The sequence below is a fragment of the Oncorhynchus mykiss genome, chromosome 13 (genome assembly GCF_013265735.2).
Source record: "Oncorhynchus mykiss isolate Arlee chromosome 13, USDA_OmykA_1.1, whole genome shotgun sequence".
NCBI lineage: Eukaryota > Metazoa > Chordata > Actinopteri > Salmoniformes > Salmonidae > Oncorhynchus > Oncorhynchus mykiss.
In genome coordinates this window covers 44279863-44423202 of record NC_048577.1, presented here as the reverse complement: position 1 = coordinate 44423202, position 143340 = coordinate 44279863, and the positions used below count along the sequence as shown (strand labels likewise).

The 143340-nt window shown below is 42.3% G+C and overlaps 6 protein-coding genes and 1 long non-coding RNA gene across 16 annotated transcripts; 5 read left to right on the top strand and 2 right to left on the bottom strand.

The window, feature by feature from the left end:
- Positions 1-9483: 9483 nt before the first annotated feature.
- Positions 9484-24126, top strand: LOC110486501 (prostaglandin E2 receptor EP1 subtype). 3 transcript variants are annotated; one of them, XM_021558138.2, is made up of 3 exons: positions 9484-9736; positions 18802-19703; positions 22551-24125. In XM_021558138.2, exons 2-3 carry the CDS (start codon positions 18846-18848, stop codon positions 22821-22823), a joined length of 1131 nt encoding a protein of 376 aa, XP_021413813.1. In that variant the 5' UTR covers positions 9484-9736; positions 18802-18845; the 3' UTR covers positions 22824-24125. The 3 variants fall into 3 exon arrangements, with proteins under 3 accessions (XP_021413813.1, XP_036797104.1, XP_021413812.1); XM_036941209.1 differs by lacking the exon at positions 9484-9736 and adding an exon at positions 13527-13677 and having other exon boundaries at positions 22551-24126; XM_021558137.2 differs by lacking the exon at positions 9484-9736 and adding an exon at positions 13530-13830.
- Positions 24127-25775: 1649 nt separating this feature from the next.
- On the top strand, positions 25776-45762 carry LOC110486500 (interleukin enhancer-binding factor 3 homolog). Of its 5 annotated transcripts, XM_021558135.2 has the most exons (20): positions 25817-25870; positions 29183-29218; positions 30007-30099; positions 30645-30865; positions 31033-31213; positions 31480-31627; positions 33895-33986; positions 36443-36538; positions 36747-36858; positions 36954-37051; positions 37558-37669; positions 37752-37865; positions 37954-38159; positions 38302-38472; positions 38594-38731; positions 39211-39351; positions 39471-39591; positions 41592-41642; positions 44550-44948; positions 45043-45762. In XM_021558135.2, the coding sequence occupies exons 3-20, from the start codon at positions 30097-30099 to the stop codon at positions 45171-45173; spliced, it is 2535 nt and encodes an 844-aa protein (XP_021413810.1). In that variant the 5' UTR covers positions 25817-25870; positions 29183-29218; positions 30007-30096; the 3' UTR covers positions 45174-45762. The 5 variants fall into 5 exon arrangements, with proteins under 5 accessions (XP_021413809.1, XP_036797102.1, XP_036797103.1 ...); XM_021558134.2 differs by lacking the exon at positions 29183-29218 and having other exon boundaries at positions 25776-25870; XM_021558133.2 differs by lacking the exon at positions 29183-29218 and having other exon boundaries at positions 25804-25870; positions 30004-30099.
- Positions 45763-52733: 6971 nt separating this feature from the next.
- On the top strand, positions 52734-62789 carry LOC110486499 (phenylalanine--tRNA ligase alpha subunit). Its single transcript, XM_021558132.2, has 13 exons — positions 52734-53116; positions 54950-55087; positions 55277-55375; positions 55554-55672; positions 56283-56375; positions 56963-57091; positions 57212-57327; positions 57541-57625; positions 58086-58185; positions 58335-58503; positions 59162-59239; positions 59817-59931; positions 61597-62789. Exons 1-13 carry the CDS (start codon positions 52970-52972, stop codon positions 61700-61702), a joined length of 1494 nt encoding a protein of 497 aa, XP_021413807.1. The 5' UTR covers positions 52734-52969; the 3' UTR covers positions 61703-62789.
- A 7904-nt stretch (positions 62790-70693) lies between these two features.
- Positions 70694-78605, bottom strand: LOC110486498 (glutaryl-CoA dehydrogenase, mitochondrial). 2 transcript variants are annotated; one of them, XM_036941206.1, is made up of 12 exons: positions 78322-78605; positions 77625-77736; positions 77457-77496; positions 77232-77380; positions 76989-77051; positions 75689-75859; positions 75453-75582; positions 72952-73168; positions 72728-72831; positions 72451-72576; positions 72129-72289; positions 70694-71907 (listed from the first exon to the last, which is right to left on the bottom strand). In XM_036941206.1, exons 2-12 carry the CDS (start codon positions 77725-77727, stop codon positions 71834-71836), a joined length of 1338 nt encoding a protein of 445 aa, XP_036797101.1. In that variant the 5' UTR covers positions 77728-77736; positions 78322-78605; the 3' UTR covers positions 70694-71833. The 2 variants fall into 2 exon arrangements, 1 of the variants encoding a protein (XP_036797101.1); XR_005035562.1 differs by lacking the exons at positions 77457-77496; positions 77625-77736; positions 78322-78605 and having other exon boundaries at positions 70694-71594; positions 71630-71907; positions 77232-77333.
- A 1670-nt stretch (positions 78606-80275) lies between these two features.
- Positions 80276-103202, top strand: LOC110486497 (choline transporter-like protein 2). Of its 3 annotated transcripts, none has more exons than XM_021558126.2 (22): positions 80276-80449; positions 94964-95012; positions 95122-95195; positions 95379-95463; positions 95625-95709; positions 95820-95930; positions 96149-96209; positions 96411-96537; positions 96635-96718; positions 96843-96955; positions 97139-97270; positions 97533-97632; positions 97794-97886; positions 98021-98105; positions 98264-98526; positions 98662-98756; positions 98934-99037; positions 99214-99287; positions 99384-99454; positions 99606-99694; positions 99830-99914; positions 100520-102018. In XM_021558126.2, exons 1-22 carry the CDS (start codon positions 80416-80418, stop codon positions 100681-100683), a joined length of 2178 nt encoding a protein of 725 aa, XP_021413801.2. In that variant the 5' UTR covers positions 80276-80415; the 3' UTR covers positions 100684-102018. The 3 variants fall into 3 exon arrangements, with proteins under 3 accessions (XP_021413801.2, XP_021413802.2, XP_021413804.2); XM_021558127.2 differs by lacking the exon at positions 80276-80449 and adding an exon at positions 92471-92900; XM_021558129.2 differs by lacking the exons at positions 80276-80449; positions 100520-102018 and adding exons at positions 92480-92900; positions 102331-103202.
- A 6208-nt stretch (positions 103203-109410) lies between these two features.
- Positions 109411-110137, bottom strand: LOC118938310. The gene is made up of 2 exons (XR_005035561.1): positions 110079-110137; positions 109411-109967 (listed from the first exon to the last, which is right to left on the bottom strand). It is a non-coding gene; the product is annotated as an uncharacterized LOC118938310 (long non-coding RNA).
- A 1490-nt stretch (positions 110138-111627) lies between these two features.
- LOC110486496 (ral guanine nucleotide dissociation stimulator-like 1) lies at positions 111628-127627 on the top strand. The gene is made up of 17 exons (XM_036941205.1): positions 111628-112052; positions 116181-116470; positions 117162-117206; positions 117293-117462; positions 117563-117720; positions 117830-118066; positions 118226-118329; positions 118712-118796; positions 121249-121320; positions 122801-122887; positions 123039-123071; positions 123405-123526; positions 123931-124020; positions 125832-125958; positions 126393-126653; positions 126872-126986; positions 127238-127627. Exons 1-17 carry the CDS (start codon positions 112029-112031, stop codon positions 127375-127377), a joined length of 2160 nt encoding a protein of 719 aa, XP_036797100.1. The 5' UTR covers positions 111628-112028; the 3' UTR covers positions 127378-127627.
- The last annotated feature ends 15713 nt before the right edge of the window (positions 127628-143340 follow it).

The window sequence follows — 143340 nt, the reverse complement described above, 5'->3', positions numbered from 1 at the left end:
TCATCTTATCATTGATGAGAATGTCTCAGATGACAACCGAACTGACATCATATTCATTAAGTACCACCACATATGTTCAATTGGTCGGATTACCAGAATATAGTTCATTTCCCCCCACCTTCTGATGTTCCCAGAATCTCTATGTTGACCAAGAGTTTTGCAAATGTAACATCAGTAGGGTAGAGAGAGGAAAAAGGTGGGAAGAGGTATTTATGACGGTCATAAACCTACCCCCCCCCCCCCCAGGCCAACGTCATGACAGTGGTGACAGTGTTTCCTAGCCTCAGTGCAGTGGGCAGCTGGGAGGAGGTGCTCTTATTCTCCATGGACTTTACAGTGTCCCAGAACTTTTTTGAGTTTGTACTACAGGATGCACATTTCTGCTTGAAAAAGCTAGCCTTAGCTTTCCTAACTGCCTGTGTATATTGGTTTCTAACTTTCCTTCATTTGCATGAAGACCATTTAAATCTCATTTCTATCAATCAGACACAAGATTCCTTCATGTTGAAATGTTGTTCTCTGAAGGTATTTATAAAGCTATGTAGTGTCTGGGAAAAAATACACCAAATAAAAGCAAGTAAGTCAGCTTCAGAGACACAGTATGTTTTAGTGTTTTAGGGGGTAGGGATTAGAGGACGGAGTTTGTAAACCTACAGTTTCTTAATCATCTCCCATGAGTGTGTTTATTTGCTAAAAATAAATCAATGAATGACTAATAAGTTGTTAATTTGGACAGAAACAATGGAACCATGCATACGATTTGGAATTAAACAAGCAGCATCTGTGTGCCTCTCCTAACTGGGATCTAGCCACTGATTGGTTGGGTGGTGTACACCAGCTCAGTGTCTTTCCACCAGAAATGAATGGCCAGAAATATTTCAGAACTAAAATGCAGGAAAGGGGTTTATTACCTCACTGGTACAGACTGAGTTGAGGTTTGTATTATTTTTATTTTACCCCTCCTCTCTAAACCATCCGTTACTTCTCAAAAAACCCTATTATGCACACCATCGCCTGGCTCGAAGTTCAGTATGAACAACAACCATTTCTAGCCCGTACAGCCAGACCTCCCCCAGTTCTGTTACTGGCACAGTTTAGAGACATGGAATAATTTAACACTGCATCATGATGCCAGTGTTCTAAACTAAACTTTCCAGAATTTAAAATATCCTGGCAGACCATATGGGCCTGTAACTAAACCTCACTCTCAAGCAACTTCTAAGTTAGATTTCTGGTCAAACCTCACTAGTTAATACCATTGCATGAAGCATCTCAAATAGAACTATCCACAATTTCCCCCATTTTTGAAATGTTTGCAAATGGTATATATTCAGATGGATACAATGCTCCTACCCAAGTCTCTTTTGCCCTAAAAAGTGAAGGTATATATTTATGTACCCATAATTCACAGGCCTATCTCTTGAGAACGGATGCAGGCATATGTGTGTCAACATGTCACTGCAGAGATTCCTCACAGGCTCATTATTGCAATGGGACTTTATGAGTCCTGTGGAGCGCTGCACTACCCTGCCTCTGCCAGCATATTGGGCTATCTGGCTGAGTGTGTCTGTCATTAAGTTCCAAGCTTATATGGATTATTAGCCTTGGATAGTGACTCAACGCCTTTATGAGTTATCCATTCAGATCGTTGGCCTACATGGCACTTCACTGCTGATGGCTCATTGTGGAAGAGAGAAAAACTATTATTACACAGACTGTTCTCTCTGATCCCGCATGGCAAGCGGTACTAGAGCGCCAAGTCTAGGTCCAAAAGGCTTCTTAACAGTTTCTACCCTCATGCCATAAGACTCTTGAAAGTTAACCAAAGGGCTACCCAGACCCCTCTTTACGCTGCTGCTACTCTGTTTATTATCTATGCATGGTCACTTTAACTCTACCTACATGCACATATTACCTCAATTACCTCTCTGCACCGGTACCCACTGTATATAGCCTCGCTATTGTTATTTTACTGCAGCTGTTTAATTATCTGTTACTCTTTCTATTTTTTTTAAACGTATCTATTGTTTACTTAAAATCTTAAAATCTGATGTTGGTTTGGTTGTTATTGTGTGATGTTATTAAAAATGTTATAAAGGAAATACTATAACTTGAAAAGTATGCACACTTTATGTGTGAAGTGTCCATCCAATGCGTGCATGAAATATGAAAAATGATGACAGTGATTTCATTAAGAGAGGGATGTGATTTTGGAAACTATAAGAGGAAATTGTTTCCTTGAGTGAGGTCAGAGAGCGTGTCAGCCGGACGGAACCACCTGTTTTGAAGAACTGTTTAAAATTATGGGTTAAGAATGAACATATCAGACCAGAAAGACGTAGAGCTGCAGTTCACATTTAAAGTGGTTTAAACTTTGAATCTCAACACGAGGTAGAGACAATAAAGTTACTTCCCGTACAATCACTGGTACGGCTGATTAGCTGTCCTAAGTAAGGTATCTAGAAAAGCGAATTTAAGTGGGACCATTCTACTACTCTCATCACCCCATTGGGAACCATCGACACGGCTGGCTAGCCTATCTTCAAAGAAGCATTTCCAGAGCAAATGGAAGTAGAATAAACTCTGTAGTTCTGTTCAGGACTACACAACAATTCACCGGATACCAGATGACAGCATAGGAGAACAACAGTAGAAGATGGGTGGGGACACCTTTTGGACAATCGGAGCCTTACAAGCATGCCGCAAAAAGGCCCAACACCTGTGCAAAGTATATGTATACTGTGCAAAGTATATGTATACTGTGCAAAGTATATGATTACTGTGCAAAGTATATGTATACTGTGCAAAGTAGATGTATACTGTGAGAGTCGTTTCTAAACTGTACCAAGGTATTATGTCTCTGTCCCTCTGTCCTCCCTCTCTCCATCTCTTTTGTAACACGCCGCCATATTGTATCAGTCCGCTAGGGACCCGTTTCTAATGTATTAAGTGTGTATGTTTATCCTGTGTTACCATTTAGTTAGCTAATAAATAAATAATTCAACCAATTTGTGTAGTACTGAAGGCTGTGGTTTTGGCAGATGCAGGAGGTTACGACTGTTCAGAATGATGATATGATAAGAAGTTATGATTACTAAGTTGACTGTTTATAGATGTGATAGGTTAAACAAATGTGGTTTCTAATGACAATTGAAATGTACAAACTATGGCATAAGGGAACAATGAGCGGATAAGAGGCAATTCGTAATTTCGATTAAGACATTAATGAGCAATCTAAAAAGGACATAGTCAATATAACTAATTGTTCAGCACTTTTAAAATGTACAGCGACAGAATTGAGAACATGGGCCGTTCTTACAGTATTCCCCCTGTACAACAAGTCAGAACCATAGGATAAATAAAGGGGCATATAAGCAGACAATGAAAGCTCTTACAATATTCAATGATGATATTTCTCTAAAACAGGCTATTGGCTATATGTGCACCACCAAGTCAGAACAGTAGGCTAAGTTATGAGGGGGAAAGGGACAAAATTATTAGGGTGAGACATATGGGCTACTAACAGTTACTACACAACATATACTTAGTATTACTTTCTTAGCTACAGTATCTCCCTGGCAAATTACATAATTTATGCAGCAGGATATTAGACATTTCTGGACTCACCTTGTTGTGCTGTGCTCACTTGAACAGGAAGGTGGCGCGGCAGTCCTTCCTGGCATTCTCTGGATTTATGATGCTTTCAAGACAACTGGGAACTCGGGAAAAAACAAGGTTGAATCATGACATCTTCAGGTCAGAGCTCTAGAAAGAGGCCTGAGTTCCTAATGTGGAATTTCGAGTCAGATGACTGTTCAAAACTTGATTTCCCAGTTGTCTTGAACTCACTGAAGTCTGAGATTTCCCAGTTCAGAGTTTCCATGTGTTTTGAATGCAGCAGAAGTCATGCTGGTTGATAACATGGCCAATGTATTCAACCTTTTCTGGCCCATGGTGTTGCATGTGAATGTTTATCCTTTTATGCTTGGAAAAGAGACACTTAAACCCAGACTTGGACCACACACCTTCTCCATTGAATTGCAGGCTATTGATTGCTTTGCAACACTTGCAGTTAGCCACTGATTCCTTCCACTTCCAACTTGTTGTGTAATGTTTATGTCCAATGGTCGATGAGCACCGATACACTTTATCTGTAATTTCTAGTCATATGACAAGGATAGAAAATGATTTTCCAGTAGATTGTCAACTTTATTCATGATTATGACTGCTTGTCTAGCTTGCTAGCTAAGGTTTTGAAAGTATGACCAATGAAAGCTACGGTAGCTATAACATGATTTGACACAATTTTATCAGTGGACAATGACCTTGAGCCTTCTTGGATGGGCACTTCTAATGTAAATCTGTGGCAGCACCCAAGAGGCTTGCATTTTCGAGCTCTTCTGTAGTTTTTGCGGTGCCATAGTGTCCCAATGAGTGACAGAACACTGCGTCAATCAAGGCACATCTAGAAAACACTACCAACACCTACACTCTGTATTTTCCGCTGGCTGCTAGACACCTGCATTTTGGAGCTGCCTTATTCAAGAATGCAAAAAAAGAAACAGGCTCAAAACAGGTGCTCTACCCCACCTGCCCTGAATGACGGATCGCCACTGCATATTCCTAGCACGCAAATGACTACATCAAGCTTGTGACTTTACAAACTTGTTGGATGCACATTTGCAGTTTATTCTGGTCGTGTTTCGGATTATGTTGTGCCCAATAAAAATGAATGGTAAATAATGGAGTCACTTTTATTGTAAATAAGAACAGAAAATGGCTGTGTTTGAAATCTGGCTTGCCTACTGCTTACTTAAACTGCATGGGCCTACTGTGTACTAGTTGTGTTACATAGTATTTAGAACGTACTGTTTAGTAAAAATGAATATAGTGATGAACAAATATCATATAATGCTCAATTGCGTTGATTTCTGCCATTCGTTAATTTTGTACATGTCGTCAACAATCTAAGCCTCTGTTTACCCTATATTTGCACACATGTCAGCATTGACGGATTATGTTGAATAAAGGTCCCCGGTCCCCCTCTCTAACTTCCCGTTAATCTGTTTTCCTGCTGTAAAAGAAATAAGGAGAAGGAAGGGGTGGTGTGTGAGAAAACAAAAATGACCAATGAGCATTCATGTTTTTGGGGTACTTTGATTCCTCATCTTTCTTCAGCTGGTTCCCAAGCCGGGTTGTGTTCATGGCAAAGGGTACCTTCTTAACAGTCTTTGCAATCCTAACATACTCACTAATTCTCCATTAGCAATGACCTCATATGAGCGGTGTAGTGTGGCCCCTTATCACCATTTAAGGTTGGTAAAAAAAAAAATGGTCACTACCCATTTCCAATGTATCATGAATGCATTCATAGGGGTTTATTAATTTTTATGTAGCCAAAATCTTTTGTGAATGCTTACAGCAAGTTATAATGCATGAAAAGATCATTACAACACAAGGTCAGGGATGAATGCCACTATGGAATATTGATTAGAGAGATCGATAAACACATATTGAAAGATTATTGGAATCTGTGTGGGTAGCTGGACAGGTAGGATGACTGACAATGAAGGTGAACAGGTGTCACGGGTCAGGTGACAGAGGAATGGATGAGACTGAGGCAGGAATTCCTTTAACCATAAATTGGTATATTTACTGGGTAGTCTGTCTGTGCTACATAACAAAGGAAACAGAATGACATGTATCTAATCAAATTCATAATCACAAAGGTCAAATCATAACAATCATTTTCATTTGGTATTTCAATGAGGTAATTCAGCAATTCAGTTCAATAAGAAGTCAATGGGAATCATCATTGAGTCATTTAGGCTCATACTTATTCATCATAATCAGGAGAATAATAATACAATAATCAGTGATCGGTATTCAATCTATAATCTCCATCAGTTCGATATCAGAATTGAGCAGTTCAGCAAACAATAATGACCTTTCATATTTCACCATTTCAAGTTTGTGTTCATATGTACATGTAATTACATTACATATGACAATATATCGATGGCATAATTGGCCTGTGATGATCTGTAGGGCCGTGATCATTAAGCAATAGGTTTGAAGCATGCTCTCCAAGCCGCGCTCTGCAGTGATAACTATAAACAATAACTGATGGCCCGCTCTCCCGATCACAACAGATAGTTCAGATGAAAGGTTCAGATTCGGTGGATTCATGGACGCACAGAACTTCTGGATTAGACGGAGTTAAGGAAGAGAAAGCAGCGAGATCGGGTGATGGCGATTTCCTCCTGAAGTTGAGATCTGTTGGACATTTCCACCTGACCTAATTAAAGCGCCCCTGGCCCAGCTGAGTAGGTGGCCATGAATTAAATAATTATTCCACCAACTCCATGGGCCTTCTCTACACATACACTATAATATTTCTGACATGAGGAAAAATATGTCATTGAGGCAGACCCTTGGATGTGTTACACATACAGAACATACAGTATCTTTCCCATGGCCCTTGATACCTTATAGGTTCTGAATGGTTGATGTCACAAAATACTATCATGGATTGGTTTATGGAACCAGCGATAAACAATGTTATTACTCATCTCTATCAGTATAGCTACCAGAGCGAGGCTGAGCCCCAACTACAAAGAGAGATGCCTGGGACTGAAGGGACTATTATTCATCACAGCTTTATGCCACAGGCCACTTCTCTCTGGCTGACCTTTAGCAGTTTCCCCGTCTCTTATTCAGCCTGAGTTTATTTTAATCCACATTCAAATCCTCTGCTAATGACATTTTCAGCTGATTTATGTCCTAATGATTGCAGGGTCTTTGCTCTGGGTTCCGGCAATTTCACACTCCAGTGAGTCAGTGGAGAAGGTTGTTCATGACAGGTTGGGGAAAGACAGGAATGATAATGTTGTCATCTCAATAACTGTGGTTCATTCAGGCACCTCAGACTACATTGCCGACATGCCAAGCTGGCAAGGTGGACAGGGACAGAGTGGAGGGAAGAGATAGGAGGAGAATAATTGATATACAGGGCACTGTACCATGACTTTTCATATTGGTTCCAACCATGCACGTTGAGATTACTAATATTGGAGAGTTGAGTTTGAACTGTGAGGATATGTATTGACTTCTGAGAGCTGCTATCTGTCTTTTCCTGGGCAGCCTCAAAGAGAGATTACATTAGGCAGTTTCTGCTTAGCGGGGCACATTTATCTATGGATGAAAAATTGATCTTGTGGTTAATAAGAGAACTGAAAAACACAAATCTGTATTAGAGCCCTATCTCCATACAGGATGTTTAAAGTTTTATGGAAATCATATACAGTATAAGGCTGCCTGCCCTCCCTGACTGAGCATTGATCATGCAGAATGCAATGCATTAGATACGACATTAAAGAGATTCTCTGGTACTTTTGTATACTTTTTAGACCAGGGATGGGCACCTTTAATGGGGGTGGGTGCCACAAAAAAAATGAATTCATTGTGAGGGGGCGCAGTGGCTCGTGGGTGTGCGTACTCACACCAAAACTATTATTGGTCCGCGGGCCTACAAAAGAGGGGCCAGTTTCCCATCACTGTTTTAGACAGTAGTTCTGGCCCAAGTGGACCAGAGAAACAGTTTCTTTCAAACTAGGGATTTCAAGGCTAATTGAGGTAAGACAGTAATTCTGCTCATAGATTATGCATGTATGAACTACACATTGACACATCCAGACCAAAGAATAGTTAGTAGTCGCCAACGTTCTGGAGCATGTCTTGAAAAGACTCCTGTCCTGCTTCAGAGAACAGGATGGAACTTAGCATGGTATAGATCAGAATAAGGATTGACATGATAAAGAAAAGGCATCCATCATTCATGGAACATTGCTGTTGAACAGAAAACCAAAAAGAAGTCCATGCAGCGTGACTAAGGTTATGTTTGATTTTACGCCTATATGTACCGTTACCAAGACCTATGCAAGCACAAGCTCTATAAAATGGCCTGACCTTATCTGGGCAATCACTCCATACAGACAGAATTCATTTAGGCCAAATGCTCTTCCTGCCTTCCGGGGCTCAGTCGAGAGCCTCAGGGACAGAGGTTTCTTTTCAATGTGCTAGTTTGGCTGGTTTAGAAGAGACTTGTAACTTTTCAAAGCAATCATGCAACCCTAAGTACAGGGAAATGGAAATGGCTTCTGAAGAAACACGCACATGCTCCTAACTCCTGGGCTTCTGTTGATAAGTGGGGGAAATCAGAAGGCTAATCTCAGTGCTCAGTTGCTGATTGCCGTTTTCATAGGCTGTTATTTCTTCCAATATGGGAGATGGGAGGAGGGAGGAAAGACACTTACGTTGGAATTGATGACCCCTTCAACAGTGACTTCTAAACTTCCTGGCACATGTTGTATTATTCATCCTATCCTTAGGTCCTCCCTTCGAACTCTGTTTAACTTTCTCTGTGACAATGCGCTATCTTGGTGACAGACATAGACACCCTGAATCACCCTTCATTTATGAGCTGAATTATCATTCCAACAACTACAGAGTCACTGGATCCTTCTATGAATAGAACTTCAATAGAACTTCAACTTCTTCCCATTACTTCAAGAGAAATATTTTAGTCACCCCTGACTTTCTGACCAGTTCTGCAGATCTAAACAGCACTCATCTCCTGGCATCCCACCCAGACAATGTTCTCTAGAAGCATCCAACCCTTCCCTCCATCGACCCTCTTTTTCAGACCCCACAACCACTTTGGCTCCCTGTCTTGGGCCCAGAATGTTGTTGCGTGTGGTAAACCGACGTGTGGTTAGGGGAGCTTAAGTGCAACTGTCAGGAATCTGTGGGGAGGAGAAACAGCAGTCATTTGAGCTTTCTGTTAATTATGTATCCAAGAAATGACTACAGCACCTCCTGCTCAATCCTATATCTCAAGTGGATAATTTGTGTCAAAAAAGGTGTTCTGTGAGATGACAGTATGCACTCGTTTAAATGCACACAAGAAGTTGAAGAGTCTACAGACATCATGGCCTGAATGTCACAGTGGACGCCCACTGAACTGCAGACTAAATGTCTGACTCATTTTCTTATCCAGGCACAGCAGAATCTTCATCAGATAGTTGAAATTCGGGTGAGAGGAAATCACAGTCATTTCTAGAGATAATTGTTGTTCCTTTTATCCCAAATCAAGGCGTTTCAGTGTCCGGGTCCAGATTGCATTGACCAAATCCCCCAAAGTGAGTGAGTATGAGTGGCATGAAGGTCCATGAGCCAGACATGCAGCTATAAAGTGTCTGTTGTCAAAGGGTCATGACTAATTTAGTTGATTAACCATATATTTTATCTGACACCATAAAGAGATACTGACACCATGAGATACTGCAACCACGGAGGCTCATCGAGCAGTGTCATACTTGACGGCCAAACTGCTTGTCTTTCTTCTGCCCTCAGGAAGTGGACATTGTGACACTCAGGAAGTGTTGTCACAAAACAGTATATTACTGGATAAGGGTTAGGGTAAATTGTGACAGTGCAAAAAGTGGAATATGAGCTTACAGACTTAAAAGGGAGTGAGATAAATTGGAGATTAAATACTTTCAAGAACATATGGCTTTGTTCCAATGCTGCTCCGCTACCAGTTGGATCCCCAGGGCCAGAGATACTGTTGGACACTTGGGTGTTTCACTAAGCAATAGGACTTGTTCCACTGCTCGGTTTCTGTTTAACGATTGCTGCAGATGAGATGCCATACTGCATCGTCGCCAACAACCAGGTGAGTCATCCAAAACCTAAAACATGTGGCCCTGATCTTGGCCTTGTGCCTCTCAGTCTGAGGTCTTGAAATGAGGACAAGGCAGCGCTTCAGAGGACAAAATAAGTTATTCTGTTAAAAACACAGCCATGTTTATAATGTGTTTCTCTTACAAATGTGGAGTTACACAGTTTACATTACAAGTTTACAAGTTGTCTCTGATTTTGGCACAGCATATGAAAATAACTGTGTCAAGAGTGTTGATGTTGTGATAGCATTATGGTCCTGTACATCATACACATCACAGAGGCAAAACTCAAGTCCGCCTCTATTAGGGATTTGAGCCTCATGCCAAAAAATGACCGCACCTCTCAATGGCGAAACAGCAATCTAGGATCTGTGCCTGCAAGACCAAAATCAAAGGGACCATTTTTTGGTCCAATTTATTTCAATACCACTTCAAAAGCATTGAAGAACAATCTGAATCACTTTGACCATCCTCTCTTATATGTCTTATATGTTGGCAGGTTGAAGTCCTGAAAGAAACAGAGAGTTGCACTGCATGTATTAGTGGTTGGTGAATGGGACAGGGTGAGAGAAGTTAGGTTACAAGGCTTAGACGTGCTGTTGGAGGACCCTGGGGTTATTGGTGCCAAATGGCAATCTTTTCAATCACTAATCATGGTGAGAGATGGAACAATGGCGTCCACTACAAGACAAGGCAGTGGAAAATGTTGTCTGAGGCCCAGTAATTCAGACTACAGCATAAGTTTATCCTAAACTGCTGGAGTAAAGTTACTGGGTCAAAAAGTGGCTTTGGGACTTGTGGTTGAAGACCACAAACATTGAAACCCGCAATGCTTCATAGGGTTCTCTGCTTAGGGTCCAATGTCAACAACGAAAAGAACCCAGTGGCGTTCCGAGGGTAACCTCTCAGTGATGATGGTCCTGGTAAATGTGTGATGCGATATCTGCCTTCACTATCAGATTCTGGCCTGCACCAAACGAATCCTCTCCTACCAATCAAAGTCAAGCACTACCAGTGCCCAAGATGCTTTCTTTGCAAGTGTGCCAGCCAGTTCTAGTGCAAAGAAACATTAATTGGGACATAATACAGCAGAGCATTTGCTCAGTTGCAGTCAAGGCCCTGTCATAGCAGATTTATCTGGGCTACCACCTAAAGAAAGTAAGGTAATAGCTGTTAGCCTTTTCCCACCTGTCTTTGGAGTCTAAGCTGTGGTAGTGGTGATTATGTTGCTCTAGCTGTGTAAATATAACATTAAACACCTAATAAGCACACCTTGTACTTGAACTAAAGTTTTTCTTGTACATTTTTGGAGTAGAGCACTTTTGCAGGGTGAAAAGGCCTCTGCTTTCTGCTCCCTCTCTTTCCACTACTCTTTCCTCCATGACCACAGAGTTAATACCCTGCCTATAAGGTGTTGATCTTAGCTTCCCTCCAGGTTCCATACTGATTTGACTTGTCAGTGTCTGGGCCTGATTAAGCCAAGCAAATAGCCTCACCTGTCTCTGATGTTGGTCTGTGAAGTGTGCTGGCTGGCTGGCGGACTCACACAACCTGATAGATTCCATTGCTTGCTTCATTAGGCTGTCAGTCAAGGACAATGTTTTTTCTGTCTGATTTTGTAGTAGCTGAAAGAATATACTGTAGATTAAGATATCTTATATACCATAGACCTCTGCTGTTTTGACATAGGATGGCATATCAAAACCAAACATTGTTTTTCTGCGGAATTCTGATTTGGTAGAAAAGGAATGGTTAATTGTTGATGAAGGGGACACGGGGTATCTAAGGCATTCCCCTGCTACTCAAAAAGAGCACACATAGTACTGTGTATAGGACTACGTCTGATGGTCTTATAGGTTCACTGTCAGCCCGTGGCTCATTATGAAATTATATTGTCCTTACTTGCTTATACACAGTAGCATCTTGAAAAGGAAGTGTGATACATTGAAATGTAGAATACTTATTGGAGATGCTTTTTAATCCAAGACTAGGCTTAATCTCTGTCCCAGAAAATGTGTATTATGTGGCACCTTATGTTACTTATGTTACTATAATGTTGCTCAACATAACACCTGGCAGACATCTGTGACAGACATCTGTAAAATGTTATTATTTTCATTTTATTGAAAATATACTGTACTTTGCATACCTCTTCTTTACCATAATTCCCCAAAATGTTTTGCAGGAACATAAAAAGTTATTCAGGTTATGTTTTGATTACCAAGACGCTAGTAAATCCAGAAAATGTCATGTTTGTATACACTAAAGGTGCTTGGACCAACCACTTTGAATATTTTCACTCAAGGAATTGAATTCCTTTAAAATAGATAGTATAGACATGATGGCTATTTGCATGTGGAAACTTGACTGCACCCTTAAATGGCAACTACACAACTTTTGCCGACAGCACAATACCAGTGTCAACATACACTACATGACCAAAGTATGTGGTCACCTGCTCATCGAACAGGCTTCCCACTAGATGTTGTAACATTGCTGCGGGGACTTGCTTCCATTCAGCCACAAGAGCATTAGTGAGGTCGGCACTGATGTTGGGCGATTAGGCCTGGCTTGCAGTCGGCATTGCAATTCATCCCAAAGGTCTTCGATGGGGTTGAGGTCAGGGCTCTGTGCAGGCCAGTCAAGTTCTTCCACACCAACATCGACAAACAATTTTGTGCACAGCGGCATTGTCATGCTGAAACAGGAAAGGGCCTTCCCCAAACTGTTGCCACAAAGTTGTAAGCACAGAACAGTCTAGAATGCCATTGTATGGTGTAGTGTTACGATTTCCCTTCACTAGGCCGTACCATGAAAAACAGCCTGGGATCATTATTCCTCTTCCACCAAACGTTACAGTTGGGACTACGCATTCGGACAAGTAGCTTTCTCCTGGCATCTGCCAAACCCAGATTCGTCCGTCGGACTGCCAGATGGTGAAGCGTGATTCATCACTCCAGAGAAAGCGTTTCCACTGCTCCAGAGTACAATGGCGGAGAGTTTTACACCACTTCAGCCGACACTTGGCATTGTGCATGGTGATCTTAGGCTTGTGTGCAATTTTATACAGCTGTCAGCAACGGGTGTGGCTGAAATAGCCGAATCCACTAATTTGAAGGGGTGCCCACATACTTTTGTATATAAAGTGTATGTGAATAATTCTGCCCGGTGACATCATCAAAACTTCAAACATTTTAAAAACTGGGATTTTCAAACACTATGAGATCTGCAGTGATTTGGGGAGCAAGAAAATAGAAGCTAGTTGCAGGTTTTGAAATTCAAATTTTTTAAACTTTTAATGCTACCCTGTGTTGTCACAGAGAAGCATTTTAAAGACTTTTCTTCCTATCTTTTTAACCACAGATCATAGAAACCCACTGGTTTCACATATGTAGACACTGGTTTGGTGCTGGAGATTATGAATATAAGGTTGAAAAGTGGCGGAATTGCCCTTTAATAACGCTGTTATAACAAAACATTTGTCAAACTTCTGCCAGCTGTTTTGTTTGAACACTGTAAAATACTGTACTTTCACATTAGGCTACATTACTTGATCTTAGGAAGTTATAGTTAGTTACATGTTAACGTGTAAAGTTGGTTGTTAAATAAAATGGCTGCATTAATATAATATCTAATTAGTTTCCAATAAGTTATTGGGTAGCACTCCCAGTTCGCTTTCACTGAACTGCTGTAATATGGATACATGCATTCCTCTCGCGGACTCAAGAAGCCCCGGGGCTGCGTCGACGCGGTACAAGTCTATAAAGAGGGCTGAGCAACGAAACAAACGTTGAATAGTAAATGGTTGGCTGTGCAACCTTTTGGAGACTGGGTCTTGATCTTGGTGACGGACTTCTCATGCGGTTGCTCGTTTTATTTTCTTTAGGAGAGAATGAGGCACTCCTCCGAATACATGACTTCACTATCAGCTCAGGTGAACCATTGTTGATAATAAGTAACATTCTCGTGGATGAATCTCTGAGTTTCAGGAACTCTTGAATTTCATGGTTCACATTGAAATTATTTAACATCTGAAAACCAAAGGAATAAATCTGAATTTGTTTCTATGGATTCACTGTTTGGTCAGGTAATGTCATTAATACTTATTTCACACCATTAATGATCTTCGGTTTGAAAAAATTAACGGCAATTTATCTTTTAGCTAGGTCTTTTTCATTTTCCGAAATTTGTACTAAGAATGGCATAATCAAGTTACTGATTTACAGCAAGTAGCCTATGCTGCCGAACTAGCTATGAACATAAATACATTCCGTTTTGACAAGTAGCCTATGCTGCCGAACTAGCTATGAACATAAATAAATTCCGTTTTGACAATGCACACAGATCCCTTTTAATTTGGATATGGCAAATTAATTGAATAGAACATAAATCATTCAGGAAATTTACAATGATCAATTATTAGTATTTATTTTACGAAATGGGTAAAAGTAGGGGGAAATAATTGTTGCCTGGTCAAACGTTACACTCCATGTAGTTAGTTATTCGTTACATACACTGTTCATCTTAATAAGGCTTTTTAGAAGAACCATACATGCTTTTTGTTTTGCCAATAGTGAGTGCACATGTACTGGGCTGAATTAGTATGATTTCATTTCGATTTTAAACCTGCAAATGTTTTCAACTCTCATTCATCAATGTCTTTGGGTGCGTTCGTAAATTGCCTCCACTATGTCAGAGTGACTATGTGTCGATTGTAAATTCAGAGCGTTGTCAGATTGTCTGTTCATAAATTCAGAGGCTTCGCTCTCGGAGTGTTCAGAGCGCACACTGGACGCTCTGGCCGAAGAGTAGGGTTGATCCGAGCGTTCTGACCTCACGACAGCAGTCAAGCACCAAAGCTAACTGGATAAAGTTGGCTAGCTTGCTTGCTACTTCCAGACAAAAATTAGAGAACACCTCACTCTGATCATTTTACACTCGATTAGGCTGTTTTCGTGTTATCTAGAGCGTTAGTGACTGTAACTGTTCTGCTTGCAACAATTTAATAACGTTTTTTTGCCGACGTTCACTAACACCGGTCATATTCACCGGGTGTTGCACGTTCTCAAATTAATCAGTTATTCTGTGCTCTGGCACACTCAGACGAGAGTGCTCTGAAATCGGAGTAGATAGACAGAGTGAATTTACAAACGCACCCTTTTTTAGACATGTTTGTTTTAGATTAGAAAAGTCAACGGAACAAGGATTGCAAATGCACCCTACAAAACTGTAGAAGCTATGTCATGTTTGGGCAGGTGCATTCCATTTGTGTGTGTGTGCGTGTGTGTTTCCCATGAACAATGGTATGGTCTCTCTGCTACAAATCGCCATTGCTAGATCGATTCTGAGTAACTCATGAGAAAACACATTATACAGACTAGGCACAGTATAGGATTTTATGTATACCTAATTTTGGAAGAAGTATTGTGACTCTGTTCTGTTATTCTGTATTGAAGGGTGTGAAGAAGAAGGAAAAAAAGTGATTTGATTGGCATCGTATAGTTTACTGCATAGCGACTACGCCTATGGGTCTGCTTACACAGAATGTGTGCTGTGTCACTGTCAGACACGGTCAAGACTTGACGGAGCACCTTTCACAAGAACTGCCTTGACTTGTCCTACATTCTCAGGTTGCAGAGTACCACGAGGGAGAAACAGTTTGGCATTTATCTACAATAGGATATGTAAAGGACACTCGCTAGGTTTCCATTGAATGCCTGTCAATTGGCAACAGAATATTCTTAAATACGAATAAAAACAATAGCCTATGCGCATTTTCCCACCAGAGATGTGTTCCATCAAATGCATTTGTTGAGGGAAAAGGCAGTGCGTGATGACGTAGTGCACTCTAAAACAACTTTTGCGGTTAATCTCCCATGTACCCGAATAAAAAATACAAGCTAAATGGGTTTCCATCGCATTTTCAACTCTACTGGTGGTTTTGTCCCCCTCAAAAATGGCTTTATATAGCGAATGTGCCCACTCTTGTCTTGGTATGTGTGCTCTAGCGAACAGCTCCCAGAAAGGCCTACAGTCCGGCTGGATTACCTACATGATGCAATTATTTATGGAGAAGAGCGAGATTATTTTTATTTGTCAAATGGCAGCCAAGCATCATGATCATGTCACCAAAATAAGATATTTATTGGAAAGGAGCATCAAGCTCATCACCGTGCACTTTCACCATGTGAAGTTCACCATAATTAATGTAATGTGTAGCCTAATGAACTGTATGCTGACTGTCATAAAAAAGGTTAGATGGAAACCTGGTTAGTGTCCTTTAAATAGCCTATTGTAGACAAAGGCCAAACAGCTTCTCCCTCATGGTACTCTGCAACCTGAGAATGTAGGACAAGTCAAGGCAGTTCTTGTGAAAGGTGCTCCGTCAAATCTAGACGGTGTCTGACAGTGACACAGCACACATTCTGTGAAAGGTGCCCTATCATGATAGCAGACCCATAGGCAGTAGCATAAGGATGACAATTGTGTGGTCCGACTCCGGAAAGCATACCGTTTTTTAGGCTACACGTTAAATCAATTATGATGAACTTCACAGGGTGGTGAAGGTGCAAAGTGATGAGCTTGATGCTCCTTTCCAATAAATATCTTATTTTGGTGACATGATCATGATGCTTGTCTGCCGTGAGACAAATACAAATAATCTCGCTCTTTTGTCGATAATAATCTCATTGTATAGCTCAATATCCGCCCTGCACTCAACGCGCCAATGCCAGTGGTACCATAGTGGTAGCTACTAGGGTTCCATCCAATAGGCAACCAATTTTCATGAGAATATTCTAAAATCTGCGCATATGCACATTTTCCCACAAGAGATGTGTTTCCAGCAAATTTACTTTCTGCGGATGAAAGGCTGTCTGTGATGAAGTAGTGCACATAAAAATAACTTTTGCGGTTACATTCCTATGTACCGAACACAAAATACAAGTTAAATGTGTTTCCTTCGCATGTTCAACTCTACTGATGGTTATGTCACAAAAGATGTTGAGTTATATAGCGAATGTGCACTCTGGTCTTGGCAAGTGCGCTCTAGCCAACAGTTTGCAGATAAAGTGCGGGTAGGCTATTTACATGATGAGATTATTATGGACAAAAGAGCGAGATTATTTCTATTTGGCAAACGATAGCCAAGCACGATCATCATGTCATCAGAATAAGACTATCGATATTTATTGGAAAGGAACATCAAGCTCATCCCCTTCCACTTTCACCACCATGTGAAGTTCATCATCTGTAGCCTAATAAACTGCATGCTTTCCCGATTCCTAGTGGCAAGACATCACACCATATCATCGCGTGACTCCCAAGTTTATTTCGATATGATGATTATTATATCATTATATTTACCAACTCAAAAAGTTAACAATTTATCTAGCTTATTTTGTTTTGTCCACATTTGGACATTTTAAGACCTGTCATGACATTTTTTATCCAATTTAAATATACAGTGCATTTGGAAAGTATTCAGACAGATCCCTTGACTTTTAACAGTCTTATTCTAAAATAGATTAAAGAGTCCCCCCCCCCCCCCCCCCCCCCAAACCTAAATCTACACACAATACCCCATAGATACAAATAAAAAACAGGATTTTAGAAATTGTTGCAAATTTATTAAAATAAGGGAAATAAGACATTTACATAAGTATTAAGACCCTCAAGGACATTCAGAGACCTGTCCCGAAGCCACTCCTGCGTTGTCTTAGCTGTGTGCTTAGGGTCGTTGTCCTGCTGGAAGGTGAACCTTCACCCGAGTCTGAGGTCCTGAGCGCTCTGGAGCAGGTTTTCATCAAGGATCTCTCTGTATTTTGCTCCGTTCATCTTTACCTAGATCCTGACTAGTCTCCCAGTCCCTGCAACTAAAAAACATCCCCATATCATGATGCTGCCACCACTGTGCTTCACCGTAGGGCTGGTGCCAGGTTTCCTCCAGACGCTTGGTATTCAGGCCAAAGAGTTCAATCTTGGTTTCATCAGACCAGAGAATCTTGTTTCCCATAGTCTGAGAGTCTATAGGTGCCTTTTGACACCAGTGACTTCCACCTGGCCACGCTACCATAAAGGCCTGATTGGTGGAGAGCTGCATAGATGCTTGTCCTTCTGGAAGGTTCTCCCATCTCCACAGAGGAACTCTGGAGCTCTGTCAGAGTGACCATAGAGTTCTTGGTCACCTCCTTGACCAAGGCTCTTCTCCCTCTATTGCTCAGTTTGACTAGGCAGCCAGCTCTAGGAATAGTATTGGTGGTTCCAAGCTTCTTCCATTTTAGAATGATGGAGAACACTGTGTTCTTGGGGACCTTCAATGCTACAGACATGATTTGGTATCCTTCCCCAGATCTGTGCCTCGACACAATCCTGTCTCGGAGCTCTACTGACAATTCCTTCGACCTCATGGCTTGGTTTTTTCTCTGACATGTACTGTCAACTGTGGGACCTTATAAAGACAGGTGTATGCCTTTCCAAATCATGTCCATTCAATTGAATTTACCACAGGTGGACTCCAATCAAGTTGTAGAAACATCTCAAGGATGAGCAATGGAAACAGGGTGCACCTGAGCTCAATTTGAGTCTCATAGCAAAGGGTCTGAATACTTACATAAATAAGGTATTTCTGTTTTTTTTTTAAATAAATTAGCAAAAATCGCTTTGTCATTATGGGGTATTGTGTATAGATTGATGAGGAAAATGTTGTATTTAATCCATTTTAGAATAAGGCTGTAACATAACAAAATGTGGATAAAGTCAAGGGGTCTAAATATTTTCCAAATGCACCGTACTTTTCTCGCATAATAAGGTTGGATGGAACCTGGTTTATGACAGAAAAAAATCCTTACATAATGCAGGATGAGATTTATTGTTGTTAAGTAATAACTGAATACTGAATGAGTTTTCGTTTCACCAGTAAAATTGGTATTTATTCTGTATCGTAGGCTATTGGTGACTTCGCAAGTTTGGTTATGGTAGTCCTTTATATTAGTGAGGTTAGGAGTTCTTCCTGGTCAACCGGTCAGTGTATTAATCATAACACCTTTCCTATTTTCAGTGCCCTCCCACTCTGAGGACCCCGATGACTCCCAGAGGCCAGTGATGTTGGCCATGCAGCACTACAACTCCTCAGGCCTGGCTGCCCCCCATCTCTTCCCCAACCAGACCTGGTTGGCCATGGCCTGGAGGGCAAACATCACCACAGAGAGGCCCATGTCTCCCCCCAGTAACCCGACGGCAGCTGGCCTCTCCATGACCCTGGGCATCCTGTCCAACATCGTGGCCCTGGTCATCCTGGCGAAAGCTTACGCCCGCCTGCGCCGCCGCTCCAAGGCCACCTTCCTGCTCTTCGCCAGTTCCCTGGTGGCCACAGACTTTGCCGGCCACGTCATCCCCGGTGCCCTGGTGTTGAGGCTGTACTCAGCTGGGGCTGCGACTGGGCCTTTAGCTCGCCCTGCCACCGATGCCCCCTGCCAGTTCCTAGGAGGTTGCATGGTGTTCTTCGGCTTGTGCCCATTGTTTCTGGGCTGTGCCATGGCTGCTGAGCGCTGCCTGGGTGTCACACAGCCCCTGCTCCATGCCTCACTGGTCACCACGGCTCGGACCAAGATGGCACTGGCTCTCATCTGGCTGCTGGCTCTGTTTGTTGCCCTCCTGCCCTTCTTCAGGCTGGGGGCCTACACCTACCAGTACCCCGGGACCTGGTGTTTCATCAGGGTCCTGGGAGAGACTCAGGAGACGGACGTGGCCTTTGTCATGCTGTTCTCTGGACTGGGCCTGGCCTCTCTGACTGTGGCCCTGGTGTGTAATACCATCAGTGGGGTCACGCTGGTGCTTGCCAGACTGCGTAAGAAGTGTAAGACCTGCTACCGTCGCTCAGCCAAGTCCCACGATATTGAGATGGTGGCCCAGCTGGTGGGCATTATGATCACCTCTTGCATCTGCTGGAGCCCCCTGCTGGTAAGTTGAAAAAGTTCAGTTCACTGAAACACAACTCTACATGAATCAGGTTAGGGGTCAAAACTGTCTTTATTGTGTTTCATTCGGGAATTAAGGTCTCTTTTCAATCCTTATCATGGAAATTCAGCGCTACAGCGTGATTGAAAGGCAATGCTCCCACGTTAGCGGCTGCTGCATTCACGGTAAACGTTTCATATGTCTGCTCAATCGGAAAATCCCACATGAAAAAATACTAGTATACTATGATATAAATCAGGGCTCTCCAACACTGTTCCTGGAAAGCTGCCTTCTTGTAGGTTTTTGCTCCAATCCCAATCTAGCGCACCTGATTCTAATAAGTAGCTGGTTGATAAACTGAATCAGGTTAGTTACCACTAGAGTTGGAATGAAAACCTACAGGAATGTAGCTCTCCAGGAACAGGTTTGGAGAACCCTGGTATAAATACTATAGTATTCACAGTAGTGTTTTTTCAGACTTCACTGTAGTATTCACTGTAGTGCTTTTGCAGACATTCATGTAGTACTTACTACAGTGTTTTTGTTTTATTATTTTTGCCATAGATGTAGAGGCTTTCTCCTTCATGAAACCTACTAAATGAGCACAATTTCCATAACCTGTAGTTATATCAGTCAGCTTGAACTCTTAACAGATAATTCAGCTCTTCTGCTATTTTCTATTACCTGTAGGGAACATAATATCTTCTATAATTGGCATGTAGGTTTCTCACTTATGGGTGGCACAAAGTGGGATTGGGGAGGGGAATGGGCAGGGTATATGCAAATTAAATACTGTCATCTTTACTATAGTAAACAAGGTTAGTGTTTGTGCGGACTGTAGTGTTTTTGCGGACATTACTGTAGTATTTACTACAGTGTTCTTTTGTGGATCATACTGTAATATTAACTGTAGTATTCTACAGTATACTACAACATTCTATAGTAAGTACTACACATGATTGAGGGATACTACCGTGTGTAGTATAGTGTACAGTATACTACAGTTTACTATAGAATTCTATAGTAAACTGTAGTAGTTTTGCGCTTCAGCGATACAGATTGAATAGAGCCCTTAATCTTCATTCACTGAGATACTGAAATGGATTTGACTTCAACTATGGAAACTAGAGTTAGAGCTCAATAATCTGAACTGATACGAGTCATCACCTACCAATGACCTGTGATAGGAATGACATGCTCTTCTGAATGTTCATGCATCCCATTCTCAGGCTGTGTGAAATTGCAATGGTGGTTTACCATCAAATAAGAATGTTGTACATCCAAACTTCAAGTAATCCTTATAAATAATAGTAATGTTCATAATTGTTTGTTGCTCGGAGGAATATAAATATCCAAGATATTCTGACCTATACTTGTTCAATTGAACCCTTATTTTACCAGGTAAGTTGACTGAGAACACATTCTGATTTATAGCAACGACCTGGACAAAAGTTACAGGGGAGAAGAGGGGGGATGAATGAGCCAATTGGAAGCTTAAGAGACAAGCCCGTAGTGAGATGCAGGGTGGTAAAAGCATAAAATAATATTGTAAAAATTCTCAGCTAACAAAAGTAATTCAACCTCTCAGTAAATCTCCAAGATATTCTGCCCCATAAACTCAAAGGCCTGAAATAATATAGAAAATCTCTGCTAACAATCCAGTACTATTTCATCCTCTTTTTGTACACCTTCTGAAATAGACACTTTCCAGTTCCCAGTCATAAACACTGATTCAGAATACTGCACCTAAAACAGATGGATAGACATGGTGCACTGCACTAATGTGAATAAATAAATAGTCATGGTGGGCCCTTTCATTGACTAGATGGAATAAATTATAAATGATTTAAGGGCATGCCATAATGAAGGGCTTGAATAACACTGGCCTTGCAGGGCATAACCCTATTTCAGATTGGGTGACATTGAGAACGTTTGTCACGCCCTGACCATAGAGAGTCCTCAGTTCTCTATGGTGTTTAGGTCAGAGCGTGACTAGGGGGGTGTTCTAGTAAATTATTTTCTATGTTGCTGGTTTGAATGGTTCCCAATTAGAGGCAGCTGGTAACCGTTGCCTCTAATTGGGGATCATATTTAGGAAGCCCTTTCTCCCACCTGCTTTGTGGGATATTGTTTTGTTGAGTGCTGATGTGTGCGTGCTGTTATTCACGGTCCTTATATGTTTATTGTTTTTGTTCTAGTTTCACGGTAATAAATATGTGGAACCCAACACACGCTGCGCCTTGGTCCGTCATTCATAACGATCGTGACAATGTTACAGCTTCTCTCCTTTTCCAGTCTTCTGGGAAAAAGCAATATTAGTCAACTAAAATAATTTCATACGATCACATGATGGTTTGATTATTTTTTTTTATCATGGAGATTGTTTTTTACAATTCCAATACTAAGAATTTTGTATAAACTGTTAATATGTCATATCAATTATTCAAGTCCAATATAAAAGTAACCATTCATTTTGACATACACTGTGAGGAGTGAAAGAAGACAGACTATAAACCATGCTAAAACCTTGAGCTATTAAATCTCTTAATAAGCTGTGGCCAATTGTTATAAAAATTGTAAATACAATTTATCAGGCTACAATTTTGATTTTAGAGCCTGTGATTTCTAACATCAATAAAACTATTCATAGGAACACGTTGTGAAGATGCATTTTGACTGCTCCATTTATGTTTTTTGTTTGTTAATATGTGGCATTCTACAGTGTTAGGTAATGTAGATAAATTACTAGCAGTGTATGCAGATTGATGCAAACATATATACACCGGCTGAACATCTCTATATCCTGCACAACCACTGTAAAACTAACCCAGGTATCTGTGTTCCTTGCAGATCTTTGGCCTGATGTCAGTCACACGGTCCTACAGCGGCTCCATAGGCAGTGACCAGGACACATACAGGAGGTTGATGGTGATGGGCGTCCGGCTGGCCTCCTGGAACCAGATCCTGGACCCCTGGGTCTACATCCTGCTGCGCCGGGCCGTGCTGAGGAAGATCTACCGCATCACAAAGAGCCGGGCCAGCTTCAAGAACAGCACCTTCCGCCATTGGGACATCAGCTCCTTCCAGAACTCTGAGAAAATAAACACTGTCAACAGGATCTGAGGAAGAAGAAAAGACACAGATAGAAAGAAACATCTTATCAAAGTCCTTTGTTGTCCTGGGTGCTTTATTTGCCACCCAACTCAACATGATGGATTGAGGAGAAGACTGAACATCCAGCAGTAGGATCTAACAGCAGTGTTGGTGTATCACACAAAAGGAAATACCTATTGCCTATAAGACCTATATGCCTTTATTGAGAACTGTGTGGGTCTGCCTGACTGTGAAAGTCTATGGGGTTTGGGATTGAAATCATCATCCTCCAGATCTTGGATCTCTTTCAGATTCATTTGATTGGCCAGTAAGACCTGCTTTTGACTGACTGTTGTGTGGAGAAGTCTCACCCTTTTATGGGAAACAGACAAGCCAGACTATACTCAAAGAAATTAAATGTCATAAACGGATTTATAACAGAAAAATCTGACCAAGTAAGGACAGTATGCCTCACCTGGATACTGGAGACATAGCACAGATAATTCTGTCCAAGAAAAAGGTTTGTTGTAAAAGTGTCTGTTAGGTGACGCCTTCTCTGTGTACTTAACAGTACATGAAATTAAGCTGCCTATAAGATCTCAACAACAAACATCTCAAATTGTGTGTGTGTGTGTGTGTGTGTGTGTGTGTGTGTGTGTGTGTGTGTGTGTGTGTGTGTGTGTGTGTGTGTGTGTGTGTGTGTGTGTGTGTGTGTTACTGTCAGTGTTTTTTGGAGTTCATACTTTGTTTATTTGTGGAAATGTCAAAGTGCACTTTGACACATCATGAAGTCGGTGGCACTATGCCAAAGCAAAGTAAAGGCTGTGCTTTTACCTGTGCTTGAAGATGTGAACGACTTACAGTATGTGTCAAACTTGTAATGCTATTAATGTGTGAATTGTGTGTATGTATTTATTGCTTATATTGTTTCCCCAATTGTCTGGGGACCTAAATGAAGCTAAGTGTTGCAAAAGCTATAGAATTTAATGTTGTCTAATAAAGTTTATGTTGCCTGTTACCCCGTCCCCACAGGAGGTCTTTTGCCTTTTGATAGGCCGTCATTGTAAATAATAATTTGTTCTTAACTGACTTGCCTAGTTAAATAAAAAATAAAATAAATTTAACCACAAAATAGCCTGTCAGGGTCATAGCACCATGGTGCTAATCCCAGGAGAGAACAGAGGTGTGGAAAATATCCTCTGACAGGAGGAAGTAGAACAGAAATGATCTCAGTATAGGTATGAATTGATACAAGTTTTCATTACTCCGTCAATTGCAATGGTTGTAATGAATGTTAATTATTACTGAGTAAAGTGGTCTGTAATGGTTCATATTGATGAACTACCACACATAATTTCCTACAATACATTCGACGCCTTACAATTGCATACATCTTCTCTGGGGTTTATGGAATTCTATGAACTCAAGAAATTTGAAAATAAGACAGCTCTACATCACAGTTTCTCTTGAAAATGCAGAAACACAAAGGAATTTTCAAACAACAGTTTGTCACACCTGGCCAAATCCCCCCCACCCCACCCCACCCCCCATGAATGAACCATTTGGCCCAGACCATTTCTTGGAACAGACTTTTATTTTCTCATTCTAATCGCCACTGACAAGCAGCACCCGGCCGGACACAAGAATTAGGCACTAGAATGCTTATGATATTCATTAAGCCAATCAACATGGAGGTAAATTGAGATGACAACTGCTTTCAGAGACATACTTAGACTTTGGCAAGCAAACCGGGGAATACATACTGTACATGTGACAAGAAAGCCAAGGATAGCGCACAACTGAACTCTCAGTCTGACTGTATATTATGATGTACTGTGGTTCATTTCAAGAGGCAAAGTGAATATCAGAGCAGCAAGCATGTATACCTTACTATGGGAGAACGGCCCCCATTCAATATCAGCTGTCTGTAAAACCCTGCATCTTGATTTCAGGAGTCGTACTCATACGCAATAGACTCTTCATTATACTACAGTGACACCTAGGTAATCTGGGGGGGAGAGCAATAGCATAGATATCACATTCACAAGAGCTGCAGAGAAATCCAGAAAAATACAACAAACTTTCCTATAGTCTCCTAATCTACGTTTTATCTTCATCATGGAAATGAATATTTATTAGTTCCAATGACTGTTCCGGAAGCACCAGCATACTTGCTAATCTGATTCTAGGCCCATTTATAGGGATATTGTCTGAGACAGATATGAAAACGACAAGCAGTCTATTAATGGCTCAAGGTTTAGGTTTGCTTGTATGGTAGTAGGTAACAGTACAAAAGACATTCGCCTTTCCCTTCCAAATTTGCCAATTACCCACTGATATGTATAAAGGGGCCTTCAAGAAAGTGGTAAATAAGAGGGCTGTTTGAAAGGGGTTTATATAAACATTGCCTCATTTTTAACAGGTATTATAAACTGGGTGGTTCGAGCCCTGAATGCTGATTGGCTGACAGCCGTGGTATATCAGACCGTATACCACGGGTATGACAAAACATGTATTTTAACTGCTTCAATTACATTGGTAACCAGTTTATAATATCAATAAGGCACCTCTGGGGTTTGTGATATATGGCCAATATACCATGGCTAAGGGCTGTCCAGGCACTCCGCGATGCGTTGTGGGTAAGAACAGCCCTTTGCCGTGGTATATTGGCCATATACCACACCTCCTCAGGCATTATTGTTTAAATATACCACATTTTATGTCTGAAATGTGTGTGTTTAGTCACATACTTTAATGGAATCCCCAGATATCAAATCATAACCACTGTGTATCCTGGGTAAACAGGGCATGGTGTATAGAGTTAATAATTAAATAATGATATACAGTAGCTATGTAATTTGGGGAAATTGGCTGGTGATTATCCTACAGTACGGTAATGACTCATGAACTAGCTATTTTGTAATTTACATTTCAGATTATACATCGAAAGGTGAAACGGGATTGGCTACTTCTTTAGTCACATGCTACTTTCGCCCAATTAGCTTTCAGAGTTTGCTGTTCAGGTAGTCATTTCTGCTCCTCCGCGAAGAGAGTTGGAGCGAAGCGTTGCAGAGTTGGTAAGTTTAGAAGGATGTTTCATAAAGATGCACATTATATTCCGATTTATGAAATGATTACCACCGTCCCTATGAACATGAATTAAGCAACTATATTACCGGTGACACTCATTTGCCGTATGAATTACGTCTCGCAAGCTAACGTTAGCCTAGCAGCAGCCCTCTTTGTTCAGAACGCTCCCTCAGCTCGAACCACAAGCAAGGCAGCACGTCGTAAGGCACCATGCTAGCTACCTAACGTTATATTATGGAGAAAAAATATTAGTAAGATGGGCGAATAGGAATTGAAAGCAAATGCAGGATTTTGTCCATAGTTATGTTTGAATGCCTACGTAGCTATGGCTAGTTAACGTTAGCTACAATGCGAGGACACGACCATCTTGTGTTTACCACGCTAGCTAATCTCATGAAACGTTATCTAGCTAACTGGCTAGTTATCACTATCATGTCGATCGCATATGGCATTTTATATGTAACTATCTAGCTATACCCACATAGCTAGCAGTCTAATTGTGGTGTGACTCGTGCAGGGGGCATATTCCAGGCTGGCGCAATGAATTGAAGTTTGAAATTAAAATGGCGACTGGAAGAATTCTATTAGCCAGCAGGTCCTACCCACTTGCTTACAGCAACACTGACTAGGGTTAGACAACGTTCATGTGTAGATAAAGACACCACAGAGCCTGCGCAAAATATAGCTCTGTATGCTGAATTGTCACATTATTTATCAACTGGTAGTTTTTTTTTCAGAAAAAGTGTATTTTTCCTCGGGTTAGGTAGCATAAGCCACAACAGCCATTTTGGAATATCAGTGTCAGCCAATTGGCTCCTTTGTTGTTCAGGTGACATGCAAATCCATAATGGCTACTTCTAGCTAACATGAGGACAAACATCAGTTTACTTCAAATCAAGCAGTCAATTCGGTCTTCTTGGTGTAACAGTTGGGATAATGGAACAATTTGTGGTACAACCAGTTATCATCCCAGGATTGAGGTGTTTTCCCAAGCCATATTTTGTGCCGGCTCCACAGTGTCTTAATCTAGACAGGAAGCCTGTCCGACCCTAGTACCACTAAGCAAGTGGGTCGGATCTGCTGGCTAGGCCCTGGGTAGCAAATTACTATGTAAATGTTCCTGACAGGCCACAATGTTGAATACAATTACATATACACTTTACCGACAAACCACCGTCAGTGGTTTGTCCTTCAGCTGCTTGAAATTTGAGACAAAATATCCACAGGAAAGTACTGTTCACCCAACTTTTTAGATTGAGCAGTAGGTATATGGTTCGTTCAGCACCAATGTAAAGTTAGTTTTGTATTGGATTATTCGGTTTGCTCTCCTCAACAGGGTTTGCAAAAGGTGCCTTAAAGTACTTGAATTTGGTACTCTGGAAAACCACTGGAATTTCTCGAGTTGGTACTTGGATAAGTACTTCAATTAAAATAATAGAACAGAAGATGCTCATATGTTTATGAAATGCCCAAATGGCAGACAAATTTAGATATAATCCTGCCTTTTGCGCATTGCAGAATTTTTTTGCTATCTTTTATTTCAGCTAATGAAACATGGGACCAACAATTGACCTATTTTTTTACATCACTGGACCCAACCAACCCACACTGTAAAGTGCAACAAATGCATCACTGACATTGCGAGCATGGGTGAATGAACCCTGAAGGGGGAAAGGCACACGCTGCATCCTGCACTGGCGCCAGTTCTACATTGTGATGTTTTCCTTTGCAACAACCTCCAGACCTTTGTTGCCAATTGCCTCATTCACAGGCTCCTACCGTTCGCATGCCGTTTTCCTCACACAGCCATTCCAAATAGCGACACTAAAGCAGCCAGTCAGAAGCAAGACACTTCTTCGTAGCTATTAAGTAGTAGATGCCCAATAAAAATACAATAGTCATTAAGCTGGAATTGTGTAGTAAATTATGCCAGTAGGCATGTCAAACCCTGCTCATCACTACTCAAGTTACGTTTCTACTCACTTACCACCACATATGTAGTGAAACATCACTGAGTAGAACTTGTAAGCTAGTGATGTAAGCTGCGGGTTTTATTTTTCATGAGGTTGTGGAGATACACGGTTATCTGGTGGCGACTAGAAATTATTGCATAATAGGAACTATTACAAGTTGATGGTCATTGAAAATAAATATTAGTGCTTGAAAAAGTACTTAAGTCCTTTTAATTTGGCTTTTCACTGTCTACGAACCCTGCATCAATAGCTATTGAACCAAGCGTGCCATGAAAAGGGTATATGCTGAATCGGGGGATGATGGGAAAACAATCAAAACCCTTTTTGAGTAAATATTGTTTTTATTCTGAAATGTAAAAAATAAAACTCCAAAAAAGGTGAGTCTTGTTCTCCATCCTTCAAATGTTTCTCCTGCAACTAGCGATGGGTTTGGAGAAGACTATGGTAAGTTGAGAATTTGGGAAGGTATCGCTTTGTAAATGTTAGTTGGCGCAGTGGTTAAGGGCGCTGTACTGCTGTGCCATCAGAGTCCCTGGGTTCGCGTCCAGGCTCTGTCGTAACCGGCCGTGACCGGGAGGTCCGTGGGGCGACGCCCAATTGGCCTAGCGTTGTCCGGGTTAGGGAGGGCTTGGTCGGTAGGGATGTCCTTGTCTCATCGCGCACCAGCGACTCCTGTGGCGGGCCGGGTGCAGTGCGCGCTAACCAAGGTTGCCAGGTGCACGGTGTAGCCTCCGACACATTGGTGCGGCTGGCTTCCGGGTTGGATGCGCGCTGTGTTAAGAAGCAGTGCGGCTGGTTGGGTTGTGTATCGGAGGACGCATGACTTTCAACCTTCGTCTCTCCCGAGCCCGTACAGGAGTTGTAGCGATGAGACAAGATAGTAGCTACTACAACAATTGGATACCACGAAATTGGGGAGAAAAGGGGGTAAAAAAAAAAAAAAAGGTGTAACGGCTGTATGGAAGCATTCACATATCGCTGCCGTTACAATGTGTAGCTAGTTTCCTGAATGGAGGGATTTGACACATGATAGAAATTATCAGTTTGGTTGTGTACCTTGGATGACTTCTCAGCCAGGTTTACTGTCAGAACTGAGCGGCTCAAGCCGTGGGGTACTGTCAGTTTATAATTGATGTCAACTGCAATGAACCGCTCATAGATTTTAACTGCAGTGTGCTCATGTGTTAAATGCATTTTGGCTTTAGGACTGCATGTACTGCAGGTCTGTCTGGTAACTGATACCGATATGATTCCAGACTGTACATGGGCTCTGAAATGTTAATTTCAAACTCAACGGCTAACTGAAGAACCATGTTTTTTTTTTAGGTCGTTATTGCTCTCGGAGTCATACTGGTATACAGGGTCAGTAGCCCAATTTATCTTCCTTGGTAGAGCTACGTTTTAGTCACTAACATATCTGGCATCTGCTCCTGCAGAACTGATTCATAATCAAACTGATTGAATCAGTGTTTTGAAAGTAGATGCTGTTGGTGCCTCCAAGGATTGTGCTACAGTTGTCCTGGCACTGCTTCAGCCCTGGTCCAACTTCTCCCATCTTTTATTTTTTGGGAGGAAGAATGCGACAGGTGTCCTGCTCATCTGTAGGCCTACAATGATGGAGCTGCCCATTTTTAAATCAACACTTTTGGCGCTGAGTTTTATACAGTGAGGTTCAAATGGGAGAAACATTTTGACGCAGAGGCGCAACCTTGTCCAATAACAGTGCTCATTGAGTCAGGCTGCAGTAGGAACACCCATGTTACTGCCGGATCAGCACACTTAGCCTATGGGCAATTCCATGGTATCTGAATTATGCTGAGACTCCTACTGTGTAAATTGTTTAAAGCAGTCAATGTGCATAGTTGTTGGTTTGTTAAACTTAGAAGTCAATGGTTTGTTTGGTACACATTTTAAAGTGAAAAATTGGTGTCTCCGTGTAATTCCGTTAGCATGGAATTTCCCTTCTCGTGCAAAGCCACCCTTCACTTTAGGAAGGCGCATCCTTAGGGATTTCTTTGAACAGACCTATGTTCTGTTACCCTTAAATACCATGTTTTTATAGTATCAATAAAATTACATTGCTATTCCAGGGGAATCTGGCCTTTTTATTGCTTTGCTAATTTTAAACATGTCCCTTTTGTTGTCAGCAGAACGAAGCAGCAGTGTTGGTGTTCTGTCTCAGGAAGGACCTGTTCTTGTATCACTGCCATATACACAGGATCGAAGACTCTAAAGCAACTATGGTACCGCTTTTCTTATACACTCATTTTTAGGAAGGCTATTTTGTGTAAACCGTTTCTCTTTGGTAGTGAACATGGAGCGCTTACATTTTACTAGCCTCACCACCATAATAATTTGCCTCTGCAAACATTCGACTGTATTTTTCTGACATAATTGATTGAGAAGATTATTCTTAAGTTAACAAGGACGTGGTATATAAGTAGACCTAAAAAAAAAATCAGTTTCATCAAATGTCCACTAAGGGTAATTCAGGTTGCTGCCAGTCAAAACTGCCCTGGGCATTTGGAACACATGCTCCTGCTTGCACTTGATTGCACTCTTCTAATTGGGCATGACTCTCACCCAGCAGTAGTCCATGGATGCGTATGTAAGGACAGTGAAAGCTGACAAAGTGAAATAGTCCTTGTTAGTCATTACTGTATTTTGAGCATTACAGGGTGGGTGGATTTATCTCATTGACTGTTTCTTCCTATCAAAGCCACTTACTGACTACAATTGTGACCTGCTGAAGGTAATTCCTTAAAATAACTTTTCTTTTCCCATCCAGCCTCCTCCCCTGCGCCACCGCTCCATGCGTATCTTCATGAACGACGACCGCCACGTGATGGCCAAGCACTCCGCTGTGTACCCCACACAGGAGGAGCTGGAGGGTGTGCAGAACATGGTGTCCCACACCGAGCGTGCCCTCAAGGCTGTCTCCGACTGGCTGGACGAGCAGGAGAAGGTGGTCAAGTCTGAGCCAGACGGAACCGAGTCCGATAAAGAAAGGTAAGGGAGTGTGAAATTGTATTCAAAATGGTGCATGGGGTACAAAATGTCAGTTGCGTTGAAATATGTTTTGCACCATCAAGGCTGGAGTGTTGGTGAAGGCAGCATCACTTTCAGCTTTAAGTTTCAAAAGTAATTGACCTAGGTACCCATGTCTCCTCTGCCAGTGAGCCCAAGGTGTCGGAACAGGCCACACGGTCCCTGCGTGGGGTGATGAGGGTGGGCCTGGTGGCCAAGGGCTTACTGCTGAAGGGGGACCTAGACCTGGAGCTGGTGCTTTTGTGCAAGGACAAACCCACCATCACCCTGCTGAAGAATGTGGCAGACAACCTGGCTGTGCAACTCAAGGTGAGTCCATCTACCTACTGGTGTTTTCTGTGTCTTCATATAGAGTTGTCTTTGTGAAGTTGAATTTGACCTTTCGAGAATATACTCTCCTGCATCATTTCAGTTGTGGGGTGATGCGTTCATTTGGGAGGAATAGTCACAACTGAATTCGGTAGCAAATTGTTTTTTTAAAGTTTTTTTACTTGGTGGTACATGACCTTGACTGTTTGGTTGGATAGCCACTACATGGCTATTGTATTAACAATCCCTCCTGTTCTACCTGGCAGACCATCACAGAGGACAAGTATGAGGTCACTCAGGTCATCCGTGAAGCCACCATCGTGATCAAGAGCACCAAGGAGCCTCCCCTGACCCTGACTATCAACATGACGTCCCCCCTGGTCCGCGAGGAGGTGGAGAAACAGGCTGCCGGAGGTAGGCTGCCACACAGGGGCAGATGGTTCACTAGCGCCCCCTTAGGCAGGGAGACTGAACAGGCAGGCAGCCAGTCTAGACAGATATTGTTTATTGGGCCTTCAATGGAGCTAGGGGATATGTGGGAACTGTCATGTAATGAAACCATGCTATGTTTATAGCTCTTTAGACTCTCGTAGTTCCATGTAATGTGATGTACATTTTTGATGGCCCAATACACAGTATAGAAAGGATAGTTACTGACTGAAAAAGGTTTTCTATTCCCTATGGAGTCCAGACATTAACTATATGAAGGCTTACTGAGAATAACAAAAAAACAAACACCACTTTGTTTGCATGTTTTATACTGAACACTGATGAACGGTTTGCATTGCAGCAAAAATGAGTTGCAAAGTGTTGTCAAGTGTTCTGGTTACTAGACCCAGCAGTGGGCTATTGACTGATGTTCATCTGCAGGGAGGACACGGGTTACAGATAACGCCAGGTGCTCTTTGACTCTGCATGGCTGAATGTCACTTCTCCCAGTCACAGTCAAAATCAGGGGACAACTGTGATCACAGTCTTTGTAAATCCAATCCATGGGGGTATGTCCGACGCAAAGGGAGTCATAAGTTCAATAATTAATGCAATAAATACCTACAGTGCCCTCTAATTATTGGCACAGTCAAGCATTTTTATTTTAAATTTTGGCTCTATACTTCAACATTTTGGATACGAAATCAATGACCATGAGCTTAAAGTGCTGACTGTTAGCGTTAATTTGAGGATATTTTCATCCATATCGGTGAACCGTTAAAGTACAGCCCTTTTTGTACATAGTCCCCCCTGAGCAAAAGTATTGGGACAAATTCACTTGTGTATTAAAGTAGTAATAAGTTTAGTGTTTGGTCCCATGTTCATTGCACACAATGACTACATCAAGCTTGTGAATGCTATCATGATTACGGATAATCCTGAATTAATCGTGAATAATTCTTTGTTGAAGTTAGATACACATCATACCACCCCAAAAATGCTAACCTCCCCTGTAATTGTGAGAGGTAAGCATGTCTTGGCAGTGTATTTGTGCTTCCAACTTTCTCACATCATTATTCACGATTCATTCAGGATTATCCGTAATCATGGTAGCATCCATATTAATGTAGAAGTGTTTTAGAAACGTATTCTTATTTACAATGAATGTTACTCCAAAACGACACACTACATTATATACCATACATTTCTATTGGGCACAAAATAATCTGAAACACAACCAAAACAAACAGAAAATGCATCCAACAAATGTTGAATCAGAAGCTTTATGTAGTCATTGCATGCTATGAATATAGGACCAAATACTAAACTTTTAACTACTTTTATACACAAGTGAATTTGTACAAAAAGTGCTGTAATTACTAAACGGTTCACCCGGTATAGATACCCTCAAACACAAGCTGATGGTCTGCACTTTAACCTCGTAGTCATTGTTGGATTTGAAATCCGAACGTTTGGACTATAGAGCCAAAAGAAGACCAAATGCTTTGCTTTCCCAATTACGGAGGGCACTGTATATTATGGGAAAGGATACTAGTCGGTGGCGGCCCATGTTCCCCCTCAGACGTTCTAAACAGGAAGTTGGATGTACCCAACAGGCATCAACCTAGCCTTATCTATAACTGTGTCAACATTGAAGCCCAGTTTGGCTCTTGAAGGCCATCAGTTTTGCTGCAGTGTGGACTTGTTTTGATAATTTTGTGCATCTGATTCTCTCTGTCAAGCCTTCTAGTTTGTCAATTTTTAGGGACGCTGGACCTTTGACCAACTGGACGCTCTCTGTCTCGGAAGGGGCTAAGCAGTACACCCAGTATAGGGGTGAAGGGGAGGGGCTCTACCTCTCATTGTTATAGCAAAGCACTCAGACTTCATAACTGGGCTGAGGCATACGAGTTGACATTGAGTTAACATAATGGAGACAACCTCCCTTTTGATAATTCACTCCCACTGTAATCTTACATCCATACACATTTTTCTCCATATAGGCCTACTGGGAGTTATCTTAAGAAATCACCCACTTAACAACAGTTTCTGAAGTGGGTTGAAGTTACATATCTTTAGTGTAATTGCAGTTTCACTGAGAGGTTCAGACCATTAGTTCTCCAGGTGGGGGGGTCCCCCTCCCCTTCCCCGTCCTGCCTGTGGTTTGGGAAAGCTGCCTACTCCCCCTGGCCGTGTGACAGAACCCCCCTTGGTCAAACTGTACCTTGTCTTCTTATTCCACCCGCCAATAGAAACGCTATCAGTCAACGATCCCCCGGATGTTCTGGACAGGCAGAAATGCCTTACTGCCTTGGCGTCTCTTCGCCACGCCAAGTGGTTCCAGGTTTGCATCTTGTCTTTATTTGTCTTAAAGTAGTTCAATTTTTTTCCATTTGACGCAGTTTCTTTCTTTGGTCGTTTTTTCTGTGTTTTTATTGTTAAATGTCCTTTCGAAGTGTATCTATCACTTGTAGTAGACTTCTTACTCTGTGGTTTTTATAGCGTTTCCAAGGAAACCTTTGTCATTACCTTGTAGAGATGCTCTGCTGACTTAACAGGTTTGATTGCAGTGTCATTGAAAATGTTCAATGCTGCTTTTAGGACGTTCAACAATCCCCTCAAAGCAACTGTTGTCTTAAACCACTGCTTAATTTTGATCAGAGATGTGGAACTAACTTCCTACACTCGGGTGCAATATTTCTCAAATATTATCAATCTATCAATCGACAACCCTTTTCTGTACCATCATATTGTGTTGAGGTTGATTCCTCGTTGTGGACTATGTTGATTCTTAGTCATCATAGTGAACTGTCATCTCTCGCTCTTAACTGTAAGCGCTCCATCTCTGCAGCCTGTTCTTGTAGAGTGTGTAGGCTCCAATCCCCCATGCTCTGGCTGTTTCAGCTTTCTGTGTGCCACAAAAAAGGAATATTGCACCTTAGTTAGAAATGTACGTTCACTCGTCAGTCTTCTGGGCCCTCATTTATAGACGTTGCTTACGCACAAAATATGCCCCAAAACATGCGTGCACCAAAGTTGGCATTAATTTAAAAAAATGAACTCTGAATGTGCCTTCCTCCCGCAAACTTTAGACCATGCATAAGCACAGTTTCTGGTGGTTGAAGTATTACATTGCAAGGTGGAAGTGGTAGCCTTGTGCTAATGGGGAATATTACTCCTACTCATAACAAACGGGTGGCCTTGCTAAAAAATAATGCCAAAATCAGCCATTTAGCGAGAAGAGCAAAATGTTTTTATTTTCTTTGAATTCTAAAATAAAATCCTATTTCACTCACATGATCATTGCAGAATAAATTCTTCAGCTTTTCTGACTCAAGGGCTACTCGCAAAATGGTCTATAGGCCTACAACAAGTTAGTGTAGGCTACCATTCTTCCCATCGCTCGTTGAATTTGACTTACGTTACTTGAAATAGCTTATCTATTTACTACTGTACTTTGCTCTGTGATCCATTCCAAAATGCCGTTTAACAGTAGAACAGACTGTTCACCTTTTCATTGACGTTTGTAGGCTAGGCCTACGTCTGAATACTGTAGACATTTCATTTAGAAGCATACAACATACATCATAACCATTTGCATAATACATTCCTCAACTTTTCTGGCCATGTTAAGACTGTTGAGTTTATATTCCTGAAGTAGCCATACAACAAATGACCATGACACCTCTCATTTGGGCCAATTGGAAGTACTATTTATAATGTCATGTTTTTAGTCTATGCATCCAACAGGAGAATTTACAGGTGAACAGGCAGTTGATCTTTTGCATTGAAGTGTGTAGGCTTATGGTAGGTTTCCTTTTTGTTTTTCAGAGTAGATATTATTTCAGAACTTGTGGGCATTGCTACATATTTAAGTTTGTGGGGGAAAAGTCAATGCAAAACATTATTGCATTCAACGATCTGTTTACAGGTCCACAATTTGCAATTAATTTTGTCTTTCAGAAACAGTCAGATACAGCATAAGAGAACATTCTGCCAACACAAGACATTTGATCAAGATCACCATTGCTATTCCCTTTAGATGCTGTCTTTGCCTAATTCCAATACTAGTATACAGCAAATGAGGGCATTATTGTCACCATAAAATGTGAAATATGGGAGTTTCTGGTGGAGTTATCCTGCTTGTCAACACGCACACTTAAAAATAATTATGACCGGTCTGATTTCTAACGGGGAAAATGCATATGTTTGACATGCGCAAAGTTTGTATAAATCCTTTTGTCCGTGCGCAGTCTTTTCAGAAATGACGCACATACTTACTGTTAAATTCACGCAATGGTTATAAATGAGGCCCCTGGTATACCCCATACAATAACCTTTAGAGCTACTGTAAGGTGTATCACCACTCATTAAACTAAGCACATTATAAATACTGTCATTGTCCTACATTTTTCCATGTCAGCATTTGGCTTTACATTGACTCCCCTTCTCCCTCTTAATCATTTAACAGAATCTCACAAGTTGACACATTTTTGATACGGAGCTGCAAGAAGCACAATTGCTCAATCACCACTCGGTCATGCCTATTACTGTACCACTGATCAAATCTGCTTTTTATTTCACACACATGGAGTTGTACATTCAATTCAATAACCACATCTGCAGACAGAACAAATATCAGATTCATACTGCACTCTTCCCATTCTGTAACACAATAATGACAAAGCAGAGCCGTTAGTCTGTGTGGCTTTTTGATGTAGCTGCGTCTTCGTGTTTTTGTGAGTTCTTGTTTGACTAAGGCTCCCTCTCCCTCCTCCCCCTCCCTGCTTGTGTCTCCAGGCCAGGGCCAATGGGCTGAGGTCCTGCGTCATCGTCATTCGTATCCTGAGGGACTTGTGCTCCCGCGTCTCCACTTGGGCCCCACTGCATGGATGGGTGAGCATTTTCTGCCAGCTGGTGGTTCGAATGCGAATTTTGTTTGAGAAATGTCATGCTAATTACAGTGGTCAGGTTTGATGTGTAAGATGGGAATTTATTTTAAGGGGCTTAGTACATCAAACTGCAACAATTTCTTATTTACAGCCTTTTTATCCAATTTGCCAAACATCTAGAAATTCAAACATCTTCCCTTCACCCCTTCTAGCCAATAGAGCTGCTGTGTGAGAAGGCAATTGGCACAGGGAACCGGCCAATGGGGGCAGGAGAGGCTCTGCGAAGAGTTTTGGAGTGTCTGGCTTCTGGAATCCTCATGGCTGGTGAGTAGTCTCAAAGAGCGGAGAGGACATGTCCTCGCACCTCTGCTCCACATCACAAGCCAAAAGATTGTAAAAATGTGCCTGTTTGTTTTTAGATGGTGCTGGAATCTGTGATCCATGTGAGAAGGATCTGACAGATGCTATTGGCCACCTGGACCTCCAGCAGAGGGAGGACCTCACACAGAGTGCCCAGGTGAGTCACATCTACATCCACAGGGCCTCCCGTGTGGCGCAGTGGTCTAAGGCACTGCATCGCAGTTGCTAGCTGTGCCACTAGAGATCCTGGTTTGAGTCCAGGCTCTGTCGCAGCCGGCTGTGCACGGGAGACCCAGCGTCGTCCGGGTTAGTGGAGGGTTTGGCCGGCAGGGATGTCCTTGTCCCATCGCGTTCTAGTGACTCCTGCGGCGTGCCGGGCGCATGCATGCTGACACCGTCGCCAGGTGTATGGTGTTTCCTCCGACACATTGGTGTGGCTGGCTTCCGGGTTAAGTGGGCATTGTCAAGAAGCAGTGCGGCTTGGTTGGGTGGTGTTTCGGAGGACGCATGGCTCTCAACCTTCGCCTCTCCCGCGTTCGTACGGGAGTTGCAGCGATACGACGACTGTAACTACCAATTGGATACCACAAACATTTTTTAAATCTACACCCTGTTTGCTGTAGTGAACAGGTGGTGATTTTTTTTCCATTCATCTGTTTTCAGCATGCCTTAAGGCTGTCTGCCTTCGGACAGCTTCACAAAGTGCTAGGGATGGACCCCCTTCCCTCCAAAATGCCCCGGAAACCCAGGAGCGAGACCCCAATTGACTATACAGGTAAGCCAGGCTGCAGACATGTGCATACAATTTAGTGTCCATATTTTGGAAAGGCTCAGCAGTCCGTGTCTTTTTGTTGCAGTCCAAATCCCCCCCAGTACAACCTACGCCCCACCAATGAAGAGGCCCATCGAGGAGGAGGAAGGAGGGGAGGACAAAAGTCCAAACAAGAAGAAAAAGAAGTTGCAAAAGAAATGTAGGTGTTGCCAAGTTCTTCCTGTTCAGCACAGTTCTTCAGTGTTAGTGGCAGTTAAAAAAATAATCCTTATCTTCACTCCCCCCAGCCCCGGATGAGAAGTCGGAGCCTCCCCAGGCCATGAATGCTCTGATGAGGCTGAACCAGCTGAAGCCTGGCCTGCAGTATAAACTCCTCTCCCAAACTGGCCCGGTGCACGTACCAGTCTTCACCATGGCTGTTGAGGTGGACAGCAAGAGTTTTGAAGCCTCAGGCCCATCCAAACGCACTGCCAAGCTTCACGTTGCTGTCAAGGTGAGTGGGTGGATGTGGATGTACGGGGTAAGTGGTATATGTTCTAAGCGTTTGGTGTGTTGTCATGAAATCTGAAGATTGTAACTATTGTCTGCTGTGCTTCACATTTTCCTTTCCAATCTTCTGCCTGGCCCAATCATAGGTCCTCCAGGACATGGGCCTCCCCACAGGTGTGGAGCTGAAGACTGCTGAGCCAGTGAAGACTGAGGTGGCAACGGCCATTGTGGAGGTGGTGAAACCCTGCATCACGCCCATCGCAATGGACACTGCAGCCACAGGGGCGGACAGCGTGGAGGCCACAGACGGTGCAGAGGTATGGGTCCTCGGAGTAGAACTCAAAACCATGTTTTTGGACACTAGGCTCGGTTTTGACTCCAGTTTATTGTATTGCTCTTGTTTACAAAGAAATTAAAATGCCTGTCTCTTTGTCTTAGAGTGCTCGTCAACAGGGACCAATCCTGACCAAACATGGGAAGAACCCTGTGATGGAGCTGAACGAGAAGCGGCGCGGTCTCAAGTATGAGCTCATCTCAGAGACCGGAGGCAGCCACGACAAACGCTTCGTCATGGAGGTAAGTGTCTCAGGCGTGGACGACGTGCCCATCCACCCTGATGCCTTTAGGATCTAACAGTAAATATCTAGCTGCTTCAATGAATGAAGAAGTTTACTTTATTTGCACCAATCTCGATTTTATTAAAATTTTATAGAGGTGTCTATTTTTTGTGTTTTGAGTATTTACCCCTGCATCACTATACTGAGAGCTTTGTCATTTCTAACATGACATTGGGGTGTTTTTGGAGCTTTGTTCATGTATATATGTGGCTCCCATACTGCAGAACGAGCAACAAGGAAGTATATTGGTGAGGTACATTTTTCAAAACAGTGTCTGGACACTTCTATAACAACATTCAAATATAAATTTGGTTCAAATAAAGTGAACTTGTCCTTTTTAAACATTGACAATAACAACATGAGCTTGGCTTTGACACATTGTCTCATGCTTTATTCTGTTCTTGTCTATGTATTGACCTGTCTTTCCCCCTGTTCCAGGTGGAGATAGACGAACAGAAGTTCCAAGGGACTGGCTCCAATAAGAAGGTGGCCAAGGCCTATGCTGCCTTGGCAGCCCTGGACAAACTCTTCCCAGAGGGCTCTGTGACTGAGGCAGCCAAGAAGAAGAAACTCCCAATGGTAAGATTCCCTCTGCCTTACTCTCTTTGCTTGCTATTGTTTGTAAAATATATTAGCTGAGTAATGATGGTTGCTGCTGACCCGTCTGTCCATTTAGTCCTTGTGTTTTCTCCCAACAGCATGGGTTTGGCATGATGGGTGACCCGACTGGTGACCCGGCAGCCACTCCCAGGGGCAGGGGTAGAGGGCGTGGCAGGGGGAGGGGCCGAGGGTTCAATAATGGTGGCAGCTATGGACAAGGTAAAACAGAGCTATATGCTACCTACAGTGCCCTCAAAGTATTCACACCCCTTTATTTTCTCCATGTTTTGTTACAGCCTGAATTTAACATTTATTAAATGTATAGTTTGTCATTGGCCAACACACATTACCTCAATGTCACATTTGTGAATGTCTACCCCATCTCTGTACCCCACACATACAATTATTTGTTAGGTTCCTAAGTTGAGCAGTGAATTTCAAACACAGATTCAACCACAAAGACCAGGGAGGTTTTCCAATGCTTTGCAAAGAAGGGCACATATTGGTAGATGGGTGTAAAAATAATTTCAAAAAGTAATCCCTTTGTGCATGTTGAAGTTACTAATTACACTTTGGATGGTGTATCAATACACCCAGTCACTACAAAGATAAAGGCATCCTTCCCAACTCAGTTGCCGGAGAGGAGGGAAACCGCTCAGGGATTTCAGAGACCAATGGTGACTTTAAAACGGGTACAGAGTTTAATGGCTGTGATCGGAGTAACTGAGGATGGATCAACATTAGTTACTCCACAACACTAACCTAATTGACAGTGAAAAGGAAGCTTGTACAGAGTAAAAAATATTCCAGAAGATGCATCCTGTTTGCAACAAGGCACTAAACTAATACTGCAAAAAAATGTGGCAAAGCAATTCACTTTTTGTCCTGAATACAGTGTTTGGGGCAAATCCAATATGGCGTACCAATCCATATTTTCAAGCCTAGTGGTGGCTGCATCATGTTATGGATAATCTTGTAATCTTTAAGGACTGCGTTTTTCAGGATAAAAAATAAACTGGGTGGCGCTAAGCACAGACAAAATCCTAGAGAAAAACCTGGTTGTCTGTTTTCCATCAGGCAGTGGGAGACGATGGCAGGACAATAGCCTAACACACAAGGCCAGCTATACACAGGAGTTGCTTATCAAGAAGACATTGAATGTTCCGGAGTTGCCTAGTTACAGATTTGACTTCAATCAGCTTGTAAATCTTTGGCAAGAGTTGAAAATGGCTGTCTAGCAATTGTGTGCTACCGTGCATAAATTAATTTTGTCCCCCCACACCAAACGCGATCACAACACACAGGTTAAAATATCAAAACAAAACAAACTAAACCAATGACATTAATTTGGTGACAGGTCGAAAAGCATTAAACATGTTAGGTAGCTAGGTTAGCTAGGTTGCTTGCACTTGATGGCTAATTTGTACTATTTGGTTATTTTACCTGAAATGCACAAGGTCCTCTGCTCTGACAATTCATCCACACACAAAACGGTCAACCAAATTGTTTCTAGTCATGTCTCCTCCTTCCAGGCTTTTTCATCTTTGAACTTTCATTGTATTACCACGACGACCGGCAAAACATTTCGTCTTTCAATCACCCACGTGGGTATAACCAATGAGTTGCAGAGCGATTTGCGTCAGAAAAGAAAGGAGTTCTATTTTAGCCCTTGGCAACGCAGACGCTCGGTGACACTCGCAATAATTGAATAACATGGATTTCTAAATGTATTTTGCGACGTGCACGTGACGTGACCGGTCTGGTCAATATGTAACAAATGACCAACAACCAACTTGACAAAGCTTGAAGAATTTAAAAAAATAATGCAAATATTGTACAATCCATGTGTGTAAAGCTCTTGGACCTAACCAGAAAGACTCACAGCTGTAATCGCTGCCAAAGGTGATTCTAACATGTATTGACCCAGGGGTGTGTATATATTTTTTGGGTCCACGAACATGTTTTTCTTTTGTCATTATGTGTGATTGTGTGTAGGTTGTCAGGTCAGGAAGAAAAAAAAAACATTTTGAATTCAGGCTCTAATACAAGAAAATTTGGGATGGGGTATGAGTACTTTCTGAAGGTATTATTTGCAATTATTGTGTGTTCTGTACCTGAATTGACTTTATGCTGTAAATACTGTTCTTCAATATATTAAATGGTAGGCAACATCTCACGTCGGCTGAGAAATGTAATGGTTGGTTTGCTTAACTCCTCAGGTGGCTATGGAAGTTATGGATATGGGAACAATGGAAACTCTGGAGGCTATAGTGAGTATTGATTTTCCCTCATCTTCCAATCCCTGGAATAGTCTTACGACTTCTAGTCTGGTTTTTATTTGATATGTCCACTAGAGGTCGACCGATTATAATTTTAACGCCGATACCGATTTATTGGGAGGACCAAAAAAAGCAGATACCGATTTATTGGGAGGATCAAAAAAAGCAGATACCGATTTTTATATATATTTGTAATAATTACAAAGCTACTGACTGAACCTTTATTTTAACTTCTAATAAAGAAAATCTAATAAAGAATCTATTTGGTCTCAAATAATGAAACATGTTCAATTTGGTTTAAATAATGCAAAAACAGTGTTGAAGGTAAAAGTGCAATATGTAAATATATAAAAAAGCTAACGTTTAAGTTCCTTGCTCAGAACATGAGAACATATGAAAGCTGGTGGTTCAATATTCCCAGTTAAGAAGTTTTAGGTTGTAGTTATTATAGGAATTAATATATTTCTCTATACCATTTGTATTTCATATACCTTTAACTATTGGATGTTCTTATAGGCACTTTAGTATTGCCAGCTTAATCTCGGTAGTTGATAGGCTTGAAGTCATAAACAGCGCTGTGCTTCAAGCACTGCTAAGAGCTGCTGGCAAAACACAGTAAAGTGCTGTTTGAATGAATGCTTACGAGCCTGCTGCTGCCTACCACCACATCAAATATCAAATCATAGACGTAATTACAATAAACGCACAGAAATACGAGCCTTTGGTCATTAATATGGTAAAATCCGGAAACTATCATTTCGAAAACAAAACATTTATACTTTCAGTGAAATACGGAACCATTCCGTATTTTTGTTGAATGGGTGGCAAGTGACAATTTATCAAGGTAATATTGCCTGCTAACATGCATTTATTTCAACTAAATATGCAGGTTTAAAAATATATGCTTCTGTGTATTGATTTTAAGAAAGGTATTCATGTTTATGGTTAGGTTCATTTGTGCAACGAATGTGCTTTTTCCGCTAATGCGCTTTTGTTAAATCATCACCCGTTTGGCAGAGTTGAATTAGGCTGTGATTTGATGATAAATTAACAGGCACCGCATTGATTATATGCAACGCAGGACAAGCTAGTTAACCTAGTAATATAGTCAAGCATGTGTAGTTAACGAGTGATTATGTGAAGATTTTATTCTATAGGATAAATGTAATGCTAGCTAGCAACTTACCTTGGCTTGTTGCAGCTACAAGGTCCCTTTGACACTGCACTCACGTAACAGGTGGTCAGCCTGCCACACAGTTTCCTCATGGATTGTAATGTAATCGGCCATAATCGGCGTCCAAAAGATCGATTACCGATTGTTATGAAAACTTGTAATCGGCCATACCAATATTAATCGGTCGACCTCTATAATGTCCACCTGTATCAGGAGGACATTACAAGAGGGGTTCTCACTCTACTCACATTGTAATATTAGCAGAAGTTCAGTGTAGTTTGATCAGAGCACAACATGCCTAGCCATCTTGGAGGAGAGTTAGTGGCATATATCTGGAGGTTCCCAACAAGACAAGACCTGGGAAAAGTTATTTTGTATCTATAATCAAAGTATCTTTTTGTTTTGTAGAGAGTATGCCATTGTTTAGATGACATTCAAACTACCAAAGAAGGAACCGGAGTGCTCTTATTCCTGGTTCAATTATGATTTTACATTTCTCTGCTTTGTTAAGCCACAGGACTCAATCTATATCACTTTGACCCCCCCATATGAGAGACACCCCTCCTACCAGCAGCCTGTTCTGAGGAAACACCTTCTTGAGCGTGACCGGAGCAGAGAAATCTAAAAGTCCCAACAAACAAAAAAAGCTGTTTGAAAACAATTTGACCAAATCATTGACACATGCCACTTTTTATGGCAAAAAACAAACCAATCTAATTACATTTTTCCTTCTCTGCTCTGTCTCATTCTTTAGGTGACTTTGTCTCAGACTGCTATGGCTACCATGAATTTGCTACATAGATCATCCCAATCTCTTAAATCAAAACAAAATGTAGAGAAAGAGGAGCAAACTATAGTGTTCCCGCAACATGAACTCCAATCACTCCCCTGGGAAAAAAACGGTCCCTTTGCTTACCTGCTACGACTCATGTCCCAACGCCTAGAGAGATGGGAGGCCAGTGAGTGCTTGTTGCCTTTGGTCAGCTTCCATACCCTCTGCCAACCCTGGGACGTACCTGGACACCTGGATATGCCAAAAGCCACAGGCACACTTTTCCAATAGACTGCCTTCCTTAGTGGAATTGAGACCAGAGCATTATGGTTGGCTGATGGATAATGGCCCACTGTGATGACATGCACATTGGAGTGGGTCAGACTGGGGAGATTGATCCCATTGTGGCCATCTGTCTTGAATGTCTAGAAAAAAAGTTACATTTCTTATGTGAACGGTCTTATTTCATTTTATTGTCTGAACATGTATTATCAATCACCTCATTGTCAACCTGTTTTTTTTTTTTTTTTTTGCCTTTTGTTATGGGATCATAAGGCTGCTTTGAATATTTGCAGTTTTTTATTCAAATGTCAGAATTGCTAAATCATGGTGGTTACATGCTAGTCTTATCTTGAATGACAATATTCACAATGCCCCTCATTTACCTCACATGTGAGGCACCGTTAGGCATGAAAAAACCACGGCGTTGATACTTGCACAAGACTGATTTTGACATTCTGCATTATGATTGTGAAGTAAAAAATAAAGTCTTGTATGTTTTTAAAAAATAAATGTGATATCCCATTCAATAATGTGGTACTACAATTTTAGTGAAACGCTTCACTTTCTTGAAGATGCAATGTATTATTCTTAGTGTCTTTACAAGCATGGGTGTGACAGCAGTAGAACTCTCTACAAAACCCCCTCTTAATCTAATGCTTCTTTCTTTTAGATTATTACAATAGTGGAGCAAATGGTGGAGCTGCGACTGCTGGCACCGTTACTGAAGTCCCTGCGGCCAGCACTACAGGCGTGACAGCTACAGGAACCTACAGTTCATACTACCAGAATGATGGAGGCTACTCCAGCCCTTCTCCAGCCCCCAAAGCCCCTGTCAAAAAGGAGGCCAAGTCAACCTTCCCTGGACCACCAGGAGTTGGTGGAGGGGCCCAAGGGGCCTACCAGACCACCCCTGGCCAGAGTGCCTATAACCAGTATGGCCAGGGCTATGGGCAAGGCAATAAGACCTTCAATCAAAACCAGGCAGGAGCAGGAGTTTATCCTTACAGCACTGCCTACCCCAGCCAGGTGACGGGCAGCGCTGTTGCCAGCCAAGACTACAGTTACGACGGTAAGTTGGATTCTTGGCAAAGGGGAACACAGGTACACCGTAACCTAAGCTGTTTTATCCACATTTTTACTAATCAACTTACTCTTTTCCGTAGGTTATGGAAATCAGTCAAATTACAACGCACAGGCAGGAGCCAACCAGAGCTATGGTGCAAATCCAGCTCCATACCACAACCCAGTAGGATACGGCAGGGGAGACCCCACCATGAACTACCAGTACAGATAGACTGAATCCGTGATGGTGGCTATCCTGGTTTTTCCATGTCTGCGTGCATTTGGTTATTTTCTTTACTTTAAAGAAATAAACTGGACTTATTAGTTGGCAGCTCCCCACGGCTGAATCAAATAGTCTATTTCATCAGTTTGGTCAGTGTTCAAGCTTGTATTTTCTTTGTATGCACTCCACCAATTTCCCCTCCCCACCATCACTACCACTCAAAAAGAGGGAATGACATCTTTTTTTTTTACCACCAGTTATGATTTTCTTTCTGTCCATACACAAGTTAACTATGTTGTTTTTGGCTGAGGATTTGTTTAAATGTTCATTTCACATTACAATGGGTCTGGAGAACTGCTTGTTTAAGTATTTGTTTGTAATTTTAGACATTTATTTTTCAATGTTTTACTTGATGTATTTCTGTAGTTTTAATTTTAACAAATAATTTTGGAAGTTACTAGAAATACATTTTAAATGTCAATCACATTTCTGGTCAAAGTAGATTTGGTGGTTGGGATTATTTCATTTTTTTTCTCAGAACAGTGTATAAGAAAGTGGTGTTTGTATCAATAAAGGACTTATTTTGGAGCAAAGCAAATTGTGTGTTGACCAAGCATTTCACTTCATGAAAGATACTCTCTACTAACCTTAAGTGCCCTCCCAGATTTCAGAAAATACATTTGTAGTCAACATTGTGCAATGAAATGTTACATTTGTCCTTTTGGAGATGCTCCTATCCAGAGAGACTTACTTACATTCATCTTAAGATGGCTAGGTGGGACAACCACATCTGTCATAGTACATTTTCCCTTAATGTAGCTATCAGCAAAACTAGCTACCTGTCAAATTATAATCGGTAACAATTTTTGGATTACCCAAACTAATTTATTCTGATTACATTCAGTACTTTAAGATTACTGTCCCCATAAAATAAATTGGAAGACAAATGTATGTTACCAATTGAACCACATCTATTGTAGGAAAAATCAATGTTAGTTTACACAGCTGGCCATATATGGATGTTAAATTGTTCTTTATGAGTTGGCTATGTAGGCTTCTTATCTAACCCATCACTTTCTACTGCATATAAACATTAAAACCAAAGTCAGAATTCCAGTCATTCCAATAAATGTTTTACCCCTTGATCTTCAAGAATAGGTCTTGGAAATATGGAAGTATAGATTACCCAAATGATTTTACCTGAGCATAACCCCAAAACTAAGGATTTATTAGCCAGCCCTACTCTGATTTTGTTGATTGGACTCATTGATTTGAGTTGAAAAATAAATGGTGAGCTCATGGAATGGCATGCTTTGAGCACTACTGAAATGTGCTATTTACATGTGAAAAATGAATGCCAAATGCTGCATTTACTATAGGCCCATTGTTTACCTTTTTGTTGGTGACACTTTATCTTGATAATATGCAGCTGTTTAAAGGGCAAATCCACAGATGAAACAATACGGACGCCACCTCGGTTTTGGTAAAAAGATGAGGGATGGGCCTGGAGAAATGTAACCACTGAGATTAATAGACCGCTATGGATACAAGGACTGACCATCCATGATACCAAAATTGTTTTAACCGTATGAGGCTATATGGTGTTTGTTCACATTTACAATGTGTATATAGATGAAACAATGATACCAAAATTGTTTTAACCGTATGAGGCTATATGGTGTTTGTTCACATTTACAATGTGTATACAGATGAAACAATACGGACGCCACCTCGGTTTTGGTAAAAAGATGAGGGATGGGCCTGGAGAAATGTAACCACTGAGATTAATAGACCGCTATGGATACAAGGACTGACCATCCATGATACCAAAATTGTTTTAACCGTATGAGGCTATATGGTGTTTGTTCACAAAAACAAGTATATATTGTGTTCTAATGGAGTGTGACAGTTGAACTAAACTCATGAGGCATTTATTAGTTATATTCTTCAAGAATCAATGATATATACATAAGTCAAAAAATGGATGTAGCAACTACAGATTTCCCCTTTAAGTCTATCAAAAGGATGCTAGTTTGAGCATGTGTCCATTAGGCCTATGGATTTTTTTTTTATTAGCATGAATTAGATTGAGCAATAAAAGCACCACTTTTATTCAATATGCTGGGATCCGCACTATGCAGTTGTTGCAAGGACACATTTTTCACTGCATGTCCACTGGTTTCAAAAACAATGATTGATAGGCAGCTTAAACTTCTTGAATTCAACCATTATTGGGTTCAAAAAAACATTTAGATTTGTGAACACCCATCCACAACCAGTAAGTCGCAAATAGATAAATGAGAGAGCAGCAGTGTGATTCACATCAATGAGCTATGTAGATATCAGTATCGCCTTAGACTACACCACTGCTGTCATCCTTACCTCCAAGTGTTTATTCAAATTGAATAATCTTTGGATGCAGTCGCACCATTGGAAGACAGCTTGGACTGTAGCCTACAAAAGTCAATTCCTACTCTTTTCCCGCGATCCATCAAACACATTTGGTGTGTCATCATTGTGCTCTCTGACTTGTGGTCAGACTCGCTTTGGTGGAACAAACTTAAATTTGATTTGAATGTCATTGAGAAAACATCCTTTTTGAATTTAAAAGTAATCCTCGAAGTAGTCATCTAGTTTTTAAAAAGTATCTGTAATCTGATTCTAATATTTTTGCTGATAACGTAACGGATTACAGTTACCGTTTTTTTGTAATCTCTTACATGTAACGGATTACATATAATCCGTTACTGCCCAACCCTGTTCAGATGCAGCCTGAATGAGGTGAACATGTGGGTGATTGTGATGAAGTGTCATGCTCAGACAGTTTTATCAGAAACCGGGATAACAGCTCATTGCCCTTACAACGCTGGGACAGCAGCATATGATCCAGCTCTTTGGTTTGCGACAAACTCCTACAAATTACATTAAGTGTCAAACAGATTGGATGAATTTACGTGTCCGGTACTTGATCAAGTGTTAAAATGTGTATTAATACAAAAAGGAAAGACACAGTTTACAACCAAGTAGTACTTGGTTGGGCATCAACTGATTCCTCATCAGAGTTGTCTGTGGAAATTGTTTGTGCCACAGCCCACTGAAAGAAGAAAAGCAATGGCATTACATGTCAAAATGTTTGATTCGATTAATACCATTTATAGCATAACCAAAAGGCCTTTCCATTTGTGGTCAGCATACTTTGTTTACCCCAATTTGAGCTGATCTGGATGTCTCCCTCTGCCCCTCGCTTTCTGCTTCAGCACTGACTGTCAGTCTCGAGGAGCCACGGTGGGATGCCAGCTAGGTGTTTGTACCTACAGATGGTGGAGTGGAGACGGGCTCTGGTACCATCACCACATCAGGAATTACCTGCTCCGCCTTGATGTCTTTCGATGGAGTCGGAGGAAGCTTGGGAAAATGCTGGAATGTCAGAGTGATCATGTTAACCACCACCAAACACCGTTCTGTCTGTTATGAAGGTCTCGATTTTCATGCTATTATCTGGGGGGAACAACTTTGTGTAATCGTCGTACAGCATGACAGGCATCTTGTCATTTGTGAAATGAATCTGGTGATACAGTTTTGCCAGATGTCACAAATGCTCTTCTCATGTGAGCTCTTGACACGAATCCCAGAACCAAGGTAAGCAGGTGTTCAACTACAGCTTGTTACAGAGTGAAGAGCTTTGGTCTGATCTGTGCTTCAGGGTAGATCCTCCCTACAAATCTGCAGAATATGTATTTTGAGGAGAAACTCAGTTAATACCAATATCTGGACTCACTAAAGCCACATCTTGAAGGACTAGTTTGTTTCCCCGGTGTACCAACAGTCTCTTATGGACAGAAGTTACACATTCTAAAACCTGCCTTGGTTCAAGATGGAGGTTGGCCATCGTTTTCAACACTGTGACTCGTTAAATTAAATCTACCTTGCTCACAACACAATCAATGAGCTGCCAGTCATGCAAGTCTATGGTTTTGTTTTTTGGGGTGTCATTGTAGATCTGAATGTGCAAGAGAGAGACATTGCACCTCACAGTGTCTGAGTGAGCCAGCAAGTCCTCTTCTTCTGTTGGAGTCCTATTCCTAGTAGCCTCCGATAAGAGGCTGAGGGTAGTGCTGACTGTTACATTGAGACTGCTGGGACCCTTAAACACATTCTTAACTTTAGCTGTGATCTCAGAAGTAATGGTGTTGAGCAGGTGTGTGTCACCTGTGCTTAGTTTGTCAGTCAGGAGTTTAGTAGTGCCAAACAGGTTTGCAAACGCTCGCGGCTAACTATATTTGTTTTCAACAGAGTTTGTTGAATGTTCCATTTCTGTTAGTTATTGGAAAAACTGATATGGATGCGGCAAGAAGAGCAGCTGTGCTTTCTGCAGCTAGAGCAATTGTGGATATTTAAAATAAAAAAACATTAATGTGAACCTCCCAACTACAATTGAGGACATTGTAGGTAGGCTATTACATCTGTTACATCTTTCTGTAAAATGATGCAAGTAGATAATATAACTACTAGAGAGTGAATGTGGCTCATATATTAGCCTGACTTGTTCCCCACACTGGCATCATGGTCATTGCTGGAGGAGGATATTTCACCTCTACCACCGCCTGATTCTTCATGTCAATCATCTTTTGGCGTTTGTTCACCTCCCAAACCTGGTCTCAGAACATTTTGTATTATTCTGCACATAAATCCGAGACACTCCATTTAGTATGATATTCTATTCTATGGTATGTACTCATTTGTGGATGTCCATCACCTATTTCCTATGATATGTTACAAATTACAATTCGTATTATATATTATGAATTTGCAAAAGGTACAATATGTTACGAATTCTGGCGAGGTGGCTAATGTTAGGTAGTTGGCTAACGTTAGCTAGGCTAGGGTTTAGGATTAGGGGTTAGGATTAGGGTGATGAGATTCTAATTCTTAACCTTTAGGTTGCTAGCCATTCACCTTACAGTAATTAACCATGACAGTTTGCCAAAAGGCACCTAAAGGATTCTGACCATGAGAAACAAGATTCTCTGGTCTGATGAAACTAAGATTGAATTCTTTGGCCTGAATGCCAAGCGTAACGTTTGGAGGAAACCTGGCACCATCCCTACAGTGAAGCATGGTGGTGGCAGAATCATGCTGTGGGGATGTTTTTCAACGGCACTGACTGGGAGACTAGTCAGGATCGAGGCAAAGATTAACGGAGAAAAGTACAACGAGAGCTTTTATGAAAAGCGCTCTGGAGCAGGTTAGGACCTCAGACTGGGACGAATGTTCACCTTCCAACAGGACAACGACCCTAAGCACACAGCTAAGACAACACAGGAGTGGCTTTGGGACACATCTCTGAATGTCCTTGAGTGGCCCAGCCAGAGCCTGGACTGGAGCCCGATCAAACATCTCTGGAGAGACCTGAAAATAGCTGTGCAGCGACGCTCCCCCTCCAACCTGACAGAGCTTGAGAGGATCTGCACAGAAGAATGGGAGAAACGTCATACCCAAGAAGACTCACGGCTGTAATTGCTGCCAAAGTTGCTTCAACAAAGTACTGAGTAAAGGGTCTGAACACTTATGTAAATGTAATATTTAAAGTTTGGGATTTTTAATACATTTGCAAAAAATGTCTTAACCTGTTTTTGCTTTGTCATTATGGGGTATTGTGTGCAGATTGATGAGGGAACAATAACTATTTAATCCATTTTAGAATAAGGCTCTAATGTAACTAAATGTGGAAAAAGTCAAGTGGTCTGAATGAACTGTATATACTGCTTTGAGTGATGAACACACAGCTTTCTTTCTGCATAGGTGTATTACAGTCAGTTGAGCCAAATATAGACTGAACAAAAATATAAATGCAACATGCAACCATTTCAAAGATTTTACTGAGTTACAGTTCATATAAGGAAATCAGACAATTTAAATACATTCATTAGGCCCTAATCTATGAATTTCACATGACTGGGAATACAGATATGCATCTGTTGGTCACAGATACCAACAAAAGAAAAAGTAGGGGTGTGGATCAGAAAACCATTCAGTATCTGCTGTGATCACCATTTGCTTCATGCAGCACGACACATCTCCTTCACATAGAGTTGATCAGGCCTGTGGAATGTTGTCCCACTCCTCTTCAATGGCTGTGTGAAATTGCTGGATATTGGCGGGAACTGGAACATGCTGTCTTACACGTCGATCCAGAGCATCCAAAACATGCTCAATGGGAAAAAGTGTCTGGTGAGTATGCAGGCCATTGAAGAACTGGGACATTTTCAGCTTCCAGGAATTATGTACAGATCCTTGCGACATGGAGCTGTGCATTATCATGCTGAAACAAAAGGTGATGGCGGGCGGATGAATGGCACGAAAATGGGCCTGAGGATCTCGCCACGATGTCTCTGTGCATTCAAGTTGCCATCAATTGTTTTCATTGTACATAGCTTATGACAGCCCCACCGCCACCATGGGGCACTCTGTTCACTACGTTGACATCAGCAAACTGCTCGCCCACATGACGCTATCTGCCATCTGCCCGGTACAGTTGAAACTGGGATTCCTCTGTGAAGAGCACACTTCTCCAGCGTGCCAGTGGCCATCGAAGGTGAGCATTTGACCATGGAAGTCAGTTACGACACCAAACTGCAGTCAAGACCCTGTTGAGGACGATGAGCACACAGATGAGTTTACCTGATGAGCTTACCTTATCAGTCGCGCAAACCCACAGTTTCATCAGCTTTCAAGGTGGCTGGTCTCAGACGATCCCGCAGGTGTAGAAGCCGGATGTGGAGGTGTTGGTCTGCAGTTGTGTGTCCGTTGGACGTACTGCCAAATTTTCTAAAAGGATGTTGGCTTATGGTAGAGAAATGAACATCCTGTTAACAGCTCTGGTGGACATTCATGTACTCAGCAAGCCAGTTGCACGCTCCCTCAAAACTTGAGACATCTGTGGCACTATCTTGTGTGACAAAACTGCACAAAACTTTTAGAGTGGCCTATTATTGTCCCCAGTACAAGGTGCACCTGTGTAATGATCATGCATTTTAATCTGCTTCTTGATATGCCACACCTATCAGGTGGATGGATTATCTTGGCAAAGGAGAAATGCTCACTTACAGGGATGTAAACAAGTTTGTGTACAACATTTGAGCAAAATATGCGTTTTCTCTGTAAGGAACATTTCTGGGAACTTTAATTTCAGCTCATGAAACATGGGACCAACACTTTACATTTACATCATATTTTATATTTGGTACAGCTATCCATTTGGATTTCCATGTCTGTTTCTATTAGTTGTTTTTGAATCTCTCAACAAGGAAGATGTGTAGTAATTTGCTTTTGTATAAAGTAAAATTGTATTATATTTCTATTGAAATATTCCTTCTAGTTCTAGGCAAACACGTTATAGCCCCCTTTTATGGGACAATTCTGGTGTTGAGAGCCATTCAGAAAAACAGAATTCCAACTGTATGATCTTACATGCATTTAAACTTCACCTACCTACAGCAAGCACAATATTTCCAGGATATATCAGATCAATAATTCAACTATATCCATTCATGTGAAGTGTTAATCATTCTCATCCTCAGTCGCAATGCAGTCACTGTCAGTACATTGCATGGGATATGCATGGGATAAATCATGTGTGTAGCGGATTTTTTTTTATTCTTCAAGATGTCAATTCAGATATTAATTTTCGCTTGTTCTAAGGAGTTTACGGTATTTCCAAAATACTGGCGCTTGTATTCCAGTACTTTCGACATATCCAATACTGAGCTCACTACCGGTCTCTTTTCGGCTTCGCTGTGATTAGCATGGCTGACACTGGTCTTGTAGAAACGCTTCTTCGGCGGGTGGAAAAGGTGGACGGTGGTCTCGACAGTCAGGATGTTGCGACCAGTCTCGGGGTGGACCACCAAGCTATCGTCGGTGCTGTGAAGAGCCTACTGGCACTTGGTGATGTGAGTTTACCTGCCCGTTTTGAAGCGGAAGTCAAGTGACCGTCCACTTTGTTCATTCGGCGGATACTTTAAGGTTAACAGTTGACGCTTAAACCGCCTAGCAAAAACCTAAAACTGACCATTACCTTAACACTAACCTAATTTTAATAAATTCTGACATTAAATATCGTTTTGGGCGTCAAGCTTGTACTTATAGCATTTTCTGTTCATCCTATGATGATGGGCGATTGGATAGGAAAGTGATGCAATAGGGACGTAAACGGGATCGTGTTACCCATGAATAAATGCAGTGGTGACTGTTCAGTCTGATTGTTCAACTGCACTGCTAGTCAGCAAACTTGACTAAAAACAAAAACTGTTAGACATTTTCAATATTTGGTTTTATTGAATCGTCATTAAGGCAATCTACCAACGTCTGATACACCTAGCTGGCTACTATTTGTATATGATGGTAATTAATGGAAGCTTCTCTAATATCAAACATGTAAAGTGTGGTGTACCGCAGGGCAGCTCTCTAGGCCCGCTACTCTTTTCTATTTTTACCAATGACCTGCCACTGGCATTAAACAAAGCATGTGTGTCCATGTATGCTGATGATTCAACTATATACACATCAGCAACCACAGCTAATGAAGTCACAGAAACCCTTAACAAAGAGTTGCAGTCTGTTTTGGTGTGGGTGGCCAGTAATAAACTGGTCCTGAACATCTCTAAAACTAAGAGCATTGTATTTGGTACAAATTATTTTTGAAGTGCTAGACCGCAGCTGAATCTGGTAATGAATGGTGTGGCTGTTGAACAAGTTGAGGAGACTAAATTACTTGGCGTTACCTTAGATTGTAAACTTTCATGGTCAAAACATATAGATTCAATGGTTGTAAAGATGGGGAGAGGTCTAGACGTAATAAAGAGATGCTCTGCTTTTCTGACACCACACTCCAAAAAGAAAGTTCTGCAGGCTCTAGTTTTATCTAATCTTGATTTTTGTCCAGTCGTGTGGTCCAGTGCTGCAGGAAAAGCCAAGTTAAGCTGCAGTTGGCCCAGAACAGAGTGGCACGTTTTGCTCTTAAATGTAATTGGAGGGCTGATATAAATACTATGCATACCAGTCTGTCTTGGCTAAGAGTTGAGGAGAGATTGACGGCATCACATCTTTTTATAAAAAACATTAATGTGTTGAAAATCCCAAATTGTTTGCGTAGTCAACTTACACGCAGCTCTGGCACACACACTTATCCCACCAGACATGCCACCAGGGGTCATTTCACAGTCCCCAAATCCAGAACAAATTCAAGAAAGCGTACAGTATTATATAGAGCCCTTATTGCATGGAACTTCCTTCCATCTCATATTGCTCAAATAAACAGCAAACCTGGTTTCAAAAAACAGATAAAGCAACACCTCGTGGCACAACGCCTCTCCCCTATTTTACCTAGATAGTTTGTGTGTATGCATTGATATGGAGGCTACATGTGCCTTTAAATGTTTTTATGTGGTTCTGTTCTTGTCTATTGATCTGTATTATGTCATTATGTTTCATGTTTTGTGTGGACCCCAGGAAGAGTAGCTGCTGCTTTTGCAACCGCTAATGGGAATCTTAATAAAATACGAAATACCAAAATGTCAACATTGAGAAATTAGACTGAGTCAATAAATTGGGAGCTGTAATTGTCACTGGATCTAAAAATGAATCCATGGTAAACGTATAATGTGCAGTGATAGTTAATTCATGATGTGTACACCAGTCCGACCTTGAGAAGATGACAAATGTGTGGTCCTCTGCCTCAAGGCTCCATTATGATTCTGATCATGGTTGTTTGTTTTCCTGCGCAGGTGATCTCAGCTGAGCAGCGCTCCTCGAAGCACTGGGAGCTGACTGGGGAAGGCTGTGAGATAGCCGAACAGGGCAGCCATGAGGCCCGAGTTGTCAGCTCCATCCCAGAGGAAGGGATGCCTCAGAGCCAGCTCATGGTGAGAGGACCTGCAGGGTGCCTGGACAAATAATATGTACCATGATGTTATGTTTATTTGGATGAAAATAATCTGGCTGAAAAATAAAGAATTGAATGAAAGTTGATCTTTACATTGTGATTTTATATGCTTTCCACTTGGAGCAATGGGGCAGTGTTTACAGATAGTTTTGTCTCTCTTTCTGTGTAGAAACTAGCCTTTGGGAAGGTGGGTTTCAGCAAGGCCATGTCCAACAAGTGGATCCGTCTGGACAAGGGCCACGAGGGCGGACCCAGGATCTTCAAGACTGTGAGTTTATCTTCACATCTGACTTGGAATGCTTTGTGATTGAGTGTGAGTGTTGCTTTTGTAATGGAGAAATTAAGGATGACACACATAAACATCAATTTCACGTGTGTGTGTGTGTGTGTGTGTGTGTGTGTGTGTGTGTGTGTGTGTGTGTGTGTGTGTGTGTGTGTGTGTCCAGGTGGAGCACTTAGAAGACTTGGTGAGGGACAAGTTGCTCCTGGTACAGAAAGGCCAGGCATCTCAACTGGAGGAGAAGGAGAAGAATGAGCTGAAGAAACGCAAACTGCTCTCTGAAGTGTAAGAATCAGACCGGTTGATAATATTTGACTACTGTGAAAACGTCTGTGAAATGTTAAGTATATTCCTAATTGATATCTACCAGTAGATGGCAATAGATGCCATTCAGCAGTACAACACAGTGTTCACTAATCTGGCATCCGTCATGTTCAGGATGCCCCAGTCACAACTAGCCTCAGCATAGTCTCATGCTGATGATGTTCTCCGACTTGTTGACCCCTAAGTCTTTAGTTGAATAACAGCTGAGAAATGTTTTTTAATACATCAATAAGTTTTAGGTTAGAATATAAATTGTCTTATATCATAGTTACATCCTACTTACATAATATTCACAAATCAGATGTGAGTCAATGTTGTCGTCTTGTCTAAGTTGAGATGTCTAGTTCACCCAATGATATGAATACACTGAGCAACAAATTGTTAATTGTATACTTCCTATTTGCTAAATAGTGTCCCAGGCCCTCACCACCACCACCACATGTTCCCAATCTCCAATGTTCCCCAAAATAAGACCTCTTGTGGCCTTTGACTCATGTGATATACCACTTTCAAATTACCACATTTATGCAGTTTGAATGAGAATGATTGTATTTATTTCTGTGAATTTTAGGACGGTCAAGTCCTATTGGATCACAAAGGGCAGCTGTTTCAGCACCACCATCACTAAGCAGGAGACAGAGCTCACCCCAGAGATGATCGCTAGGTGAGTCCTGCTCTGCTTTTCCTGTCAACTTTGTCATGGTCGCTCTATGATTGCTAAGATGGACGAGGGATTCCTCATTCTGTATCTCTAACCTGCATGCTGCTGCTGAGGACCCTGTCCTAAGGCAAATGTATATTAGCCTGAAGTTGTTCATTCTCTCACAGTGATATCATTTCTATTCATATCACTGCATGTTGTAGTCAAATTGGCAGTGTTTTCATTGGGTACCGCGCATGATCCAATTCGTTGTAATTTTTTTCCTGGAAACTGATGTCTCTCTCAAAATGCAGGTGATCTCTTGACCAAGCCTGGTTTTCATGTGATTGTCTGAAACAATTTGTTGGTTCTCGTACCCCAAAACAGATGAATGATAATGCACCTGGTCTGCATTATCACATGAGGGGATTTGGCACAGAACTGTATTCAGGTGTCCCAAAAATGAAATGAGTGTTTTTGTTTATTTGCCTCCATGTTTTATCTGCACACAGACTTTGCTTGTGTTTGGCCATATACACTCATTAATTTGATGTTCTCTAGAACATATTATATGTTCTCCTCCAAACTGACCTATCTCTGGTCTGTGACAGTGGGAGCTGGAAGGAGAAGAAGTTCAAGCCTTATAACTTTGAGGCCTTGGGTGTGGCCCCAGACTGTGGCCACCTGCATCCGCTCATGAAGGTCCGCACGCAGTTCAGACAGATCTTCCTGGAGATGGGGTCAGTCGCCTATCCTCTATTCTGCCCTTGCAGGACACCATCAGTATACCCTATATAACTAATGTATGGTAAGACTAAGGTTTAAGACCTGTGTGTACTCACTCCTCCTGTCTCCTTCAGCTTCACTGAGATGCCCACCAACAACTTCATTGAGAGCTCCTTCTGGAACTTTGACTCCCTGTTTCAGCCCCAGCAGCACCCAGCCAGGGACCAACACGACACCTTCTTCCTGTCTGGTGAGCGACTGGGTGTCTCTGTGTGTCTGGACTTGATTCCCAGATAGGATAAAATGGTGCATTATTGATGATGCGCTGAAAGGGAAATCCCTAGCTAAAACAGACTCTAGATTTCCATTAGATATAACTCATCTGTTTTCATCATGTACCATCAGTATTATTTCCATTTAACTTACCGGTAACTGTGGCCCCTCCTATTATTATATGTCTCAGACCCAGCTCAGGCCCATGAGTTTCCCCAGGACTACCTGGAGAGAGTGAGGAAGGTCCATTCAGAGGGAGGCTTTGGATCACAGGGGTGAGAGCTAATCACATGGATTTATACACACACGTTTTATTTAATTTATTTTTATAAAAATTAAAAAAAATCTCCCCAATTTTGTGGTATCCAATTGTCCAAAGTCACAGTCTTGTCCCATTGCTGCAACTCCCGTACAGACTTATTCTTGACACAATGCCCACTTAATCCGCACCAATGTGTCGGAGGAAACACAGAGGAAACAGCGCCCGGCCCGCCACAGGAGTCGCTAGTACGCGATGGGACAAGAACATCCCTGTCGGCCAAACCCTCCCCTAACCCGGACAAAGCTCGGCCAATTGTGTGCCGCCCCATGTGTCACTCGGTCGCGGCCGACTGCGCCTGGACTCAAACCAGGATCTCTAGTGGCACAGTTAGCCCTGCGATGCAGTGCCTTAGACCACTGTGCCACTCAGGAGGCCCAACATGTTCTATTTTTAACGCTGTGTGTGTTTGACAGGTACAAGTATGACTGGAAGATTGAGGAGGCTCAGAAGAACATCCTCCGTACTCACACCACAGCAGTCAGCGCTCGCATGCTGTACAAACTCGCTCAGCAGGTAACCCACTATCTACGTTTGTTCATGCTGTCTTAGTATTTACTAAAAATGAATTAGAAAGTAATTGCATGAGGGTGATGTTACATTCTAACTGTGCAGCAATTGAGCAACTTTCCTCTGTAACCATTTCAAATGTTTCTTTCCACCAGGAAAAGTTCACCCCTGTCAAGTACTTCTCCATCGACAGAGTATTCCGTAATGAAACTCTGGATGCCACCCACTTGGCAGAGTTTCACCAGATTGAGGGAGTGGTGGCTGACTATGGCCTTACCCTGGGTGACCTCATGGGTATCCTTCATCAGTTTTTCAATAAACTAGGTGAGGGCTCTACCAGTCAGGGTTGGGGTCAATTCCACTCATTCAATTATCTCCCAGGAAATGTAATTCAATTCAAATTTGAGGTCGGTCTTTGATTTCAGAGATAATTCAATTCTTCTCAATTCCAATGTTAGGTAAATTCCAAGAATTCAAGTCAAAATTCAATATTATCCCCAACAATTCAACAAATTCCAATTAGAAATTAAATTTCTTCATGCTTTCAGGCTGATCATGTCACTGTTCAGACAGCCTAGCTATACTGGAAATATCTGAATACAGGTTGAAATGATTAAAAACAAATCCTACAGTAAATGTTTTTTATACTATATGCATTAATTCCATTAACTAGGAAATGTAAAAAATATTGAATTTCAATTCCAAAGATTAAATGTAATTTTTTTTAACAAAAAATAGAATGTAATTCAACATACATTCTCATGAATGAGGGAATTCAAGAATTGAATGGAATTGAAATGATATAAGAATTGACCCCACCCTGCTTCCAGTACCTCATTCTTTTTTTCTTTCTTTTTTTTAAACAGTTGTCCGTACTGAAGTGGTCTCTAATGCATCTTAATGCCTGTAGTACAACATGAGCTTGTTTCTCTGTCAGATGTAGTATTTCTGAGAAAGTAAATATATTTATAATTTTCTCCAGGAATCACCAAATTACGCTTTAAACCGGCCTACAATCCATACACCGAGCCGAGCATGGAAGTGTTCAGCTATCATGAAGGTACAGTTATTGTGAATATCCTCAAACCCTGGCATGTCTCATGTTTGTGTGAAATGTGTGTTTTGGCCTTGTCTCACTCAAACCCAAAAGCCCATAGACGACGCAATCCTATCCACACTGAGTACATCTTTTTTTTCTCCACAATTTCGTTACTGTCTTGTCTCATCACTACAAGGCGAAGGTCGAGAGCCATGCATCCTCCGAAACAGAACCCAACCAAGCCGCACTGCTTTTAACACAGCACGCATCCAAACCTGGAAGCCAGCCGCACCGATGTGTCGGAGGAAACACTGTACACCTAGCGACCTGGTCAGGGTGCACTGCGCCCGGCCCGCCACAGGAGTCGCTAGTGCGCGATGAGACAAGGATATCCCTACCGGCCGATCCCTCCCTAAGCCGGACGACGCTGAGCCAATTGTGCGCCTCCCGGTCGCGGTCCGGCTGCGACAGAGCCTGGGCTCGAACCCAGAGTCTCTGGTGGCACAGCTAGCACTGCGATGCAGTACCTTAGACAACTGTGCCACCCGAGAGGCACACACTGAATCCATCTTAATTTGTCCATTCCTGCTCACTCCAGGACTGAAGAAGTGGGTGGAGGTGGGAAACTCTGGGATGTTCAGGCCAGAGATGCTGCTGCCTATGGGGCTCCCTGAGGGGGTGACGGTCATCGCCTGGGGGCTGTCTCTGGAGAGGTGAGTCAATGACAAAGAAACACATCCTCTTCAACTAGAACTGATCCTGGTGATGTAATGGAAATGACTGACCGACATTTTTTAATACAAGACCTACAATACACAACCCCTTCTGCCTGGCCTACCCCACTTCAACACTCTCTGACCCCTGTCTCTAGGGCCGGGAATTGCCAGCGACCTCAAGATACGATATGTGGTCTAAAACATAAGAAAGACCTGCTCTTTCCATGACATAGACAAACCATGTAAATTCAGGTGAAAGCTATGATCCCTTATTGATGTCACCTGTTAAATCCATTTCAAGGAGACAGGCTAAAGGATTTTTAAGCCTCGAGACAATTGCGACATGGATTGTGTATGTGTGCCATTCAGAGTGTGAATGGGCAAGACAAAAGATTTTAGTGCCTTAAACGGGGTGTGGTAGTAGGTGCCAGGGCACCAGTTTTGAGTCTGTCAAGAACAGCAACGCTGCTGGGTTTTTCATGGCCAACAGTTTCCTGTGTGCATCAAGAATGGTCCACCACCCAAAGGACATCCAGCCAACTTGACAACTGTGGAAAGCATTGAAGTCAACATGGGCCAGCATCCCTTTGGAACGCTTTCGACACCTTGTAGAATTGAGGCTGTTCTGATGGCAAAAGGTGGGGTGCAACTCAATATTAGGAAGGTGTTCTTAATGTTTGTTATACTCAGTGTATGTCTGCTGCAGAGAGACAAGCGAGAGCATGAGAAAACACGTTTTGATCAGTCAGGGAACGAAGTGCTGAAAAAATGTTTGATCGCTATTTAAAAAGAAGATGGAGAACAAGCTATAGGCAGGTACAGCCGACTAGTGCTAGCTAACGCTACCGAGAGTAGCAAAACCATTTATTTATTATTAATTACAAATCAACTTGGATATCAATATAATACCATCCAAAAATAATATTGCAATATGTAACTGTATCTATTGGCCCCCCCATCATTACCCGTCTCTCCACTGCTCCACTCTTGGGCCAGCTATCTCACTGGAATTGACCCGCATCAGCTCCATATCCCTTAGCCTGACCTTAACTCTCTCATAACCAGATGCACAGGGTCAACTGTTAGTGTACTTGAATGGACATAGGATTTCAATAGTAAAATGTTTCCATAATGTGAAAATATACAATGTTATGCCTGTAATCCCAGTGTGATTTCCCATAGAGGGGTTAAAGATGGACAGTAGTGTGGTCATGTCCCCCCCAGATGTGCAGCCATGCTTCCAGCACACACCACCAGTCTGTTGGCCCACATGTCGACATGTTTACTTCTGGATTGTTATATCTGAGAAATTAGCATAAAACACCATATCGCCTAATGAGCCTAGAATAATGGTTTCCTCAGATGAAGGTCAGAACTGACCATTTAGATATATTTGTGCTCTACTGCGGGTGCTTGAACCCTGGTGACACTGAGGAATTGTATCTATGAAGGAATCACTGCTAATGGCTATAGTCAGTGAGCTGGGAAGGACCATATCATCTACTCTGTGTAATCGCTGTCCTCCATACCCTCTGTCCATATAGACCTTTGTCTCTATCCCTGTTTGTCCCCTCTTTCTCTTTGCTGTCTTCCACCTCTCCTTATAATGTACTATGTCATCTTCCTGACACGCTTTCCTCTGCCCTTCTCTGTCTCCTTCAGGCCCACCATGATCAAGTATGGCATCAACAACATTCGTGAGCTGGTGGGACACAAGGTCAACCTGCAGATGGTCTACGACAGCCCTGTGTGTCGACTGGACTCTTAGATTCTGTTCAGGCTTCCTCTTGGAGAGGCTCACATTACCATACACATCCCACCCAAGGCCTGTGTCATCAGGACCCCTTTTCCCACTAGCAACCATATGAACACTGAACAATCCCACAAACCCTTAATCTACCTTGGCCAGAGACAGATCTGTCTGTTTGAGAGGGAGGGAAAGAGGACTTACTTTTCTTCTTATAGCTTGTCTGTGGTTCTAGCTGGATTATTGCCGTTGTTTAGCCACGCGATACACAGATTATACTTTAAACCTAATTTATGAAACAGTTATAACTCATCTTTGGTCCTAACCAGCAGCTATGCATGTGCTGAGGGGTAGGTAGTGCTATTACTCTGTTCTCTGCTGATGTGAGCACTACATCAGAGCATAAGGAACTTCACCAGTGAGTCTGTTTTTTAATTTAAACGTTAGGTAGCCGCTGTGCAGTTTTCTATGTAATGAAATGCTTGTACAGTAAAGATGCTAACTTGAAGCCCTTTAGCCTTCCATACAAAACCAACCAACTCTGTGCTGTGTCCACTCAGTTCATGAGACAAATTAGAAATGGTCAAATAAAGATGTTTGAAAGGAGCACGATTTACGTCGTCGGTTTAATGTAATCCCCATTGGTAATGCTGAGTTTTTGTTATTCTACTCTGGCTGTGCCAGGTCTGGTTTTAAACCGGTCAGAAGAACATTCTTGTTTTCCTCAATCTTGTGGCTGGTGCGTAACGTGGATTGGCGTGTTGAGTGATGTGTGCCAAGGTTTAACCCAGAGGATTTAGGAGTTATTTGTGTCATTCCAGTGAAGGTGGGATTACGAATCACCTTTATCGCCTCTAAGACTCATGTCATCGTACACAGGGTAGACTTTTAGCTCTGTGTGCTCACAGGAGATAATTGGGTTAACACATTAGAGCACTTTGGTTGTAAGTGTAACCTAAAATAACTTTAATATTGTACTAAATAAAGAGTCAAGTCTATTCCTGTTAGTTTGTTTTAGGCAACGGCACGTTGGATATGTTTTTTGCTGGTAGCCTAGTTCATCCCCAATCTCTGCAAGATTCTGAATAAATTTACTGTTGCAAAGAGATGTTCTACACTCTTCTGTTATGTATTATGTAAATCTTCCATAGTCTGAATCAGAGACTGTACGTTGTAATGCAAATCAGTATCCTGCTGAGGAGCAATATTGAAGTTGGACTTCAGCCATGTGTAATCACTTCACTGGAATAGCTTCTCCTGAATGAACCTGGCACAGCGACGTCGTGGTACATGCAAGTCTGCCTGAGCATCCTGTGCTGTCTTTCGACGCCTACATGGAGCTGAATTTCTGAATTTGGGAGTCTTTATAAAACCTTGCATGCTATTAAAGCTAACTTGTGGGCCCAGAATAGATGCTGTTGAAAGTTTGTGACAAAGAGAATGATGTTGCGTGCTCTGCCAAGACTGGGAAATCCTGTGTCTGCTGCAATAATGGACAGACAGGATTTAAAGGTTGTTTACTTAATCAATTGCACGAACTCCTTAAGTCTTTCTGTTCAGCTAATCCTTCAACGTCTGGAAATAACATTTTAAACCAGAGTCTGGGAGTCCAGCTAAGGGTTCTCCAGAACAAAACAATATATAGACAGAACAGATCAACCAAGTTTCTCTATGGAACCTCTAATTCTAGTTGGAACATACTTCTGGATGCAGTTTCATCCTACCAGGTACTAACTATCCTAACTATCTTCACAAAAGAGTCCTAACTATCTTCACAAGCATTGGGATAGAAAAATGCTTCATAGGTATTTGTGTCCAGTTTTATATGCAAATTTCAATTTATATATATATATATATATATATTTTATCCTGTGTGTTCACCTGCATCATATCATGTTTGCAGTTTCTAACTTGCAGAAGTTACACTACATACCTAAATCAATAATAACAACCGATGTAATAGCCATTTAGTTTGAACTTGGTACACATATTTACTACTTCATTGAACATCTCAGCTTTGATGTGGTACTGTATAATTGTAGTCCCTTTTCATGTTCTGAAGATACAGACAGTAATGTCAAATTCCTCAGTTGGCACAACCAGTGGACAAACCTATTAGCTGGTCCTTAATTATGTTCACCCTCATACTCTCATTTCAACTACAAAGCCACATCTGGGAGTCATTTTGCACACAGTTCCACATATATCACTATGAATGCAATGCTTTGCATTGATCAGTAAATGATTAATACATTTAGGAGTTCATCAATACATGGTCTCATTTCCCTTTCATCATTTTACTTTGATCTTGAAATGAAGCAACATTTATGTTACAGAGGAATAGCTGTTTTTAGAGGCCCCCAAATCCCTCCGTGTTTTGATGGATACTGAAGCAGTATTAAAATGTTATATAAGAAAGGGGGCTAGTGTAGGCAGCTGATGGTGATAGGTTTGGGATGAAACATGGCAAATCCTTTTCCATGGGATCAGTCTGGATCATTTTGAATGTGTTGCACATCTTTAAATAATCTTCTCATGGCAATAGCCATTGATTAACCCCTGTCCTGCACAGGGTCCATTCAGTAGACCAGGAGTTCTTTTTCAGCTCGAGACGCAAATGAGAAACTGACCGTCCTCCCATGACCCAAATTAAGAATAAATAGTGTGTGATTGTAGATGTATTCTCATAACTCGCGACCCACCTTTCACATACCCAGGGCCCACTCAAGGTCCCAACCCATAGTTTAATTAAGATACCCTGCAGTAGACAAATCTCAGTGTCAGTACAGGATGATACTGTATAGCACCAGCATGAAAGTTATCTTCAAACTCTCCTTTGTCAAGCTTTGGCTGCTGTGTGGTGTTAACATTTCAACCCATTTAGTTGTCTTGTTAATAACCTTAAGTAGGTCTGTTGAGTCCTGTGACGAGCTTGGTGTAATCAGAATCAACCAGTGACCAAAGGGCTGGAGGGAGTTGGTGCTGGCTCCTTTCAGATCTCGCTGGGGAGGGAGTTAGAGTGCCCAAGCCAGGGGCTGCTGTCTATGGCCAGGGCAGCAGGGCTGTTGTTGCCGGTGCCATGGGTGGGGAAGAAGGGGATGTAGGGGATTGTAGGAAACAGCAAAGGGCTGCCCGGGGGGCTCTCATCCAGGGGCATGGGGAAGCCCACATCATTTGTGTCCCACACGTGGAAGGCATTGTGGGTCAGGACTATGGGGGGGTGTCTGGCAATGAAGCACTCTGGGTTTCTGTTCTTCTCTAGGTCCTCCTCAGTGGGGCCAAGAATACATTCTGATGAAAGGGGTAAACAGAGATAAGCACATTTGCTTCAGGACTGGTGCCCCTGGTCATCCCTGTGTTAGCTAGTCATTTTGCAATTTTGCGTAGAAAAGCTTAGGTTTATGCCTATTTGTCACAAGTTATTTGGTACACTTATACATTACGATGGAACAGCCTAACAACTACACAGATTAGTTACATTTCCACCTGATTTTCAAACATTTTAAGTTCATACCTGTTATATCAAGGGCCAGGTCCTTGATCAGATGTCCAACAATAGCATAGGCGACTCCAACCACTACCAGTGCTGCAATCAGCAGGTAGACCACTGCCTTTGGCAACGGAATGAGGTCCCGGACTGCCGGCTTATACTCCTTGTACAGCGGGTCTTCCGTCCCGTCTAGTACGTTGAATTTGGAGACTAGTGGGGAAGCATGTGCCTCATCATTGAAATTAAAACTGGTGAAATTGAGGTCAGTCATTATGAAAATAAGCCTAAGTGATATAGCACTAATGATGATAAACGCGCTGATGTCCGGATATGAGGCAATCCCCCCCCCCCCCCCCCACAACACCAAGACAAGGACTTGATTGGTGGTGAGTCTTGAATCCGTGCAACACTCAAGTCTCAACTTCTTTGATGTCTCAGTTCGAATGATCCTAAAGTGGATTGAAAAGCATGAAACATGTATATACGTTAATATATCAGTGGATTTGGAGGTGAACACAACTCCACCAAATATAGTTTTAATTTATGGAGATATTACTTCCAAACGATTTCAAAACCAATTTGACAGTACAAGCGTTAGCCGCTTACCTTGATTTTGGACGATTTTGGACGACTGCTGTTTTGATGAAACTGGCTTAGCTTAGATTTCTTTTAAAAGGTCCCTAAAATGGAGAAAAAACGTTTGGATGTCTATCTGAAATTAATTTCCATGTTCATAAATCAGTCCCCTTGGAGCTTTCCTTTGACGTGCTTCTTTGTCATCCCTTTGTCTCTGTCCTTGGTGCTGAAATGACCCAACCAATTTTCACGCTGTAGTAAACAGTAGTATTTTTAGACCGCCCACTGTTCATCACTCAAGGGATAAACTTTATCCCGCCTCCACTTAAACAGTCAACCTCCACTTAAACAGTCAAGTTGATAATGTTCCCTTAATTCCTTAGTTGATGGATTTACATTACCAAGAAATGTTGTCTCCTTAAATGTACTAAGGACGCATGGCGTGAAGATCCTCTGGCCAATTAGAACCTTTACAGGAGATAGTTAATCGACACACAATCGCATGTAGTGGGCCTATTTGGTTCATCCATGTTGTTTAGGAAATATTGAAGAGCTTTTCATATTCAATATAAGTTTACTATCCTCTTTGAAACATGTTGTTGTTCATCTCCACTAGATTATTTTAGGGGAAATATACTTCTCCACTCCACTGGGCATAATTCAGGGCACAGCCCTGCCCTTTGACCTTCAATGCTTTCCTACCATAGACTGGATTAACAGCTAGTTTCACTAGCAGCGCTAATTGTAAGAAGATTTTGAAACTCATCCTAATAAGCCAAATCCTAACTGGAAATAAGCATATAGTTCATGGCCTCAATGTGTCAATGTAGGCTGTCCCTATCAAATAAATACATTACTATTAGGCTATGTGTTAAAACTAATAATTTATACCAAAATAGGAGCTACATTGGTTCATGTTCAGTGACTGACTTCTATTTCCTTAGGTAGAGAGCAGGCTTGGGCATGTATGGGATTTATTTGTTTCATAATTCCCCATTTTAAAGCAGCAGTAGACATGCAAAGAAGCAGAATCTGAAGAGATTAGAGGTTTATTCCCTTTATGAGACAAGCCTTTATCTGCCCACCCCATGTCCCTCATTTCCTGATGGATTTAAACTGCTAGAGCCACTGGAATACCTCCAGAGATTATCTCCTGAACTTTGAGAACGTTTTGTTCTGTTGGTTCAATATATCTACATATTGCAACAGAACACGAACATCTTCTCATATTGTGTTGCTTCCTGTACAGTGGGGCAAAAAAAGTATTTAGTCATCCACCAATTGTGCAAGTTCTCTCACTTAAAAAGATGAGAGGCCTGTAATTTTCATCATAGGTACACTTCAACTATGAGGAAAAAAAATCCAGAAAATCCCATTGTAGGATTTTTAATGAATTTATTTGCAAATTACAGGCACCCCTTTCTGCGTGCCTGTAGACTATCTGTGCACAGGCGTTAGGGGTGGAATTCCAGTTTGCGAATCACTTCTTTCACATAGAAGCCTCTAAATAAATGAAAGAGAATGCACATCAGACACACCTAGAAGGCTATGGTATTTTGGGATATTCAATCCGATCGCCCCCTTTCGACTATGCACCTTTTAAAGAAAATGTTTCTTTGTTCGCGGAGACTACATTCATGGTAAACGCTGCATATATCGGCTCAACTGGAAATTACCTTTAAATGTCAAGCGCGCTATAACACGGATCTTCCATGGTCCGGATTGAATCTGCTTTACTCAGAATGGAACTGAAAGGACACTGCATGGGTTAAATTACCGTTCCCTGCCAGGACAAATCACTGTGTACATGACCCATCCAAATACCATTTTCCCAGTGTTTGCTATGGAATTATTGCAGTACAACACCGTTCTCAGACACTGCGGCAAGGTCACCAAAACAGATTAAGCTACTGCACATGTGTGGCACATGATGGTTATATTAATCCTATAGCTCCATCTGTCTGTCACACCATCTTCTCTTCATCTTCCTGTTCACCCTTCTGATGCTAGGTGTTTGTCTATCCTAGGAACTGCCTTACATGAAATTCAGCCCCTAGTTTGACTTTGTTTTTAACTTCTTCCTGTCTCATCTTCTCTTTTTCTGTTTTTTTTTTCTTCCAGTTTGCTGATCACTTCTGTTTAAATCGCACTGGCATTACCTCAGGCCTAATTCCAGATATCAAACACTTTTCACAATGGCTGAGCTCAGATGGATGTACTTTAAAATGTGTTTGATCACACAAAGTTCATCCTGAAAATACCCCATCTCTGGTGCTCTATATAAATGTTGTTCTCCCATTGTCTTGACCGGACTCCAGCCTCACAGTTTTAACAAATCATTTGAATGTGTCATATGTTTGATGATAAAATGTGTTTCTTTGATAATTATTTTAAATAATATGCATTCAATCATTCAAAATGCGTGTCGGTGCATGATACAGTATTGTTCGGGGTCGACGTTGAAAAATTGACCAGTTCACAGCACGTGTCCCCCAGAACCCGTTTTTCGCGCGCAATTTTCGAGGTTGCCAGACAGTTCTGACGAAAACTTTTATGACACAGTGCAACTGAATAATATTATTTTTTTTGGGGGGGGGGGGGGGGGGTAAGTAGCCAGCAACAGTATTTTGTTGTTTCCAATGAAGTTTCGCTAAATATTCCTAATATTTTGGTTACCACATGAGTTACCCTTGACAAAACTCGAGACTGGATAACTTATTTGGTTTTGTCATGATCAGATCAGACTGAGGGGTTAGCTTTATGCCTAGCTAGGCTAGCTGGCCAGCATAGCCCAATGTAACTATTAACGTTAAAGTAGTTGAGTCAGAGAAGGTTAGAAAGTGGTTTTGGTTGAGTTCTTACAGAATTAGCTAACTTCCATACCGGTTGCATTTATATTTCCTATGCAACATTTTGCTCATAGAAAATGTCCCAGCTCTTCTTTGGAAAGCCAGCCCCTACCTTTCAGTCTACACCAAAACCGGGTCATCATCCCTCATCACCCAAGGTAAATGAAGGAAAATATGACTGTCCAGCTCAACTCTGAATGACTGATATCTTGCACCTGTGAATCCTTTGCTACTTAGTTTTGACAACTGTACACTTTGTCAATGTATACTGGAGGGATCAGAAAATGTTATGGTTTGATTGACATTTGTCCCTGTATCCTTAGGACCCTGAACAAGGACATGGGCCAGACCAGGACATCCCCGATGAGACATTTTCGTTTGTGACACTGGATGAAAGCCATGGACAGCAAAGGTATGGAGTTACTGGGTTTAAAGCATTATTCATTGTGTTCTGTTAAGTATTTAACGTTTATTTGAAATGTTTATGGAAGTGAGGACTCCGGCATCGACATTTCAAACATCTCCAATAGACGTAACGTACACAACAGTACTTCCAGTGAGCTCCCAGGTGAGGAGACTACGACTGTTCTCAGTTCAACGATAGGGAAGAAGGCCCAGGATCTGATAGAGAGAATAAACCAGAGCCGAGCCATGGACCAGGAAATCATGACCACCTTTGAGAACAAGTTAATGAATAAGGTATCACTGTCCTACTATTGAGTAAAAAGTACATGGTCATATTTTTTTGTAGTTAAAAAAGAATGCATTGAGATTACAAGTCTAGTTTAATGTTTATGTGAAGGACTGTGACTAGTGTGCATATGTGGGTCCCTCCCCAGGTGAGTGAGGTGTGCCAGCAGGTGAAGGAGCAGATGTTCAGCAGCTATGAGGAACATGGCTGTGGGATGGAGGCCAATTTGAAAGAGCTGTCTGAGGTGCTGGAGAGGAGCAGTCAGCTCAGTATGGAGCTGCAGGGAGCCAGTCAGACCTTATCAGCCATCAACAACAGCCTGCAACAGACAGCTGAGAACTGACATCTACCCAGCCATTAATTTATTTAAACTGCCTTACAGCATCCCGACTTCTGGGAGGTCTAGAATAATTAAAGCAATGCCTTATTTGACTGTGGTATATGTCTAAAAGGATATAAAACAGTGGTTGTAAACTGAGGTGTTGGAAGAAGCTTTTGTTTATTAAATGATTTATTACATAACTAGTGTGGATATTTTTCATACCTATGCCCAAATAGCATTAGAGAACATATTTAAATGGGCCAGAATATACGCTTGTGCTCAGTTTAGAATCCAAAACATTCACCTAAATGCCTATGGGTCGGTCCACCAATTCAGTGCCTTTGGAGAAGTGTAACTTGGTATATATATTAAAAAATAACTTAATTAAAAAAAGTTTTATCAAAAGAAGTTAAATAAAAATAATTACTATAGTAAGTGCCAAATAAAGTAACAGGGTTGATGACTTCTTAAAGCTGCCATAAATCCCCTTGTGACGGGGAATGGAAGCTTGTTGTGTGCAGTGGCAATTGAATGCAAGCTTCACCCAACAAATTAAATTGTTAAAACATTTCTAGCCTGTCTATCCATGGGTAACAGGGTTGACGTTATGCTCGATCCACTCAGTTTTCCATCACTAAACACCAGAAAATGGTCAAAAAGAGTAGAACCTGCTTTTACAATTAGATGTTCAATGTTTAGAAACGGAGAAAACGAGTTCAGTTCACATAAGTGTTGACATTAAAATGTATAGAAATTAATCACAAAATAAATATTTGCAAATTACCTTGTCAAAGCAACAAAATAACTACAGCTTCACAATGACGGTGAAAACTTGAGGTTAAGTGCATTAAAATCTTTAAGAAGTCAGAGTGCACAGAGGGGCATGTCAACATACTGAATTTAGGCAATTTAGCAAGTCTTTATTCATAATAGAAATCTGATTTATTGAATTATCCATGTGGTCTATATTAATGGGCACTTCATTTAATGTAACAGGCTTTTAAAATTCAATAGTGGTGCACAATTTCTATATCATATGCAAAATACACTTCATGGAATAACCCAACCCCCCTCGTCTTTTTTAATTCACTTTATAAAACACTCCATGTTACTTCAAATAGGAACATTCAAAACACTACCACGAAATTAAGGATGAGTAATCCAAAAATCCTCCAACCACTCTGGATTAAATGGACCACCTGTTGATGACAATTAATTTATAAACAAGAGACTAATTAAGCATTAGATAGTGAGCATTACTACAACACTTACTTTGCCAGCAAAAGGAAATTGCAACGACCATGAAAGTACTGCAAGCGTTATTCGTGAAAATCTTGAATTAACCCTTGACAGTGCAATTCAAACCATCCATAACATTTACACCTGGTTGAGTTCTGAGGAGAGCAAACTTAATAGAGTGCAAACAGCATTCATTGTCCTTTACCCCAAAATACAAATCTCTCTGATCTGCCTAAATGGTAAGTCATAAATACATCTATTAAATTACAAAAAAGCAATGGCATGATTATATAAACTGTTTTCATTTATTTACTTAACTTATTTTTTTTTTAAACTAAACAGTAAATGTAGTATCATTTATTTGGCATTCAATGACCAATAACTGGTCATTAGTACCATCACAGTTCTAAAAACTCGGGACATAAGTATGGATCTTGACCTAATTTTAAAATGTCCAACAACTATTTTACTACAAATGTTGTGAGGAAACAGTGATTAATTCTGAACCATCTTAACTTCCACCGTATAGAAACTATTACAAAAACATTGTAGTCAGAAATTGTCCAAACTAAACAGTAAGTACTAGGGTTTTATGACAGAGTAGAAAAATAGCTTTGTTTTTCAAATTGAAATAATTACACTCATGAATTGTCCATGAGATCGATGATAGACCAGGTCAAGTTTTAAAGGCAAGTCTTTCGCATAAAATATAGATTTAGGACTGGTTTCCCGGACACAGACTAAGCCTAGTCCTGTTCTAAAAAGCTATTTCAATCGAAATTCTCCATTGAGCATGCTTTTTAGTCTAGGACCAAGCTTCATCTGTGTCCAGAAAACCAGCCCATATTCTACAAACTCAAGAGAGAGGCAACATTAGCGTCAGTATTTCTGTAGAAGACAAGCCACCAAAGCAGTGTAGAACTACTTGTCCTTTGTTTAAGGAACAGATTGACTTGTGGTCTGTTTGAGCATTAGCAACAGGCAGTTAGGTATTAACAGTGAAAGACTGCAGTCCAGTGATGGCTCTGCCCAGGATCAGGGCATGGATGTCATGGGTACCTGGAAGACAAAGAATAAGGAACCATGTGGAACAGTTAAACAGTGCTGATGTTGAAGTTGAGCAAATATATAAGGAGACTTGGTTTTCCCATTTGATCCATTTATTAAATGTAAATGACATATTACTGACCTCTACTGGTGAGGAAATATACCATGATAAAACAGTTTCGCTTCCACATCCATATCCTCTTAGACCTGGTTATGGCCTTCTTTCTCCTCACCTTCGTATGTGTTGACGGTCTCCAGGTTCATAACATGGCGGATGATGTGGTACTCGTCAGAGATGCCGTTTCCTCCCAGCATGTCTCTGGCCTGCCGGGCAATGTCCAGGGACTTCCCACAGCTGTTCCTCTTTAGCATAGAGATCATCTCAGGGGCTGCCCTGAGGGAGGAGAGAAGAAGACATGAGTTAAATCTCCTCCTCAGGTTCTATTCACTCTGAAACAACCAGAAATTGTACTTCCCCTATGGTGTGTAGTTCTTTGTTAAAAAGTGGTGTCACACTACAAGACGATTATGTTCCCATTTCCAGTTCCCGCTTACTTTTTGGCATCGATGAGTCTCCCCAGCTGTAGACAGGCCTGCAGGCCAATGGTGATTTCTGTCAACATGTCAGCCATCTTTTTCTGCATCAGCTGGTTTCTGGCAAGGGGTACTCCAAACTGGATTCTGAGATTAACAAATATCATAGTAGCAGAACATCTTAAATTCACTCAGAAAAGCTGAGAAAACAAAATAAGATTCAAGAGCTACAGACTTTTGCTCAGTCCTGCTCATCCAAAACAACATCTCATACCAATAGTAGCCTCAGAATCCTCACCTGTCTAGTGTGTACTGACGAGCCGCGTGGAAGCAGAACTCTGCAGCACCTAGTGAACCCCAGGCGATGCCATACCGGGCATTGTTCATGCAACCAAAGGGACCCTAGAGCCAAAGAGAACAGACAAAATATTTATACCAACAAGATTAACACAGCACTATAAGAAAGTCTGGCCATCCACATAAAAGTCAGTACATGAGAGTGGTATCCTGGCCTCTACTCACCCCCATGCCAGAGACTTTGGGCAGCAGGTTCTCCTCAGGAACCTCCACCTCATCCATGATGATCATGCCAGTGGCAGACGCCCTCAGGGAAAACTTGCCCTCGATCTTGGGTGTGGTGAAGCCCTTCATACCGCGCTCCAGGATGAAGCCACTCACCTTCCCATCGTCACACTTGGCCCAGACCACAGCGATGTCCGCCACAGGGGAGTTGGTGATCCTGACGAAGGTGAAGGAGATGAGGAAAGGCATTTTCATTTAGGGAGGAGCTATTTTATCAGTATGCTACAGAGTGAGCCTGGTTTCTAGGGCTATATGAGGACAGGTTTGTAAAAGTTTCACAAGACGTGATGGTAGAATTGAGCAGAACCACATACTCAATGTCAAACTAAGCATTTGGTTGAAGTTCGCTCCAGGATGAAGCCAATCGAACCGCCCTTGCTGTCTCTGCCTGGCCGGTTCCCCTCTTTCCACTGGGATTCTCTGCCTCTAACCCTATCACAGGGGCTGAGTCACTGGCTTACTGGTGTTCTTTCATGCCGTCCCTAGGAGGGGTGCGTCACTTGAGTGGGTTGAGTCGCTGATGTGATCTTCCTGTCTGGGTTGGCGCCCCCCCTTGGGTTGTGCCGTGGTGGAGATCTTTGTGGGCTATACTTGGCCTTGTCTCAGGATGGTAAGTTGGTGGTTGAAGATATCCCTCCAGTGGTGTGGGGGCTGTGCTTTGGCAAAGTGGGTGGGGTTATATTATCCTTCCTGTTTGGCCCTGTCCGGGGGTATCATCGGATGGGGCCACAGTGTCTCCTGACCCCTCCTGTCTCAGCCTCCAGTATTTATGCTGCAGTAGTTTATGTGTCGGGGGGCTAGGGTCAGTTTGGAGTACCTCTCCTGTCTTATCCGGTGTCGTGTGTGAATTTAAGTATGCTCTCTCTAATTCTCTCTCTCTGAGAACCTGAGCCCTAGGACCATGCCTCAGGACTACCTGGCATGATGACTCCTTGCTGTCCCCAGTCCACCTGGCCATGCTGCTGCTCCAGTTTCAACTGTTCTGCCTGCGGCTATGGAATCCTGACCTGTTCACCGGACGCGCTACCTGTCCCAGACCTATTATTTGACCATGCTGGTCATTTATGAACATTTGAACATCTTGGCCATGTTCTGTTATAATCTCCACCCGGCACAGCCAGAAGAGGACTGGCCACCCCTCACAGCCTGGTTCCTCTCTAGGTTTCTTCCTAGGTTTTGGCCTTTCTAGGGAGTTTTTCCAAGCCAACGTGCTTCAACACCTGCATTGCTTGTTGTTTGGGGTTTTAGGCTGGGTTTCTGTACAGCACTTTGAGATATCAGCTGATGTACGAAGGGCTATATAAATACATTTGATTTGAAGTTGTTGAAGCTGCATTTCCCCAAAAGAAACAGTTACATCAAATATATAAAACATGAACTACAGGCCCAGGTTACCAATTAATATGTATTTATTCAGTGTTAAGCTTACGCAATGTGAGGGCCAATGCACTCAATGGTTAAGTATTCAACCACAAAGTCCAGTTCAGTCACTGCTGACATTTCTCAGTTCAGAATCATAACACTCTGTGAAACAAGAGTAAAGGGGAACTGAGGGGAACCTAATATTCATGCACCTAGCATGAATATATTTGTGAACAGCACCACCCTGTGGACTAGTATACAGAGTGAAATGTTGTTTACAATTTACATAAGCGCTAAACCACTTGATCTTGGGTTTATTATTTGAAAAACACATTTCAAAAAATGCTCTAATGAATACAAAAACTCTAATTACAATTTCTGTATAATAGAAAGCACATATTCCTATTCTTCAGAAATGTTGGAAGTAGCCTATTCTTGATGTTTCATGAATAGGTAGCCTTTTCAATCAGTAGAGGAATGCATTCCAAGGTGTTAAGACAAAGGTAGCTTTCATCAATGTTTGTGGTCTGTAGGCGTTTGTTCTGTTATATGATCCATTGGCTATTTATAGGAAGCAATTCCAAGGTTCTTACATGGGCTCAAACTCAAAACCCTGAGTATATCACATCAAACCATCAAGGTTCTCCTAATGCCTGCTATCCAGCTACACACATCTCTGTCCAGTCAGTCCTGAAGTCCTCATGCTCATGGGGGGGATGAACTATTTCCCTCACTATGTAGTAGGACTGGGAATTGCAAGGGACCTCCCGCTACGCTAATATCACGATACTTAGGTGCCGATACGATATGTATTGCAATTCAATACTGCGATTTTATTGCAATTTTACGTTCCAAACATATCGCTCACTATTTGTCTGCTACAGAGAGACAAGAGAGCATGAGAAAATTAGTTTTGATCAGTCAATAAGTGCTGAAGACTTGTTGGTTCACTATTTAAAAAGAAGATGGAGAACAAGCTATAAGATGAAAAATACCATAATATTGCGACATGTAACTGTATTGATTTATTCCCCCTAGCACTACTATGTAGTGAACTACAGTCTCCCAGTCCTACTCACCAGGTCTTGGAGCCAGTGAGAGTGAAGGTGCGGCTGGAGGGGTTGAACTTAGCCCGGGTCTCCATGCCACTGAGGTCACTGCCGTGGTTGGGCTCAGTCAACCCAAAACAGCCCAGGATCTCTCCGCGAGCTGGGAGGTAGAGGACGCTTTACAGGACAAATACACCCAGATATAAACAGGATTGTGCGTCATTTAAAATGAGGCCTAAGGGATGTGGTTGTCCTCTCCTCCTTACCCAGCCTGGGCAGCCACTTCTCCTTCTGCTCTTCGGTACCGTACGCGTAGATAGGGTGCATGACCAAGGAGGACTGCACACTCATGACAGAGCGGTAGCCGCTGTCCACCCTCTCCACTTCCCTCGCGATCAAACCGTAGGCCACATAGCTCGTCCCAGCACAGCCATAGCCTGGTCAAAGTGTGGAGGGAGAGAGGTCACATTTTAGGCAATAACCTCCAAACAAACAGTAGGCCTACATTTAAAAGGAAATTAAGTGAATCTACATCCAATTATCTAATTTACATTATCTATATTTAAATGCTTCTGGCATCACACATACAGTTGATTCTGAAAAACAAATAGCCTTTAACATTTTGTCATCCAAATGACCAAAAGCTTTCAGAGAATGATATAACCCCCGGTGAGTTTACAGGAACATTATCATTTACAAATTATAAGTTTATAAAACATGTACATTCAGTAGGCTGAAACTCAAATTAAAATAAGAAAACTGTAAGAAATACAGAGTTTAAGTGATTAAAAAACAGCCAACCATTTTTCCCACCCCGCTCACCAGTTTACAGAGTCAAGTATATTTTTCCAAGCCTCAATTGTTCCTTGAGTAGCACCATTCATTCTCGCTGTCGATAATTCTAATGTTATAACTTCTAACAGTAACTGTATCCACTGGCAAATTGGGAGAGAGTGAGGTGATTACCATCTAAGAGCCAGTAATCATCTCTGATTGATTGAGAGATTCAAGGAGCTATCATCAAACATTGAATATTTACATTCATGCACATCGCACTTGTACCTTTGCCCCAGAAGCATTTAACTGCAGGGCACTCCCACAGCATATGCAGTTGGGGCCAATTTCATCATAAAACATTTCCTTGGTGTTAAATACAGTCTGTGAACAAACTTAAAAATGTTTAAATTAATGGTTTGGATTACAAGATGACATTTTTTTTCCATATTCTGTTCCAGTTAAAGGTTTGTTCAGATTCAACAAGATCTGTGAACCAAACTGTTTTAATAGCTAGCTCAGAATGAGCTTTCCAAAAGTTGCTTATATATTATAGATATGAGTCCTTTCGAGAGCCCAGATAATTTATTTATAAATCCCATAATTGGAAGGTTCGGTAGTTGGGTTTCCCAAGGGAGTCCATAGGCCAGCATAGCTGACCTAAGTTGTAAATCTAGAAACAATTATTTACCTGGTAATGTGTATGCATTTCAAATCTTGGAATATTCTCAAACCAATACTGTCCATGATATCAGCAAGGCCACCCTCGAGATAGCAAAGGTACTGACACACCTTTAATAGTTGGGCCCAGGACACCCAGCTCCCCCATCTCTGACACAATGTCTCGATGGAACACTAAGACAAAACAGGCAGCATGTTATGTTGACATGGTTTGCATAGCTGACAAAATTCATAATATTGACATTCCAACTTAAAGGGTAAAACTGATCCTTAAGGGTTCCTTCCTAGGTTATTGGCATCAATAGCTCAATGGGCTCTGCCTGAATGATGGTATGTCTCAAAAGTCAGGCCCACCTTCGTTTCTGTTGGCCATCAGAATGCGGGGCATGAGTTTGTCCTGACAGTAATCCCGGAACGAGTCTCGGATCATGATCTCGTCCTCAGTCAGCTGACCCTCCAGCTGGTGGTTCAGTAGAGAAGGATCATAGAGAAGAGAAGCACAACTGAATAGTCATCAGACACCAAAAATAATAAAAGGGCAATATATGTATGATTTATCTGAAAGGAGTTGATATCAACATACGTGCTTTAGCTTTCTTCTCACTAGCTTTCTCTGCATCTGTAAAAAGGACACAGATTGAGTACTTCCCCTGACAAATAGAGGCATGGTGATTGTAAGAATGGCTTTGTAAAACTGCTACCATTGTGTTCTCATGATGTCAATGTCATTATTGAGTAATGGTATACCCTTTTGTGCAGGCGCTGCTGATCCCTGTGATCTTGATGCTGAAATGATGGCACATCTCTGGGGGTTGACCAGCAGACGGCACACCGCGCTTCTCAGTGCCATGATGAATAGCTAGATATCTGAGAGAAAAACGTTTTAGAAGAAAATAATCCATAAAACAATGCAACAAACTCAAATAGTTGTCATTTCAAAGACATAATAGGTTATGACTTTTAACAAACATGTAATTTGAGAGAGCCGGTGGAGAAAGCAACTATCAAATTGAACTCACGTAGTTGCATATGATAGTTTGAGAGGAGAAATGAGTCGTGATTAGTTTAGAGAATGTTCAAAGAGAGATGTGGTGGTTGGCAGACAAGTTGTTACACAAGATAACAGCACCAGCTAGTAGCTATCCCAACTATTTATACAGTAGCTAGCTAGAAAAATCTCGATATGGAGGCAACTGAAACTTGTCAGCTATTAACACACCTCACCGTGTGTTGGCCACGTTAGTTGAGGTTAAAATGTCTGCTGCAGGCAGATCAATTAATACTATTAGAAGGTTTACGTTAGCTAGACTAACTTGAAAGTCAGTTTTGCTCTAGTATCAAGCTGTAAAAGCATAGTATCGAGTTTATTTACTTGACACGAGCACAAACTTACTGTTTCCTCAATGTCCCAAATATGTTGGCTAACTTCAATATATACACTGACCTGTAATTTACAATGCTGGAGATCCGTGACCCAGGCCTCCGTAGTCCTTTCCAAATTGACAAGGTAGATGAGGACAAACGTTAACACAGGCACCTGCGTAAAGTTGGTCAGGAATGGTTAGGTTCTGTCGCCATTTTGAGTGTGGCAAATGGACCTTGATCCACATTTAGTATAAAATAAAATGTTAATGATATGTCTGGAACCAAATGTAAATGATAGTGGGAAGAAATTACTATGAACTTCAAATATATGTTTTTTTGTGCAAAAGCATTGTTCGTTTTTTTTCTCTTTTCACCACTCGCTATAGCTGCTTTCTAGTGTCTCTCCATGCTGTTGCGTAGTTTTTGACTAAGCTCTGATTGGTTTATTGGCGGGGGCGTGCAGATTCAAGGCGTGGCTATGAGAGGGTTCATTTCATGCATTGACCACATTCATGTTCAGAACTATTTTCAGAACGTAGGGACAATGGTGGAAAAAGTACTCAATTGTCATACTTGAGTAAAAGTAAAGATACCTTAATAGAAAATGACTGAAGTAAAAGGGAGAGTCACCTAGTAAAATACAACTTGAGTAAAAGTCTAAAAATATTTGGTTTTAATATTCTTATGTATTTTGGATTTATTTTATTTAGCCTTTATTTAACTATGCAAGTTATTTAAGAACAAATTCGTATTTACAATGACGGCCTACACTGGCCAAACCCGGACGACGCTGGGCCCCTTGTGCTCTTCCCTATGTATGGAGTAAAAAGTACATTATTTTCTTTAGGAATGTAAAGTAAAAGTAAAAATTGTACAAAATATAAATAGTAACGTAAAGTACAGATACTACTTAAGTAGAACTTTAAAGTACTTTACATCACTGCATATGGACCTGTCAAGCTGATAAAAACGATTGTAATTTATCATAGCATACATTAACTTGACTATGACTTAAAAGGAGGATCATTTTCATATTATTCTAAGATGTTGGGCCCTGACTTTACCAGTAGAGTGCAGCACATTGGCATTTGAGTAATGAGCTCAATGTAACATGCACTAATATGATAGAGTATAATGGAGATATAATACTCTACAAAGCTCATTGAAGATTTGTTTCTGATAGTTGTTAATTAAGTGTGCAAAGAGATGTTGATTCCAGACATTAACCTACCCCATCCCGCATTTAGAAAAAGGTCTATAACTAAATGAGAATTAAATTAATTCATAATTGAAAAAAAGCACTTAAATTCTGTGTGACACTTAGCTGAAGCAGTGTGCTGTTGAAAGGCCCTAAGGATTCCTGCAATGAGATGCCCATTTAGGTAAGACCTTCAAGGTACCAGCCATGCTGAGACAGAAACAAACTGACATGGTGTAACACCTGGTGTTATGCTGAATTATGTAACTTTTTTAAAATCAGGCCAGTCACACATTTTGAACAATAGCCACGTTGATATGGTGCCAATGGGATGCCTTCCAGTGCAATGAAAATGTAATTGTTTGCCAGTCATCTGAGTTGGATATATAGGCACCAATCCCAGCATTCTTTTTTGTTTTGGAAATAATATTTTAACTTGACTGCACGTCCAACACAGTTCTTACAAATGTATTGTGTAGCTCAATTAATCTGATAAATTAGAAAACAAATTACTGAGCAAGCAGGCTTAACCTGAATCGTACTCCTATTCCCTTTTCACAGTGGTTCTTCCACTCCAGTTCTGACATATATTATGTAGTATTTTAGGAAATCTTACAGCTTCTCTTCCTGACACACTGTATAAAAAAATATGTTCCTGTGCTCTGCATAAGAAGATGAATAGATAGGCTATACTGTCTGCATGTTATATGGTCACATTGACGTACCGTTATAATAGCAGTGTCATCGTGCTCACACCCACGTCCAGTGATTCGTCTATTTGCCCGTCATTCAAAGTTTTGTTGGCATTCACTGGTCAACTTTTTAAAGAAGGAACGTCTCGCTAAATGTTTTGAGTTTGATTCAGATTTGGAGTGGACTTCAGCGCAGTAACTTTATCCGTAGGCTACCATTTGGACTGGAAATGAGGATATATGTAGTCTTACAATTTTAGTTTACAAGTGGACTCACTAATTCATGATGGAACTGGAGGGTGAGAAACCGAAGTATGGTAAGTTGTTAGCTTGTTTAGTTTATATAGGCTACCATAGCTCTTTAACAGCGCTCACTGTCCTGGGATAGCTAGCCGACCAGCCCCATATAGTTTCGTTTTCATGTATGAAGAAGACTGGAGTGTGGAATGCAACATTGTATTGGTGTGTGCTGGTTGCATGTAACAATTTAACTCAGCATTGGGCTATTACATATTTGATTTACCCCATTGACGTAGCCTAACTCAATCAACTTTTCTCTGTCTCATTTTCAGAGAATATGGAAATTGACTCACAATTCGAGCCATACTTTTCATACGTTATAGTCTATGCTTGGTCTATGCTTCTGTTTTGGGCTAGTCTACACATTGCATTTGATTAGCCTATGTTGTTGTTGCCTCTCTCACACTCCCACGCCCAGGTCTCATCCCTGTGCCAAACAATGATATTACTGATAAACATTCCATACAATAATTGCACACTTGTATGCAAATACTGTAGTTTATCTCAAATGATCATACAATATGATTCTCAAATAGAATGTGGGTTTCTTTCAATTCTCTTAACATTTTCAGTTAGTCAGTAGTAAACATGTAGTTTACTATTGTTAGGGTTAAGCTGTAGTGTCCCTGCTCAGGCTTTGCGTGTTTAGTTGCTACATTCCTCAGCCTGGTATGGCACACTAGAGAACGACTCACCAGTTTTGTGCTGACAGAAAAATGACCACCATCCGAATATAGATTAGTTAATAAAAAAATGCCTCATGTTGGGTTTGAGTCTGAATTTATAGAAGATACTGTGTGTATAGTTTCAGCTATTGTCAGGAAAACCCTGCTATTCCCTGCAGTATAAAGATGTTGGTAGGTTAACGGATCCAAACAATTGTTGTTCATGTAAGGGAAATGTTTTTTATTGAAGATATGTTCTCATAATACATTAGTTAATTTATGCTGCCTAAAATGAGCAAGAATCTCTGCTGAAGTAGACAAACCTCTACCAAAATGATAGAGTCTGACTCCACGCTTGTAATTTGGACTTTAAATATACAGTACCATTCAAAAGTTTGGACACACCTACTCATTCCAGGGTTTTTCTTTATTTTTACTATTTTCTACATTGTAGAATAATAGTGAAGACATAAAAACTATGAAATAACCCATATGGAATCATTTTGTAACCAAAGTAGTGTTAAACAAATCAGAATATAAGATTCTTCAAAATTTGCACACTCTTGGCATTCTCTCAACCAGCTTCATGAGGTAGTCACCTGAAATCCATTTCAATTAGATGTGCCTTGTTAAAAGTTAATTTGTGGAATTTCTTTCCTTAATGCGTTTGAGCCAATCAGTTATGATGTGACAAGGTAGGGGTGGTATACAGAAGATTAAAAACCATGTCCATATTATGGCAATAACAACTCAAATAAGCAAAGAGAAATGACAGTCCATCATTACTTCAGTCAATCTGGATGCTTTGCTGGTGACACTGTCTGTGATTTATTTAGAATTCATGGCACACTTAACCAGCATATGTGGGAATTCCTTCAAAACTGTTGGAAAAGCATGTGAAGCTGGTTGAGAGAATGCCAAGAGTGTGCAAAGCTGTCATCAAGGAAAAGGGTGGCTACTTTGAATAATCTAATTATAAAATATATTTTATTTGTTGAACACTTCTTTGGTTACTACATGATTCCATATGTGTTATTTCATTGTTTTGATGTCTTCACTATTATTCTACAATGTAGAAAATAGTAAAAATAAAGAAAAACCCTTAAATGAGTAAGTTTCTCATTTTCACTGTTTGTGTTTTGGTTTTATGTGGGGTTGGCAGGGCCCCGTGAACAACATGGAGGAGGGATAAGGCGAGATTAATGGTTGACTTGTTAGCTGTCTCCCCCCTCCAGCCATATGAAAGCTGTTTTTCTTCTTTCCTCCGCACACAGCCTTTTCCTCCCTCTGCCTGTCTTATGATGACTCATTTATTATTTAAAATCCTCTCTTTCATTATCCAATACTTTTCCCACTCTTCCTACCACAATACATTTTACAACCTCAGTATAGGCTAATATTTAGTATACAGCACTGTTTGCCTCTTCCCTCTATACAGGATTTAGGAATGTGTTATAACCCTCATACAAACAAGTAGTCAGGTCAACAACAGAGCAAGATTTTGATGGGAAGAAAAGACAGTTGAGCATCAAACTGCATTGTGGGAATAGTAAGCTGTGACTTGGCAGGAAATAAAGTTGAAGACATTCTGTGAAAAGTTGTGGGGTTAATGACCTCTAGCATTATATTGTGACATAAATGACTCTCAAATTACTGTCAAATTCAGTGTAATAACTCTTATATGAAAATAATGATGGATGTGCAGATGTATTGGAATCTGACCAGTAGGAAGCATATTTAGTGATAATCAGGTATTATGTGTTTGTGTGGTTATAAATAGTGTAATGATTGTTAGACAGAGGACTTATAGAGGCCCTTCGTTTTTCTTCTTCGTTGTAAGTTCCTTGTGCGTTTGTTTTGCGGTCGTATGAAGTCTTTCTGCATTTAATGGAAATCTGTCAGGGTTTCACATAAGAAGGCAAAGGACAACAAACGTAACTATGGGGAGTTTGACACAGGCTACCACCTTGCAGAAATGAACAGTCCTCACTTGGTTAAAGATTGTATCTGTTTTTATGAAGAAATTGTTTTCAATATCTCCCCCAGCATTGCTCAACATTCCTTTGACCCTGACTCTCCCATGTGCTAATGTTGTAGATACATTCATACGGTTGTAATTTAGGTTTTCATGGTATAACAGGACTGCCTCAGAAATACAGTGGGGTTAAGGTTGCGATCTAACATAACCATCCCCATTTCACATCATGGAGTAATTTCAGGCCAACACATATCAGGAAACCTCAATAACAGGGGAACTGACAGGATCAGACAGCCTACAGTCCTGTGCAGTCTTAGTTTATATGTAATTATAAGACATATTTAGGAGAGTGGTTTGAAATTTGATCCAGAGTCTCTCTGATCTTTATTTCAAGCTCTGGCAAGGTCTAGTTACACTTAGAAAAAATGGTTCCAAAAGGGTTCTTTGGCTGTCCCCATAGGAGAACCTTTTCTGTTTTCAGGTAGAACCTTTTTGATTCCAGGTAGAACTCTTTTGGGTTCCATGTAGAACAATCTGTGTAAAGGGTTCTTCATGGAACTCAAATAGGTTCTGGCTGGAACCAAAATGGTTCTACCTAGGACTAAAAAGGATTCTTCAAAGGGTTCCCGTATGGGGACAGACAAATAACCCTTTTAGGTTCTAGATAACACCTTTCTTTCTAAGAGTGTAGCAATAGTGAAGTGTTGTGCTATTCATGAACATTTACATTTGAAGTCCAATCCAGCTGTTTTCTATTACAACAGCTGTCATCGTGTTATCACTTCCCACATTGTCACTTTACTCAACAACTGTATTGAATAAACAGGCATCCCACTGGGCACACTGGTTGAATCAATGTTGTTTCCACAACATTTAAATGAAATTACATTGAATCAACGTGGAATGGATGTTGAATTGATGTCTGTGCCCAGTGGCATTCCTCTAGGGAAGGCGAAAAGTGTTCCCAACTAGCCCCAATTATTATTGTTTAATCTGCTTGTTCACAGTCTGGTCCAAACATACTCATGTGACTTATTAACCCAACAAAAGTTAAGTTTTGTTTCCATTCAGACAGCAGACAACCTGAGTGTTTGATGTTATTAGGGATAGTTATTATGGTCATGGGGCCTGAGGAGAAGAGAAGAAGCAGAGGCCAATTCCTGTAATAGTGATGTTGAGTTATAGGACCACCCTCGCTGTTATCATTAGGAACCCCGGTCTATTTGTGTGGTATACCCTTCCTCTTCATGACTGGTAGTCATCGCTGTTGGACTTGGCTGCCCTCCCACAGCCTGTCTGGTCTGTCACATCTTGTCACGACTTCCGCCGAAGTCGGGTCCTCTCCTTGTTCGGGCGGCGCTCGGCGTCGCTGGTCTTCTAGTCATCATCGATCCACTTTTCATTTTCCATGCGTTTTGTCTTGTTTTTCCTCACACCTGGTTTCAATTCCCTCAATCACTTGTTGTGTATTTAACCCTCTGTTCCCCTCATGTCTTTGTGTGGGATTGTTTATTGTAAGTGCTTGTGCATGTGTTGATTGGTGCGCGACAAGTTTTTGTACCCAATATTTTGTTATTTTTATGCCGTTGGTTTTGCTATTAAAATGCTCCGGCTATTACCAAGTTCTGCGCTCCTGCGTCTGACTTCTCTGCCACCGGTTACACACCCCTTACAGAATCCCACACCAACTATATGGAGTCAGTAGGAGCAAGTGCCCCTGGAATAGGGGTGGAGGAGTGCATCCGGGAGCATGCGATGATGCGCCACCATGGACCACGTTGTCCAAACTATGGACCGCTGGGAGAGGCAGGGAGTTCCTCCAGCGCCTTCACCAGCACAACCAGGGTCTCCACTACTCACCCCCCCCTTCACCCGGTCCCAGTGGGATTCGTCTCGCCCTTCCCAGGGAGTATGACGGGACGGCTGCACGCTGCCAGGGTTTTCTGTTACAGCTCGACCTCTACCTGGCAACCGTCCACCGGCTCCTTCAGGTCGTGAGAAGGTGTCTGACCTCGTCTCATGCCTCTCTGGGAAAGCCTTGGAGTGGGCCAACGCTGTGTGGGGAGAAGGAGATGCGGCGCTGGACCAGTCTTCGACCACCCACCCGAGGGTAGAGCGGCGGGTGAACGTCTCTTCCATCTGAGGCAGGGGACGAGGAGCGCCAAGGAGTTCGCCATCGATTTTCGGACCCTGGCCGCAGGCGCAGGATGGAACGATAGGGCCCTGATCGACCACTATCGCTGCAGTTTTGCGGAGGACATCCGTCGGGAGTTGGCTTGCTTGGACACTACCCTCACTTTCGACCAGCTGGTGGACCTGTCCATTCAGCTGGATAACCTGCTGGCCACCCACGGACGTCCAGATCGGGTTCTATCGGTTCCATCCCCCAGCACTGCTGCTCCGGTACCCATGGAGCTGGGAGGTGCGTAGGGAGACTGGAGGAGGTTCCGACTCGTGCACCATCTGTGGCCGCAGAGGTCACACTGCCGGTCGGTGCCGGGTTGGGTCCTCTGGGGATCGAGGCAGCAGGCAGGGCACTCTGGCGTCATCCCAGGTGAGCTGGCACCATTCTCACCCAGAGCCCTCTGTTGCACACATGTTTTTGTATGTTTCTTTCCCTGAGTTTTCCCCGCATTCCCAGCATAAGGCGCTCGTCGTTCGCCCTTAGTTTAGGGATCCCCATTGTTCCCGTGGCTGTGCCCTTCCCCGTTCACGCCTTAGACAGTCGACCATTAGGGTCAGGGTTGATTAGGGAGGCCACCGCTCCTCTGGGTATGGTGACGCAAGGGGGTCACAAGGAGAGAATTAGTCTCTTCCTCATTGACTCTCCTGCGTTTCCCGTGGTGCTAGGCCTCCCTGGTTAGCTTGTTATGACCCCACTGTTTCTTGGCAACGGAGGGCTCTCACGGGGCCTTCCGTCCAGACCAGGTCTCCACTGTGCGCATTCCCCCTGAATATGCCGATTTGGCTCTCGCCTTCTCCAAAAAGAAGGCGACTCAATTACCACCCCATCGACGGGGCGATTGTGCGATAAATCTCCTGGTAGATGCTGCACTTCCCAGCAGTCACGTGTATCCCCTCTCCCAGGCGGAGACGGCGGCTATGGAAACACATGTCTCCGAATCCCTGCGTCAGGGGTACATTCGCGCCTCCACTTCACCCGCCTCCTCAAGTTTCTTTTTTGTGAAGAAGAAGGAGGGAGGTCTGTGCCCGTGTATTGACTATCGAGGTCTAAACCAGATCACTGTGAGGTACAGTTACATGCTACCTCTCATAGCCACAGCAATTGAGTCAATGCACGGGGCATGCTTCTTCACCAAACTAGATCTCAGGAGTGCTTACAACCTGATGCGTATCCGGGAGGGAGACGAGTGGAAGACGGCGTTCAGTACGACCTCAGGGAATTATGAGTACCTCGTCATGCCATACGGGTTGATGAATGCTCCATCAGTCTTCCAAGCCTTTGTAGACAAGATTTTCAGGGACCTGCACGGGCAGGGTGTAGTGGTGTATATTGAGGACATTCTGATCTACACCGCTACATGCGCTGACCATGTGTCCCTGGTGCACAGGGTACTTGGTCGACTGTTGGAGCATGACCTGTACGTCAAGGCTGAGAAATGCCTGTTCTTTCAGCAGTCTGTCTGCTTCCTAGGGTACCGCATTTCCACCTCATGTGTGGAGATGGAGAGTGACCGCATTTCAGCCCTGCGTAATTGGCCGACTCCCACCATGGAAACGGAAGTGCAGCGGTTCCTTGGGTTTGCCAATTACTACCGGAGGTTTATCTGGGGTTTTGGTCAGGTAGCGGCTCCCGTTACCTCACTGCTGAAGGGGGGCCCGGTACGTTTGTAGTTTTCGGCTGAGGCGGACAGGGCTTTTGGTCACCTGAGGGCTCTGCTTACCTCGGCTCCCGTGCTGGCCCATTTGGCGTTCATTGTGAAGGTGGACGCTTCCGAGGCTGGGATAGGAGCCGTGCTCTCTCAGCACTCGGGTATGGCACCGAAGCTCTGCCCCCGTGCCTTTCTTCTCGAAGAAGCTCAGCCCGGCGGAGCGAAACTATGACGTGGGGGACCAGGAGCTGTTGGCTGTCGTCAAGGCTCTGAAGGCGTGAGACATTGGCTTGAAGGGGCTAAACACCCTTTTCTCATCTGGACTGACCACCGCAATCTGGAGTACATCCGGGCAGCGAGGAGACTGAACCCTCGCCAGGCAAGGTGGGCCATGTTTTTTCACCCGTTTTTTCACCCCTTTCCTACAGACCAGTTTTCCAAAATGTGAAAGCAGACGCACTGTCCCGACTGTATGACACAGAGGAGCGGCCCATGGATCCCACTCCCATACTCCAGGCATCCTGCCTGGTGGCGCCGGTAGTGTGGGACCTGGACGTGGACATTGAGCAGGCATTACGTGCAGAGCCCGCTCCCCTCCAGTGTCCCGCTGGACATCTGTACATTCCGTCTGCTGTCCGTGACTGGTTGATCTATTGGGCCCACACGTCACCCTCCTCTGGTCATCCTGGGATCGGTCGGACGGTGCACTGTTTGGTTGGGTCGGACGTCGCCCATGTTCACCTCCAGCAGGCCGTGCTGCACCAGAAAGCCAGCGCAGACCGTCACCGCAGTGAGGCCCCAGTGTTCGCACTGGGGGACTGGGTCTGCCTTTCGACACGGAACCTGCCCCTCTGCCTGCTCTGCCGGAAGCTAGGTCCGTGGTTTGTGGGGACATTTAAAGTACTGAGGAGAGTGAACGAGGTTTGTTATAGGTTACAGCTTCACTTTTAGAATAAGGCTGTAACGTAACAAAATGTTGAAAAAGTGAAGGGGTCTGAATACTTTCCGAATGCTCTGTACAATAGTTGACTCAGGAGAAGTGCACATTGGATGAGTGCATACTGTTTATGTGCATTGCTGTTCACCAGTCCCAAACAAAATACATTATTTATGTTCTCTCCAGATATGTGCATACACATATTCAGCATGACAGTCACAATATATTCTGTACATAGAGCACTGTAGATATCGGTATGGGTATAAATACAGGCATGGTGGACAGATAAAACATTTATTGGAAGTTTGACCTTATTTATGGTCATTTTCACTATTGAGAGGCTAGGGAGGAAGGATAATATTGAGGGGAAACTCGACTCAGGAAACAATAGAACATTTCCAAAGCAAGGTCAAGAAAACCAGAAGGTCAAGACAACCAGAAGGTCAAGACAACCAGAAGCAAAACTGCCTTGTGTAGTACACTATACACTGAGCTCTCTGTCCACAAGAGAAACAGTGGTACAGTGGGGCAAAAAAGTATTTAGTCAGCCACCAATTGTGCAAGTTCTCCCACTTAAATACTTATTTTCCACCCTAATTTGCAAATAAATTCATAAAAAATCCTACAATGTGATTTTCTGGATTTTTCTTCTCATTTTGTCTGTCATAGTTGAAGTGTACCTATGATGAAAATTACAGGCCTCTCTCATATTTTTAAGTGGGAGAACTTGCACAATTGGTGGCAGACTAAATACTTTTTTGCCCCACTGTATATCTATTTCTTTGTGCAGATTCTTGGGAAACATCTAGCCACAGTAGTGTACCCTAATAAACAACCGATGTAGCAAATAACATTTGTCCTGATAGTGAATGTATGTCACGCCCTGGCCATAGAGAGGCTTTTATTCTCTATTTTGGTTAGGCCAGGGTGTGACTAGGGTGGGCATTCTAGTTTCTTTATTTCTATGTTGTCTATTTCTTTGTGTTTGGCCAGGTGTGGTTCTCAATCAGAGGCAACTGTCTATCGTTGTCTCTGATGGAGAATCATACTTATGCAGCTTTTTTCCCACCTGTGTTTGTGGGTAGTTATTTTCGGTTTCTGTACCTGACAGAACTGTTCGTTTGTGCTTTGTTATTTTGTTCAAGTGTTTTGAGAACAAAAGGATTACGTACACTCACCCCGCTGCGCTTTGGTCTACTTCATTCGACGGCCGTGACAATGTAGTGAAGCTGAGGATGCATTAATGGATTAAAGCTGGCAGGCCCTGACAGCACACTCCCACTCACCATGCTTCCCCAACAGAATACCACGTTGTTCCTAATGTGCTGTAGCTTTTTTAAATACCTTTTCTCAAGCCATAGAGAAAATGTGACACTGACATGTGGGAATTTATGTCATACCCATATTATGTATTCAGTGGAGATCCAACTCTTGCAGGGTGAAATATGCTCCCTGTGCATAGCCCATCGAGATGTTGAGACTATTTTGTGCTGGTAGTTTGTAACAGTCTGTTACTGTGCATGTAATAATGAGCCAGTAAGGTTTTACAGAAAATGAAGATAGAGGGAGCCTTTGCTTTCTCTCATTAACTTGTAATGAAGGGAAATTGGCCATTACCAGAATGACAGACTATCCCATTGGCCAAAACAAGTGACTACACTGACTGGAAAGAGTATGGAGAGATTCCAACAGAAGCTTCTCATCAATACCCATTTTCCAAACACAGCTCATCATGAAACATACTCAATTTCCCCATAACCTGTCTTTATCATCAGCAAACACAGCATCCAGTTGGGTTCAGACAAAGGCAATCTAAATTGAATTGTTATAGAGATTGCTTTTCATTGCTCACTGCTAAATGTGTTTTAATAAAAAGTAGTCTAATATCCCGCTAGCGTGCAAACCCAGTGAAAGCAGAGGAAATGGCACAAAAGGATGTGGTTATGGATATGTGAATATCCACCCAATGTAATACAGTCATGTTCCCACAAGAGGGTAGAAAACACCTATGAATATGACATGCAATGGCTCTGAGAGGACACACCTGGATATAACAGAGAGGAATAGGGGAAGTGAATTTGGTATAAAAAAAAATGTAAGGTTAGACTATTTTGATAGTCCATCTGTAGATGCTCTATCCAAATAAAGTGTGGCCAAATGTAATTGCTAATTTTCTATATGAGGCTTATTTGATCGAATATAAGTTTCATAATGGTTGGGCTGTTACGAATGCACTGATTTAAGTGGACACACATGGCATTTCAGCAACTTTGGAAGAAAAAAAACAACTTTATATCTGCATTGTAGAGATAGATCATAGAGATAGATCGAGGACTCATCATGGACAGGGCTCGACATTAATACTTGTCCGCTTGCCCGGGACAAGTAAAACAATTGTCGGACAAGAAGAATATAGATTTAAGCTGTCCAGATGGACAAGTAAAAAACAGTCACGCAAAAATCACAATTACAAACATTAGGTTACTCCGATCAGAATTGGATTAGTGTCCTCCGGATGCAATGTGTTGCACACTGTCCTCCCAATCTCAGCAGAGCGCATCTGAGTATAATATTCTAGGCCTGCATTGACAGGCCTTTACATCTTGCAGTCGCGAGATGCGTTTTTGAAATGTACATTTGTTGATATTCATGGCCTGACATGCAGTTGATACGGGTGCACAGTTGATGAAACCAATGCTGCAAACTCCGGTTGTAAAAACCGTCTCTCACACGCTCAAAATCTATTCACTGGCCATGTAATTCTGACAAAGTTACAAGAATATTCCTAGACTAGGCTAATTGACAAGTAACTCTTATGCTGTCAACACTGAATATTTGAACCTTATAAATAGATAAACATCTTAGTTAGCTACCTCAACCACCTTAACCATTTGATCCCTGGTTCATTGAATAAGGGAATTATTTTATAAAGACCATAAAAAGTATTTGGTTGTAATTGTGATGTTGCAGGGTGGCCAATCATGCTCCAGGAGATTCCAGGAGTGCTATTTGGTGTGCAGGCTTTTGCTCCAGCCTTGCTTGAACATAGCACATTGCAAAAAATCAACTGCTCAATAGGACCTTGATAAGCTGACTCTGGTGCGTATTTTACTTTGTAGGGGTTAAGTGCCTTGCTCAAGGCCACAACAGCAGGAGATACTGTATAATACATGGGAACAGACCAGCAACCTCCCATTGTCAATACCAGTGATAATAATTCATGTTATTTTGTGAAGTAGTTACTTGCATAATACAAAATCATTTGCCATATTTTTTGGCTTTTTTGGAGGGGCGGTACAAGTGACTTGAGCTTTCGGACAATTAAAAAAATCTGTCCTACTTGGCTAAAAAAGTGAATGTCAAGCCCTGATTGATTTAGCCATTGAGGACTTCCACCATTTTTAAAGTAGTAAACTGGGTGGGGATTCCTATGAGTTGGAAGCAATCAGCCAATGAAGAAGAAGAAAATGTACTACCTTAAAATTGAGATGCCATGCTGTCACAGACAATATAATGGCACAGATACAAAGATGAGTCCTCTATCTATCTCTATGGCCCGTTGTTCACAAATTTATCTCCCTCTCATTGGCTATAATGGTCCCTCCTGCTTGCCTTCCATGTTGGAGGATATATATTTCCATTGTCAGAGCAGTCACATGTCTATCTTGTCAATATAATAGACAATCTTTGGCTATAATGAACTTCCTAATGAGCAGCTTTGAATTGAATGCAATTTGTGAATAATCCATTGGGCAGAGGTGCGCTCAGTTTGCTTGAACGTTTGCTACGTTGCAGAAACGGTTTGTACTGACGCTTGTACGTTTTTGAACGGACTTTGAGGTACATTTGCTCCGGTTTGGTGGGTGTGGCGAGTCGTGCCTTGATGCAATGAGTAACGTATTTAAAGGTCAGAGGCCATGATACAGCTTTCCCCAAACGACAATCCAACCCCCCTTTTCACCTGGCCGTTCAGTACATCGCTGTTAACGTTCAGTTGAATGTTGCAGAACATAAAAACATACTAAACGCAGCCCTGGTGTGACAATAATTATTCAAACGTAGAAGAAGTGACGGTTAGAAATAAGTAAATAAGGCTGCGTTTCCACAGGCAGCCCAATTCTGATATTTTTTCCACAACTTGGTCTTTTGACCAACCACATCAGATCTTTCACATCAGGGCCCGTTTTCCCAATAGCATCTTAAGGCTGAGTTTATTGTTAGAACCAACAATGGGCCCAGATCTTTTTGAGAGCTGATCTGATTTGTCAAAAGGCCAATTAGTGGAGAAATATCAGAATTGCCATTTAAGATAGCTCTAGAAGTTAAATAAGGTATCAAAATATAGCTTTGTGTTCATTTGACAGTCTAAATAGCTTCAGGGCTGGAGATCTTGATTAAAGCGTTCATCTATCCAGTATTATAACCAACCCACCGGAGTCTCATCAGTCTCCAGTGCAACAGCTTTTTGTTTTTCCCCCAAACACCTGCGTTTAATCACTCCTGTATAGTTTGCTTGGGATCCACAAAGATATCCAGCAGCTTTTTCACAGAGGGGGAGGGGAGAGTCAGTGTAGTGGAAAAACAAGGAATTGTCTCCACCCATTTTGCCTCGTTTGTGCTCCCACCCTTCCCTGTAGGTGAGCTACCTGACCAAACTCTGGGGAGAGAGAGAGAGTGTGAAAGAGGTAGAGAAAGCCAGGAACAAAGGCAGAGAGTGTGAGAAACACAGACAAAAAGAGCTCTGTGTGGAGGAAAAAGGGGAAGAGAAAGGTACAGGTGGACTAGAGATTTGAGCTAGGCAGCTGTTGGGGGGAGGGACAGTGGGTGGACTCTGAGGAACAGGGGTGTGCTCAGAGCTGTTGCAGACAGGTTGGACAAGTTTCTTCCCACAATACCTGTCTCTCTCACGTTCTTAAACACACCAGTTGGCAGGAAAAGGAAGTGAAGCAAAAAAGGGCTGAAGAAAAAGAGGGAGAGTGTTCTGGTCCTTTATAAGTTGACAACCAGAAAGGAATTTAAAGATGCCTGAGGAGCAACCCTATTACGGAAAGAATGGTAACTTCTAATTGCGTCAACTTGGTTTTAGTTTCTTCTAATTGCTCCAATGTGGTTTTACCTTTTTTTAATCTTGTGAAAAGCTGTTTGTGTCTTTATGATGGTTGGTTTGGTTGTAGCTTAAGTTCTTGACGTGGGATAGAGCTTTTCTCACTGCTTGAATGTTTTAATCAATCTATCAGTTGGAGCTTGTTAAAGGGTGGTGTAATTTGTCTCTAGAGAAGAGCGGCACTGGGTGAAACTACACCTCTAGTATTGGCATTATGAAAACATGTCTGAGAATGGGTGTGGGTTAAACCTGCTGATTTATACATGTGTGTGGATAAATGCAAGTGCGTGTGTATCAATGTTTTCTCTCTTTTATCAAATGCTGCTGCATTGTGTGTGTATATAAGGATTGAAAAATTGGCAGGAAACATTTTGTTTTCAGCCCTGAAATATAAATGCGTCAGCCATTGTTGTTTTGGGCAAAATGTTTCCGCACTTTGCACTCCAGTCTACACTCCCTTTGCAGGCTGTTTCCACCATGTCTTTGAAGGGCATCTCAGGCTGATTATGCCCATGTAACACTTTAACATCCAGACTCTGTGTCTCTGTGCTTGTGGAAGGATGTTCTCTGGGAGCAGGCCCACTATAATGCATGCTGCAACAGCACCCTGACCACTGCTCTGCATTATTAATGGCCGCCATGCTGAACGTCATACTCTATAGTATCTGGTCTAGACCCAGTGGTTCATCCACCTTAAGACTGTGATTATTGATGTTCTGGGAAGTTTAGATTCAGTATGGCTCAACTTGAGCACTTTTGACTGATCGTTATAACCGTACCTTTTCTCATCTAGTCCTAAATGTCGTTGACGTTAATGCCTCCTTTTGGTCGTCTGAGGATTTAGAACTGGCATTGAGTGAATGTAGTTTTGCTCATGACATATCCATTCCCTCCTTGTACAGTAACTGTAGGTAACTTTGATTGATGTGGGCTGATGGCAGATGTGGAGTGTGTCGTCTCTGTGCTCCTCCTCACCCTGTGGGAACTCCAGGGTTCAGATCCAGGTTACACATTGTATTGGGTGTGCATGTGTGAAAGGGAGAGAATATTGTGCACTGGTTTATAGCCAAGTTTAATTTGGGGGATGTTATCAAGTTGAGAAAATCACGAAACATTAACAAGAACAGAAACTTTTTTTTTAACCTTTTCGTGGCATGAATCAACATTTTTCAGCATCGGCTGAAGGAGACATCACATGCATTCATTCCCCACATACGCTGCTGCTACTGTCTTATGTATCCTGTTGCTTGGTCACTTTACCCCTACCTATATGTAGATCACAGGAGGCTGCTGAGGGGAGGACGTTTCATAATAATGACTGAATGGAGCAAATGAATGGCATCAAACGCATGGAAACCATGTTTGATGTATTTGATACCATTCCGCTCCAGCCCATCCTCCCCAATTAAGGTGTCACCAACCACCTGTGATGTAGATGGCTACCTCAATTACCTCGTACCCCTGCACATCAACTGTGGTACTCCCTGTATATAACCATGTTACTTTTTACTCGTTATTGTTATTCAGTATTCACTGTGTATTATTCGTTCCCCCATTTTTATATTTTATCTTAACTCTGCATTGTTGGGAAAAGACCCCAAGTAAGCACAAAAAAAGTGATTTGATGAATAGGTTGTGCTCACACAGTAGAGTGGCTGACCTCTGGTGACTGTGTTGTGGTACTGCAGGTTCTCAAGTTAAGGTTGCTTAGTCACTGTAGAGGAATTTGTTGGGTTGCCAGGTGTGTCTACCCTGAGGGAAAAGTAATCTGACCAACAGTAAAGGGAGCAGAATGTCAACGCGTGGGCAATCCACTTTGTTTACCCCATGAAATGTATAACTAGGAGGCAGACGCCCCCACATGGAACAGTGTCAAAGTGCTTCTTGGTTATGAAATGTCTTCTGACAGCCCTGCAGTGTGTACACTTTCATTTAACTTCTACGCTGCAAGCCATTTACCATCTGAAATGGTATTCCTACTGTATTTTTCAATACTTGCATTCTTTCCATCTAGGTGAACCAAGAAAGTATGACCCCACCTTCAAAGGCCCCATCTATAACAGGTGAGAGGATTGCCAGTTCATCCACACTGTAGTCAGGACGGCACATAATTTGCATCTAAAAACTATTGGTCCCATAACGTTTCCATGTCTCCCCCTCTCTTTACTCTAGGGGCTGCACTGACATTGTATGCTGCATCCTCTTCATTATTTGCATACTGGGCTATGTTGCAGTGGGAATTCTGGGTAAGTAAATGTGTCCTATAGGCACGAACAAGCTCAACCTACCCCATATTAAGGACTTGGGTATACCCAGAGTCATGCCCTTAGGTATGTCTCTGAGTGCTGCTCACCCAAAGCATGTCTGTGTGTTAAAGATGCCTGGTATTTGATTGTTTCTTTGTTGTTGATGGTTCCCTTCTCCCCTAGCCTGGTCCCAGGGAGACCCCAGGAAGGTGATCTATCCCACAGACAGCAGAGGACAGTTCTGTGGGCAGGCAGGCACACCTCTGGAGTAAGTTCTGCCCTCACCATTCATACACGGTGGAATACGTAACGGACAATCACTAACACTCACATGTGTTGATTGTCTCCATCATTCCCCCCCCCTGGGCATTCACTCTCTTTAAACCTGCTCTTGTTCTCTGAACAACTGGTTGTGTGTGTTTATTGTAGGACGAAGCCCCTGCTGTTCTACTTCAACATCATGAAGTGTGCCAGTCCCATGGTGCTGCTGGAGTTTCAGTGCCCAACCACACAGGTGACCTGAACCTTTGTTTTCAGTTGATACGTTCTTGAACACCATGTTATTTATGCATGCCTATGCACTTGTATTATCTTGTCTCATGGTAACATTTCTTTTGCCATCAGATGTGTGTGGAGAAATGCCCTGATAAGTTCATGACGCTCCTGAAGGCCTACACCAATAAAGAGGACTTTAAGTATTATAAGAACTTCTGCAAGGAGGGTCTAGAGGGGCTGGTGAGTAGCATGTGAAGAGGAATCTGAGATAGGTGGCGTAGTAGTTTTCCAAAATCAACAATGTCAAGATTCCTTGGTATAGAATGTGACAGTGTTTTGTTCTACAACAATAGTGTGTGTGCCCAGTGGCAGTTTAGTGTGAACCATTCAAACTTTGAATATACATTGCCGCACCAATGGTTAAGATACTAAGTGCTGGTTGTTCATGTGTGTTTTAGACTGTAACACAGATCCTGAGTTCTGGCCTGTGTCCTGCCATGCTGACTCCAAGTAAACCCTGTAAGTACGGCTCTAGTCTCTTTTGCTCCCCTATCCTGTCTACCTGCCCTTCTTCCATTCCTCTGAGTCGAACTCCCCAACACTCCATCTGGCCAGCCCATCCTCCACAATTCCGGAATTTGAAAAAAGTGAAAGACATTATTTTAGCTGCTCTCCCTTATTGTTGTGTCTTCTCCTTCACCCCCCTTCCTCTTCCTCCAGTCACCCGCAGGTGCTTCCCTGCCCTGGACCAGAAGAAGGGAGGGGAGATCACAGTGGGAAATAACTCTAAGTTTGATGACGGGGAGGGGAACATTAGAGATGCCAAAGATCTGGTGGCGGGGGTCAAGTGAGTCCACAGAAACAGAATTTGCATGATGTTTTCCTGTGATGGTTGCTAGTGCTACATCTACAATCAGCATTGGTCACTGTATTTTCTCCTATAGGAATGCCACAGTGGTCATTGAGGCTCGACAAGTGGCCATGAAGATCTTTGAGGATTACACCCAGTCCTGGTACTGGATCCTAATGTAAGTCAGCATCTTCCCTTTGACACTATTGTGCAGTAATGCATTCACACTGAATTCCAAAGCACTTGATCAGCAAAGAGTCAGTTACGTAGCCACTCAAGTTTGTCTTTGTGTCGGGGTTCAGAGGGTTGGTGATTGCCATGCTCATCAGTCTCCTTTTCATCATCCTCCTGCGCTTCCTGGCCGGGATCATGGTGTGGGTCATGATCGTCATGGTGATTCTGGTCATTGGATACGGTAAAAACCAGTTCAACAGAAGTCCCATTTTGAGTTGTTTCTTAATGTTCATATCTCTATATAAACTCTCTATAATCAACAAAGTAATATCCTGTGTCCCTTTCCCTAATCTCTATCTAAATGCTGTACGTCCCTCTTGTGGCCATGCTCTGTATTGTGGCCATGCTCTGTATTGCACCACAGGCATCTTCCACTGCTCCATGGAGTATGTTAGCCTGAAGTCAGAGGCAGGCTCTAATGTCACTCTAAAGGACCTGGGCTTCCAGACAGACTTCTCTGTGTACCTGCATATCAGACAGACCTGGCTGGCCTTCAGTAAGTCTCCCCACTAACCTCCTCTCAACCTTACAGCTAGTGTGGCTCAGGAGGTATACACCTGGGCCAATACATTAGTTCTACTGTATATCACGAAGCAGGATCAATGTTAGCCAGGTAACTTTTAGAAACCCTTAGATATATTGCAGTGTTATCGCAAGCATAAACTGATACTAAGGACAACTAGGATTCCTGTATAAATGGTTGTGACTGAATTCTCCATTTTGTTTTTATGCCTTTTCTCTCTCTCCCATTCTCTTAGTTATTATTCTGGCCATTGTTGAGGTCGTCATCATTTTGCTGCTCATCTTCCTCAGGAATAGAATCCTCATCGCTATCGCTCTCATCAAAGAAGCCAGCAGGTCAGGAAACGGGAGTGCTCTCTGCACTTACAGCCATTTATAATGAGATTGGATGGGAAAAGGATTATTGAATGCTAGATCAATTGTCTTTAAAGGTGATTGTAATACATAGATGGCGGATAAGACCTTTCTAGTGCTAAACTGTGATGTTTTGTTTACAGGGCCATTGGGTATGTGATGTCAGCCCTGTTTTACCCCTTGTTCACCTTTGCCCTGCTATCCATTGTCATCGCCTACTGGGCTGTCACCGCTGTGTATCCTTCATGTTTGGAGAAAAATGACTCATAGGCTTGAGTAACTCAACATGCTCTTCTGAATGATTGATGTGTATTTGCTGGGATGTGTAGTTCTCTGGGTCATGTTCTAGACCTTGACAGCCTCTGGCCAGGTTCCTGTCCACCTCCAATCAGCCCATCTATAAGGTGTTCAATGAGACGGCCTGTGATCACTCCAGGAAAATCTGCGAGCCAGCTGTGAGTCCTGCTTTTCCGTTAGCCCATGCAGTATATCACCATCGAACAGCCTAATCTTAATTGGGGATACATTGAACCATCGGCTCACATCCCATGATAAAAGTGTATACAATGGGTAAAATGTCCACTGTTGATTCTTCTCTACCGGTCTCCTCCAGAACTTCAGCACATCCAGTATGAAGGCGGAGTGCCCAGACTCCAAGTGTCTGTTTGCCTTCTACGGTGGAGAGACGGTCTACCACAAGTACCTGATCGGCCTGCAGTTCTACAACGTCTTCCTGTTCTTCTGGTGTGCCAACTTTGTGACAGCGCTGGGTCAGATGACCCTGGCTGGGGCCTTTGCCTCCTACTACTGGGCCTTCGTCAAGCCTGACGACATGCCTGCCTTCCCCATCTTCTCATCCCTTGGCAGATCACTCAGGTGTGTGTGACTGTTTACGTTCCTGTTCCTAACCAAGTTGGGTGTTCAGATATGTACATGATGCTTTGTTGCATATGTGGGTATCTTGACAACATTCAAGGTTGGTTAGTGACATCTCATCACTCCCCTGCTCAGGTATCACACAGGTTCCCTGGCGTTTGGCTCTCTCATCCTCTCCATCATCCAGATCATCAGGGTTCTGCTGGAGTACATCGACCACAAGCTCCAAGGTGAGCCATAGATCCTGTATTAGCAGTACTACGTACGGTATGTTGCTATTAACACAGCTGTCATTGTTTGCCCTCATCATACTTCACACTAGTTGTGTATGAATGTTTTTTTGTTTTTTTTGGACTTGTGTTGGCTCTGATTGGTTCTGCCCTACTGTGTGTTATTCTCCCCTAAAGGAACCCAAAATAAGTGCACGAAGTTCCTTCTGTGCTGTCTCAAGTGCTGCTTCTGGTGCCTGGAGAAATTCATCAAGTTCATCAATAGAAATGCCTATATTATGGTGCGTGTACCACCTGTTTGTATGCACCTGCTGTGCCCAATGTCACCCAGTTAAATGCATGTCAGATTGGATATAATTAATTGCAGAGGAGCTTTGTCACCTGGATCATCTAACTGTTAACTGTGGGAAAATGTTTGGTTTATGCTTGATTATGAATTTGAGTCTGCTGCCTCCAGGTGGCGATATATGGCAAGAACTTCTGCACGTCTGCCAAAGATGCCTTCTTCCTTCTCATGAGGAACATGATCAGGTGAGTGAGTGTGCTGTTTCTTAATGTTTGTTGACTTAATGAACTTTACAAAATGGACTATGATCCATCACAACGTATCACTGTTTGACCTTGCAGGGTAGCCGTCCTGGACAAGGTGACAGACTTTCTGTTGTTCCTGGGCAAACTCCTCATCGTGGGGCTTGTGGGTAAGTGAGGCTGTTTCTATAGGAAACATGATGAACAATAACACGCTCTCAGTACGGCCAGTCTTCTAATGATTGTATTTCGTTTTATTACGTTTCACTGTTGACAACCAGTTGTGCTATTGGATGACAACTCTTCAGTCCTGTTTCCTAGGAATCTTTGCGTTCTTCTTCTTCTCTGGGAGGGTGAAGGCCTTTGAGAACACAGCGCCCAACCTCCACTACTACTGGGTTCCCATCCTGGTGAGTAGCATAGCCATGCTCCGGGTCTGGTGGGTTATGTACAAAGACATGTAGTTTAACCTATGATTTAAATGTAGCTGAGTGTAACCTACAGTGTTATGTATTGTAATGGTTGGAGTGTGTTTCTCTCCTCAGACGGTGGTGGTTGGTTCCTACCTTATTGCCCACGGCTTCTTCAGCGTGTACGCCATGTGTGTGGACACACTCTTCCTCTGCTTCTGTGAGTAACAGTAGAACCATCCCCCTCTCTCTTGTTTTACGCATTGTCTTTCCCCCACAAACACAAGGTACCAGTGGTGAGAAGGTAAAGGATTATGGTGTACACAGTATACTCAGGAAATGGCTGCCTCGTGTTGGCAACTCTTACATCTCAAAGCTTTACTAAATGGCAAGTTTTGAAGTCAAGATGTCCCAATGTGTCTAGAGTTCATGTTGTCCTGAAACGGTGACTTCCTCTCTTTCTTCATGACCTCTTTCACTGCTAATGGTGTTGGGCTGCCACTAATGATGAATTGCATGATGATATTCTGGTGTTCTTCATAATGCTTTATTGCTAAGTTATTGATCCTAACCCAGCTATCTAGGACTAGTGTTAACTTGCTGGTTGCAGACAATGGGGAAGTTTGGGTGTTGATCTATTCATTTAAAATGCGAATGGGTGCTTTTGCGGGGAATTTTGACTGACTTTCTCTTTCTCTCCCTTCTCAATTCATATTGTTTTCCATCTCCCTTACTAATGCCACCCTTCACCTTCATCATCCTGTTTTCCAATCAACCATCCTTTGACCCCATATAAAACACACACACACACACACACACACATAGGTGAAGACCTGGAGAGAAATGATGGCTCTCTGGCAAGACCGTATTACATGTCAGCTTCGCTCCATGACATTCTGTCGGAGAACAAGGCTGTGGAGGAGACCGAGGAGCCAACCCAGTCCTCGCCACATCAGCTAGACTACCAAGACGTCCAGCTGAAACAATAGCAGCCTCCGATGCAGCAGAAAGACCAGGACGTTTAGGTCATAGCAAAGACACTGTGGACGAGATCTCCACCTGCAGATCTGTCTTGTAGAAATGGGCATGCTACTCATGATTGGTAGATCGACATCAAGGCCTGAATTTGAACAAGTCAACTGCTTCACCAGTGTCCTTCTCCCTATAGAAATGTGTGTGTGTGTGTACAATTGAAGTCGGAAGTTTACATACACCTTAGCCAAATATATTTAAACTCAGTTTTTCACAATTCCTGACATTTAATCCTAGTAAATATTTGATGTCTTAGGTCAGTTAGGATCACCACTTTATTTTAAGAATGTGAAATGTCAGAATAATAGTGGAGAAGGATTTCAGCTTGTATTTCTTTCATCACATTCCCAGTGGGTTAAAGTTCACATACACTCAATTAGATTTTTGGTAGCATTGCCTTTTAAATTGTTTAACTTGGGTCAAACGTTTTGGGTAGCCTTCCACAAGCTTCCCACAATAAGTTTGGTGAATTTTGGCACATTCCTCCTGATAGAGCTGGTGTAACTGAGTCAGGTTTGTAGGCCTCCTTGCTCGCATACGCTTTTTCCGTTCTGCCCACAAATTTTCTATAGGATTGAGGTCAGGGCTTTGTGATGGCCACTCCTATACCTTGACTTTGTGGATTGGACTTTGTGGAAATTTGTGGATTGGTTGAAAAACAAGTTTTAATAACTCCAACCTAAGTATGTAAACTTCTGACTTCAACTGTATGTATGCATGTGCTCTTAATGGTTGGAGTTGGCAAAGGATAGTCGTTTCAAACCATAAACAATGCTAGGGATTCCACTGATGTTTTAGTGAACATGTTGCAGTTCTGACATTGTTGCTAGAAGGGAAACACTGTCGGCCATAGGAAACAATGTGCCTAATTGACTATCCGTTTTGGTCTGATGTATTGAGCCTCTTACATATCACATTGTTTACAGTTAATGCATTCAAAAGATCTCTGCAATGCTTCCATCGTTAGCAGTAATACTATCAGTGCATTATTAAAATGTTGATATTTTCAATGATCTATAAAAGCCATATGTAGTTTTGTATATACTGCAATGTATTTCTTAGTTCCGCTTGTGAGGGAAGCGGCTCCATTTTGTTTTGTAAAGCAATTGCAATCAGATCCCTTATTGCCTTGAAATGTTTGCCTGTCAGCAAGGTCTGTTTGATGCACTGCCCTGGAGACTCCTAGGATCTTTGAGCATTAACTGAATGCAGTATCTCCTTTCTCTCTCTCGTGCTATTGTGCATGTTGGTAGTATGTCTGCTAGTGATTAAAGCTGCCAGTCTTTCTGTTATTTGTCTTTCCTCCTCATTCTCTTTCTGCATTGTGTTGATGGGGAACAAGCTAAGGTAACTAACTTCATTTTGGGTTTGACAAGGCAAACTTTTTACCAATTCTATCAAAAGCAGGCCAATTATGTTTTGTAGGATGACATGTGAAATGACTTAAAGCATTTGTTTAACTTGGTGTAATCTTTGAAGCTTTGCTAATGAATCACAAGTTGGTTCTGATCTGGCCCCTGCTTGGAAATGTAACAATGTTCAAGATTTTCCTTTTGAAATAATGTTCATATTTTTGTCTCATGATGTTTTCCCTGATTCTTCAGTGGAGGACCTGGAGAGGAACGATGGCAGTGCGGAGAGACCCTACCTGATGTCTGACCGCCTCCTCAAAGTCCTGAATAAGAAGAACAAGCCTGAACCAGCAGAGTAGCGCTCTCTCATGTGGTGTGGAGGAGGGCAAAAGCTCTGGTGTGTAATTGTATATAGTGGAGTATGCCTTAAAGACCAGGTTGGCCTAGGACCTCATGCTGTCACTCATCCTGTACCAATCTGTTGCCAGAAGTCCAAACAATCGCTGCCGTCCTCTGTGGTCGAGTGAGGCGTATAAATCCTAAATGGAATTTTAATGCTGCATGCAGAGTGCTTACAAGGATGTTATTTTTTTTCATTGTTATTTGGTTTGGATGAAATCATAGTTTGTTTATTTTTTAAGTATATTTTCAAAAACCAGCAACCAAATGTGGTTCTTATTGAATATAGCTGTATGTTACTGTAATCAGACCAGCTGTAAGCCAGTATGTTATGAACATGCTTTGTTATGAATATTACTTGGAGTGTGTTATATGAAGGTGTGCACGGAACTGATCTATTTAGTGAAGTATTTTATACATTTGTATGTAACCTATGCAATTATTTTAATACATGCAGTACTTCAAGTTTAAAATGTATAACTACTTTTTAATTGTTGCAATATTTTCTCTGCTTTGTCCTTACCAAAGCCATTAATACAGTACTGTAGCCCCTTTTTAACCCGCTGTTCAACATCAATGCTGCTCTCTGTTATAATTGCCAGGGAATGAGCAGTAAAGGTATTAAGATGGTGTGAAGCTGAAAGCAGGGAAAAATATGGGTCGTGTATGTGGATCTGTTTAAGTGCCTGTGGATTTCTGAAAATAAAAATAGTTTTGTACATTTAGTCCTGTGTGTGACTGCCTGCCAGGGCAGATGTGATTATTTAGCTACCGCCAGTTAAACTGTTTTAATGGTCAGCTGTGGATCCTCACGGCTCTCTGAATGACAAGTAAAGCATCTATAAACAGAATGAACTGTTCTACAATCATCAATTATACAGTTGATGATGTTGGAAGTTTACATGCACCATAGCCAAATACATTTAAGCTCAGTTTTTCACAATTCCTGACATTTATTCCTAATAAAATTTCCCTGTCTTAGGTCAGTAAGGATCACTTTATTTTAAGAAAGTGAAATGTCAGAGTGATTTATTTCAGCTTTTATTTCATCACAATCCCAGTGGGTCAAAGGTTTACATACACTCAATTAGTATTTGGTAGCATTAACTATAAATTGTTTTAACTTGGGTTGAACGTTTTGGATAGCCTTCCACAAGTTGGATGAATTTTGGCCCATTCCTCTTGACAGAGCTGGTGTAACTGAGTCGGGTTTGTAGGCCTCCTTGCTCTCACACGCTTTTTCCATTCTGCCCACAAATTTTCTATAGGATTGAGGTCAGGGCTTTGTGATGGCCACTCCAATACATTGACTTTGTTGTCCTTAAGCCATTTTGCTACAACTTTGGAAGTATGCTTGGGGTCATTGTCCATTTGGGAGACCCATTTGCGACCAAGCTATAACTATAGACCCATTTGCGACCGCCATCTTGAGATGTTGCTTCAATATATCTCCATAATTTTCCTCATGATGTCATCTATTTTGTGAAGTGCACCAGTCCCTCCTGCAGCAAAGCACCCCAACGTCATGATGCTGCCACCCCCGTGCTTCATGGTTGGGATGGTGTTCTTCGGCTTGCAAGCCTCCCCCTTTTTCTCCAAACATAATGGTCATTCCGGCTAAACAGTTGTATTTTTGTTTCATCAGACCAGAGGACATCTCTCCAAAAAGTACGATCTTTGTCCCCATGTGCAGTTGCAAACCGTAGTCTGGCTTTTTTATGGTGGTTTTGGAGCAGTGGCTTCTTCCTTGCTGAGTGGCCTTTCCGGTTATGTCAATATAGGACTCGTTTTACAGTGGCAAATATATATACTTTTGCACCAAAGTACGTTCATCTCTAGGAGACAGAACTCGTCTCCTTCTTGAGCGGTATGACGTCTGCATGGTCCCATGGTGTTTATACTTGCATACTATTGTTTGTACAGATGAATGTGGTACCTTTAGGGGTTTAGGAATTGCTCCCAAGGACGAACCAGACTTGTGGAGGTCTACAATTTTTTTCTGAGGTCTTGGCTGATTTCTTTTGATTTTCCCATGATGTCAAGCAAAGAGCCACTGGGTTTGAAGGTAGGCCTTGAAATACATCCACAGGTACACCTCCAATTGACTCAAATGATGTCAATTAGCATATCAGAAGCTTCTAAAGCCGTGACATAATTTTCTGGAATTTAAAAGCTGTTTAAAGGCACAGTCAACTTAGTGTACGTAAATGTCTGACCCGCTGGAATTGTGATACAGTGAATCATAAGTGAAATAATCTGTCTAAACAATTGTTGGAGAAATGACGTGTCATGCACAAAGTAGATGTCCTAACTGACTTGCCAAAACTATAGTTTGTTAACAAGAAATTTGTGGAGTGGTTGAAAAACAAGTTTTAATGACTCCAACCTAAGTGTATGTAAACAGCTCATCATAGCTCATTCTGCAGAAGGTGATGGAGTTCTAAGGCATCTCCATACCTCTCCCAGTCCCAATGCTGGCTCTGCGTCAGGTGCTTATTCACCTACTCATCTGGCTAGGAACCATTATGATCCAAGAAGCATCCATCGTCCTTGACACCAGCATGACTGACTGTCTTGGCATTGTCCCAACAGAACATTACATAAAACGTATACTGGCAGCACCATAAACAACACTTTTCACAGTCAATACAATTGTGTCATTGTATAACATATTAGAGATGACTCGAGATCAGGCTTTCGGGCATATGTTCAGTGACCTCACTTAGGCTTGTGATTATTTAGGTCATAACCTATGGACGTCTGTGGTTCCTCCATGGGACTCTATGATTGAACTGTGGATGTATCCTGGGTCAAATACATTTCTGTGAGGGGATGACAGAGCCAATGCACCTTCTCAGCGCACTCAATTCAGGAAATAACTTGATCCTATCCACTCTAGAAAGAAGGGTTCCAAAAGGGTTCTTCTGCTGTCTTCATAGGAGAAACCTTTTTGGTTCCAGGTAGAACCATCTGTAGTAAGGGTTCTACATGGAACCCAAAATGGTTATACCTAGAACCTTTTAGGTTCTGGATAGCACCTTTTCTTCTAAGCTGTAGCCTAAAATATGCATTCATAAATGCCTGAATAATGCAAAACTGAATCTAATAGGTTGGCCATTTATTGTGCCATCTATTGAAGTCTTTATATGAAAGGTCTTTGTGTAACAATATTTTGTAACCTACAGTCCCTTTAGTCCCACATTGAGTCTTTACATACACAAAGGCCAATAAAGCATTTCAGTTCAACAAAATGCATTGTGCTCTTTTACCATGGAAACAAAGCCTTTTCAATAGAGTATGTCTCAAGTGACAATCACAAGACTTTGTTTCCCCCTGGTACGTCACGCCAGTCCTACAGCACAGTAATGGGGTGTTTAGTGCGTAAGAGGAGGACACTTCCCCCAGAGGCAACTCAGCTTAATAGGGACAAAACTCCATTGTAATATAAGTGGTGCTATTCTTTTTCTCAAACCCTTTAGTGAAAATGTAATCAAGTGGTCCAGTTTATATTGGCTAAGTGGAGCACATGATCACAGTGGCTTTTATGTAACAACCTAAGTGTGTATCTTGTTTGGAATCAAACAGCGTAAAAATGGCAAAGGGATGCTGGTGGCTCGGTGGCTGTGTGCGTCAGCATTGCAGAGGTCTGAGTCAATCACGGTATTATGGATTCCTCTCATTCTTGTCCCAGTGGACCTAGAGGGCTACGAAGTCATTATCATTAGAGGTACAGGCCTTGAGTCAGTCTGGCATGCACTGAATGTGGGGGCATCATGGTCTGGCTGCTTCAGAAATGTCAAGTACCTGATGATGCTATTTCGGATTATAAATGAAGGATTATTACATGCAAACATGCCACTGTTAACTAGCACTTCCTTAAACAAAATGCTAAGAGATTTTATCTCATGGCATGCAGTATGAAGTGATCTTAGTGATGTGTAAACTAGGAGTAGTATTTAGTTTAGCTTGTCATAGCTAACATTACAAGCTTCACTTTCAACAATCAGACTGCTAACCATGCTGATGTGATCAACCACCAGGCTATATCAGACATGCCACAGAATGCCAACAGGGAGAAGAGAAAGGATTCACCTTCTGTGTAATCATGAGGAATGTTCAGACCGGTATTCAGCACGCAGTGTGACTCCAGCAGGCATGCCACTGTTTACATGCAAAAAAAAGTTGACCTCATTCAGCAGTAATTTATCTAAGACACGCTCAACTTGCTGTCAGTGTCACGTGTCGAGCTTCATCTGCACCAAGGGTTAAGGACTCATCTCTACATTAGACCACTTTAGAGATCTGAAACCTCTTGATTTTAGTGAGAGCGAACTTTCTTAAAATTCCCTCTTTTTACTAATTGTACTGTTTTGGATTGTTACAGGAGGTAAGTAAAAGGTTCCCCATCCAACAGTACAGTACAGCACTTTCTCTCCACAGGTAGGAATGTTTTTACTGTAAACTCCACCTAACGCTCAACCACATTCCACTTAACAACTTTAAACATCAAAGTTATGTCTAGCCCTCTACAAACACCATCCTACATTCTAAGAAAATGCATTGACGTCAACTGATGTCAGATGCCCATCGAACATCTGACTGCTAAAACTGCAGATAAGGCTTAGAGGAATACATTGTAATGGAGCCAAGACAATCATGAAGAGGGCACAACAACACCTTTTCCCCCTCAGGAGACTGAAAATAGTTGGCATGGGTCCCCAGATCCTCAAAAAGTTCTACAGCTGCACCAACAAGAACCTGGTATGGCAACTGCTCGGCATCCCTGACCGTAAGGCGCTACAGAGGGTAGTGCGTACTGCCCAGTACATCACTGGGGCCAAGCTTCCTGCCATCCAGGACCTCTATACTAGGCGGTGTCAGAGAAAGGCCCAAAAAATTGTCAGATTCCAGTCACCCAAGTCAAACTGTGGCAAGAGGTACCAGAGCGCCAAGTCTAGGTCCAAAAGGCTCCTTAACAGATTCTACCCCCAAGCCATTTTTATTTTGACATTTTATTTCACCTTTATTTAACCAGGTAGGCTAGTTGAGAACTAGTTCTCATTTGCAACTGCGACCTGTTCATAAGACTGCTAATTAATCAAATGGCCACCCGGACTATTTACATTGACACCCCCCCCCCCCCCTTTGTTTTTACACTGCTGCTACTAGCTGTTTATTATCTATGCAGTCACTTTACCCATACCTACATGTGCAAATGACCTCCACTAACCTGTACCCCGCACATTGACTCGGTACTGGTACCCCCTGTATATAGCCTTGTTATTTTATTGTGTTACTTTTTATTTTAATTTAATTGTATTTAGTAAATATTTTCTTAGCTCTAATTCTTGAACCGCATTGTTGGTAAAGGGCTTGTAAGTAAGCATTTCATGGTAACACCTGTTGTATTTGGTGCATGTGGCAAATAAAATTAGATTTGATGTAGGAGTGGCTAATGTAATCAATGCTCCGCCCCTGCTTAATCATTGCGTGCATCACTGTGAATAGTACAACCCCTAATCGTAATTTCAACAGCAGAACAGAGACGATTGAAAACAATCTGAGAGCTGAAGTATTTTACACACAGGTTTGTGGGATTACATCAGTTACATATAATCTGATTACATCAGGTACATGTAATCTGGTTACAAAAACAACTACCTGTAATCACTTACCAGCAAAAATATTGTAATCAGATTACAGATACTTTCGAATAACTAGATAATTACTTTTTGGATTACTTTTAAATTCAGAAAGGATATTGGCAGAAAAAAATGCAGTGCATGATCATGAAATACATGATCAACTTTATGGAAGCCCATTTTCACTAGAGTAGCTATTTCCCAAGCAAGGGCAAGTAGTAACCACACGTCTTGTCTGGGGAAGAGGTTCCAGTACTAACCACACGTCTTGTCTGGGGAAGAGGTTCCAGTACTAACCACACGTCTTGTCTGGGGAAGAGGTTCCAGTACTAACCACACGTCTTGTCTGGGGAAGAGGTTCCAGTACTAACCACACGTCTTGTCTGGGGAAGAGGTTCCAGTACTAACCACACGTCTTGTCTGGGGAAGAGGTTCCAGTACTAACCACACGTCTTGTCTGGGGAAGAGGTTCCAGTACTAACCACACGTCTTGTCTGGGGAAGAGGTTCCAGTGGGCGAGTTCATTTTGTGTGACTCGGTGCCCCGGGTTGGTGGGGTTTAGTCATTTTTGAACATTCCATTGGTCCTCCTTAGGAGAGGTCTCCTACAGCCCGGGGCACCGGGTCATGCAAGTGAACTCCTCCAGTCTTTTCCCAGAGAACATAGTGCCACCACGTGTTAATAGGCAAAAAAGGAGCATGAATTGTTGACTTTATTGTAATCCAAACCAAAAACTCAAGTAAGTCATAACACAGTCACTTACCAAACTCAGTTTTGAACAAGACTGACTTCATGACCAAAATTATCCATTTACACTTTACAGTCAATTTTGACACTAGAATTACTGTTTCGGACTCATATCGATGCCATATAGGCCATTTAAAACCAGAGAAGTTGGTTACAAGGGGAAGTGACCTTTAAAGGGAAAGTCATCCAAAATGTAGTAATCAAAGTAATCAGTTTGTGTAATAGTTTGGGGCGGCAGCATAGCCTAGTGGTTAGAGCATTGGACTAATAACCAAAAGGTTGCAAGTTCCAATCCCCGAGCTGACAAGGTACAAATCTGTCGTTCTGCCCCTGAACAAGGCAGTCATTGAAAATAAGAATTTGTTCTTGCCTAGTAAAATGAAATCCAAAAGTTAAGTTGCTGATTACAGCACTTGTAATAGGAGAACGTTCAAGGTTCCACTTTATTTGTCCCAGAGGTAGTGCATCAGTCATGGACTGATAGCCAAAAATATAAACAATACTAGCAGCACAACCTACAAAATCTAAAGTATCATATTGTGTAATGACCTATACAATCACTGTGTAATAATAACATACAATCAATAATAATAATATGTAATACCCCTCCAACAAAAGTCAATGATTTTAAAGCACTATTTGGCAGACATGGTGGGTGACCAGGTTTTTGGTGAAAGTTCTCTGTGCCACTCACTGAGAAATACTCTCTTTCCATTCCATGACACACGTTACACAAGTAGCACTACATTGTAGGCTTTGTTGGCATAGTCTCTCTGGGGTGACCAGCTCTTTAGCTTATGGGCATTGAAAGAAAACGTGTAAATTTGACGTGCCATGTCTATGCAGTTTAATCGCAATTCTATCCATGGAGGGAGACTTAAAAGGCCCATTTTAGGAGCTAGTTGGGTCAATCTAATTCATTTTTCACTCCTGAGATGAGTGTCTGATCTTGTGTGTGAAAAGAATCGCTGGAACGGAGTCAAACACATTGTTTCCATGTGTTTGGTATCATTCCATTGGTCCCATTCCAGCCATCACAATGAGCCCATCCTCCCATTGCTCTTCCCACCAGCCTCTTCTGGTCTTCACATACACGACAGCCTTGGTAAAAGAGACCCAACAGATTTACTTGAACATTTAGTGGAGAAGAAATGTTGTCCACTTAACCTGTTTTTGCTGTTATTCACTGAGTGTACAAAACATTAGGAACACCTTTCTAATATTGAGTTGCACCCCCTTTTGCCCTCAGAACAGCCTCAATTCGTCAGGGCATGGACTCTACAAGGTGTTGAAAACGTTCCACAGGGATGCTGGCCCATGTTGACTCCAATGCTTCCCACAGTTGGGTCAAGTTGGCTGGATGTCCCTTGGGTGGTGCTCCATTCTTGATACACACGGGAAACTGTTGAGCATGAAAAACCCAGCAGCGTTGCAGTTCTTGACACAATCAAACCAGTGCGCCTGGCACCTACAACCATACCCCGTTCAAAGGCACTTAAATATTTTGTCTTTCCCATTCGCTCTCTGAATGGCACACATACACAATCTATGTTTCAATTGTCTCAAGGGTTAAAAAATAATTGAACCTATCTCCTCCCATTCACCTACACTAACTGAAGTGGATTTAACAGGTGACATCAACAAGGGATCATAGTGTCACAAAGCCTGGAGTGGTGGGTGCGGAGTCAAGCGCAGACGGTAATGAGGGAAACCGCACTTTATTGCGGCATCCAACGCTAACGCCCAAAACAACAGGCCAATGTCAAAAAATGTCCAACCCAACACAGGGCACAAACAGACAGGAACACTACACGCAACAACCTCGACTCACAGAAAAGAAGCCCGCACAAAAACAAGCGGGCTTAACAGGCTAAAATTGTCCTGAATCAAAACTAAAACAAGAGACAGGTGCAACCAATAAGACATAACAAACAGAAAAGGAAAAGGGGATCGGTGGCAGCTAGTAGACCGGCGACGACGAACACCTAACAAAGACGTTGTACTTTTTAAAAACACCTTTATCGTAAGCTAGGCCCTGTTCTTACCTCATTTCCCAACAACAATGCCTTGCATAACGCCTGGGAAGAAAACACTAACATTTGCTCAACTTGCCATTGGTTCACTTACCCCAAGGCAAACATGTTGACTATATTAGCCCACACAGCTACAGGGATGCACGTTCATGCCAGGTTTAGGACCTCATAATGAAGATTATAGAGACCCCAACTGATGTATAGAACACTTAAAATGATCTACTTAGGTTTAGATACAAGCGTCATGAAACCTCTAACACAACTGCATTTGACTTGCTGAAAATCTTTTGGACCTAACTTGCTTACCACTTTTTCCATGTGGTTTCTTCCTTCACAGACTCAATGAAATGACCTCTTCCTAAACATTTGGTCAAATTATCAATTGTGTGTATGGTTTCCTAGAAACAAGGGAGGCTCAATTGATCCCTTTCGCACAATTTACCCCACTCACCCCTAATTATCATTGTGCTCATTCTGCCACCCTTGTTTTCCATAGGATATATAGGTTGTGGCGCTGCCAACAACAGATTAAACTTTCAGCATCCAGGTTTTTTCTTTATCATCACAAAAAACTCACCAGAAGATGAACTTGCAGAAGCAATGAGCTCGAGTTTCGATCAGATGATTATCCCCTATGTCGTTTTTTTGTAGGAAATATGCAAACCCATACAAAAGAGTAGACCAGAGAGCACACCCCTTTCATCAAGACCGCACTCAAATGAGTAGCCTATTCTTCCCATAGCCGCCACCCACTGCATAAAAGCTGGAAGTTACAGGCAAGAACGCCAAGCTTCGCCTTGAAGAATTTACCGATACTGGCATTAGGTGCGGAGCTGGTGTAGCTTATTGATTTGCCTGACAATCAGTTATGGGAAGCTCTTGACAACTGAGAGCGTGTGCGGCCGCAAAATGTGACGAATAGTACGCAGATAAAAACAATACATTATATATATATATATATGTTTTAAATATGTAGTTTAAAGAGACGTTTCTGTAAAATATTTATTCATATCACCATGCAGCCGTAAACTTCAACTCCTTCGAAGTGGATGTGTATTTTCAGCTTCAACACTTAGTTTGAACAAGATGGAAGTTATCACACCATAAACGTTCTGCGGTGACTGACGAGATGGGAAAATGGGAGATATCAATGGTAATTTCCAATGATGTGCATAATAATTTTGTGGTTGTATGACATGCGTTTCATTTAGAAATGATAAAGTTATTATCTTATTAGTTTTACTGTATTTGAAGAACTATAATGTAATGTACGCTATTTGAATCATAGGTTATGCACTGTTTGAACAGAGTCCTATGCGGTTAATAGCCTAATTTCTCTTCTTACACCTGTTGGGCATAAATCAGACAGTGCTGTCTTGTCAGAGCGTTATAGACATGTGTAGCTATAGCCCAATAATGGACTAAATGAGCCTAACGTTACTCCGTATTTTCTAAGGACCTTGGATGTTCTGTTTCGAGGTGAATTGGTTATGGCAGCCAAATACACCATCTAAACGTGAATCGATTCACAATTGCGGTATGATTTTTAGGAACATAAAGCCCTCTACTTTCATGTCACATCAAAAATATAGGCTTAATATACACTTACTGTACACGGTTTAACACAGTTGCAGCAGACAGTATTTTTTAGTGACAACACTTTGTGGCGTCAGTCTTCTGTTTATACACAGGTTTTTGGAGAGGCAGTTAATTAGCATAGGCAGTGGACTCGGTCTTCTGTCTGTTTTCTGTAAACAAGCGCTGTAACATGGAAATATGGCTGTGTGGGAACCCTAACTCTATAAAGGTGGGTAGTAGTGTAATATAAAAAAAACTATTATTTCTTGTTGATATGAAACAGATACCTGAGGAGACAACGGTCCTCGTCAGAGGAGGCTGGAGCAATAAGAGGACTGGCTCGTTGTAAAGGCTGGAATGGAGTTCATTGAATTGTATCAAACATATGGAAACCATACGATTGAATCCGTTACATTACTCCATTCCATCCATTACAATGAGCCTGTCCTCGTATAGCTCTTCCCACCAGCCTCCTGTCCTTATGTTTCCTTCGTGTTAACACTTAGAGCAAACGTCTGGGATCTTAACAAAACTCCCCTGGCCAGAAGGCGTCTATGAATGGGCTAATGTGCAGCTAATGAATAAGGCAGCAACACTGTAACATATTGCCAATGCATGCATCTTGCATGGATGTACAGTATATCCTTGCATTTAGTGTATGCATATAAATCAGTGAGACTATTATTTGCATCATTGTCCTGTGACGACCGATGGTGCCTATTTTAGTCTCATGGTCTGTTCATTAGATAAAACTGCCTTAATGGAAAAACGAGTATTGGACCTATAGCTGGTTTTCAACAATACATGGTGATATCATAATGCTAACAGATTAATAGACGCTAAACGCTTTAGCAACTATTGACAATAGTATTTTCTGATCGGGGCAGTTTTGTTAGGATCCCAGACACTCGTTCTACACGTTACGACGCATCACTTGCGGTATGGTATTGGAAACTAGGATCATGTTTCATATCGGCGACAATTACATTTACTACCGACCTTTTAGCGTTAGTGTTCCTACACGGCCACATCTCCATGTTACACCGCTTGTTTACGGAAGACATAGGCTGCCACCTGTGCTAAATTGCTATCTAGCGTTCTCCGTTAACCTGTGTGTAAGCATACCTGGGAGGAAGTGTAGTTCGTCACTGGAGGCACACACAGTTTGTGGATCTGTGCAAAGCTACAACAGTAAGTTATCTTACTTGAACATTGTTTTCGCTGATATGAAAGATAAGGTGCATATCGGAATGTGTTTCGAAAACCGGTTTGAAAGCTATGATTTATGTTTCTAAACATTAAAATAAAGCATCGAAATTGTAGTTCGGGGAAGAAGGGTTTTCGAGAGCTATCCTGATATAATTTGTATCATTATGTTTAGTCTCAATATTGGACAATTCTTGTCTGTTTTGAATTGAGTTTGGTGCACCGAAGACTAAGATAAAGATGTTACTGTATTGTATCCTTGCCCATAGAATTAGGATATCTGTGCCTTGGCCTCATGTAGGCCTACAGATAATGTAATGCAGTATTCCATAAAGGACAATGGTGTGATATTGGTCCCCTCACGACACCGATAATAGTGTCTCTCTTTCTTGGCCTGGTATTTTGTCAGGTGTGTATAATTCGCTTGTGACGCACGTCTGCCTGCCTTGAACCTCAGTAACCCTCTGTAATTTAGGAGCTGGGTAATGATTATAATGTGCCTTGAGTGCTCTGCCCACCATACGCATCTGCACGTCTGTCAGATGGCATATGACTTAAAATGTTCAGATTTTCTTTGAGCATACATGGATAATATCAGTGCCAACGTTAAAACCAGACTGTTTAGTTTTGACAGGGACATAGGGGGTGAAAGCCTAAATTATATCAGAAAGCGGTGGAAAGATATGAGGGGCGTGTATTAGAAAAGAGAGATTGATTGGGGGCTAGTGACAGACTTGTATGGAGGACTGAGTTGGGGGAGTGGGTGGAGGGATACAGTGGCAAGACAAAGTATGTGAACTATTTGGAAATACCTGGATTTCTGCATAAATTGGTCATACAATTTGATCTGATCTTCATCTATGTCACAACAATAGACAAACAGTCTGGTTAACCAATTTAGGTAATCCAGGTAATTCCAAAGTGTTCACATACTTTTTCTTGCCACTGTCAATTTAATAGGTTACATATTTTGAAGGGGATTATGCTGATTTATTTTAAGATTTCTTTGATCATGTTTCAATTATTTGACCCAGGTGCCGTCTCTTTGTACCACATTGCTCTTGTCCTCAATAGGCAAGCTGTGTACCCTTTCATGTTGTTCTGTACCAATGTTCTTTGGAATACATGCGAGTCAAGTTCCTTGTCCTGCTAAATATGTAGGCTATTGTATGAAATGTTGTAATTAGGTAAATCCATTTGAATTCAGTCACTTTTTGACAGCACCCCTTTTGAAGAAAACCTTCCATACATATTTGCCCGTTGTAGAAGTGCTCAGAAAGTTACTTTTTGGATCTGAATGCCAAAACAGAGAAAGGTGCTTAAAGTTGACCTATTTTGCCATGAGACATCCATGTCTTCATCACTGGAAAAAATATATATGTAACCTTAAACATAAATTATATATTTGTTCAAATTGGCACAAGTTGTAGTTTAGACCCTATTTTACATAATCTGAGGTTGTGTTGTGCCTGCCATCAGTTGAGACACAACATGCTCTTGAATACAGGCTGGGTAATCATTTATGTTAAAGGTTAATTAAAAAAAAAAAAAAACATAATTTGTATTAACTAAATTAGTTTGACAACCCTGTTTAACCATGTATCTTTTCCAATGATTAAGACATGGATGTCTGATGGTATGGTGGGGTATGCAAAATGGGGAAACTTTGAGCACCTTTATCTCCTGAATGTTTTGCCATTCATGTCCAAAAAGTCATTTGCTGAGCACTTCTTCCATCAGCAAACATGTATGGGGAAAAAGGGGATGCTGTCAAAATGATTGAATATCTCAATTTCTGCTCAGTGTTTTCTCTAACGTAAACAGTACAGTGTTTCTAAGAGATTTTAATTAAACCTTTAAAGCAAAGATTTGGATGAGATTTCTATCTTTGCTAAACCAACGTGTGAATACCCTGAGACAAATCTGTGATGGTGTGTGTGTGTGTACAGATGTAAACATGAGTTTGTCTTTTCACTGTCAGCTGAATAACTGATAACCCCAAAGCACTCCCTATATCACAGACCTCCCAGGTGAAGTGTCTACATTTTGCTCACACGGCGGGCATGCCTCTGAATAGGCTGACTGTGATGGACCATAAACATCAATCTGGTCTTAAAGCTGGTCATTATGGTCTGTAGGCTCTGTCCTTTCAGTGGTCTACTGCCCATAGACAGCTATTATACACATGAGCTGAAATGTCTGTGTTGCATGTGAGGTCCAGTTTGTTGTTGTGTGAGCCTCATAGCCGCCTCATCACTGTGGATCAGGGGGGTTTAGGTGGTTTGCATGTCAGCGGGTCACCTCTGCTTGTTTGTTAGTGGTCAACTATGGCTATTTTTACCTGCTAATGATCCACCTTTTGACCTCTGTGTTTCCAAAAACTAAAATGAGGTGTCTAGTCCAGTATGTGTCAATACAAGAGTAATAGAAGATTGAAGGAATTGAAAGGAGCGCCAGTCTCCCCGTCTCACCGTGTGAGTTCCTCCTTCCCACCCAGAACCCAGTGCAGGAGTGGGGGGAGGAGTTTGAGGAGGGGGCGTTGTATGGGATCACCCTGCGTCGGGAGCCCGTCCAGATACCAGCCAGCCCCACCGAGGCCCGGCCATGCGTTGCCTTCGTCCAGTACCGAACCTGCAAGGTGCGCAGGCTGAAGGCTGCCACCCTGAACCGGCTGGTGAGCCACCTCCTGGACCCCTGCTGCCAGGAGCCCGACTACAGACGGATCTTTCTGTCCACCTACCAGACTTTCACCACTACCAGTGCACTCATTGAGCTCCTCTTCCAGAGGTGGGCCATGTCATTAAGTTTACAGTACTCATAACTGCTGTTATGGTTCACCTGACCATTGTCTCAGACCATAATGCAGAAGCTATTTCACTGTTAAAATTATACAGTATGAAATTAGGTGAGCAGGTTGTTTGACCTCTATAGTTTGAAAACACCTTGACGTTCTAGTTTTACTGCTTATTAAAACCCATCTTCTAAACAATACATTTTGGGTGAAAGGGCCCAAAAATGTCTATCTCCCTCTTCTTTTGCCTTCTCGTCTTCACCCACCTTTCTGCAAACACAACTCTTTTGACACATTCCGAGTTATCACAGTAACAAATAAGATTAGCTAAATTGAATGTTATGTTGGATACAGATATGTATGTCGAGAGTGGTCTTTTTTGAACAACACCTCTCGCTGTGAATGCAAAGTCACTTAGTTTCGTCACATTTATTTCTCTCTTGCCTCCCTCACAAAATGACTATCTCAGCATCTTTGATGTAATGATAATAAGCACCCAGCAGGTAGTTAGCCATTACAGGTTTTACAACAACAACAATTATTCGCTGAGTTTGGAGTGAGGTCAGGATAACAACAGAGCATAGAGACAGACCAAAGAAAAACAGTCTGAAGAAGAATGGACCACTGTCCTGTTGGTCACAATCACAGTGTAGATGAGTCTGACACTCTTCCTGATTATTCTCACAGGGATAATGGGGCTTCAGACGTGTACAACAGTGAATGTCACAGGAGGTGAGCTGGCTGCTTTTCCCTTGATCACATTTATTTCCTTGACTCTGAAACAGGGAAGACATTGTTTCATCACGTTGTCTCCTCAGGCGTCTGTTGCCCCTGATCCAGACTTGGTTGGAGGAGTACAGTGAGGACTTCCGGGATCCTCCTCAGCACCCCTCCCTAAGGCTGCTGTTGGACCACCTGCACAGCCTGTCCTCCCTCTGTTCACTGGCCCAGCGCTCTGAAACTCTGCTTAAGAAGTTCCATAGAGAAGGTACAGGATCCACTTGTTTTTCCTAACCTTTTCTTTGAATTGCCTTTGATTATGATACCATTGTTGATCCCCTTCTGTCATTCCTCTCTCCCTTTAATAGAAATGGATACTGGTGGCCATTCTTCCCAGGCTGAGGTTAATCAGGAAGATGAGGGCTCAGGGGAGGAAGTCCTAGAATGGGACAGCCCACTGGATCAGGGTGACATCATGGACTTCTCAGTCACAGGCATCGCAGAACAGCTCACCCGACTGGACGCTGTAAGTGTCAATCATGGCAAATCATTTCTGGCTCTTAATATGCGTCCTCAGGAGTGGATCGCTAACACTCTTTTTCCATGTTTACCTTCCTTATCTGTGCGTCGCTCAGGGGCTGTTTGGGAAGGTGGTTCCCTACCAGTGTCTGGGCTGTGTGTGGTCCCAGAGAGACAAGAAGGAGAACCTGTCTGCTACCGTCAGCGCCACCATTGCCCAGTTTAATGAAGTCACCAACCGAGTTATCACCTCCCTGCTCTGCCGGCCCACCTCCAGCCCCACTTCCGTCCACAGGGCCTCCAGCCCAGCTCAGAGGGCCTGTGTCATTGAGAAGTGGATCAGAGTAGGACAGGTCAGACACGTCTAGTAACTTGGACCATTTGAGGGATACATTTTCAAATCCAAGTGCAGCCTTCTTACACATCTAAACTTGAACCTGTATCCTGGTTCTCAGTGCATTCAGTTGTAAGTCCCTAGTCAGTCTCTAACTTGTGACTGTTTTCTGAAACAGGAGTGTCGGCAGCTGAAGAATTTCTCCTCTTTGAGGGCCATCCTGTCTGCCCTTCAGTCCAATGCTGTCTACAGGCTGAGGAAGACATGGGCGGCTGTGTGTAGGTACGGACTGTCGGGTCACCGACAAGGGTTAGCTGAGTCATGAAGCTAGAGGGCCAATAACATTGATTGAATATGGCAACAACAAAAAAATGAACAAGGGTGTCCTTATCCTCTGAGAATGTAAGGCTTGGTGAGGAAATTATTTACTAGTAATTGACCTACATTATTCAACTAACCTTAGTTTGTACTTCATGCCATAACTATGTAATAAACAATTTTTATTGTGTCAGTCAAGAATAGTTGAACAATAATTTTAGGTCAACATGCCATGCCGTACCAACTCTAAATCCCTTTGAAGCTTCAGGGATATCTTTTGTAATAAAGTTGCTCTCTTGTCTGAGTGTTATTTTTGGATTGATTTAATTGGTTTGTTCTTCTTCAGGGACAGCGTGGCCATCTTTGATAACCTCTGTGAAACCTTCCCTGATGAGAACTGTGTGTTGAGCAACAGAGAGATCAGTGTGGAGGTAAGAATCAAGTACATTAAGGAAAATTATTTAACTTCATTTTTTTAAACTTGCATCTCTGCACAAATGTATGCTTTCTTTTTACAACCATAATGCAGACGATATGACACTGTTGAAATACTTACAATATGGAGTGTGTTATTGTTTTGAGAGCAGTTGACCTTTACTTACATCTTAAGGGACCTTGATATTCTACTTTTACGACTTATTAAAACCCATCTTTCTGTCAAGTTAATGTTTAGTGAAATTGCGTAACAGTGTGTTAATAGTAAGCCATTGTCCCAAAGCAAAAGAGAGGGTGTTCTATTTTTCTGTCGGCTCTGGGTGTTTGTGTCAAATCTTTACTAGGTCTGGTTACAGTGAGAGGGCTCAAAAGTAATATTCTACACATTGCTCAGAATTTCCAAATAAGCTGATATAACATCATTGTCAACAAACACTACACTAATGACAATTTCCCCAGCAGTTCCTTGAGAAACACCTTAATTTGCCTCACATCTTTATTTCATTTTACTGTATTGCTCCACCCCTTGTTCAACTGGACTGTTCCAGAAAAATACACTGCTCAAAAAAATAAAGGGAACACTTAAACAACACAATGTAACTCCAAGGCAATCACACTTCTGTGAAATCAAACTGTCCACTTAGGAAGCAACACTGACTGACAATACATTTCACATGCTGTTGTGCAAATGGAATAGACAACAGGTGGAAATTATAAGCAATTAGCAAGACACCCCCAATAAAGGAGTGGTTCTGCAGTTGGTGACCACAGACCACTTCTCAGTTCCTATGCTTCCTGGCTGATGTTTTGGTCACTTTTGAATACTGGCGGTGCTTTCACTCTAGTGGTAGCATGAGATGGAGTCTACAACCCACACAAGTGGCTCAGGTAGTGCAGCTCATCCAGGATGGCACATCAATGCGAGCTGTGGCAAGAAGGTTTGCTGTGTCTGTCAGCGCAGTGTCCAGAGCATGGAGGCGCTACCAGGAGACAGGCCAGTACATCAGGAGGATGTGGAGGAGGCCGTAGGAGGGCAACAACCCAGCAGCAGGACCGCTACCTCCGCCTTTGTGCAAGGAGGAGCAGGAGGAGCACTGCCAGAGCCCTGCAAAATGATCCCCAGCAGGCCACAAATGTGCATGTGTCTGCTCAAACGGTCAGAAACAGACTCCATGAGGGTGGTATGAGGGCCCGACGTCCACAGGTGGGGGTTGTGCTTACAGCCCAACACCGTGCAGGACGTTTGGCATTTGCCAGAGAACACCAAGATTGGCAAATTTGCCACTGGTGCCCTGTGCTCTTCACAGATGAAAGCAGGTTCACACTGAGCACATGTGACCGACATGACAGTCTGGAGACGCCGTGGTGAACATTCTGCTGCCTGCAACATCCTCCAGCATGACCGGTTTGGCGGTGGGTCAGTCATGGTGTGGGGTGCATTTCTTTGGGAGGCCGCACAGCCCTCCATGTGCTCGCCAGAGGTAGCCTGACTGCTATTAGGTACCGAGATGAGATCATCAGACCCCTTGTGAGACCTTATGCTGGTGTGGTTGGCCCTGGGTTCCTCATAATGCAAGACAATGCTAGACCTCATGTGGCTGGAGTGTGTCAGCAGTTCCTGCAAGAGGAAGGCATTGATGCTATGGACTGGCCCGCCCGTTCCCCAGACCTGAATCCAATTGAGCACATCTGGGACATCATGTCTCGCTCCATCCACCACAGACTGTCCAGGAGTTGGCGGATGCTTTAGTCCAGGTCTGGGAGGAGATCCCTCAGGAGACCATGCGCCACCTCATCAGGAGCATGCCCAGGCGTTGTAGGGAGGTCATACAGGCACGTGGAGGCCACACACACTACTGAGCCTCATTTTGACTTGTTTTAAGGACATTACATCAAAGTTGGATCAGCCTGTAGTGTGGTTTTCCACTTTTTAATTTTGAGTGTGACTCCAAATCCTGACCTCCATGGGTTGATAAATTAGATTTCCATTGATTAATTTTTGTGTGATTTTGTTGTCAGCACATTCAACTATGTAAAGAAAAAGTATTGAATAAGAATATTTAATTCATTCAGATCTAGGATGTGTTATTTTAGTGTTCCCTTTATTTTTTTGAGCAGTGTAGTTTAATGTGCTCCCTGTGTCTGTATTAACAGGCTCATAGAAATTGTGCTTTTGACAGATGTTCTTATCAAAATGTTCCTTAGCACAAAACTGCTTTTGTTCACGTTTGCATGGATTTTAAAAGCTCAATGTATTGTTTACATAATGAGATGTGTGTGTGTGTGTGTGTGTGTGTCTAAGAACAATCAATGTGGTGTTGACCCCATAAGCTGGTAAAGGAAGTTCTGACCTAGACCAGATTTGACTGACTCTTTGCATATGCAAAGGTTGACAATGGAAGGGCATAAATGCAGACTGAATTTAGCTTCTATCTGACCCCTTTTCAGGATGGAAGCCAAACAGCCATGGATAACATTTCTCCCAAGATATCCAAGCGATGTCCTATTGCCAGACAGATGGTAAGCGATACTTCGGAGAGAGATTGAGTAAGAGACATTGCAGACATGATATGTAGACATGAGAGATATCTATATATAGTGGGGGTCATTAAGTTTGAGTTTAGCTTTCTCTTCTTTCCATGCAACATTAAATGGACAGAAATGATAGCAGAGGCCTCCCGAGTGGCGTAGCGGTCTAAGGTACTGCATCACAGTATTGCAGCTTCACTACAGCCTGGGGTTTTACCCGGCCGTGACCGGGAGTCCCATAGGGCGGCGCACAATTGGCCCAGCGTCGTCCGGTTAGGGGAGGGTTTGGCTGGAGGCGGCTTTACTTGGCTCATTGCACTCTAGAGACACGTTGTGGTGGGCTGGGCAACTGCAAACTGACTTTGGTAGTCAGTTGAACGGTGCTTCCTCCGACACATTGGTGCAGCTGGCTTCCGGGTTGAGTGGGTGTTAAGAAGCACAGCTTCCCTCCCGGATGGGGCAGTGGTCTAAGGTACTGCATCGCAGTGCTAGCTGTGCCGCCAGAGATTCTGGGTTCGAGTCCAGGCTCTGTCGCAGGCGGCTGCGACCGGGAGGTCCATGGGGGCGATGCACAATTGGCCCAGCGTCGTCCGGGTTAGGGAGGGTTTGGCCGGCAGGGATATCCTTGTCTCATCTAGCACTAGTGACTCCTGTGGCGGGCCAGGCGCAGTGCACGCTGACCAGGTCGGCAGGTGTATGGTGTTTCCTCCGTCACATTGGTGCGGCTGGCTTCTGGGTTGGATGTGCGTTGTGTCAAGAAGCAGTGCGGCTTGGTTGGGTTGTGTTTCAGAGGATGCATGGCTCTCGACCTTCGCCTCTCCCGAGTCCGTATGGGAGTTGCAGCGATGAGACAAGACTGTAACTACTACCAATTGGATACCATGAAATTGCGGAGAAAAAAGGGGTAAAAATAAAGAAGAAGCGCAACTTGGGGGGGTCATGTTTCGGAGGACGAATGAGTCGACCTTTGCCTCTCCCGAGCCCATTGGGGAGTTGCAGCGACGAGACAAGATTGCAATTGGATATCAAGAAAAAGGGGGGTATAAAATAGAAATGATAGCAGAATTCTGTGTATCTGAAAGTTTTAAAAAAAGTTTATTATAAGCTGCTCCCGGGGGGGGGGGGGGAGGGGAGGAGTGATCCTAGTATTGTCTACTCAGTATTTTGCGGGGGCAGTTTCTGCTTCTTGAAGTCACATGTAGCCCCCTAACCCCATCAGCTCTTAACCCACAAGAGGGTACAGTGATTCCCCTATAGGAAAAATCTGTTGAAAGACCGAGAGTGTCATGTGTGGCAAAAGGAAGCCATCCTATCCTTAGCCACTGATGTTTCAAATGGCCACAGATTACTAGGCTATGAAAGGACCGTAATCATAGACCAATACCTTTTCTAGCATCATATGCACATTCTCTAAAGCTGTGTTACTAGAATCCTCTGCTGACATGCTGTCTCTGTACTGTCGTCTCCTCAGAGCACCTCCGGTGGGGTGGTACCTTACCTGGGCACTTACCTGACTATCCTCACAATGCTGGACACTGCTCTACCAGATACTGTGGAGGTAAGCCATTGAAACAGACTGCTCAGTTATGGCAGCTACTTTAAGTTAATTCTCTATTTGCCTTCTAGTGGATTACTATCTTAATGTTTAATATTTATAATAAATCTTCCATATTGTCAAGTATAATAGCATGTTGTGCTATTTTTGACAGGGGGGCCTCATAAACTTTGAAAAGAGGAGGAGGGTAAGTTGTTGCTGTTGGGATTTTACGTAAAGAAAACAAAAGATGCAGTACAAACGTGTCTAAATATTTCACCCTTGTTATAGGACTTGATTGACATGCATTGAATTGGTGGCACACTCACCACCACATTGTAGTGGTACTTTCACATGCCGAAGGGAAAAGTGGACACCTTTATGCTTAAGGATGTTTGCTTACTGCTCTAAATGACTATCTCCTAGCCTTTATTGGAGCCCCATGACTGTTAAAAGTGTTGTCAGGTGTTACTAGTTCAGGACAAGTTACATAACAACCACACAGCTGACATGGGCTCATGATCTCCCTCTCTCTCTGCAGGAGTTTGAGATTCTCTCTCAGATCCGGCAGCTCCAAGCCTCCTGCTCTCAGTACAACCTGCCCCATCACACCAGGATCACTGCCTGGTTGCAGGGCCAGAAGCTGCTCACTGACCAGGAGAGGTGAGAACCTGTCCCCCACTGGTTTTATTGTAGATCAGTGAGGAGATAAAGAGCTGGTGAGCTTTGTAAGGATTAATGGGGCATAATCATGTCTTTAAATGATGCCCCTTATAGCCAATAAACCCTTTATACAACCTGAATTGTCTCTTTCTAATATCCTGTATAGCCAAATGTACTACTCAAATGACATGTAAAACACAATTCCCATAAACCCTACCCTGGTTTTGCCTGTTGAGGAAATTTAAAGAAAACCCATCTAGAGCTGGGGTTGACACAGGGCTGCAGTGTGTTTAGGCTTTTAGAATCAGATGTGTTAGTGCAGGGCTGGAACAAAAGGCTGTATACATTTAGACAAGTCCACCCTGACTTCAGGCCTCATAAGTGTTTTCTATGTTCTGCCACAGCTATGAACTGTCCAGAAACCTGGAGCCTCCAATAGACCTCTGCTCCCCAAGCGCCTGGAGCCACCGTTTGCTCAGCAAGAAACTGTCCTCGTGAGTACTGAACACTTCTCATAACAGCAGTTGCCATCTTGTTAATTGTAATCAAGACAATAGTATTCACCCCATCTCTAATATACAGTTGGAAGTCGGAGGTTTACATACACCTTAGCCAAATACATTTAAACTCAGTTTTTCACAATTCCTGACATTTAATCCAAATAAAATTTCCCTGTTTTAGGTCAGTTAGATCGCCACTTTATTTTAAGAATGTGAAATGTCAGAATAATAGTAGTGATTTATTACAGCTTTTATTTCTTTCATCACATCCCTAGTGGGTCAGAAGTTTACATGCACTCAATTAGTATTTGGTAGCATTGCCTTTAAATTGTTTAACTTGGGTCAAATGTTTCAGGTAACCTTTCATAAGCTTACCACAATAACTTGAGTGAATTTTGGCCCATTCCTCCTGACAGAGCTGGTGTAACGGAGTCAGGTTTCTAGGCCTCATTGCTCGCACACGCTTTTTCAGTTCTGCCCACAAATGTTCTATTGGATTGAGGTCAGGGCTTTGTAATGGCCACTCCAATACATTGACTTTGTTGTCCTTAAGCCATTTTGCCATAACTTTGGAAGTATGCTTGGGGTCATTGTCCATTTGGAAGACCCATTTGCGACCAAGCGTTAACTTCCTCACTGATGTCTTGAGATGTTTCAATAAATCCACATAAATTTCCTTCCTCATGAGGCCATCTATTTTTTGAAGTGCACCAGCCCCTCCTGCAGCAAAGCATCCCCACAACATGATGCTGCCACCCCCATGCTTAGCGTTTGGGATGGTGTTCTTCGGCTTGCAAGCCTCCCCCTTTTTCCTCCAATCATAATGATGGTCATTATGGCCAAACAGTTATATTTTTGTTTCATCAGACCAGAGGACATTTCTCCAAAAAGTACGATCTTTGTCCCCATGTGTAGTTGCAAACCGTAGTGTGGCTTTTTTATGTTGGTTTTGGAGCAGTGGCTTCTTCCTTGATGAGCGGCCTTTCAGGTTGTGTCGATATAGGACTCGTTTTGCTGTGGATATAGATACTTTTGTACCTGCTTTCCTGCAGGATCTTCACGGTCTTTTGCTGTTGTTCTGGGATTGATTTGCACTTTTCGCATCAAAGTACGTTCATCGCTAGGAGATAGAACTCGTCTCCTTCCTGAGCGGTATGACGGCTGCATGGTCCCATGGTGTTTATACTTGCGTACTATTGTTTGTACAGATGAATGTGGTACCTTTAGGGGTTTAGGAATTGCTCCCACGGATGAACCAGACTTGTGGAGGTCTACAATTGTTTTTGGCTGATTTCTTTTGATTTTCCCATGATGTCAAGCAAAGAGCCACTGAGTTTGAAGGTAGGCCTTGAAATACATCCACAGGTACACCTCCAATTGACTCAAATGATGTCAATTAGCTTATCAGAAGCTTCTAAAGCCATGACATCATTTTATGGAATTTTCCAAGCTGTTTAAAGGCACAGTCAATTTAGTATATGTAAACCTGTGACCAACTGGAATTGTGATGCAGTGAATTATAAGTAAAATAATCTGTCTGTAAACAATTGTTGGAAAAATGACTTGTGTCATGCACAAAGTAGATGTTCTAACCGACTTGCCAAAACTATAGTTTGTTAACAAGAAATTTGTGGAGTGGTTGAAAAAACTGGAAACTTCCGACTGTATACAACTATTGTAAAATTGTTGTAAATAAACAAGAACTGTAAAAGAACAATGACAAAATGCAGTATTTAAGGTTTTACTAGTGAACGTTGACCACATTTGTTAATTTAGTGGAAAGTTCTAACTGTGTGTATTTGCAGACTCCTGAAAGTGAGTGAGGGATCCAGCAGGAAAACCCATGCAGACCAGATCAGTGTGTCGTCTTCAGGGTCCAGTGGCTCTGAGATGGAGGATCTCTCCACCCCTCCCTCCACACTCAGACTGCAGGTACCGCTCTCGCCGATCCCCTTTAGACATGCCTCTGACTGTCTCTCTCTTTCTGTCAGTCATTGCACACCCTGGTTAAAGCTGTTTCAAAAGTTTTGATAGAACACACTGTACTACAAAACATCCTGTAGTTACACTTTACTAATACCAGTAGTTACACCATGAAGCAATTCAACCTCCCATTCATAACAGTGATCCCCATTGACATCTCATCGAAACTGATGTCCTTGAGAACTGGATTGTCAATTGACCAGGTCCTCGAAGCCAAGCAGGAGTGGTGTTTGCTTAGCACATACCTCGCTGGTGAAGCATGGCTCAATACTTCAGTTGTCCACTAATGTGCTGAGGTCAATGTCTCAGACAGACAAACTGAAAGACTAATTCATTATTTCCAATGGCACTCATGCATGTTCGGTCTCTCTACCTTGTCCCAGTCTCTGTCCAGCTCCTGTCAAAATGTGGCGGAGGCCTTACCCTCCTCCCCGGATGGCTCCACTCCCTCCAGTTGTTCCACCAGTTCTCAGCCTGACCTCTCTGCTCCAGTGGCTGCCAACCCTAAACCCATGCTGGCCTCTCGTCACAAGCGCTCTGTGTCCATGACCTCCCTCCCCCTCTACAATAGACAGGTGGCTGACTCCTGTATAGTGAGGGTCAGTGTGGAGGCTGGCAACGGCAACATGTACAAGAGCATCCTGGTAAGCTTGGGCTGGGATCTGGTGGTAGGGATTATCTTGGGGTCCTGTTACGGAAATGTAAAAAGGTTCATGTGTATAGTACTCTAGCTCTGGGGGGGTGGGGTGGGGGGGGGGGGGGGTCATTTAAGATACTCTGGTTGGTTGAAGGGAGATTTTGCAGCCTCCCTTCACTTCCTCATTACAGCATATTAACTGCTTGTTTGACTTGTCCTTCTCAGCTGACTAGTCAGGACAAAACTGCCCAGGTGATACAGAGGGCCCTGGAAAAACACAACCTGGAGCACCTGACCTGTCAAGACTTCACCCTCACACAGTTGATCTCCCAGGAAAGAGGTGAGCTAAAACAATCAATGCGCTTACACAGTACATATGCCCACTCAAGATGCCACATCACTGTGCAGATCAGTGTTGGTCAAGCAAAGATAGTTGTTATAGTTTGGCATTACCTACACTTACCTATAGTATAAATATTACTGAAGATATTGTTGTCATGGAATGATTGAAGAGGACGTTTTAATAGTGTACGTATACTGAATGTAATATTCTCCTTTCTCATACCAACCGCCACATCTTCTGTTTTTCAGAGTTGCTCATTCCGGACAAAGCTAACGTCTTCTACGCCATGTGCACGTCGGCCAACTTTGACTTTGTTCTGCACCAGTGTCCACTGGGTCAAAAGAAACCTCTGTGCGCTACTTCCAGCCTTGGACGTTATTCAAAGTAGACACCGTTCTATGGCAATGATGAGTAACTGCAAACCAGGACTTCAAAGGATTTTGTACAGACATTTTGCTGTTTTGTTTTTAATAACTTTCTTTTATGACAAAAATCATGTTTAAATGTTCCATGATGGACAGACCCCTGCTTGGTTTGTTGTCAAGTGGGTGCCATGAGAGGAACAGGTGGAAGATGATAGTATGATGGCACGTCATGTAAAATACACGTGTGGTGTCTATACGTCTGAAGACAACAGATTTGGGGCTACATTTTTGAAACCCATTGAACAGAATGTCCTTTATTTATTGGTGGAGCGAACTCTACATGAATTCCACCATTCAACACTCAACATTCCTCAGACTTCCCTGAGGTGCTTTACTTTGTGGAAAGGAGTCACATTGGAACAGCATCAGCAGTGACTCTCTCCCTCAGTCACACACCAATATACAGACACGTATAGTTGTTTCCTATTGTCTCCTCTCCTCTGAGCAAAACCAGTCACCTACTTGTTTTAATGAGAGAGATGACTGATGTTTCCCAACAGAGAGAGACAACCCATGAGCCTTAAAAGGAAATTAGGTCACAGGAGACGGCCTGCCACTGCCACCTGAGAAGTGGATGGGAATGTTCTCACCCGGATCACTATGTTCACCAGGGTATCAGCCCGCCGTCATGGCGATACTGATTGGGGCTGTGCGTGCGAAAGGAGGGGCTGCCCTGACTTGCTGGATAGTATTCCACATACACTACAGTCAGTTGCTGTAGAGGGGACACTGACAAACATTTATGGACTCAAAGTTTAAATGATGGTGATAATGATGTGTGTGTTGTAAAGGGTTCTGGGTTGCATTTCAGTGTTAATACTTAGTTTTTTTTCCTGTTCTTTTTACATTGTTTTCTATTTGTCTCCTATAATGCTCTTGATGATTAAGTGGGCCTCCATGGCTGTGTTGCCTAGCTACCCAAACTCCTTCTCCGGCCAAACGCCACGCCCACGGACATTAGTTTCTCCTCTGCAATGAGTCTGGATCTGAGTACCTCCCCAATGATTTCTAGAATGGAAATCGATTCTAGACCGTCTGATTGGTCCCAGAAACCAATGGGTTGGGCCAGAGCCAGAACACATGGATAAATCGGCGTTTTGAAAATTCGTCATTGGCTTTGATATGCTGATGGGTTAGAGATGATCCAACCGCTGATGCCTTGTTTTGTACAACACCCCTTATTATGACGTCACCACAAACGACTTCAATGATCGCACTCTCAGACTGAAGTCTGTTACCAACAATAGAGCAGCGGAAGAATTCAGTTTGAGTCGTCAGGCAAGGCTGTGTGCACTTGTCAATTGAATATACAAATATTCTGAAAAAAATAAAGGCAACAATTTAAACTAATTTTACTGAGTTACAGTTCATATAAGGAAATCAGTCAAATTAAATAAATTCATTAGGCCCTAATCTATGGATTTCACATGACTGGGCAGGGGTGCTTCTGTCGGTGGGCCTGGGGAGCAAGGCCCAGCCAATCAGAATGAGTTTTTCCCCACAAAAGGGTTTTATTACAGACAAATACACCTCAGTTTCATCCGCTGTCCAGGTGGCTGGTATCAGACAATCCCACAGGTGAAGAAGCCGGATGTGTAGGTCCTGGACTGGCGTGGTTCTGAGGCTGGTTGGACGTCTGTCAAATTCTCTAAAACAACGTTGGAGACGACTTATGGTAGAGAAATGAACATGCAGTTCTCTGGCAACAGCTCTGGTGGACATTCCCGAGGTCAGTATGCCAATTGCCCATTCCTTCAAAACATCTGTGGCGTTGTGACAACACATTTTAGACCAGCCTTTTATTGTCTGCAACACAAGCTGCACCTGTGTAATGATCAAGCTGTTTAATCAGCTCCTTGATATGCCACACCTGTCAGGTTGATGAATTATCTTGGCAAAGGAAAAAAATGCTCACTAATGGGGATGTAAACAAATTTGTGCACAAAGTTTGAGCGAAATAATCTTTTTGAGCGTATGGAAAAATGTCTGCAATCTTTTATTTCAGCTCATGAAATCATGGGACCAACACTTCACGTGTTGCATTTATATTTTTGTTTAGTGTACATTCTAAACCATGCCAGATGAATCACCGATTGATAGGCATTTCCAAAATGCTTTTTAAAAATCAGTGTATGACAGACACTACAGTAGCTTAATTTTAAATGTTTAGAAGGACTATCATGCAAATAAGTGTTTAATATATTAAAGCTTTCCACTATGATTGAACGAAATTGGTTATGCAACATTCTTAAAAAAGTTGAAAAGAAATTCAAACACTTAGGTGCTATAAATAACTCGAGGTGCTTTCATCTGCCAGAGCATTGACGTACCCCTTTCATCCAGCGCTTGCAGATGGGTCATTTGAACCCAGATTTAAATCTAATGTATATTACATCTGCCAAAACTGAATTCCCAGAGGTTGCTTAGTTGTCTCTTTGAGATGAATAGTGTTAAAAGTAATTGTAAACTAAAGGGGAAGTGTTAAATATATGGCTTGTACAGTGCTATGTGAAAATCCTGCAAACATGAAAAAACTGAATGATTCAAGCAACAGGACATCTCACTTTTACTGAGCTGTCCATTTTCATTGTCTCTCTGCTCCAAATAAAGTTTCTCAACACCTTTTTCTGTGTTTATGTCAACATTTCTTATACTGTATTTCACTGTATGATTCTAAGATTATTGGTTTCCATATATCTGAATATATAGGCTAAAGCACGCCATTCTGTAAGACTGGCACTTATATTCATGATGTAATTCAGGGTTCCCAAACTGGTGGCATGAATTTGGCCCGCGGGTGATTTTATTTTGCCCCCCAAATTTCTGAACAAAAAAAATCTACTTTTATTTGTTTTAGTTGTTGGCCATAAAAGACTTAAAACACCAGCAAATCAGGTCCAAGTGATTTTAATTTTGGAAATCTGTTCTAAAGTATTCCCACCCATTTTAGAGTGATATACAATGATTGTACAAAACATTAGGAACACCTGCTCTTTCCATTACATAGACTGACCAGGTGAATCCAGGTGAAAGCTATGATTCCTTATTGATGTCACCTGTTAGTGTAGATGAAGGGGTGGAGATGGGTTAAAGAAGGATTTTTAAGCCTTGAGACATGGATCCTGAATGTGTGCCAATCAGATGGCAAATGGGCAAGACAAAATATTGAAGTGCCTTTGAACGGGGTAGGTGCCAGGAGCACCGGTTTGAGTGTGTCAAGTACTGCAACGCTGCTGGGTTTTTCATAGTGATAGGGAAACGAAGCTTCTTGATTAGATTGTGTTTAGTCACAAGTACAGGGAAGCAGATGTAATTGCAGGGTATAGCGAAAATGTTATGCTCCGGGATCCAAGAGTACAGATAAAATAAGTGAATGAGACAAAATATGGATAATAATAATAATACACGTTAACAACTGTATCACTGATAAATGACTGTCCTAACAACAGGACATTAAAAATGGAAACTTATGTTAAGGTACCTATGTTTCACCGAGACGTGGCTGAACGAAGATACGGACAATATAGAGCTAGCAGGATTTTCCATGCACCGGCAGAACAGAGACGTTACCTCTGATAGGACGAGGGGTGAGGGGGGGGTGTGTCTTTTTGTCAATGACAGCTGGTGAGCGATGTCTAATATTAAAGAAGTCTCGAGGTATTGCTTGCTTGTGGTAGAGTACCTTATAAGCTGTAGACCACACTATCTACCAAGAGAGTTCTCATCTGTATTATTCGTAGCCGTCTATTTACCACCACAAAGCGAAGCTGGCACGAAGACCGCTCTAAACCAACTCTATAAGGCCATAAGCAAAGAAGAAAATGCTCACCCAGAAGCGGCGCTCCTAGTGACCGGGGACTTTAATACAGGCTAACTTAAATCAGTTTCACCAAATTTTTACCCACATGTTACATGTGCAACCAGGGAAAAACAATCCTAGACCACCTTTACTCCACACACAGAGATGCATACAAAGCTTTATTCCTGCTTACAAGCAAAAACTAAAGCAGGAATTACCAGTGACTCGCTCAATACGGAAGTGGTCAGACGACGCGGATGCTACATTACAGGACTGTTTTGATAGCGCAGACTGGAATATGTTCCAGGATTCATCCAATGGTATTGAGGAATACACTACCTCAGTCATCGGCTTCATCAAGAAGTACATCGATGATGTCGTCCCCACAGTGACTGTACGTACATATCTCAACCAGAAGCCATGGATTACAGGAAACATCCGCATCGAGCTAAAGGCTAGAGCTGCTGCTTTCAAGGAGCGGGAGACTAATCCGGACGCTTATAAGAAATCCCGCTATGCCCTCAGACGAACCATAAACAAGCAAAGCGTCAATACAGCGTCCTACTACCCACCACTGCAACCTGTATGCTCTCATTGGCTGGCCCTCACTATATATTCGTCGCCAAACCCACTGGCTCCAGGTCATCTATAAGTCTTTGCTAGGTAAAGCCCCACCTTATCTCAGCTCACTGTAGCACGCACTCCAGCAGGTATATTTTACTGGTCATCCCCAAAGCCAACACTTACTTTGGCCGCCTTTCCTTCCAGTTCTCTGCTGCCAATGACTGGAACGAATTGCAAAAATCACAGAAGCTGGAGTCTTCTATCTCCCTCTCTAACTTTAGGCATCAGCTGTCAGAGCAGCTTACCGATCACTGTACCTGTACACAGCAAATCTGTAAATAGCACACCCAACTACCTCATCTCCATATTATTACTTACCCTCTTGCACCCCAATATCTCTACTTGCACATCATCATCTGCACATCTATTACTCCAGTATTAATGCTAAATTATAATTATTTTGCCTCTATGGCCTTTTTATTGCCTACCTCCCTGCTCTTCTACATTTGCACACACTGTGCATTGCTTTTTCTCTTGTGTTATTGACTATATGTTTGTTTATGTGTAACTGTGTTGTTTATTTTCACACTGCTTTGCTTTATCTTGGCCAGGTCGCAGTTGTAAATGAGAACTTGTTCTCCACTGGCCTACCAGGTTAAATAAAGGTGAAATCTTTTTAATAAAAAAATGCCTATAATTTTGAAATTTATCATAACCAATGTCAACCCTTGTCAATTATGTTACATAGCTAGCTCGTAAAACTATGTACAGTTGCTGATGTTACACATTTGCTAAAAAGTTACAAACGGGAGGCCTGGTGCATAGTGACAAGTTAGCCGGTGCCAGGCTAACTAGCTAACCAACTCCAGTCATGCTAACGTTGGCTGGTAAACCTAGCTTTAGGTGGCTGGTTGTAACGTTAAAGCTTGCTGTTTAGTAGCCATATCTACAACTGAAAAGAGAAGATATTTTGCAATCGAGAGACAATAGATCTCTGATTGTAAAACCTCTTCTACTTTTACTCATAGATATGGCTGGCTACCTGTAGTTGTTTAGCTAACTCTTTGCTATATTCCGGTTGAAACGTATGGTTGAATGTCACCATGTAGCAAACAAATTGCTACATCTTCGAATTCAAGTTGGTGAAAGGAATTACTTCGAGTCAGTTCTTTCAGTTTTGCCCAAAGAATTATGTTTGTTAGTGTCCGCATCCCTTACAAATAAGTCTGCCTTGGGGGATGCACGAAGCATCGTCCCAAATGAGTTGTCTTTCAGAGACTGGGGAAAAATGTCAGCTTGTATATTTAGCAATTAATCCGTTGATAGGAACATGGCTGAAAGACCTGGCCAATGGCTCTAACGAACAAGGACAACCATATCGACAGCACAAAAATGAATGCCACAAAGCAGGAATACGTGTATTTTCAGATACCCTGATGAAGGGTATAAGCCCATTGGCTTTACTGTTAATAAATAATCACTTTATCAACTTCCACTGTCCTCCAAGAGTTGCTGAATTCTGTCTTTTCACTTCAGTTAGTTTTAGTATGAGAGAAGGTGGCCTATCATTAATGAATGCCCCAGGGGATAATAAATACAAGATAGAAAGGTGTTTATTAGTCCTTTGAACATGTAGTTTGAGCCATGGTGAATCTAGACTTGATTCTTTCTATTTGTTCATGCATAGGCAAACCATTGCTAAATGGGGCCAGTAGATGGCAATAGACACCTTTGTGCTTAATTGCATGCTCTGGAGCTAGTTGACTCAAGTGGAAAAGTACATTAAAAACCATATACTACATGGAAGCAGTACGATGCCACTGAGTGCTGAGACTCATTCTCTGAGTGGATTCGATTAAGGTACCCTGGGTTGAACAAGGCTTTGGCCCATCACCTGACCGGGCAAAGCCGACGAGGAAGGCCTGCCCTGCTCAAATCAAATAGTAATCTGCGCCGCTCAGTCATATTGTAATAAATGCAACATCTATTTTCTATAACTAGTTTTCATTGGGAATGCAGATAAAGCGATATATAAAAAAACAATTTTTGCATGTGAAAAAATAATCCTACTAATTACTCATGTGCTGAACCTACATCACTTGTGTTTTGAGCCGACAGAGCGAGGCTACTCAGTTCTTTATTTTACTATTTTACTCTTACTCTCTTATTTCTCTTGAATGAAACAAAAAAAAGGAAAATCCATGGTTATCTAGTGCTCGCCCAAACTCAGCAGAGTGATATTGTGTAGATTAATTTGTTAAGGCGTAACAGTGCTTCAAGGCTCTACTTTATACTATGGGGTGTTGAGCAGAGGAAGGAAGCAGCGGTTAAATGAACTGCTCAGGTCAGAAGATCTGGAGGAGAAACACGATGCAGCTCATACACTTTCATGTACTATGTACGCGAGTGATGACCAGCCACGAGTTTGTGAGCGTGTCGACCAGGAGAGCAGCTTTTCTCAGGTCCGCCCCTTTGACGTGACGTGAAAAATATCTGACCAAATGCATTGCATTGTAATGATTTAGCCGACCACTGGATAGAGCCAGAGACACATTCCTTCGACAGAGAATCCTGAGTGTCCTAGAACTGTCTAGTTTTTTGTGTGTTCTGACTTATAAAACGGTGTGAAATTAATCAAATTAATAACATTAGTAATGTAAATATATTGTCAGTAATTTTTGTGCCCAAAATCAGGCACTGTAGACTTAAGAGGTTATGTCATGGGCCTTACCTGGGTTTTTGAGGAGCCACAGACGGCTGATTATTTGATAGGCAGCCAACTTTAGTCCAAATTAGACACGCCCAACTCAAACTCAATCCAAAACAATCATGGACAATTACGTTTCAAGAATCAAGCATGACATGAAGTTGTCAGAGAGGGCGGCAGTGTGCCAATACTTTTCTCTTGGCCCCTGAAAAAAAAAAAACTCCTTTGTGATTTACATAGCATTGACTTGTTTACAGCCAACTGTTAGGCTTATGTATGCATGCCTGGGTCAGTGTATGTCTGGCTATTCTCTAAAACCCCAAGCTTTCTCTTCTCAGAATAGTGTGGCTGGTTCTTTATATGGAAGAGAATGTTTACTGCATAGAACCAGAGGAGTGTGTGGAGACTGGGAAAGGAAAGGGGGATACCTAGTCAGTTGCACACATTCAACTGAAATGTGTCTTCTGCATTTAACCCAACTCCACTGAATCAGAGAGGTGTGGGTGCTGCCTCAATCGACATTCACGTCACCCAGGAGCAGATCTTTCCACCTTGCCGGTTCTGAACCAGCAATCTTTTAGTTACTGGCCCAACGCTCTTAACTGCTAGGCTACCTGCCACACTGGACAGTCTGTGTGTGTGTTGAGTTCACTGTTTTCAACATCATAAATAGATGTCCCCTTGCAAACTGTAGTAAAGCCAGTCCAGAGCTGTATTTGTGTCTTCTCTGTATGCTTCCGATTAACAGAGGCTGGTTCCCTATTCTGAGAAGAGGAAGCTTGGGGTTTTAGAGAATAGCCAGACATGCACTGACCCAAGCATGCACACATAAGCCTACACTCTTAAAAAAAATACGTTATCTAGAACCTAAAAGGGTTCTTCGGCTGTCTACATAGGAGATCCCTTGGAAGAACCCATTTAGGTTCCAGGGAGAACCTTTTTGGGTTCCATGTAGAATCCTTTCCACAGAGGGTTCTACATGGAACCCAAAATGGATCTACATGGAACCAAAAATATTTTCCTGTTTTCTAAAATGCAGTGCATGCAACCCCACTTTGAAATGCACCCCTCATATATTGCCAGAAGATACCGACCTCACCGTTATGCTTGTTCACACTGAGCTGCACTGAGGTCGGAACGCAATCATGGTTACACTGTTCCATCAAAGATTTAAATATTGCTAGTTTTCCTGGAAAACTGCCCTTTTTGTCCTCATGCTAGCTATTAGTAGCCACCGCAGCCATTTTGGAATGGCAGTGTCAGCCAGTCAGCTCCTTTGTTGTTCAACATGAAGTGCTATTCCAAAATGGCTACTGCTTTTCTGGGAAAACTAAAGCAGTATTTTAATCTTCTCGATGGAACAGTGTGGATAAAGGTCATATTTGGAGTACATTGGCATATTCTATCCCTGCATTGAGGTATGTTTTCCGACCCATATCTCGCGCCGGCTCCACGGTGTCTTAATGCAACCATGATTGTGTTCCGACTTCAGTGCAGCTCAGTGTAAACAAACATAACGGTAGGGTCTATCTTCTGGCAACCCTCATATAAAGCTTTGCATATGGATACATTTAGAATCCATATGTACATTAATACATACTATTCATATAGTGTACATAGTTACACACTAGCCAAATGTTCAGCCTTCCACACTCTCAACGAAGTTATTCCTTGTTTCTTCACTACCAGGTGAGCAATGATGATGATGTTTCTCCATTGAGCTTCTCCTTTTCTATCTCTGCCTCTCCGGTGTAGGGGCAGTGATGGAGCTCAGACTGACAGTAGCGAGGAGATTATAAATAGTTTTGTAGTGATGCAGGTATGGGGGCTTTGATGGAGGAGCCACATCTGAGAAGACACAGGGGAACTGTCAATATTGGCACTGCACACACATCAGTAAATGTAAATTCCATAAAACCTCACCCTTTTGTTGTGTACATACAGATAACTGGCAGAATAAAGGAAACACCACCAATATAAAGTGTCTTAATAGGGCGTTGGGCCACCACGAGCCAGATCAGCTTCAATGCACCTTGGCAAAGATTATACAAGTGTCTGGAACTCTATTGGAGCGACGCCATTCTTCCACGAGAAATTCGATCATTTGGTGATTTGTTGCTGGGTGTGGAAAATGCTCTCTCAGGTGCTGCTTCAGAATCTCCCATAAGTGTTCAATTAATTTGAGATCTGGTGACTGAGACACACACACACACACACAAACCCCCCCCTACTAACCTACCTTTTGTTTTGAGCCGACTTCGCCGTCGCCCAGAACGGGGCACTTGGCTCACGCCCGGTTCCAAATTGAATGCAATTAACGCTAACCCTGGGCATTAATAGAATCCCCTCATTGGCACACACACACACACACACACTTTAAACCCCCTATGCTCCTTTGACACGCCTCTTTCAAAGTCACAGTTGTCTTCTTCTAGCCATAGCATCCAACATAATGGGCACCTGGGCATTTTTAAACATGACCCTAAGCATGATGGGATGTTAATTGCTTAATTAACTCAGGAACCACACCTGTTTGGAACCATCTGCTTTCAATACACTTTATCTTTCATTTAATCAAGTGTTTCCTTTATTTTGGCAGTTACCTGTACCTTTTACATTAACTTTTACACCTCAGTGGTGCGAAGAAGGTAAGATAAAGAGAGGCACTCAGTTGTCATCCATATTTACATGTGCCTCCTTTACCACGGTGTAACTGCAGACTGTTAACTCACCCACTGTTCCTTTCTCAGCCAATGCAGCTTTTGCCATTCAAGCCTCTGCTGCTGCCACTGGTTGTACAACCCCCGCTGCTACATTTTGCCCTTTTGTGCACTGTTGTGAATTTTACCCCAGTGGCCTAAAGGTGGTCTCACTGTTGCCATGACAATGTTTCAAGTCAGGCTATTCCTCTACTCTAGTCCAGTATAGAGCATGTTCCCGTTCCTCCGTTTTTGTCATTGAAGAGTTACATGGAAATGTTTCCTATCATGATTCTGTCATTTGGCCTGGTGTGTTAATGTTTTCCATTCTCTGACTTCTCTGTGTGTGAATGGAGGTGCTGTGGCTCTTCCAGTATGACTCATGCTCTGATGTTCACAGCTCCACTTACTTAAAGGCTTGGCCTGAGCACATGGCTCCCAGACAACACACAATCTGACTTCATGTGCTGGCATTCTCTCCTACTCACTCACTTTCTCTCTCTAGCTCTTTCTCTCTCTTTATTTTCTCCCTAGCAACCCACCCATATGTCCCTTTTTCTTTCTCTCTGTTGGTTTAAGGACAATAGCAGTATTTTTTTCCTGGAAGTTATTAGTTCATAACCCATATTTGCCGAAACAGTGAACAAAGAGCGGGATTACTTTAAAGTTCCCTTCTGTCTTCTTTCTGTCACATATTGTGTATCTCTCTCACATACAAACTTTGGAAGTATTTACAGTGCAGAGGAAATGTTTTATAGTTTGCGTTGTGGTTGAGATACTTTCCCTTGGAATTCCTTACTTTTTTTTTGCATCAAGATTTTCAGTAAAAATGCTTAGATATCAAAGATGAAATCAATTTGAATGAAACAGTAAAGATAATAATGGAACTAAAAAGATAGTGTGATGGTGTGGATTAGGATGCATTAACTACGTCCCAGAGGAATAAACCAGATGAGATAGGCCTATTAGTGGAAAGATGAATATCAAGTTATCGTTGGAAATGAATGAGTATGAGGACGGGCTTGGAGGCTAAAATGCATCTACAGTGCAGTGAGTGTACTCGACTCAATCCAATAGCAACTCGGCAACACAGCTACATAACACAGATCTGTTTACTACAGAGCATGTTAAAGCCTAGATGTCAACCTGAACCTCAGAAGCCATGCTCTCTTTTCTCTTTCACTCTAATGGCGAGGACACATCCTCTCGCCACAGAGTTGGGCCTGATACGCTCCCAAGCTTTTACAAGATAATCTCTGGTTTTGTTTACTTGGTGTTTATTTGCCCATGGCTGAACCTCCACAAGGTCAAGTAGAAGCAGTGTGTTTTGACAAGAACTGAGATTATCATCTGGAGAACCTGGGTTTACAGGTTTAGTGGACCTCAATACTCTCTGCTTAATCCCTCTCCCTGACTTGTGTGTGTGTGTTTCCCTTGTTCTGTTGACTGTCTGCCCTTCTGTGCAACGTTGTGAACTTTATCCAGCCCTCCCCCCCTAAAAATAGAAATGTTCACACTCTGGAGACCGGTGAAGTTGAATGGTTTCAAAGGTCTTATTTTGCCTTATCTGTTATGGTTATTTATTGGCTTGTAAAGTCACACAATATCTTGGCCTTATGTTGTACCACAGTAACAACCAGTGAAATATAGTAAAGACTGGCAGTCATGCAGTACTTCCTACTTAAGCCTAAACCATAGTATTTTCTTGCCAAACAACATTGTTTAGGAATGTTACATAAGTTATTCCTTTATAGTTACCTTGGACTCTTACCTACCTACAGACAATTCCACAGTAACAGAGTGATGCTGTGTTATGCAGAGCAGCACAGGGGAACCCAAGAGCAGACTCAGACCAGGAAACAGGGATGAATGATCCAAGATATTTATTGTAACACAGGGAGAGATGAAGTGCAGATCCAGGGAAGCTTGGATGAGTTGTAGGAAGCCAGATGTGGAGGCTAAGGTTGGAGTGAGCTTGGTTGGGACAGGGTAAATGGGTCCGGAGGGGAATCCAAGGGAGCAGGGTGGTGAGATGTGGAACAGGAGACAGGAACCAGAGTCAGAGCAGCAAAACTGCAGTGAGAGGAGAAACAGCGTCAGGCAAGGAAATAGGCACAGCAGGATACAGGATCTTCAATAACAACAAATAGCTAGCAGCATGACTGACTTAACGGAGATTACGATCTGGTAGAGCGAAAGTGTCAGGACTGAGTATTTGTAGAGGTCTTGATTATGGAACAGATTGCAGCTGGTGGGGAACTGCTCTGACTCCAGCTCACCTGTCTCCAACCACACAATCACACACACACACACACAGAGAGAAGAGGGAGAGAGAGAGAACTGGGGGAATGGCTACAGGTCAAGGAGACACCGGATGTCCACTAGGGGGTGTAGCAGGAGCAGATGTGACATGCTGAGACTGATTCTTTTTCACTTTAAAATGTACGCCGAACAAAAAACAATGATACAAAGTTAAACAAACCATACAACTCTATGCACAAGGACTACTTTTAACAATTTACACAGAAAAAGTTTACAATTACTGTTTTTTTAAAGTGAACATTTGAGACTCACCATCAATCACTCTGTTACCATGGAATCCCCCTAAGTAATGTAACATTTTCCTAGTCTTGCATTTCATTTGTATAAATATGATTTGTGAATATTACAAGTTAATGATTGATGCAACTTACGATGGTGATCTGTATAACTAATTTATACTCCTAGTTCCACAATCTGTCAGCAATGTCACTAACCCAATTATTACAAAGTTCAGCTAATGTACAGTACTTCTATTTTTGAGAGCACAAAGCAATTTGTTTGTTTCTTACAACCCATATGGTGACACACACCAGCTGATGCATGACTTCTTTGACTTGATGTCACCCCACCAGCTGGCCCGCCGCCCCCTCCCGTGCCCTTGGCAGATTGTGCCGAGCAGGCCCTGCTTTACTTAACCTCCCTGGCTCCAGTCAAGGTGTTACAGTAACACGTTGCGTAACACTGCATGTGAGCTCCCAGTCACATGGGCCATGTCTTCACCCTTCTCCCTCCTCCCTGCCCTCCAGGTGTTTGGATTGGTGGAGTAAGGCAAGAGAATAATAGTGAAAAGAGAGGAGGGCTGGCCTGTAAACTGGCTCTTCTCCTGTCCGTTTGTCCATTTATAGGCCCCTGCTCCCTCACTACTCAAAGGTCCTCACACTTTATTGGTCTGTTTTTGTTAATGCTACTGTCATCACTTTTTATCCTCTGTCCAGCGATGAGAGTGTCTGTTTGCACTTGGGGCTGCTGTCTCTCTTAATGCAAGGTGAGACAGCTGCCGAGTCCTATTGACGATCTGTCAACAGATCAACAGGCACCTCACGTATGTTTTAGTGTCATTCCACCCTTTGACATTCTGTGTAAGCTAACCAAACAGAAAGAGCTCCCTTTGTCCTGGGGCTGTTCAGTCTCATTCTACAACCAGTAATGTCATGTAATCCACCCCGACTCTGTGTGTGTCTTACTCTGTGGAGGATGTCCAGGAGAACAGTGCTCTCGTTTCAGTCATTTGATCCGTGTCTGTAAACAGATGAATGGACCTGTTGACACTAATCTACTGCATGAGGTAATTGAGTCAGTGACTTTGTGGTGTCACTCCTAACTGTCTGTCCGACTTAATTCACGTGGCATGTCCCATATTGAAACACACACTCAGTGTGAAACCTTCCGTGCCCTAATGCCAGAAGCCACTCTATGTATGGCTTTATGAGAAGAGCACCGATTTCACCACACCACTTTGTTGTCAAACTAAGATAAAGTTCTGGGCTACTCATTAATGAATCAGAGGTTGGAAGCTACTACAAGCCTACCTACCTTGTTGTGTGAGCGGGTATGTAATAGTGCAGTATTGGTGGTAAGAGCAGGAGCTCAGTGGTAAAGGTCAGTGGATTGTCTCTTGAGTGCCCCTGGCAGGTGGGCCTAGTGCTGCTGACACTCTGGAGGCCTGTGGGGACTCCCTCCCTGACCCACATGGGCATGTGAACATCCAGCTGCTCCACTCACACTACACCCTGCCCACTGGGCAGCACAGGGACAGACCGGCATGGCTGAACTAATGCTGCTTGCAAACAATTACAGACTGAGTAGTATGCCTCATTAGCCACAGTAGTACACAGCATTTAAGTTATCATATATATTTATGGTATAAGATGAAGAGACTGATTGATACAATAATGCCCATTACGCAAGCATAAAGAAATCATTTAGATTTTTTATTTTTTATAATCGAGGGTCTCGTCCAAAGTTTAGATTCAGTCTGCTGTGTGTAGTCTGTGACTGTAGGCTAGATTGAGAAATAAAAATAGTTAACTAACAAGTTACATTTCCTCCACTGCTACCACGCATGGCTCCCGGCAACCACATTAAAGACAAAGAAGACTGAAAGAAAAGCTAATTATGTAATTAACTCCTCTAATTTCCAGAGCGGGTTTCTTCAATGTTTTTCCTTTCATATAACCACAGGCTGCAAGCTGTGAGGAGAGCTAATGCAGATAGCATGACTGTGTGGCTGGTGAGAGGGTTTGTAGGTCAGCGAGAAGGAGAGAGACTAGGGACACTGTCTCACACAGAGACAGCTTTGTGTGAGACCCTGAGACTGCCTGCCAGTGGCACAATAGCGCAGATCCACATGGAGGCTCCCCTGGAATTCAGGCCCCCAGCCCAGGCCTTTGTGTTGGTCAGAGAGCCAGCCTCTGGATGAGATAAGATATCCTGGATGAGATATCCTGCAAGATGTCAATCAGCATGATGTTCGTTGCACCTGCACTCACAGGTGGTTTGGGCTGTAATCTGTTGAGAAGAACTGACATTTCACTATACAGCACAGTGAAGGGTCTCTCTGTGAATCAGGCAAATCTTGTACGCGCACGGGGAAGTAAACTCTAGTCAGTGTTGTGTGACTGTGGTCTGGTGGAGTAGCTGCTCTGCTTCGGACAGAGATATTTGAAGTTGCAGTGACCTCTATCCTTTAGAGGAAATGGAAAAGGTCTGTGTGGGTTTGTCCTGACATCTAACCCCCCAAGGTTGAGTGCTCTGGAATTTCTCCATTTTTTCTCAGGTCTCATTCATCTGCAGGCGTTTATAAATGTGCATGCACAGCGGCATTACGGAGAACACTTTGCTACTCATTTACAGATGTACAAGTTGTACTAGTTATAACCGGTCTCTCCACCAGCAGAAGTAGTGGACTGGTCACACTAACTAGATGTACAATGCCTGGTTGATTTGGTGGGGATACAGCACCAAGCTCTACTGTAATGACCATCTGCTGGATCAGTGTAGGCTTCCTCTTTTCACACCCAAAACAGTAAAAAAAAATATATATATATATATATATTACATAACATGAGATTGACTTTCAGTCAAGCCTCTCGAGTTTCACACTGGTATCTCACTATGGGATTATATTCTCCATTGAGGTAGGCCTATCTTGAGATCCTCCTTCCTCCCAGGGTATCGTATTCCATCTGTAAACCACGGCTGTGCTGGTGTCTGCTGCTTTGAATGGCACTTCTGTCATCACTTCAATATGATTAATGCTTGTTTTTATTGCCATTTGGCTCAAATTCCGGGCTGAAATTAGACACTTTGTTTTGAGTGTTGATGAACAGTGGGGGCAGTACATCGAAGAGCTCAGGTACCAGCTTGGCCTTGTTACCCAACAAGTGGGAACTACTGCAGGTTCGCAAAGAAGGGTCCTAAATCACCCACACGTGACTGAATCATAAAATCTACCTTTTGTTGCACCCTTCTGTTTTGTGTCTCCTATGGCTCTGCCTTTGCTTTATCCTTGTCAATCTTGAACTGCAAGAATTATTTAGAATCACACTGGTGACGCACAAGTCATTTTGCACACTTCCTCTACTGTAAATATTTAAATTCTGGTGAAGCATACTATCAGCAATGTGTTGCTTTCCTGATTTTGTGTGTGTGGACAATTTTAACTATTCTTGTGGGGACCAAAAATTTGACCAACTGGAGACATGTCAAAAAGGTCAAATATATTTCTAGGGGGTTTAGGGTTAAGGTTAGAATTAGTGTTAGAATTAGGTTTAGGAGCTAGGATAAGTTTTAGGGTTAGGATTGAGAGCTAGTGTTAGGGCTAATGTTAAGTTTT

What these genes read in the sequence shown, in the direction of transcription:
- LOC110486501 (XM_036941209.1), top strand. Translation starts at nt 13,545, where the DNA reads ATGGTTGGCTGTGCAACCTTTTGGAGACTGGGTCTTGATCTTGGTGAC. An exon ending in TGACTTCACTATCAGCTCAG is followed by an intron (nt 13,678 to 18,801) that starts GTGAACCATTGT and finishes TCCTATTTTCAG; the next exon opens with TGCCCTCCCACTCTGAGGAC. An exon ending in TCTGCTGGAGCCCCCTGCTG is followed by an intron (nt 19,704 to 22,550) that starts GTAAGTTGAAAA and finishes TGTTCCTTGCAG; the next exon opens with ATCTTTGGCCTGATGTCAGT.
- LOC110486500 (XM_021558134.2), top strand. An exon ending in GGGCCCCACTGCATGGATGG is followed by an intron (nt 36,539 to 36,746) that starts GTGAGCATTTTC and finishes CACCCCTTCTAG; the next exon opens with CCAATAGAGCTGCTGTGTGA. An exon ending in TGGAAACTCTGGAGGCTATA is followed by an intron (nt 41,643 to 44,549) that starts GTGAGTATTGAT and finishes TCTTTCTTTTAG; the next exon opens with ATTATTACAATAGTGGAGCA.
- LOC110486499 (XM_021558132.2), top strand. Translation starts at nt 52,970, where the DNA reads ATGGCTGACACTGGTCTTGTAGAAACGCTTCTTCGGCGGGTGGAAAAG. An exon ending in GACCCAGGATCTTCAAGACT is followed by an intron (nt 55,376 to 55,553) that starts GTGAGTTTATCT and finishes GTGTGTGTCCAG; the next exon opens with GTGGAGCACTTAGAAGACTT. An exon ending in CGACACCTTCTTCCTGTCTG is followed by an intron (nt 57,328 to 57,540) that starts GTGAGCGACTGG and finishes TATATGTCTCAG; the next exon opens with ACCCAGCTCAGGCCCATGAG.
- LOC110486498 (XM_036941206.1), bottom strand. Translation starts at nt 77,727, where the DNA reads ATGGCACTGAGAAGCGCGGTGTGCCGTCTGCTGGTCAACCCCCAGAGA. An exon ending in CTCACTGGCTCCAAGACCTG is followed by an intron (nt 73,169 to 75,452) that starts GTGAGTAGGACT and finishes CACCTTCGTCAG; the next exon opens with GATCACCAACTCCCCTGTGG. An exon ending in CGTCAGTACACACTAGACAG is followed by an intron (nt 72,577 to 72,727) that starts GTGAGGATTCTG and finishes TGTTAATCTCAG; the next exon opens with AATCCAGTTTGGAGTACCCC.
- LOC110486497 (XM_021558126.2), top strand. Translation starts at nt 80,416, where the DNA reads ATGATGGAACTGGAGGGTGAGAAACCGAAGTATG. An exon ending in CATCGACCACAAGCTCCAAG is followed by an intron (nt 98,757 to 98,933) that starts GTGAGCCATAGA and finishes TCTCCCCTAAAG; the next exon opens with GAACCCAAAATAAGTGCACG. An exon ending in CACACTCTTCCTCTGCTTCT is followed by an intron (nt 99,915 to 100,519) that starts GTGAGTAACAGT and finishes ACACACACATAG; the next exon opens with GTGAAGACCTGGAGAGAAAT.
- LOC110486496 (XM_036941205.1), top strand. Translation starts at nt 112,029, where the DNA reads ATGGGAAAATGGGAGATATCAATG. An exon ending in ATTGAGCTCCTCTTCCAGAG is followed by an intron (nt 116,471 to 117,161) that starts GTGGGCCATGTC and finishes TTATTCTCACAG; the next exon opens with GGATAATGGGGCTTCAGACG. An exon ending in ACAGAGAGATCAGTGTGGAG is followed by an intron (nt 118,797 to 121,248) that starts GTAAGAATCAAG and finishes ACCCCTTTTCAG; the next exon opens with GATGGAAGCCAAACAGCCAT.